Source organism: Coffea arabica, chromosome 3c (assembly GCF_036785885.1).
Source record: "Coffea arabica cultivar ET-39 chromosome 3c, Coffea Arabica ET-39 HiFi, whole genome shotgun sequence".
Taxonomy (NCBI): domain Eukaryota; kingdom Viridiplantae; phylum Streptophyta; class Magnoliopsida; order Gentianales; family Rubiaceae; genus Coffea; species Coffea arabica.
This window is the reverse complement of record NC_092314.1, coordinates 6,233,075-6,352,410: the sequence shown is the minus strand read 5'-3', so window position 1 is coordinate 6,352,410 and position 119,336 is coordinate 6,233,075. Positions and strand designations below refer to the sequence as shown.

Sequence of the window (119,336 nt, the reverse complement as noted above, 5' to 3'; positions counted from 1 at the left end):
TTGAATATAGGGGGGACTTGAGAAGTGGTGGTTTATATTTATTTGTTCTTTTCTTTTTAACATTTATCATGAAAAAATAATGTAATTATTCTTATAAAAAAGGTGAGTAAATTATAAGTGCATTTTTTTATGTTATTTACTATTAATCCTTTGTGTCAAAAAATCTCAGTCCAACTTGGATTTGTTAGATTACCAAAATTTTACATTGACCATTTCATCTGCGCCCTATTTTGTTTAGAGAGGTTAATGGTTTCAATTTAATTTTTGTTATATTTCAACCAATTCCCTTGCATTATATGATATCAAACACATCTCAAAACCTACTCTATAAGTAACCATAGAACAAGTACCAATTCATTTTTCTCCTTTTTTTTTTCCCTTCAAGTACAAATTCATTTCAACAATTACAAAATACATAAAATGTCAACTAATTTTGTAAAAAATAGTGAAAATAGAGAATATTTTGAACAAGCTAAGGGGAAGACTTTTCAGCTGAATAAGTGTGTTCCGATAAAAAAATTTTGGGGGCTAATTTTTGAAAAAAAATACTATAACGCATTTTTTTGATATAATGTACGTGAGATTAAAAAATTATTAAAAAATATATTTATAATGCTTTGTAATTTGCACAATTAATTCCTAAATTCAGTTTATTAGGAGATAGTAGTACTTTGCATTCAACCTTCAATTTTATTTCTCCTTAAGCACCTCCACTTGATTTTATATATGTTTTCACTTCACTTCAAATCAACCTCTAAACCTACCCATCATGATTTTTTTTGGTTTGGTATATAGGTAGGGCATAAAAAAACAACAAGGGACCGAACACCCAAAAAAAAAAATTGAAAAGAAAACTAGATGTGAAAAGGGTAGTGAAAGAACACCAAACTCTTGAATGACAACTTCACTTTTTTTGAGTACCAAAGAAGTACAACAAAAGAGTGAAAACCAATTTTTCCTAGTACACTTCCTAATGGTATAATCTAACATCTCTACCTAGAAGTATAATACTAAAGGGTATGACCGCAAATATGAGAAAATGTTGAGGCCATTATCGTCAATTTGATGGAGTCTCCAACGCGATAAAGAGGGCGCGGGCCGCTTACGCAACGGTCGGACGACCACACCGATGCGGATAGCTAAACCCCATCTCCCAATAAAACTCCCAATTCACACGTCATTCAACGAATGACTTCCCAACACGTGTCACACATTAAAATTTTTTTTGAAAATTCAAAATAAAATGTTTTGAATAATCTTTGACTATCTCGACACCGCACGTGGCGGCGGTGATTTTGCAAGGTTTGAAAATTAAAAAAAAAAAAAGATTTATGATTTAATTCGTTGCTTTGATGCTTTTGTTTGTCTGGTATTTATTATTCATCAACGCATGAATTGAATTTTCTCTTTGACGGGGCCCACGGGTTGCATGTTGCTCGGGTCCACCCACGTTTTCAGTATTGTCACAAGTTGGAGAGGTAGTTGAGGACTGCTGGCTGGCTTGGGGCAGATGCAATTGCAAGTTGTAACCACTCCAATTGGCATGTGACCGTCACATGCGACAGGAGTAAAGTGTATTGTGTAAAGTAGTATACTATATAATACACTGTTTGGAGTGCTTGTGAGGTGTATAAGATGGAGTTTATGTCTCTATATTTTTAAAAGGAAAATTCTATACTAAACGAAATGCGATTTAAGGGATAGAAAAAAGCAACACAAAACACATTAATGGATAATCTAAAGGATTCTCATGATTGTGTCTAAATGTCGTGATTTAGAATCATTTTTTTGTAGACGAACTCTTTTGAAAAAATAATTTTTAGGAATTTTCATGTTTATGTCTATCACTTAAAAGAGTCCATGGAGAACCCAAGAAATTCTCATATTTGTGTCTATCGCTTTGAAATATATCTATCTCCTCTTTAATTTTACAGATTCCTATGTTTGTATCTATCATTTAGGAATATCGTGATTTAGAGTTTCTTTTTGTAGGTGGACTCTTTTGGAAAACCAATGTTAATTACAGAAAGTATATAAAATGCAAAATAGGGTAATAATTGTTAGCATTTGAATTCATATGATATGTTAGGTGTTGCTTTTTTGTGGGCGAACTCTTTTAGAAAACTAATGTTAATTGCAGAAAGTATATAAATGCAAAATAGGGTAATAATTGTTAATATTTGAATTCATATGATATGTTAGGTGTGATCTAGGTATACTAACAAGTGTCCATTGAACACCCGTTAGAAAAATCTAGAAGAAAAAAGCAATTTAGAAAGAAAAAGTATATAAAGTCGATGGTTATTAAAAAAAAGTAATTTAGAAAGAAAAAGTATATAAAGTTGATGGTTATTAAATGTGACTAGATGAAAAGAAAGGAAAAGGATACAAAATAGGTCTCTTCCACCGGCTGTATCAATTGCCTTTATAGATTAATCACGTAGATCTTGTTTGCACATGTGCCCGGAGTGTAGCCTACATAATCACTCAAGCAACTTTTCTTTTTCCTTTGTTTACTTGTTCCTTTTTTTTAATAATCTTTTTTCTCAAATATAAAGTATAGGATAACGGTGATACCGAGTTAAGCTTGAGTATGATATCTAGTAACAATACTCAAACTCGAGCGGGTTGCTTGAATGAAACTCGAGTTCGATTTGACATAATATTAGGAGGACTCAAATTCTACTCAATAGAGTTCAAGAAGTCGGCGAGTTTGATAGTCGAACCCAACAAATGATTAGGGTAGTAAATATTATGTGCTCGAGTAATTTAACTATTTATAATATATTAATTAGATATTATAATAAGTATTTGACAAAGCTCCACGAGCTTTTCGAGTGTATGATATACATACTCGAGTTTGATTCAAAAACTCACTTGAGTAAGTCGAGCTCATAATTCAAATCAAATAGTTGATTAAGCTACTTGTGAGCTCGAGTCAAACTTCTCGATTGAGTTGCACCCCTAGTATAGATTCCTTCTAAAGCAGATCGGGAAAGAAAGAACTTGTCCACGGGTTGAGGCTCGATGGAATTAAGTTCTGAAAAAATTGAGCATATTTAAGTCGCAATTCTTTTCATGTTCATCCTTTTCTGTTTAAAAATAGAGAAAAAGAAAATCAATAATGGGACGGCACTGCCCTATTTCTATTGCCACTTTCTTAACTCATTTATTTGCTAAATTTGGCGACAAAGAGAAAACTTCGAGCACTTGAGAAGGTGCTGAAGCTTGAACATCATGTTTAATAGTTTCAAAAGCTATCTAAAGCCAGTATAATTGAAGGAAATGATCCTGTTCGTAATTGGAATTGGTTCCTTTTTGTAATGTGCCTAATCCCATTATGTATAAATCTAGTCATTGATTCACATAAGTAACACATAAAAGCTTAATGCTGGGATTCTTGAATGTGTGGTTTTCACGAGAGTACAAGACTTGGCATTCATGTTACCTAAATGTGATTGCGCAAAATCTTGCATTATCGATGCATGTGTACATTTCATTGCACTTGGTCCAATCTACGTAATCGGCTTGTTTGTTTGCTTTCGCCTTCTACAGGTCCAGAATCACATTTAAATGTAAGGTTAAAAAAAAGGCTTTTACGAGGTTGTTGATGTGTATCAACCCAACACACAATAAAAAAAAAAAAAAAAAAGGGTTTTACAAGGTTTTTTTTTTTAATAAGTAGAAATCTTGAATTCAGAACCTCTTTTTTACAATCTCTCACATCTTACCGTCCAAGTCAATCATCTACGCACAGTTTTACAAGGTTTTGTGAAGCAGAATATCCTTTTTTTTTTTTTTTTGAAAAACATACTAGGGTTTGTTGTTTACTTAGCTGGATATTGAAAGCAAAATATTATTGGCTTTGGTGTGAGAATTGGGACTGATTATATTCGTTGGCATGTGCCCTGTGCCGTGTTCATATGCAATCAGTTTTTCCTCCCTCCAATACAATTTGGACATGTTGAGTGATGATTTGTTAATGATTGAAGAAACAATGAGTGAATATCCTTAATTTCCACTAAATTAGGTGAACTACAGCCTCATTTGACTACGTAAACGGTTTGACATCAAAACGATCAAATTTCATATCGTGGAGATGCAGAATTGTTTCCCCGATTAGGCTTTGAGAAACAATTTTCTTGGATTCTCCTGAAATGGGGAGATCATGTCCCTTAACCTCTATCTCTTTAGCAATAAAATAGGGGGAAATAATCAGATTGACAAAGATGTTAACCCTTGTTTAAAATGCCATCGTCAGTTTTTTAACAAATCATGAAATTGTTAGGATTTGCTGACAGTACACACGAAGCCAAGTCAGACCAAAATAGTGGATTTGTAAGGCCAATTGTTACTTCCATAAGGTCGAATATTGAGATAGTGATGTTGTCTTAAAACATTAAATCGCTTCTGCTTGAGAAAAGAAACACTACCAAGAGCAAGAACTGCATCTTATTTTCGCCTGCAATAAGCCAAAAAGCAAGAATTTTAGATTTGATCATGTATTGGACGCTAATTTTGTGATCATATCAAAATGTTCCCCCTCTCCCCACCACACTCGGCATGCATTATCATTAATTTTTTTAACTCTCTTATCTTTGTTTACAAGTTTTCTATCTCCAACTGTTAGACATTGAATTTGATAGTAACGGAAGAATTTAACGACCCTCCTCTCGTCACTAGATCGAAAGACATTGCCATTAGTAAGTCAGTGAGTGAAAACTATTAAAAAAAGGATTAATCTTTCCTACACTTACAGTGTATACACTATCAGCATTGGATGAATGACAACTATGCAAAATTTGAATTTGAAGTTTAATATTTGCACACATGTCATGAATTAAATGGAGATAGTGTATACACTGTCAGTGTATATAAGTTTTACTCTTTAAAAAAAAAGGAAAAAAAGAGCCTTAATCATTTCTGGGGACTAATTTTCAGATACCTTCGCTAGAAATTAGGAATTTTTGGAGAAGATCAGTCTGGCTGCGTAGTCTGACCCATTACCCAATTGAACCCAAGCCCGCAAACCATACGTCCCACAATAGGAAGGAGACTGCCAGAGCTGAGAGTGACGTTAAAGTTGAGACCAGTTGGGAGCCTTTCTTTATACGTTCATACTGACAGTGACATCAGTGAGTTTCATTTCCTATTAAGCCCTCGGGCCTACCAATAAGCCCTTTCAGAGACTTGATCCACTGAACTGAGTTTCAATTGGGCTTCTTCAATTGGCCTTGTTTGCTTGACCAAATAATCTTTTTTTTTTTGCCAGCAACAATGATTGTTTGTATAACCTATTCTAGTATAACCTAAGGATTGGAGGAGGGGAAAGCCACAAATAGTGACTAGTGGAAGTAAGTATCGAACCCTTGATCTTCTATCTCCACCAAGACTTAAAGATGTCTTGGTCACCAATAGCCCTTTGGGCTGGCTATTGGCTGCTTGATCAAATATTCGATGTTTCCTTTACAGGTATTTTGAGAATGTGAGAATGTTTGGAGCGCATTACTATTTAGAGCTTTAGTTTTGCTATAATTACTCAAAAGTCTTTTGATTCAATTAAACATTGTGGGGTCATTTTGTGTAAGGAGAAGGAGTTAAACCAGCAATTATTATTTTGTTTCTTGGTTTATACTAAATTATTATTTTGTTTCTTGGTAGGAAAATTAGTGATTTAATTAATATAAGTTTTATGTCCCAACCACACTTTCTTGGTTTTTTCTGTTAGTTTCTTTTCGGCTTCCAGTATATGTGCAGTTTTATTATTGTTATTGCTTTACTCCCAGTCTCGCTATGTTTGGCCTAATCTATGCTTGGCTGTTCACATTGATGTGCATTTTCTTCCCCATTTTTATTTTTTTTTGGTTTCTGATATGATTTATTTTGTTAAAGCATAGTTTTTGTTCTAGATTGTATCCTTTCATTCTAAACCACATGTGATATTTTACTCTAATTTAAGTTCTAAATTACTGTTTCCGAACAAACTAAGTTAGTTTTTATAATTTAAATTGTATGGTTTTGCTTGAATAGGGATGAGGCATCTGTTAAAAAAAAAAAAAAAGAAGATTTACTGGGAGTATTTGGAATAACATGTGCAACACTTCACTATACATGTATTTAGTAGCATAATTGATTTTGGTGGTGGTTGCTTCTTTATCTCTCTATTATTTCACCTTCTAAGAAAGTTGATTGATCGATTGACATATTAGTTTGTATATTTGATTAGTTTTTTAGTGGAACTAATTGAGTAGGTTATGCATGATTGAATGGTTACAGCCAATTCTGAATTATTTTAGTAAACACTATGGAAATAATTTTATTCTCAGGTGATTGGTTAGGATCTCTGGTTATCGTAGTCTAAAATGACCACACTAAATAAAGCAAGCAAGTTGGAGGAGCAACATGGTGCAAAAGCATGGTAAAAGTGTGCTTTACTGATTGAGGAACAAAAAGAGTTTGAACTGCAAAAATGCCGAGAGACTCATCAAAGAAGAAAAGAAAATAGTATTGTAATCGATAGAGGTATATATGCACATATAAAATGTGTGTTTGGATTGCAATTTTTTTTTATAGAAAATGTACTGTAGCGATTTGATATATGTGAGATAAAAAGATGATTGGAAAATGTGTTCATAGAAAATATAGAATTTTTTTTGTGAAAAATCCCTTGGTAAACTTGTTTCGGAATAATTCACTATGAATCAAGTCAACGACATTTTTACACACGTGATTGGTGTGTGATTATAGTATGGATTTTTCATATTATTCTACATTTTTTTTTGCTTACACAATTAATTAACTTATAATTTACCAGGTGAAAAGCTTGTTGGAGACCATGGTGTAGTGATCAAAATGAGAAGCTTACATTGAAATCAAGTTCAGAACCTTCGTATGAAAGCTTATGGCTCTTTAGAATACCGGTTATTGTTGCAAGTTTTGTTATAAGTTATATCCTTATGCATAAGCTTATGGTTGGAAGTTTTGTTATATAGGTTCGTTTTGCAGAATGAGAATAGTCATTGGTTCCTTATGCCACATTTTAAGCATCTCATTATGGTTATTCAAATTTTTGCAGACTGAGAATAGTCATAATGGTGGAACCACTGAGCTTAATTTTTGCAGACTGAGAATAGTCATAATGGTGGAACCACTGGGCTTAGCTCAGTGGCCACCAGGAAGGGATTTAAGTCCCTCATTGGGTTGTAGGTGGAGATTCAAATTCCACTTACAGCAAAAAAAAAAAAAAAAAAAAAAATTCAAGAATGATGCCATAGCATCTCCTTGGTCTAGTCAGGTTTGCATATCTATTAGTTTCTAACACACAAGTCTCCTTACGCTCTCTTCTCCTATAAATTAGGATAGAATACGTTATACAATTGTTATCGTTGTTGGAAAAAAAAATAGTCATAATGGTAATTCAAATTTTTTGAGAGCAATTTGTGCTTTTATTACAATATAAATTACAGGATTCTAACAGCGTTATGGATATTGTAAATTTCAAAGTTGCAAATATACTAAAACTCTCTCAATTGATTTTATATCATTTGGAATTCTAAAGATTCGTGAATGTATTCATAAAATCGCGGGTGGCATGAAATATTTGAAATACAGGATAAAGCAAAAGAATAACAATAAACTACTTGCAATTTTAACCTTCAAAATCACGACGAGTGTAACATTCCTATTATTTTATGATAGAATAGCTATATAATCGAAAAAAATTAATGGCTGACCATAGTGCGTAACTTTCAAATTCGGTGTAACCTTCCTATTTTTCTCAACGACTCTCTTTTTTATTTTTAATTTCATCAAATCACTAGGTTTTGGTCTGTCGCCTAATCATTCAAATGTCTGCCTAAGAATTCAGTGTGTTTGGACAGGAGATTATTCGTCCAAATTTATTTGCTTACGTTATCATTACAATTTTCAATATATTTTTTTATTTCACATACATCACATCACAAAAAGTGTTACAGTAAAAATATTTCAAATAATTTACTATCCAAACACACTGGACTCAAAATAATTGCAATTTTAATTGTCTCGTGTGGTTTGCATTGAACCGAAGAACAAATGGACATAATCAGGAAATAAATGTACAGCCTGAACAATAGCAAAAGCTAGTTCAAACTCTCCTGTATTGCCTAACTTCCCAAACTAGTCAAAATCAAGAATGTCGATGTCTTGAAAAGTAAGTAGTACTTAAAACTGAGCAAATCAAGCGGATGGACAGCCACAACATGGTCTTGGCCATTCTCGGATAGCAATCAGCGTCGTAAACCTGGCACAAGAAACCCATTCGCAAACTTAATTCAGATTCAGGATATGAGCTTTGTCCTCGAACCATTTCTCTGAAAAAAAATAGAACTCATAGAAATAGATAGTTGCAGTTTGAACATAATACTGTATACAGAGCACTTGTGCAGTAGCTCTATGCTATTGTGTACTTTCATGCTATATTCAATAAAATGATTACTTTTACGTTATACATATGATCTTTTGAATTTGCCCACTTGCAATCGCAACGTTCATAGCTAATTAATTTGCTACACTAATCATGAGTAAGCATACACTAGAATGCTTTACTGGATGATTGCGGCACTAATCCATTTGGAGACAGATTCAAGTAACAAATTATTCTCAGACCTATAAATCGACCAAAATGGCCATAGAAGCGATGCACCTCTTACCTGTTATGCTTCTTTCAGTATAGAAGTCATGGCGGTAACAAGGCCTTTTGAGCTCCTCTCTGATCTCCCTTCATTAGCTTTTTAATGATCCACAAAGCGGGAGTTAAGCCGCCTACAGCTCCACTTCCAGGTACCAAAACCATTACAACTACGTTGACGGCAACAGTCAATATGTCAGCCCCAATCTCCACAACTTTTCCCCAGAATTTTCGTCGGTCTTTCTGCTTGGTTACAAGAAAAGTCACAGAAAATTATCAATCTAGTTAGATTTGGAACTAAGTCAGCATACATATGTGCTACATTCGCCCTTATTATGATGATTCATGAAGCTAACCATTGCTGAATATATGCATGTAGGAGCCAAGATGTATGCAATCTTAAAACAACATTAAAGAAATTTTACAGATTTATGATTAGGTTTAGTATTAAGTAGAAATTAAAGTTGTATGCATGCTCGAAAAAAAGTTGATCAACTCTTGGAAAACGAGAAATCAAGCACATCTGTAGAGAGTTGCATAAATTCTTTTTTTTTTTTTAAATTATTGTATGCAGGAGTTTTTTAAGTAAACTAGCACACAAGCACGTGCGTTTTGCATTAAGTACTTTTTTTTTTTTTTGGTAAGTTTGAGGTTTTGAACACGAAATCTCTTACTATGTAGTACATGTTACTTTTTCTAATGGTAGGTCAATATTAATTTTTTAGGGATTAATAAACACAAATTTGACTATTTACTGAGTTGTATGTAAGAAAAAAAGTTAGTTGAAAAACCTGATTAGTGCATTTCAAAATACACCAAATAAAACCGCTATAGAATCCAGATCATGAGCCCCAAAATTAAAAAATAAAGTTCATTTTTTTTTAGTTTTAGTTTTTTCCTAGTACTTACTTGTAACTTGAGCTTTCAAGAAGCTTCAAAGTATAGGAACGTATTCTACGAAAAGTTTTGGTTACCTGTTGCTGTTTAAGAATATCATTAATTTTTTGAAAACTTTCTATGATTTTATGCATTTCTGACTTTATTTCGGCAACTAGTTTTTTTTTGTAATCCAAGTTTGCTGGTCTGATGGCAGCATCTGCAAAAGACAAAATTATGATTGTAAAACTGGTGATACACTCTAGGCTAAAGTAATGAATTTTGTGGTGTGGTTTTCATCAGGGAAGCTAGGATTCCTGTATCAAGATTTGCTTTGCAGAGGAAGATAATTGCTGAATCAATGCCAATCTATTGAAGAGCTGGCGTGTTTTGACTCGAGATACTGTGTGTGTGTTTCGTGCACAAAAAGAAAAATCTCATGGCCATCTCTTTCATGAGTGTCAGATACCAGCTACAATTTGGAGGAGAATGGAGTTGTGTTTCGTCTATGAATACCCTTTGATCTGGAGTGAGGAGCAGGATTCAGGAATGGTTATGTCATTGTACTTGGATGCAGTATCAAGCAAAATTCAGGGAAATTGATTTGAAAGTAACAGTTCAGTACATATGGAGACCGAGGAATAATGTTGTTTTCAAGTCTGCAAGAGCTGTGCCTGGAAAGATAGCGTATGCCTATCAGATTGTGTCTTGAGGTGAGGAATATTGTGGCCTAAAGTCAGATTTGTATCTGTTCATAGTCTTAGTTGATATTTTGTGAGGTGTGCAATATTATGTATCTATACATCTATGGAGGTATACCTTCGAGGTGATTCTGGAATTTAGTGACGAATTTGTTGGCTTGCGGAGTAGACAGGTCATGCGTCTTTTTTATCTCTTCTAGAGCTGCTTCCTTGAACATTTGTAGAGTTGCCTGGTACATGTGGTTCACCAGAGACTGGTAGATTGGCTCAATTTCCTGACAGATTTCAAAGCACAAATTTATCTGATGAAAAACTCCTACTGATATTACTGATCATACTTGTGAATAAACTCCAACTAATAGACGTTCTAAAAATTATTATGGCAATTCTTTTCAATCGATGGGTGCACATCTATAGATATAAAACACTATATATATATATGTATATATATATATATATATATATAGAGAGAGAGAGAGAGAGAGAGAGAGATTTGAACGTATAAAATTGGAGTTTTCCCTTGGGCAATTGGAGTCCCTGGGTGCCAATCCAATCCAATTGTTGGGTAATTTTCTATAAAGAAACTTAATCACAATACATACCTTCAATAAATTGTCAGTCAGTTGCTGCTTATATTTATCCCTTTCAGTTTGATGATAATGTTGAGTATCATCATCATACCTTAAAAAAAAAAAAGAAAAAAAAGAAGGTATAATCAGCAATCATTCTTGTGATATATAAACAAGGTATAATCAGCAATCCTTCTTGTGATAGACATAGCTATCCATTATTCTAGTAAACACTTTGAGTATGGATTTTTCTAACGAGTGCCTATTGGACATTCGTTAACACACTTAAAATTCACATAATTTGCCATGTATACGTGTATATATACTAATAATTATTATCATTTTTTGCATTTATCTACTTTCTCTATCTAACCTTACTTACCCTCCCTTATACTTATTTATTTTTCCTAATTAATTTTACATGTTAAAAAATATGACATCTAAAATATAATCCTATTGGGCACCCGTTAAATAGACCATATTATATTTATCAATTGGATGAAAACAGTTTAGAGTCAGTCCCAACTAGCTAGTAGATTTCGCGTTAACTGGTTCGACTTAATTTACAGTTATCTAATAACTATTAACTAATGAGGCTCAGGACAAACCAGTTCTGGAATAATACTAAAAATTTTCATCACAGCCATCACTTATGAGACAAGGGTATCACTTACCAGTAACTAACTAAAACCTGAGACTTTATATAATTTTTGATACACTTACTTGGATAAATACTTCTTCCAAATCAAACTGACATTCTTTCCAAAGTGTAGTTCGAGTTCAGGAGACACTCCAACCTGCTCCTTTATCTTAGTCCTCTCTTCAACCTGCTTCTTTATCTCAATCCAGGACTGCGTTGATTTTGAAGTGAAATGAATATGAACAGGATTGTCATTTCTATCACTTCCAAATTGCAAGAATCATCCAGTCGGTTACCTCATTCTTACGAAAACTCTTATACTTCTCGTCAGCAATTTCTTCGCAGCGTACTCCAGAAACCATGATCTACAAATTTGTTGGGGTGGGGGGAGAAAAACGAAATAGTCATGTTTGCAAGAAAACAACAGAGTGAATATATGTTATATGGATAGAATGGAATGTCGGCGATATGTCAATAACAGGTAAAGGGGGAAAATGGAATATATAGATGATTAGATTTTTTTTTTTTTTTTTTACCCTGTGTTGTGGTAAGTCAAGGTCCTTGTCCTTCTTAATATCACCCCAGATCTCTCGGGCACGACCAACAAACTTTGAAGCTGCAATCTTCTCATCAGATGTAGCCCAGCGCATAATCCGGTCTTTAAGGCGAGCCACCTTTTGAATGGAAAATGCAAATCACTAACGTTGATAAGACCTTTGACCAATCAAGCAGCAAACTTTTAATCGTGCATTATTTACTTAGATCCTAATGTATAGGAAGTAATTAGATATGAGACAAACTATAGATACCTCAGCAACGAACTCCTTCTTCAAATAATGAGGCAATGTTACCACTTCAATCTGGGCAATCACCAACAAGATAGCAGTGTAGCACTTAACATAAGCCCAATATGAACTTGGTCTATAGTGACATTAATCATCTCAAAATCAAGTGGGGGCTGACAGGGATAGGTCCAAGTGGATTCTTGGATCGACGGAGACTGAACCACCATCGGACTAAACGGGTACTCAGTAAATCTGCTAATTTTTTAGTAAAAACCACATATTAGTAGTAATGGATGGGAGATAAAGTTCGAACCTTTAATCTCCCATCCTACAAAGGCACGTAAAAGCCATTGTGGTGGCCAACAACTCAATAGCCTGTTTGTTATTTTGAGGTTATCTTGCTTTCAAACTTTTTATAACAAGCAAGTGAACCTAATCGTGAGAGGATTACTTGTAAACTTGGTCCGACCCTAATCTATTCTGACAAATGTACCAAAAGAGCTCTCCCACCCCCAAAAAAAAAAAAAGAGGTTAACTATAAGAAGGGTGTAAAGTACATGATAAAGTTTTGATGTTTAGTTTCTTTCGAGTCAATAAGTCATTGATGTTTGATTTTAAAAAGATGGATGCATTGACTTTGTTTTAATTTTTAAGGGAGGAAGCATGAATTGGCATTCATTAACAATTAAATATTGGAGGGAAAAACTTTGAAGAAGTAAAATCAATTTTCTGTAGATAAAACCAAACTGCGAGAAATGTTTGGATTAAAAAGAAAGAAGACGATATTTAGCACCAAATAAGAGATGGTGCCCAGAAAGTATTTGCAATAATCTTGTAGCTCTCACTTTGAAGTATTCTTTTAGTGCAGCTTTCTGTAGAGCTTGGGGCTTGAACGTTTCTTCCCATATCTGCAAGAATATATAATTCGGGTCATCAAGATCCTCAAAAACTCAGGTCAGAATACACAACAATCAAACATGAGTTTTACCTTTTTAAGTCCGGCCACCAACTGCTTTTCCAACATGTGCAATGGGACCTAGTTCCATATTAATCAATCAAACTTGTGATTATGATTTACTTTGTCAAGGAAGAAGGATAGGATGATAGAGATGAAATTTTATACCTCGTTTTTATCACGAAGGACAAAGACTAGATTCACTTTTCTTGAAGTATTAAATTTTCGAATCATCATCACCTGAAAAGGTTAGCATGAATATTGTAAAACAAATACGTGCAAAAGAGATAATTTAGGGCAATGCAACGCCAGGAATTTGTGAAAATCTTTCAGGATTAATTACAAATAACACCCTGGAAACAATCCATGATTTCCACTTTACCCCTCTTAATTAGTGTTTGTTTGGAATCTTTGGATCAATTTTCTCTAGTATGTATGCTGTCTTCCCGGGTTGAATGTTTCGGCGTGCGTTGGAAGATTATTGAAAATTTAAGGGGGTTGATTCATCAAATTGGACAATACAAAACACAAACTGATGAGGAGAAAACTTTGGTAACTTACCAATATTCAATTAATTAGGAGGATCGATTATAAAGCTTTATATGCTAATTTTAGGACACGATATATAGCAGTGAATGACACAAATTTGAATAGATCGCTGGAATTAATTTCCCGGAAAGCAAATTATCATCGAGTCATGTATATAACGTACCTCGAATACAGCTCGTAAAAGTGGCCATCCCCCGCCGTTATGAAGATTAACATTGTCACATCTCCTGCTTGGTAAAGAGAAGTTCCTCAGCAAAGGTATCCAATATGGGGAATCAATTCATTAGTTTCTTTAACTTTAATAACTGCTACTCAAGACTCTATCTGGACCCTGAATTTTACAAGATGGTTAACTTATAAACTAAGACATTAGGTTTTAAAATGTTCTCATGCCTATTCTCCAGCGGTGCAGTTCTATTAACAAGTGGGAATCATATGAGCTCCATGTAAGTGATTTAATAGTAGGAAACCAAAGGACTACCATCCTTCTTTCCTCCATCACTTGCCTCTTCCTTTCCCCTCACATTTTAGGCCAAAAACCCAACATGCCTATGTTGGATTCGGCATTTTTAGTGGAAAACAAAAAAGATTGGATTATCCTCAAAATAAGTTTGTTTATCACCTTTTCATGCCTTCAACCAGCTCTATATCTTGTATACATCACATACGAATGCGATAGAGTATTATTTGTGTACAAATATTTCTTAAAAAATGCAATCCAAAGGTACTTCTATGGCGACAACACTTTGCTATGGTAACTCACAAATTTGTGGAGGCAAAGTGTGAATCTCATGAAGATACAAGTAAACATTTTCATTTTTAACCATTAGTCGTGGGGGCTAGTGGTCAGGGAATTTAACTCCCACCTAAGGTTAAAAAAAATAAACATTTTCATTTTCATTTTTGTGGGATGAATTTAATAATTCCAAAATTAGTGTACACATAACTTGTAAGAAAGTTGTGGAATGATAATACGTTAGTAAGGTAATGCATAAGGAAAGATTTTTTTTCTTCAAAATATGAAGAAAGGAAATTATTATTAGAACTTCTAGCTAAATAGCAGTACCCACTAAGGAAGTTATTAATTAGACATTTCAGCTAATTAAATAGTAGTTTTCTTTACTTTTTCCTAAGAAATTTTAGTTCATAGGTAAACTTTCATTTATATGCACAAAAGTGGATGCATTTGCTTTTATACAACAAGATTATACAACAAGATAATTCCAGATGAGCCCTTAACTCTAATAAATTTCGATGGGGCAGGCAGAATTCAACATGGAGAACCAAAAAGAGAGAGAGAGAGAGAAAACGCCCAATCACATTTGGTTTATTGTTTTCTTTTAAGCATATTATTATATTGTAAAAACCAAGCATTATATGTGCTTTTAAATTTTAAGTAAACTCACATGTTCATTATAACTGTGTTTGAGACAGCCAAGGAAAAAAGCGCTGTTTGTTTCTCAAATGCGACATCCTCCTGCAAAAGATCCAAAATAAATAAGGAAAGGAATGGACCCTCTTGTATCACATTCATAAGTTATAACCAAAATTAGACTTTCACAAATTAGACACTAAAATTCATTATCAAGACAATAGATTGGAAATCACCCCTCGATCACAGCCATCACTACCCTCTGTGTCAATAACAAGAACTGGAGGGCCACCACTTGGTGATGGGCGTTGTGTCATCCAAATTCCCTTTGTCGTTTTAGTCCTGAAAACATTTAAAACTTTTTTTTTTTTAGGGAATAAACCAATTATGGACTAAAACTTGTTTCTGTGCTCAAAACAGAAGAATGATGGAAAAAAAAAAAACTCTCTCAGCGTGTGTGTGTGTGGGGGACTAGGGGGTTTTCAATTTGCATACATTCCCTTCTTAGCATCCATCACTTCAAAGGCAGTTCCGAACAGCTCATTCAAAAGCGTACTCTTTCCTGCATGGACCAAGAACTTGTAACTAGTAGAAAAGGAAACATAGAATTGCGAAATGAATCTAAGATAAACTTAAGATGTTAGGTAAATTACCGGTACTTTGATTGCCGATGATGGCCACGACAGCAGCCGCAGGACTATCAGCGGTCAGCTTAATTTTTTTTTTGAAATCCCCGTTTCTACTGATGAGCAAAGCCGGTTTAGAGGGTTTTTCTGTAGAAAGCATTTTCATCTCCAATTATTGGTGAAAGTTTTGAGTGTCAAAAAATAGATTACAAGAGAATCTTTTGCTAGAAAAAGCAACCCTTTTCTTTAAACATCTACCTTCCTTGATTAAGCAAGTTAGAGCTACGTGAAAATTGGATATTCAAACAGAAAGAAAGCAAGTTCTTACCCATGTCCATGAGATGAGGATATCAGCTGAGAAGAGATGAGGAAAGAACCAGACAAGTTTTCTCTCTTGATTCTCAATGGTCAAGCAATTCTATTCGTGTATGTGCATAAGGCTTTATTAGTGCAATCTGCTGTACGTGTGGGTCCAGATTCTTTTTCTTCTCAGCAGATGATGGGATTTGATAAGAAGGTGCTGGGATTTGGTGGACGAGGGGCTCATCAACCTATATAGTAAAAGCGCGAATGGATCTGTTAAGAATGGTGGTTTTTGTGCTGATGTGGCTGGATTTTATTGGCTGGAGTTTGGTCGTCAATCACGTGGGACTCGCGTGCTTTCGTTGGGAGAAGAAGTGCAATTCTTGCTGTTGTCCGAAAGAAGAAAACTTGGACCTTCGGTTTTTGAGAAGAAACATTTCTCTGTAGCATGACCACCATTTCTCTGGTCAGCAGATTGCCAGCTGAGTAAGCTTATTATGATGGTTGGTGATGGTTTGATTGATGGCAAGTGCTGGGTGATGGGCTCAATGTGGGTTGCCATTATTTTACGGTATTGCCCTTCTTTAACAAATATGTACTAAGCGGTGGTGTGCCAAAACATTGGCCTTGTTGCTGACATGTCACTTTGGTATTGGACGAATGGTGGTCGTTCTGGTCATGAGCATTGCACGTGCTTTTGCTTAAAAAACTTGGCTGTTATCTTTTGGACAGAATACCGTGTTCAGTAGCCCCAAGGTCCTTCCTCAATCTATAGCCTTCTTTGTACGTGTGGGTCCAGATTCTTTTTCTTCTCAGCAGATGCTGGGATTTGATAAGAAGGTGCTGGGATTTGGTGGATGAGGGGCTCAAGGTGAAAGGGGCTGGTATTCTCCTTCTTTCTTGGTTTCTCCTTTCATTTTTCTCTTTTTCCTTCATCGCCCTTTTCCCTCTTTCGTCTCTTGAGTGATAATGGTTAATTTCTTCTGTTTTTTTTGCCTTTTTTTCCTGATTTTTTTCCTTGCTAAAAGCAACAAATCATTTTCTCCTCTCCTCTACGTCTCTATTTGTTATGCTATCAGATTTTTTGCTATTAAGAAAACTTCATTTTTTTTGGCCTCATAATCACTGAATCTCCATTATAGTTCATTTTCTAATATGATTCATTTTTTTTTCTTTAAGGATTTGCCTTGCATGTTTCATCAATAAATATTTTCATCATTTTAATCTGGACTCGGAGTGATGGCTAATTTTTTGTCAATTTTTTTCCTTTTGTTAGGTGGGAAAGGATGATGGAGATTGAAGACGAACTGATGATGATTTTGATGGAGGTTTCGACATTCTTCCATGGTTCCAGATGTTTTACTGGAAACATTAACCTTTACCGACCATGTATGTGTGTGTGTGTGTGTGTGTTTTTTTTTTTTTTTATGGTTTCCTTTTTCTTTTCTAAAACTCACTTTCTTCTTGTTGTGATTGCAGATGTAAAGAGTTGCATTTTTGCCAATTGACATATATTTCAAAGGTAAGGCTTTAATATTTTGCTAAGTAATTATGCAAGGAAATTTGTGTTAGGTTGACCAGAGTAGTTGTCGGACCCGTAGATTAAAAAATTTGTAGGGACTTTATGTTATGGTAGTTTGAATTCTATTTCTCTTTCATAGTTTTTTGTACTAGAATTTATTCTTGACTTTTTGGTGAAAAAGAATTGCTTTTGATGGTTTACTGATAGGGTATAATTTGTTAGTAATTTTATTATTAATTTTCCCTTTTATTCCTGACAAATATTGTGTTAATTGTTGATATTTACTTATATTTGGTACCATGACTTAATTTCAGGAATGAAACAAAAAACTACCAAAAAGGAGGGACTTTATGAAGAATATGGAGACTTCTAAGGACTTCAAACCTTGGGTCCTTGAATTGGTGGGGAACCACAAAGCTAGTGGAAGATATTTGGTCATTTGGGTCTTTCAAAGAAAGCAACGTAGAGAGACTTGGACCAAAAAGTAATTTGGAGGCTTTGTCCACATGTGTGGGGACCACAGGAAATTGCTTTTAGGCTTCTTTCTTTTGGTTTTTTCAGGGAAGACGTACAGAAGAAAAGGAACATCTCTTAGACGGCTTTAGTTTTAGCTTTTTAGTTTAGTTCTAGTTTTTCTCTTTTGACTGGTCTCTGACACACGCTAGGTGTTCGACAATATTCTCCAACGGGAAAAACATCTTTTATTCCTTACTTTCTAGTAAAAACCGCCATGCCTTTGCAATCAATTATTTCGTGTGGTGATTTAATTATGCGGCGTGGCTAAGTCTTCTTTCTAGTCAAGGGACAACGGATGCTTTGGGTCGTCTAAAAATTGTGAGATCGTTTTAATTTAATCTTTTTCTCTTATTTATTGGTATTCGCATATTCCTTGATTGCTATGCTTATGGTTATTTAATTAATTGATTGTCTTGGATCCAGATAATTAGTTGATTGGGTAATCTATTGTCAATTAGGGCATTAAATCCGTAATTGTTTAATTGCTCTAAAATAGTGACAACTGGCATGATTAGGTTTGTGTCAGGAGAATACGCGGGCTAATCTAAAATAACCCTGGTAGTGCGTTATTTGATTAGAATAGGGCTCCTCTAATACGTAAGGCAATTGGGGAATTAAATTTTATGGGCGTACTTAGGATTATTTCTCAATTAGAGTAGTGATTAACAGGCGTACCTTAATCATCGACACAGTAAGGAGGGGTTGACTGTCATCGCTTGTTTGGCAGTTATAACCTATTTATTAGTAAATAATTGGAATTGTCTTTGCATCAATGATCAATTAGGTGCACCATTGCTGAAGTTAGTCATTGGCTAGATCTTTACTTAATATTATCTTGATTTTAGTAATTTGTTATTTAATTTCTAGTTGGCTATTTTATTTTTATTATTTTACTTTGAGTTGAATTCGTTAAATTGTTACCCCTGATATAAAAACACCCCCCTTGTTACTGTGAATTTGAAAAGAAATAATTACTCTCAGTCCCTGTGGATTCGACCCTGCTCACCACTATCTACAGAAATTATTCTTAGTTTGAGCAGGTATTTATTATTGCACAGGCTGACAACCTGTCAATTTTTGGCGCCGTTTCCGGGGACTAGCGTTATTATTTGTTTTTTTCTTAAATTCATTTTTTGTCCTAATTTCCTGGTTTCCTTCTAGTGTATGCCTCGATCTTCTCGTACAGGTGATTTGATTTTTGACTTGAGGTAGAGAAGACCGCGCGTAGAACGAGGAAGGAAACCAGACAGCTCAGAGAGGAGCACTCCAGTGCTGCATCTCAGAGACCTGAGCCAGGAGTTGACCTAACAGATTCGTTTGGTGACACTTCAAGTGACTTTGGCCAGGAGGAAGTAACCATGGCTAATGCACGAACATTAAGGGAGTTGGCTGCCCCTAATTTAAATCAGCAGCCTCTATGCATTACCTTCCCCATCTTAAATGATAGCACTCCATTTGAACTAAAATCTGGTCTGATTCAGCTTTTACTCTCTTTTCATGGTTTACCAGGTGAAGAGCCGTATAAGCATTTGCAGGAATTTGATGTCGTGTGCAACAGTATGAAGCCCTCGGGGATCTCAGAAGAGCAAATAAAAATGCGGGCATTCCCTTTCTCATTGAAAGACTCTGCAAAGGACTGGTTATACTACCTGCCACCAGGTAGCATTACCACGTGGGATCAGTTGCAGAGAAAATTTCTAGAGAAATACTTTCCTGCATCCAGGGCTGCAAGTCTAAGGAAAGAAATTTGCGGGGCTAAGCAGCACCCAGGGGAGTCACTCTATGAGTATTGGGAGCGGTTCAATAAGTTGTGCCATAAGTGCCCCCAACACCAGATAAGCGAGCAGCTGCTCATACAGTATTTTTATGAGGGGCTCCTTTCCAGAGACAGGAGTATAATTGATGCTGCAAGTGGAGGGGCACTGGTGAACAAAACCCCTCAGGAAGCACGGGAGTTAATAGAGGGGATGGCAGAGAATTCACAACAATTCGGTACAAGAGAGGATGTCCCAATACGTAAGGTGAATGAGGTAGAGACACCCTTTATGCAGCAGCAGCTAACTGAGTTGACCGCGTTTGTAAGGCAACTGGCTGTGAAAAATGCATCACAAGCCAGGATATGCGGGATTTGCACTGGTCACTCTGCAGACATGTGCCCAATGATTCAGGAAAAAACTGCAGAACAGGTGCATATGGCCGACCACGCGCCCGCGCCAAGGAAGCAGTACGACCCTTACTCAAGCACCTACAACCCAGGGTGGAGAGATCATCCCAACTTCAGTTATGGAGGGAATATGCAATCCAACTTTACACCGAACAGGCAGTCTAACTTTGTGCCAAATAAGCCATCAGGGTACCAGCAGCAATACCAACCCCGACCACCTCCGCCCCCAAGCTCTGGTCCATCTTTAGAGGAAATGATGAAACAAATGATGACAACCATGGCGCAAAATCAACAAAGGGCGGACTCCGAAATGCAGGATATAAGGAATCAGATAAGTCAAATGGCCACAACAATCAACCATTTGGATTCCCAGAACCAAGGTAAATTGCCATCTCAACCCGAATTAAATCCAAAGAACGTGAGCGTAATGACTCTAGGGTGCGGGAAGGAAATTTAAGGGCCTGAACCTGTGATCCCTAAGGATAAGGATGAGGAAAAGATCGAAAATGAGCTTGAAAGGGAGGATAGCAATGGTGCAGATCTAAAGGTACTTCCTGACCCAGTAATTACAGCTAAAACTAACCCGCCTCCTTTTCCTAGCAGGTTGGAAAAATCGAAGAAACAGGATAAGGAGAAGGAGATCTTGGAGGTTTTTCGCAAGGTTGAGATAAATATCCCCCTCTTAGACGTAATTAAGCAAGTACCAAAGTATGCCAAGTTCCTAAGGGACTTGTGTGTCAACCGAAGGCGGTTGAGGGGAGATGAACGGGTTATTGTTGGGGAGAATGTGTCAGCGGTCCTGCAGAGAAAGCTCCCACCAAAGTGCGGGGACCCAGGTATGTTTACTATTCCCTGTAGGATAGGTAATACTGTGATCAGAAGGGCCATGTTGGATCTGGGAGTATCAATTAATGTCATGCCTAAATCTATCTATGCTTCTCTAAAATTAGGTTCATTAAAAGAAACTGGAATAATCATTCAATTAGCTGACCGAACTAATGCATATCCTGATGGGTTGGTTGAAGATGTGTTGGTAAAAGTTAATGATTTGGTATTTCCAGCTGATTTTTATGTACTTGATATGGATGATGATCACTCTCCTGATCCCGCACCATTGTTGTTGTTAGGTAGATCCTTTATGAGTACAGCACAAACAAAAATTGATGTTAAACAAGGGTACCTTGTCCATGGAATAAAAGGGGAAATAATAATAAAATTACTAACAAATTATACCCTATCAATTCCCCATACACCTGAATCATGCTTGCCCTCAAGCATGGGGAAAGTATACAGACCCCAAAATTTGATAATGGTCATTGCTCTATCTACCAAATTGCCAAGATATTCAAGAGAGAGCCATATATCGGGCATTAGTAATTAAAATCCAAGAAGCATCCCCTCAGTTAGCCCCTGAACCACAAATTCCTTCAATTTCCAAATTAACTACTCTAAGAAAAAGGAATGACACACAACATTTATCAGCTAATGGTCCAAATATTCACACAAGTCCCCATATTAAGTTCATAAACCGGCAAGCTCTCCTATTATTTATTCTCTCTTTTTTTCCTTTTTTTTTCTTTCTCTTTTTTTTTACGTTTTTTCAAGCAATCATAATATTTGACACAAGAAAACTTAGTCTCTAGCTGCCGGGGCCTTTTGACGCGAACTCCAACATTTGTAGATGAAGGAGCCCGGTTACTCAGCTCCTACTACTATACGACCACGTATTCATATAAAGTACCACCTTTTGACGCGAGAATCGACACTTTTAGGTGCAGATCCCCGGTTACTCAGTAGTAACTCATAACGGAGTACAGTCCAGATTATTCACAGCCAAACAAAGCCAAAAACACATAATAACCACACTAAGAACCAAGAATAGGAGCAGCTCGCCTAATTATTGCCAAACATAGAGAACTGGAGTCAATATTGGACCAGTTCACATTAAAATGCCAACAGTCATTCCCTATGCCTAGAAAGGTTAACAAAGAAATCAAAAGAATCAAGCAGTCCGATATTCACCAAGGGGACATCTCGAATCCAACCACATTAACCCGATACCGTTGTATTTTAAAAACTTGGCAAAAGTAGACTCGGAGTCAATAAGTCCACATCTCAATTTTGGCATTCACATGAAAGGTAAGCACCAAGAAGAAAGAACGAAAACGAGCAACTAGAAATAAAACTAAGAAAAACTACTAAAAGCTGAAAACTTTTTTTTTTTTTTGATATGTAAACTTCTGAAAGATCATTTCATAATGTTAATAAGACTGTAATAACTATGTCTTCTCAAGAAATCTGTATTATTAGTCTTCTTAAGTTAAAGCAGCAAGACAAATATATATGCGTCCAAATAATATGCTTGTTAATGTACTTCTCCCAAATTGATCAGAGATGTCTGCAATTTATGACAATTGGGAAAGGCTTGTTCGAGCCACCCTTCGCAGGGAGGATCTCCTGCTCAGTGCTCTAAGGACTCCCAGCGATATTTCTACAGTATCAAAATCATCCTCTTTTAATTTCTCTGACCCCTCTCACTCAGTTTCATCTTTCAACATCTCCAGCTTACTAGTTGGAGATTCTTTTACCTACCATCAAAATCTCCAAGCCACAGACTACATTAGTGGCACCAATCTCATCAAGCACCGCGGCTCAAATGTTGGCCTTAAGGGTGCACTAGTGAATGCAGTAGCTCAAGAAGGCGCGTTTTCAGTCGCGTTTTTATTCCTGCAAGATTTGTGCAGGAAACGTGACTTAGAAAACGCGAGTATAAGGCGCGTTTTCAATCGCGTTTTCTGTGTCCCAATAAAGGCGTCAAAAACGCGATTTCAGCTCATTTCTTCCTCTCTTCTTAGTTTTCCAAATTCAGGCTATGGAGACTCGCATGGTCCACGTCGATTCCAATGTCGCCGGCATGGCACAAATTTGGCGCAGTTTCTGCTTCATACAGGCTTGGCACCTCAGTTTCCACCTCGCCCTCTGCTATGACCCGATTTCAGGGAAGTTTGGTTGCTTTCCCTCTCACTTTTGCTTCACTTTTGTTTTTTTATTTGTCACATTGAGGACAATGTGCCCTATAGGTGTGGGGGGGATCTAATGAGGTGCTAGTGTTTTCCGTTTTTAATCCAAAAAAAAAAAAGTTTTTAGCTTTTAGTAGTTTTTCTTAGTTTTATTTCTAGTTGCTCGTTTTCGTTCTTTCTTCTTGGTGCTTACCTTTCATGTGAATGCCAAAATTGAGATGTGGATTTATTGACTCCGAGTCTACTTTTGCCAAGTTTTTAAAATACAACGGTATCAGATTAATGTGGTTGGATTCGAGATGTCCCCTTGGTGAATATCGGACTGCTTGATTCTTTTGATTTCTTTGTTAACCTTTCTAGGCATAGGGAATGACTGTTGGCATTTTAATGTGAACTGGTCCAATATTGACTCCAGTTCTCTATGTTTGGCAATAATGAGGCGAGCTGCTCCTATTCTTGGTTCTTAGTGTGGTTATTATGTGTTTTTGGCTTTGTTTGGCTGTGAATAATCTGGACTGTACTCCGCTATGAGTTACTACTGAGTAACCGGGGATCTGCACCTAAAAGTGTCGATTCTCACGTCAAAAGGTGGTACTTTATATGAGTACGTGGTCATATAGCAGTAGGAGCTGAGTAACCGGGCTCCTTCATCTACAAATGTTGGAGTTCGCGTCAAAAGGCCCCGACGGCTAGAGACTAAGTCTTCTTGTGTCAAATATTATGATTGCTTGAAAAAACGTAAAAAAAAAAGAGAAAGAAAAAAAAAGGAAAAAAAGAGAGAATAAATAATAGGAGAGCTTGCCGGTTTATGGACTTAATATGGGGACTTGTGTGAATATTTGGACCATTAGCTGATAAATGTTGTGTGTCATTCCTTTTTCTTAGAGTAGTTAATTTGGAAATTGAAGGAATTTGTGGTTCAGGGGCTAACTGAGGCAATGCTTCTTGGATTTTAATTACTAATGCCTGATATATGGTTCTCTCTTGAATATCTTGGCAATTTGGTAGATAGAGCAATGACCATTATCAAATTTTGGGGTCTGTATACTTTCCCCATGCTTGAGGGCAAGCATGATTCAGGTGTGGGGGAATTGATAGGGTATAATTTGTTAGTAATTTTATTATTAATTTCTCCTTTTATTCCTGACAAATATTGTGTTAATTATTGATATTTACTTATATTTGATACCATGACTTAATTTCAGGAATGAAGCAGAAAACTACCAAAAAGGAGGGACTTTATGGAGAATATGGAGACTTCTAAGGACTTCAAACCTTGGGTCCTTGAATTGGTGGGGGACCACAAAGCTAGTGGAAGATATTTGGTCATTTGGGCCTTTCAAAGAAAGCAACGTAGAGAGACTTGGACCAAGAAGTAATTTGGAGGCACAGGAAATAGCTTTTAGGCTTCTTTCTTTTGGCTTTTTAAGGGAAGACGTACAGAAGAAAAGGAACATCTCTTAGACGGCTTTAGTTTTAGCTTTTTAGTTTAGTTCTAGTTTTTCTCTTTTGACTGGCCTCTGACACACGCCAGGTGTTCGACAATATTCCCCAACGGGAAAAACATCTTTTATTCCTTACTTTCTAGTAAAAACCGCCATGCCTTTGCAATCCATTACTTCGTGTGGTGATTTAATTATGCGGCGTGGCTAAGTCTTCTTTCTAGTCAAAGGACAACGGATGCTTTGGGTCGCCTAAAAATTGTGAGATCGTTTTAATTTAATCTTTTTCTCTTATTTATTGGTATTCACATATTCCTTGATTGTTATGCTTATGGTTATTTAATTAATTGATTGTCTTGGATCCAGATAATTAGTTGATTGGGTAATCTATTGTCAATTAGGGCATTAAATCCGTAATTGTTTAATTGCTCTAAAATAGTGACAACTGGCATGATTAGGTTTGTGTCAGGAGAATACGCGGGCTAATCTAAAATAACCCTGGTAGTGCGTTATTTGATTAGAATAGAGCTCCTCTAATACGTAAGGCAATTGGGGAATTAAATTCTATGGGCGTACCTAAGATTATTTCTCAATTAGAGCAGTGATTAACGGGCGTACCTTAATCATCGACACAGTAAGGAGGGGTTGACTGTCATCGCTTGTTTGGCAGTTATAACCTATTTATTAGTAAATAATTGGAATTGCCTTTGCATAAATGATCAATTAGGTGCACCATTGCTGAAGTTAGTCCTTGGCTAGATCTTTACTTAACATTATCTTGATTTTAGTAATTTGTTATTTAATTTCTAGTTGGCTATTTTATTTTTATTATTTTACTTTGAGTTGAATTGGTTAAATTGTTACCCCTGATATAAAAACACCCCCTTGTTACTGTGAATTTGAAAAGAAATAATTACTCTCAGTCCCTGTGGATTCGACCCTGTTCACCACTATCTACAGAAATTATTCTTAGTTTGAACAGGTATTTATTATTGCACAGGCTGACAACCTGTCATTTACTCTGAAGAAGGTAGGGCTAATTGACTCTGAAGAAGGTAGGGCTAATTGAAATTGATATTGTAAATCTGAGGAGTGGATGAAGCCATAGAGCTGGCACTGCAACCAAAGAGACTTATAACATGCTATTGTGGCTTCCACTTGAAATCTAGAAGTGGAAGAACTAAAATTGGACTGCAAACACACAATGATCAATTTCAATTAGAAGTGGACCGAAGAAGTTTGGACTTATGCTATTTTGGCAGCCTGATATCTTTGATTTTTTATAGGTCTTTTTTTAGGAATTTCAGTATTTTTTTAGATCCTTTTTTCATACTAATATGCGGAGAATAGCTCTTTTCAATAAAAATTTGCTTTTTAAAGTATTTGTCATGTAATTAAGTATATGGTCTTGCTTTCTTTTTGTTTGTCATGTTTGAGTTTGTGGCCTAGAGAAATGGATAAAACAGAGAGTAAAATGGTGCTTGCATAGTAATTTATTGCATAGATTATAGTTGAAGTGGTAATTGAAAAAAGTAAATTTTTGGTGTTTTGGTTGAATAAACATTTATGATTGTTTCTTGTGGAGTCCTTATCTATGGGATAGTGCACAAATTCTTTCCATCTTAAGGCTTGTCATTGTGCTTAGTAATTTAGCCAATTTCTTTTCCGTTTAGATCTTCATGTCCCTATCTTCTTCATGTGATCAAGGGAAAATAGTCACCTACAAAAAATTGTGGAAAATCTGTAAATTTGATTTTTCATCTAATCTAAACAGTTTTTTGTCCGCTTTGAACACTCTTCAAAACTGATCTGATTTTTTCTCCTTCTGTCGGTATCTTCATGCAAGTGTATGTTCAACTCAACTTGTAAAAAGGCAATTTGTATTGTGAAACTTGAAATAGCCATTTATTAAGATTAATTCCTTGATCCTTTTATAATTGTTGGGTTGGGATTTATATAATAAGTGGCTCAAATCATTAATTTGATATAATCGGAGGTTGGATATCCACTTTTGGTGCAGCAATGGCTCAAGTGGAATTAATATCTTTGAAGTATCGCTAAGTTCCTTGCTATTATTTGCTTTTCTTCCCAAGCTAATGGTCAAATTCATTGCATCAATTTTTTTAAAGACCACCAGTGGCACCATTTCTGACACCTATTTTGCTTTTAGGTGACTATAGAAATTACTGCTAATTAGGAATGGTGGGTTTTATTTAGTATGCCGTTGTGTTGCAATGCAGACTATAACTTTGCTATATGTTTGAGCTTTTTGATGCTTTTGTTTTTTATATTTTATAACTCTTTTGTCACCTCTCAAATAGCCAGTATGGTTTGAAGCCTTTTGTTTTTTCAAACTTAGTAATGGGTCCTCAGAACTTTGACAAATTGACGTGCTTGCATGTATAATTTTATTGTTGCAGCATTTCAGGCTATGATCAATGGAAGATTTGTGAGACCTACGCACATTGTAACAGCTATGATCCTATGGATGAAAGACATTTAGGTTTTTCTTTTGTTGCTCATTACCCTGCTATGATTTGTGTAAGGATCCTTGCACTATAATTGATTTATGCAATAGGCCATCGTACTACAATAAGAAGGTTTATTCACTAAATAAGGTTGAATACTCGGTGGCAGATGAGTAAATTACATAGTTAATGACCATGATTTTTATTTACCTCTTTGGAAAAGAAGGAATGATATAGCTAATAGCATCTAGGGATAAAAATCCAGAGAAGACTTTAAATTCCTTTTTTTCTTATTCTTTGTAAATGCTTCTTTTTCCCCCTGTCTGCATTATAGTTCTACATTTGTTGATGGGATTATAAGAGTCCGTGTTGGAGTTATAAGATGGTTGGTTTCTATCCTATTTGGACTAACAAGCATGATTGCAATTTGGCAAATGGTTGTGCTTCTAGAAATTGACAAACATGGAATGCTATTCAAGGTATTAGCTCTGGCTTTGCAGTATGGTGTAAACTAGACACAGTTCTTCAACTGGATATACTAACAAAAAGCACTGTAGATTTTTATTCTCCTTTCCTTTTCTTCTTAGTGTCTTTTTGTTCTTGCATATACATGATTTAAGCATATTGCAAATTGTTAAATGGTGGTTAAGTTTTTGAATTCTTGTTGTATTTAAAATCTGATCTTTTGTCTAAGATACTCTACAATTTCCTTCAAAATTTAGCTTTGAAGAGAGTGTTTTTGGGAAAAAATTGTAGAGGGGATTCTAAGAAATTACTTTTCCTTTTTGGTTATATCTTTTCCTTTTACTTGACCTTTAATTTTTTTTATACTTCTTTTATATGTTTATCCCTACTTTTATTGATTTATTTGTTCTATTTTGATAATCTGGAAATATATTTTTGTCAGACTTTCTTAAGACAAGCTATCAAGAAAGAGGGTTACCTTCAAAAAGTTTGTTTAGAAAACTTTGTAAGTGGAGTTGGCTTTGTTTATATTTTTTATTTTTTTTCTTTGAGTATTAGATTACTGCTTTGTGTGGGTGTTTTATTGTTATTAATGTTGGTATTTTGATTGTGGATTATCTCAAAAAAAGAATTTGATATTGTCACTAGGCTTCTACACTGGAGGAAATGTTGGATACACCACTGTACCAGACTATTGCTCAATGAATAATGGTGTGCTGCCTATGATGTTAACAAGATTGTCATACTGACACTATGTTCTGGAAAAAGATATGTACAAGAGGCTATTAATTTCTTAACATAGTCTTAAGATTTGAGTGATCGAGAATGCAAATGTTGGAGCCTTGGAAGCTGATTAGTTTCGATCTGGACATTTAATTTTTGTCATCTTTTTTATGTGTTTAGCAAATTGGATTGTGTACTTATGAATGTAATTTATATTTTATAATATGTTTCTTAATTCATGACATTTGATAAGCATTCAGGAAGATCATCTTAATTGTTGTACTAACTACTATTACCCCTTACTTCCAAGTTCTCGAAATAGAAAATACACAAATCTTACTCGAACATTGTACAATTTATTTTCACGTACAACTGACATCACTGCTAAACAATGCTGGGCACAAAGAAATCCCGAGCATTAACTCCACACCGTGCGACAGCGCGGTGATCTCCTCCTAGTGTTCCTTTCACTTGCATTGGACATCTTGGGTCGGCGGAAGAGGTTCCCGTGGGAATTTGATTGATTGATTAAAAGGTGCACATGAACCTTTTTACAATATGAAAGCAAGAAAACACGTACCCCAGAGGAACACCAACCAACAAAATAAAGGAATGCAAAATCAGTAGTTTCAATCTCTACTTTACTGAACACAACGTGTTCCTTGGGCCACAAAGATTACTTGAGTTGAAGATGAAGTTTCGAAAAGTTTTTTGTTTTCACTTTAGATTGAGATCCTTTCTAGTTTGTTGCATCTACAACTACTAATTAAATCAATAAAATTACAATTAATCATAAAAAAAATTATTTTACAATTATATTATTATTCATTTACTTTTTTTTCCTTAGCTTCAGCAACTATCTTTTTATTTTATATACATTATATTACAAAAATTACTATTCTAATCATTTCAAAAAAATTTTCAAATAATTTGCTATCCGAACGCATCTTTGTTATTCGTTTTTAGAGAAATAACAATCATATTTGCTTGAAATCAAGATTGGGGAAATTCAAAACAAGCTAAACCCTTTTTTTTTTTTTTTTGTCTTCGTTTTTTTTTGTCATTTTAATTTGGGAAATAAGGACTATATATAAGAACTATATGCAACAATAACATATATTATTCCCAGCAATTCAATTACAATCTCACTCACTTTGAGCAAATTACAACGCGGAACTAAGTCAAAGTGAGTGAGACAAGTGATAGAGTGATATTGATATTGCAATTGACGCGTCGCTGCTCTCTCTCCAATTGCAAATTACAACACGGAACTAAGTCAAATTACAAGTTACAACGCGGAACCCCTCTCCAATTGCATCTTACTACTATGTTTGATTGGTTAGTTGGGTGGTAAACTGCAATCAGAAAATAGGCAGAAAAGGAGGAATTGAGAATTCAACCACTCGGGTTGCACTTAACTGAAGTGCATTTATAGGAATAGTGTATTATTAAATTGATTGGGATTTTTTCTTAGTCTTTATCCTTTCTAAGGAAGAAAAGAGAGAACTATTACTGTTTTCATTTGGATAGCATTTCTTGAAATTCTTTTTTTTTTTTTTTTTTTTTTTTTTTTTTTTTGTCCTTGGAGAAAGACTTCAAACAAAGTCTTCTTTAAATTGGTTTGTGGATTAGAAGTTATTGAGGGTGAAAACAAGAGGAAACAACAGCGAAAGTGCTCATTGTTTTTGTCACCATCTAAGCCAGCATGATGATTTCCAATGGAATTGGATATCGACAGGGGGGAATCCCGTCAACGAATGCTCGAAAAGAAAGGATAGGATTACTTTTTATCTTTTCGCCCCCTAAACTTGTACCTTATTCTCATTTCATTTCTTAATTTTTAATGAGGTTATCTTGCTTGCAAACTTTTTGTAACAATCGTGAGAGGATTTACTTGTAAACTTGGTCCGACCCTAATCTATTCTGACAAATGTACCAAAAGAGCCCCCCCCCCCCCCTTCCCAAAAAAAAAAGAGGTTAACTATAAGAAGGATATAAAGTATATGATAAGGTTTTGATGTTTAGTTTCTTTCGAGTCAATAAGTCGATGATGTTTGATTTTAAAAAGATGGATGCATTGACTTTGTTTTAATTTTTAAGGCAGTAAGCATGAATTGACATTCATTAACAATTACATATTGGAGAGAAAAACTTTGAAGAAGTAAAATCAATTTTCTGTAAATAAAACCAAACTGCGAGAAATGTTTGGATTAAAAAGAAAGAAGACGATATTTAGCTCCAAATAAGAGATGGTGCCCAGAAAGTATTTGCAATAATCTTGTAACTCTCACTTGGAAGTATTCTTCTAGTGCAGCTTCCAGTAGAGCTTGGGGCTTGGTCATTTCTCTCCATATCTGCAAGAATATATAATTCGGGTCATCAAGATCCTCAAAATCTCAGGTCAGAATACACAACAATCAAACAAGAGTTTTACCTTTTGAAGTCCAGCCACCAACTGCTCTTTCAACATGTGTAATGGGACCTAGTTCCATATTAATCAATCAAACTTGTGATTATGATTTACGTTGTCAAGGAAGAAGGATAGGATGATAGAGATGAAATCTATACCTGGTTTTTATCACGAAGGACAAAGACTAGATTCACTTTTCTTGGAGTATTAAATTTTCGAATCATCACCTGAAAAGGTTAACATGAATATTGTAAAACAAATACGTGCAAAAGAGATAATTTTAGGGCAATGCAACGCCAGGAATTTGTGAAAATCTTTACAATCCATGATTTCCACTTTACCCCTCTTAATTAGTGTTTGTTCAAGGTAGAGCCTCCGTTTTTACCTTTTGCTCAAAAGTAGAGACTCGTGCTGATAACGTGTTGTAAAACTAATAAAACTACTATAGTATGAATGAAGAAGTATTAGAGAAAGGAGTAGAGAAAGGGAGAATGATATCCTTATATTTTAACAAGATACAAAAGTCATTCCAAAGGGTGTCAATGTACCTCTATATATAGGTACTGCAAGATCAAAGGTACATAAATCCTATTAAACACCCACTACTACAATAATATGAAGAAACTTATGAAACGGTTTCTCCACTACATGAATAGATTTATGGATTATAACTTCTATACATAATGTAGTTATAAAATCAAGAATTAATCCTCTTGGGAATACAAAGGGACATCCATACTTTTAATTGTTTCATAACATTAATATTATTGTTTGGTTAGTAGAGTGGTCACGTGGGATTGAATCCCTTATTACTAGTGGTAGTAGTAATAGGAGTTAGCTATATAAGGCATTGTGACTTGAATAGTTGTCTCTCGGTTCATCTTTCTCTTTGTGAGCAGATTTGAAAGAAAGTCATAGCCTCCTCTGGTTAACAAAAAGAAGAATTTCCTTTGCGTCAATATCGATTCTTCTTAATTGTTCCTATGAGTTTATGTTTGATTATTGTTTGATTGAAAGATTTGAACTCAAAAGAGTTGAAAACAATATGTTAAAGGCGTAAAGGGCTGAGTTACATATATGGTCTACAAATAATGGACAAAAAACGTGAGAAAGGGGATGTATACGTACGTTGAATCACAACTCATTATCAAGGGTCGAAGACTCCGAGCCTTTTCTATCAATTAGATGTACTGAAGAAACATAACAGAAATTCCTATCGTAGTCTCTCTTTTTTTTTTTTAATAAAAATTTTGGCTATCGTAGTCTCGTTCATCAAGAAGTGCACGACAAGGCTAGCTAGGGCCTACCATCTTAAATTTCTTTTTACATTTCCCATAGACACATTATTAAGTCTTCTTTTCTAATTTATTTATTAGGATATTATTACAACCAATAACATCAATGTCGCAAATGAAGCCTTTAGAAGAAACAATCTTATCAAGAAAAGAAAGATAATAATTAAGTTACCCAAAGTCAAAGCAAAGCCCCTGGAAGAGCACAAAAAATCCTTCAGAGAAAACAAAACAAACAATGAAAACCGGTACGTAAATAAGGGACAATAATAGCAAACAACAGTATTCATGTCTTGTATTCTTGATATGGACCGCCAGCAAGAATGACCTGCAACAAATGAGAACCAGTACAATCTTGTCAATGTTGTGAATCTGTCGCAAAAACACGTATAATAATTAAACTAATTAGAAATTACGATTAGAAATTTCTAACAACTATTGTGTCATATAATTGAACCTTAATTACTGCCTACAGACATGCCATTGAACAGATAGTTAGAAAATATCTCTTAATTACCTCTAATAATTTCGTGGCCAGCAGTTTTCCCAGATTAAGTTTTTCGTTCTGCCATAATTACAGAAGGAACCACAATTGCGGCAGCATTTAGCACAGTCTTTACAACGTTCAACCTGAACTCTCGTTCATCTTTCTGGAAAGCCAGACAGAAGTAATTAATCAATCAAGTTAGGCTTATACCACAGCCAACTTAGAAACTAGATGATCATTGATGATTTTATTAGCCAACTTCCTAAATAGATACATTAATTTGTAGTTTCCTTACCTTTCGCTGTTCACGTGCTTCATTGGCGGCACGAATCCCATCTATGGCGCGGGCTATTTCTGACTCCAGTTGGGCCAAGTGTTCAGTATCTTGATTCCAGTTTGCTTGTTTGACAGCAGCATCTAAAAAGACAAAGTTATGCATGAATTCAAGCGTGTTTTGATTGTAAATTATTTGAGATAATTTTATGAAAAAGTACTGTAGCACTTTTTTGATGTAATGTATGTAAAATAAAAAGGTGATTGAAAAATGTATTGATAATACAAGCAAATCAGTGTATGCAAATAAGGTGTAAATAAAGTGAAATACAAGACAATCCAAACACACTAATATTATGCAGTTTACTGGTAATAATACCTCTGAGCTGGTTCTTGAATTCAATGATGTATTTGTGGGTCTTTAGTACTCCGTTTTTCTTTACCTCATCCTCGGCTGCTTCCTCGAATTTTTCTAGAATTTGATGCCTCATATGTTCCACCACAGAAAGGTAGGTTGGCTTAACAACCTAAAGCATTTTGAACTCTTTAAGCAATGAATATACAAATTTAGCGGAGAACAAATAACATATAGCTGAATTTTCAATCAATGAATAATAGTTGTAGATCAAATTTTCAGTCATTTGGGTTGTTGGCCACCATTGGTGAGGTAGGAAGTTAAGGGTTCAAATCTTGTTTCCCATCATTTGCCACAATATTTGATTTTCTCAAATCCATACGGGTGCATAGTACACCGTTTGGTCTGATAGTGATTTAGTTTCCGTCGATTCTTTTATAGGCTCAATTGGACTTACCCTCTAGATTACCCTAGAGTAAGAGTAGAGTAAATAAGTGACGAATGACAATATATATATATATATATATATATCATTGTAATGCTCTTCATTGATTCACAAACTTATATAGTTTATGATATATGGCATTGGATAGTTAACTTTTGTGCAACTTCATCATTTTATAGACCACGCATGTAGGAATAAGTTAATTAGTAATAGACATACTTTTTAGCATTTCCTTTTGAACTTTTATGTCGCTTTTGTTTACATGGGCTAGCTGACAATGTTACTACATAAATAAAAAAATAAGGGAGGTAAGTCTACCATTGAAAACTTAAAAAATACTCATCAGTGAAATTGGTAGAGTTCTCAAGGGAGGTTTGTAAAGTTATCCCATTTTACTAGCAACTGCATTTTTACCTTTTGAGAAAAGAGAACCAAATTGGCAGATTCTTGCATGAAGATATTTGATTAAATAGTTGTTATGGTGTGGTGTTCCAAAAGAGTTGGAAAATAAGTAAGAAAAGATTAACAATTCCTAGCGTACCTTCATGATGTCTTCAATTAGCTGTTTCCTAGTTGCGTCCCTTTTGGTCTCCTCATAGTGTTGAGCTTCCTGATCATACCTGGATAAAAGCTTTGAATAATCATCAATAACCTCATTATAGATTTAACTATCCAAATTATCGAAAAATATGAGCACACAATCAGCAATGCAAAGGATTTTTTTTTTCTTTGGCACGAGTTTATTTGTGGGATTTACAATCACACCATGTACATAAAATAATTGTTTGGATTACATTTTCTAGAGAGCTTTTTGGAAAAAGTTACTATAGTACCCTTTATGCCACGACGTATTTAAAATAAAACGGTAATTGAGAAATCCGTAACACGAATATAGCATTGGTGTAGGGAATTTTACAGTATTACCATAAAGAAAGCATCAATTCTAAAACTTGAGAATCCTAAGGATATTGCAAGGCACACTTACTCAGACAGATAAATGTCAATTTTTCGACTAACTTTAGCGCCAAAGCCTTGTACTGCACCTGAGATTGCATCCTCCTTAAGTGGAAGCCAGGACTGGGAACCATTTCAATGAAATTAAAGTAATTAATTACTATGGTCAAGCATATATATATGTGTCCTGTGAAATCCAAATCAACACCAAGAAATGTATGCTTGTTACCCTAACCTCATAAAAACTCTGATACTTCTCTTCAGCAATTGCGTTACAGCGTATTTCAGCAACCATGATCTACCAATTAATTGAAAGCAGAATATTAATTAACACTGCAAGAAAATTGAAAACAGTATACAAGACCACTACCACAGTAACTTTTAATTAATCAATTAATTAATTAATGGTTTTACTCGGTAATGAGGTAAGTCAAGGTCCTTGTCCTCCTTAATTTTGTCCCAGATTTTCTTTGCATAATCAGCAAAACCCGAGGCTGGCGTACTCCCTGCAGCACCTTCACCAGATGTAGAAATGGAGATAATCCATTCTCTCAGACCGGCAACCTTCTCAATGGAATATCAAATTTTAGTGAAAAAAAAAAAGACGAAAAGGTTAACCATGACCAAAAATCGCCAAATAATAATAATAACATAAAAAAAGCAGACCACACACATCGATAGACTAGTATGTGAGGTAGAGTAAACACCATATTCGTACTCTAAGAGAGAATGGAGTATTGGAAGTATAAGTACCTCATTTTCAAACTGTTCTGGCTTGTCTTCAAAACTCGATAGTGCTACCACTTTAATCTGAGCAATCACAAGCCAATAAATCACACAAGATATACCAACTAAGATTTTGATTTAAGTTCTCAAATTTTGATTTTGTTTTACTCAGTCATTTATTTTGGGATTTTGTTTTAATTATATCACTTTGGAGCTCATGTCATGTTGTAGATCGACTCAAGATTTGGAGGATAAAGTATACTTGGGAAAAACTATACAAGTTTCATGCTCTAGGTTTATTTAATTTCTGCTTTTGTTTCTTTCTTGTTTTCGTCCTCTAGTTTACACAAAATAAAGAACAGAATTCAGAGCCAAAAGAGGGAAAAAAGATGGGCAAAGATTATTAGAAGTTGCAGCTCTTACATTGAAGAAATCTTTTAGCGAAGCATTCAACTGTGCTTCGGGCTTCTGCATTTCTTTCCATATCTACAAAATATATAAAACATCAGTAGCACGATATCATGAGAATTGATAACAATTACAGATGATTTTTACCTTATACATTCCTTCTTTCAGCTGTTCTTCCAACTTATCCCGAGGGCACTAGATTCAAAACAATTCATCAGATGAATTGTTGTGATTAAGCACTAGTTAATTAATCAACGGAATATCAAGAAAATAGAAAAGGAATTAGTAATCTATACCTTGTTTTTGTCACGCAGAACAAACACTAGATTCACTTTCCGCGGAGTACAAAATTTTCTAATCATTACCTGAGGAGTACAGTGTTATCGAGATAATACTATACCACAAACACCAACAAATTATTGAGCCATGAAAGTTGCTTACCTCAAATACAGTTCGTAAGAGTGGCCGATTCCCTCCATTATTAAGATTAACATTACGACACATCCTGTTTGATTAATAAAAAGTTGGCTTAATATGTTGTATAAACTATGAAGTACATCCTTCGATGAGTAGATTTTAAGGGGAATATATATACATAAAAATTAACAACTTCAGCTACATTTAATGAAATTGAATTACCAGTTTGAAAGTATGAACATTTATGGTACCTTGAGTTAATTAATCGTATGAAAACAGTGGACAATTGCTAATGAAATTATTCAGTAACATATCAGAAATTTTGTGTAGTGAAAATGTAAAAAATGTGGAGTTAACTTCATTTTTTTTAAAAATGGAGACAACCGTCATTCTGGCTGGTAAGGAGGAGATATATATATATATATATATATATATAAAGGGTAAATTACATATAATTTTCCTGTGGTTTCATTTATTGCTACATGACCTCCTTAACGTTTCAAAATATCCATTTCACCCCCTATGATTTTATATAAAATCAAAACTTGATGGAAAATAGCCCATGTAATGTCGTTAATTGAAAAACCAATTGTACCCTCACTTAAATGTTAATTCAATTGATGCCTTAACTACCTTGTATAAAAGTATAAAGGGATTACGTGAATAAATGCAAAAATCACAGGGGAATAAAGTGGATATTTATACAAATCATAAGAGGTTCACATGGAGACTAAAATTTTGCCACACATACTTTTATTGTGCATTTGGTATAAACGCCTTCCTTGATTATGCATTCCATCTATTTTTTTAATTTACATAAAATCATAGGGGGCTATATGGCTATCTTGAAATTTTAGGAAAGTCATCAGGCATTATGTAGAATCACAGTGGATTATAAGTAATTTACTCTATATACAAGGGTAAAAATTGTCCTTCTATTCTGGATAACCAATGGAAGTATGTGACTCAATGCGCTTCCAATCCCCTACCTCATCTTAGTATATATATTTCTCTCAAAAATACATATGAACCGTTTAGCTTATGGTAAAGTGTATATCAAACCATACCAACCAAATACCAAATTGCTTTATTTATTGACCTTAACAAGCCCAAAAGAAAGGGAGAAGTGATAGATGAATTGTTTAAACTATACCCTTTAAATGCTTACCTCTTTGGAATTTCAATAATTCTCCTTGATTTTAACTTTTAAAGCTGTTTATCTTTCTCAAATTTAGGGACATCATGTGAAGGAAAAGACAAGACCGTTTGACATTGTGCTACTAAAATTTAAAGGTTATGGAGTTGTGGTGCCTCAAAACCAAGCTTACATGTTGACTATGACGGTGTTTGAAACAGCCAAGCAAAATAGCGCAGTTTGTTTCTCAAACTTCGTATCATCCTGGAAAAAGACACAGGAAAACTGAATCAGAAAGTGAATTCAATCAAATTTGGACAATTTAACTAGCAAAGTGGAGTACTCTTTACAGTAATTAAGGTACGGTTTCCTGAGACATGTTAACTCTGTCATTTGAAGACAATAAATTTGAAAACTACCTCTCGCTCTATTCCATCACTTCCTTCCGTATCAATAGCGAGGATTTCATGGCCACCATTTGGATTTGATAAAGGGTATTTTGCCACCCAAATACCTTTTGTCGTTTGATGCCTAATGAGGTAATTAAAAGTAAACCAGAACAAAAAGAACACACAAGAAGTTAAAAGGGTAGGTGAGTGAGAGAGAGATCTTGTACATGGATTATATAATTAAGCATGAAATTTGTCATTGTTACTAACTAAAAAGAAAGAAATCCAGTGTTATTAAAAATTGAATAAGGTCTTCATACATCCCCTGGCTAGCATCCATCACTTTGAATTTAGTAGAGAACAGAGAATTCATAAGTGTGCTCTTTCCTGCATAAATCAAAACTTGCCGGTAATTGGTCCCAAATCATAGATTTTGACTTGGATGGAAATTTGTAAATAACAACTTGAGATGCAACAACTAAAATATGTATTACCGGTACTTTGCACGCCGAAGACGGAGACTACAGCAACCGGACGGCTCACGGCAGCCAGTTTCAGATCCTCTACAAACTTTGAGTTGAAATTTCCATCTCCATCTATGAGCAGAGTTGGATGGTTGCCCTCAACTTGTTGTGCTGAAGAAAATATTCACCTTTTAGCTGATAAAGGGACCAAAAAAAAGGCATAAATAGATGAAAGAATCACTATCCTGTGAATCAAGAACTTACCCATGTAGCCAAGATGAGAGGATGGAATTTGTGGAAGGAAGTAGGAATGGTGCGAGCTGATACCAAGAGCAGTTTATGATGGAGAATTGGTTGGTACAATCCCTGGTTTTCAAGTGTGGAAAGTTGACTCAAAAAATGTAACACGTTAAGTAAGGCGAATACTTTGTCAAAATGTGCGTGCAAAAAAACCCTAAATTTGCACCTCATCTCTCACTCTCCCTCACTTGACCAACAAGGAGAAAAATCCAGCAATATGTCCTCCAATTTTTCAAGTTAATCATTCAATATTCAACCCTAGTTTCATGGCAATTTGCAATCAATCAAGTTAACACGTTATCGGGCCTATGTGGTACATATTCTGGGCATCAAAAGCTATCAAACTTTGACATATAAAAAGCTCCAAGTAAAGTACATCAAAATTGAAATTTTAAACGCTAAAGCTGGAAATTTCAACCAAAACTGGAAAATCGCATATCGAACCTATAAAATTCATATCAAAGCTGGAAAAATCATATACCAATTCTTAAAGTTCATATCAAAGCTAAAACATCTCATATCAAAACTAAAAATTAATCTCAAAGCTAGAAAACTTCATATCAAAGCTGGAAAGTTCATCTCAAGGCTGGAAATCGAACATTAAATATGGAAACTCCAATATAAGCTTGAAAACCATGAAATCTTCCATAAAAGTCATGCCTTTTTCACCCTAAAAAAACATACACCAAGTAAACTAAAAACCTAGTAGAGACATCTAGTAGTTCACCAAGTAAACTTAGGAAATCATCATATATCAAGAAAACCTAGTAGTTCATCAAGTAAAACTAGTAGATCATCATATAAACATCAAGAAATTTAGGTTTTCTAGCAAAGTTTACCTCTTAACCTCCAACCCCAAAGATGACAAGCAAATCAAGAGGAATGCAAGATTTTCTTCTTCCAAAACTTCACCAAAAGCTTCCCTTCAAGCTTGCTTCAAGATTGATGGGAGTAGATTAGGGTTTATCTTCGGATTACTCATGGATCAAGCAAGAAATCAAGGACAGAAAAATGGAAGTTTTCTCTCCTTTTTCCTCTATCAATTTTGGCCAAGCAAGGAGAAAAGAAGAAGAAAACATGATGAATGGAAGCTTGGTTGGATAATTGTCAAACTTAATCTTTGGTCAAAGTTGAGTGGATGAGTGACACTCGGCAAGAATCCACTCAACTTTGACCTTTGAATTAATTTTTTTCTTCAAACAAAATTCATTTATTTTTTATTTATATTGCATGCACCTTTACGCGGGCGCGCTTGGATCTCATGCTTGGGGCGGTCATGGAGCCGGAGGTGCCCTTCGATTCCCCTCATCTCTGATCTCTCCACTTCTTTGAGCGACTTCTGGAGTCGGAGATGGAACAGGATGGCTTCCGATATTCTCCGGTCAGCCTTGTTTGAGCTGGAAAATGGCCTTCGACGCCACAGCTGGTAACTGGGCCATTGATCTTTGGATTTGTTGTCCTCACATTCATGTGGCTGGTATTACCCGAGGTAGTACAGTATAGAGTGGACGCCAATTTCTCAAGTATCTCACCCTTTCTGGATTGGAAGTTGCCACGACTTGCTTTCAAAACATCCGAAGCACAATGATGCCTTGCGACGAGATTGTGAACGAAGGAAACCAAAAAAAATTACTCTAGTACGTTTGGATAAGAGATCACGTGAGATAATTTTTGAAAAAGAATATTGCAGCATTTTTTTTTTATGTTAAAAACTGATTGAAAAATATGTGCAGGTAAATAAAAAAAATTTCCAAACAAATACCAATCACTAATAAGTACCCAGCCAATGTGTTAATTCTTTTGATTCAATTTTGGAACTTAATCTAAAAAATATTATTATTTTAGTCGTCTCTTTGCAGCTAGCAATCCACTTAAAAGTATTTTGTCGCCTTTGAATTAATTAAAGAAATATCCATGCAGTATTTCTTTAAAAAAAAAAAATTAAACATCTTAGCATTGGACACAAGAAACTATTATAATTTCCATAGATGATGAATTTGAGAATTGGCAATCACCTCTCTTTCTGCTCCATCAAAGCCCTCCGTGTCAATGACAAGAAAGCAACCTTGTGGTAATGACACTTTTTCCACAAAAATACCATTGGTAGTCCTAGACCTGAAACAGAACCACAGGATAAAAATACTTCAGTGAAATGGCTAAACAACTAATAAATTATGCAAGAAGTAGTTGATTCATGCCTTCCCTTCTGAGCATCCATCTCCTTGAATTTTGTATCAAAGAGATGATTCAGAATTGTACTCTTTCCTGCATGCATACAATTATAGTAAGGCACAAAAATTCGAAGCTGTGAGTAAAGGTCAACTCAGTTGGCTCAAAATCTTTCTTTTTTAGTTAACACTTGAAAACAACTATACTCTTCCTCCCAATTCAATTGAAAGGGCAATACAATTAAAGGGCCCTAAATTAGAGTTTGTTTTCGACGCCTTACAATTTCTTGGTTTAAATCGATTCTTAAATAATTTGTTTAAAAAGGGTAGAAATTTTGTTTCCTTTTATAACCTTTTCAAAAAGCTGAAAACTATTCATAGAAACACTTTATAAGCTATCAAACAGAAAATAATACTTTCAACCTACTTCGCTCGAAATCAATTTTTTCTTCTTCGTTTTGCTTGATTGAAAGTTAACATAAAGTAAAAGCATAAATCATACAATGGATTGATTACACTTTGAACAACTGTTCAGTTAAGAAGAAATCATATAATCAATACGTTAAGCTCTCCAGAAGAAGCTACTGATTGATTGAGACACTGTTTGATAATTCAATTCAGCACTTACATTTAATGGATTCATATCTTAACATATTCAGATGCGTTTGATAACCAAAAATTGAACATCTAAATTAATTACGTAGCACTGAATTTTCTAGGCAAAACTTACTTAAAAAATTAAGTGATAAACTATTCACTTATCACTGAATGTGATATACAACCAAATGTATTAAATTTAATACTTAACAATTCAATAACTTAATAGATTCAAACTTCAGATTTCAGATTTCAAACTTCAGTTTTATCAAACACAGCCTAAATGACAATTAGATATTTTTAGGTGAACACATACGTACACATATATTATATAAATGCAAATAGTAAATTTAATCGAAATATGGAATTTCTTCTAACTAGATGAATCAAGACTCTTAGAGGTCATCTTCACGTGGTTTCTTCCTTCCCTTAAGAATTAGGGGTTTGCGAGGACCTAAGGTTTCAACACGAATGGCATGTGTCCAATTAGGCTGGATTCCTAAATTGGGAAACTTCTTTGTAGAAATATAAATCAAGCCTTTGGTTATTTATTTATGTTGCCATGTGGCATTGGTGGATTGGTTAGTATTATTGTTTGGTTAGTAGAGTGGTCACGTGGGATTGAATCCCTTATTACTAGCGGTAGTTGTAAATACTTGTAATAGGAGTTAGCTATGCAAGGCATTGTGATTAGAATAGTAGTCTCTCGGTTCTTTTTTTTTTTTTTTTTGTGAGAAGATTTGAAAGAAAGTCATACCCTCCTCTGGTTAACAAAAGAAGAATTTCCTTTGCCTCAATATCGTTTTTTCTTGATTGTTCCTGTGGGTTTATGTTTGATTATTGTTTTGGGTCCATCATTTTTTATTGAAAGATTTAAACTCAGAAGAATTGAAAACAATATTAAAGGGTAAAAGGGCTAAGTTGCATATATGGTCTACAAATAATGGACAAAAGAAGTGAGAAAGGGGATGTATATGTTGAATCACAACTCATAGCAATGCATAAATAGATGAGAAAACGTAAAGGGTCGAAGACTCCGAGCCTTTTCTATCAATTAGATGTACTCAAGAAACATAAATGAAAGGACAAATTACATTTTATCCCCCTATAATTTAGTATTTTTTTTTGTACATAATCCCCTTTGATTTCAAAAGTTATACATAGCCTTTTTATGGTTTGGATTAAAGTGTCAAAGCGATAGGAATGATCAATCGTAATAGAACTTTTGAAAATGTCGAAATTACTCTTGTTTAAAAATAAAATAGTTGAAGTAATCAAAATATATGAATATAATATATGAGACGCGCTAACCTCATATGATTTTATATTTTATCATATAACCCTCTTATGATTTAATATTTTATTATATAACCCCCTTATAATATTCAAAATATACACATAACCCTCCTGTGGTTAATAAATAATTTTTAACTTTACATAGAGGTATGTTTTGACATTTTAGGTGATTTCGTTACGAATTGCAAATTCTATTTTTTTGACACTTTAATCTAAATTATGAGGAGATTATGTATAGCTTTTGAAATCATATGAAGGTTATGTATAAAAAATACTAAACCATAAGGAGGTAAAGTGTAATTTGCCCTAAATGAAATTCCTATCGTAGTCTTGTTCATCAAGAAATGCACGACAAGGCTAGGGCCTGCCATCTTAAGTTTCTTCTTACAATTCCCATAGCCACATTATTAAGTCTTCTTTTCTAATTTACTTATTAGGATATTTATGAAATGACCCATGTCATTTATTAAAAAAATAAAAACAAATTAAGTTGCTGAAATAATTGAATAGTTCATATAAAACTCTAAAATTACCTAACCATCGGTATGGAAAGAGGAGTGATTATGTAAGATAAAACGTCAAAAGAAAAATAAAACGGAATTGAATAACCTATTGAATTGCACAGAAAAAGCAAGCTCCCATTGTGTACCTATATTAATATAACTAGTGACTGAGGCACACCCACAATTAATAGAAGTTACATATATGTCTTTATAAAGTCTTTATTTTCGGTCACAGTCCTTTATTAATATTTGAAATAGTGGTATCAAACCATATCTATGTCCATAAAGGAATTAGTGGACCATATCTATAATTACACATTGAACCATCTTCTGAAACTGCTAAGAAACTTGAATTCATCTATCCTCAGTTGATCAAGTCCAAACCCTCTCTATTGGCAGCCCCTATTATGATCAAGTCCGAGCTTCACACTGATCTGTTTCCAGGATTTATTATTTTGTCAAGCTGGTTGAACATAAACATTTATATACTCCATCTAAGATGAATAACGTGTTTGTCTTGATCAGGCTTTGATCAATAAGTTTCTTCTAATCACTCGACGATATCAAGGTCACGACTAAAAGCATGATTGGTGAACCTAAGCAATTTTCTTTCATCAGAAAAACAAACTAAGCATGTTTCCTTAGCCCAATGACAATCAATCTGCAAATTTATATTTTGTCCACAAACATTATTATAACCAACAACATCAATGTCGCAAATGAGGCCTTTAGAAGAAACAATCTTATCAAGAAAAGAAAGATAAAAATTGAGTTACCCAAACTCAAAGCAAAGCCCCTGGAAGAGCACAAAAAAAATCCTTCAAAGAAAACAAAACAAACAGTGAAAACCGGCACGCAAATAAGGGACAATAATAGCAAACAACAATCTTCAAGTCTTGTATTCTTGATATAGACCACCGGTAAGAATGGCCTGCAACAAATGACAACCAGTATAATATTGTCAGTGTTGTGAATCTGTCACAGAAACACATCTAATAATTAAACTGATTAGAAATTACAAGTAGAAGTTTCTAACAACTATTGTGTGATATAATTGAATCTTATTGCTTGCAGGCATGCCATTGCTGTCCAACTAGCGTTCATCGTAACAATTGATAATGTTAGGTGAGAAATTGGCAAGGGTATAATATTGGCTCCACTAAATTATATCGTGTAGAAACTAATTTAATGAAAGGTTAGAACGAGCAATATATGTTCTGAGACAAACTTGAGAAATCTTTGCAGATTTTTTTTTTTTTAAACGCCATGGAACTTAAGAGTTTTCTCATTGGAAACGCTTTTTTATCTATTTCTGATAAAAGGTATTTTACTTTAAAAAAATATTGAACAGATAGCTAGGAAATATCTCTTAATTACCTCTAATAATTTCGTGTCCAGCAGTTCTTTCAAGATTAAAGGAGTGCTACTGCCAAAATTAGACTACCCGCAGCTGAGGCAGCAGTCAGCACACCTGTCCCAATTGATCCAACTTTAAACCAGAACGCTCGTTTATCTTTCTGGAAAGTCAGACAATTAAACATCAAGTTAGACTTATACTCCAGCCAACTTAGAAACTAGATGATCATTGATGATTTCATCAGCCAACTTCCTAAATAGATACATTAATTTGTAGCTTCCTTACCTTTTTCTGTTCCAGCAGTTCATTCGTGTCACGAATCACTTTTATGGCGTGGTCTAATACTAACTGCAGTTGGTTCAATTGTCCTGCATCTTGATTCCAGTTTGCTTGTTTGACAGCAGCATCTAAAAATACAAAGTTATACATGAAATTTCAATGTAAATTCGGGCATATCTGAACCGTGGAGTAAATCATAAAGGACTCAAAGGTGATGTATGACTATGACGCAGTTTACTAGTAATAATACGTACCTTTGAGCTGGTTCTTGAATCGATTGATGTATTTGTCGGTGTTCATAGCCACGAGTACTCCGTTTTTCTTTAACTCATCCACGGCTGCTTGCTCGAATTTTTCTAGAATTTCATGCCTCATATGTTCCACCACAGAAAGGTAGGTTGGCTTAACAACCTTAAAGCATTTTGAACTCTTTAAGCAATGAATATACAAATTTAGCGGAGAACAAATAATATATAGCTGAATTTTCAATCAATGAAAAATAATTGTAGATCAAATTTAGCTTCACTAATATGTCATTGTAACGCTCTTCATTGATTCATGAACTTATAGTTTATGATATATGGCATTGGATAGTTAACTTTTGTGCAACTTCATCATTTTATAGACCATGCATGTAGGAATAAGTTAATTAGTAATAGACATACTTTTTAGCATTTCCCTTTTGAACTTTTATGTAGCTTTTGTTTACATGGGCTAGCTGACTTTGTTACTACATAAATTCAAAAATAAGGGAGGTAAGTCCAGCATTGAAAACTTAAAAAATACTCATCAGTGAAATTGGTAGAGTTCTCAAGGGAGGTTTGTATAGTTATCCCATTTTACTAGCAACTGCATTTTTACCTTTTGAGAAAAGAGAACCAAACTGGCAGATTCTTGCATGAAGATATTTGATTAAATAGTTGTTATGGTGTGGTGTTCCAAAAGAAATGCAAAATAAGTAAGAAAAGATTAACAATTCCTAGGGTACCTTCATGATGTCTTCAATTAGCTGTTTCCTGCTTGCGTCCCTTTTGGTCTCATCATAGTGTTGAGCTTCCTCATCATACCTGGATAAAAGCTTTGAACAATCATCAGTAACCTCATGATAGATTTAACTATCCAAATTATCGAAAAATATGAGTACACAATCAGCAATGCAAAGGATTTTTTTTTTTTTTTTTTTTTTTGCGATCCGAGTTTCTTTGTGGGATTTACAGTCACACCATGCACATAGAATAATGGTTTGGATTACACTTTCTAGAGAGTTTTTTTTTGGGAAAAAGTAACTATTTTAAGATAAAATAGTAATTGAGAAATTCCTCATCATTCCAAGGAATTTTACAGTATTACCATAAAGAAAGCATCAATTCTAAAACTTGAGAATCCTAAGGATATTGCAAGGCACACTTACTGAGACAGATAAATGCCAATTATTGCACTGACTCTAGCGCCAAAGCCTTGCACTGAGATTGCATTCTTCTCAATTTGAAGCCAGGACTGGGAGCCATTTTCAACGAAATTACAGTAATTCATTATTATGGTCAAGCACATATATATATGTCCTGTGAAATCCAAATCAACACCAAGAAATGTATGCTTGTTACCCTAACCTCATAAAAACTCTGACACTTCTGATTTTGATTTAAGTTCTCAAATTTTTATTTTTATTTTTAATTGTATCACTTTGGAGCTCATGTCATATTGTAGATCGACTCAAGATTTGGAGGATAGTGTATACTTGGGAAAAACTATAAAAGTTTCATACCCTAGGTTTATTTAATTTCTGCTTTTGTTTCTTTCTTGTTTTCGTCCTCTAGTTTACACAAATTGAAGAATAGAGTTCAGAACCAACAGAGGGAAAAAAAAGATGTGCAAAGATTATTAGAAGTCGCAGCTCTTACATTGAAGAAATCTTTTAGCGAAGCATTCAACTGTGCTTCGGGCTTCTTCATTTCTTTCCATATCTATAAAATATATAAAACATCAGTAGCACGATATCATGAGAATTGATAACAATTACAGATGCTTTTTACCTTGTACATTCCTTCTTTCAGCTGTTCTTCCAACTTATCCCGAGGGCACTAGATTCAAAACAATTCATCAGATGAATTGTTGTGATTAAGCACTAGTTAATTAATCAACGGAATATCAAGAAAATAGAAAAGGAATTAGTAATCTATACCTCGTTTTTGTCACGAAGAACAAATACTGATGAATTGTTGTGATTAAGCACTAGTTAATTAATCAACGGAATATCAAGAAAATAGAAAAGGAATTAGTAATCTATACCTCGTTTTTGTCACGAAGAACAAATACTAGATTCACTTTCCGTGGAGTACAAAATTTTGTAATCATTACCTGAGGTGTACAGTGTTATAGAGATAATACTATACCAGAAACACCAACAAATTATTGAGCCATGAAAATTGCTTACCTCAACTACAGTTCGTAAGAGTGGCCGATTCCCTCCATTATTATGGTTAACAGTATCACACTTCCTGTTTGATTAATAAAAAGTTGACTTACTATGTTGTGTGAAGTACCTCCTTCGATGAGTAGATTTTAAGGAGAATATATATACATAAAAATTAACAACTTCAGCTACATTTAATGAAATTGAATTACCAGTTTGAAAGTATGAACATTTATGGTACCTTGAGTTAATTAATCGTATGAAAACAGTGGACAATTGCTAATGAAATTATTCAGTAACATATCAGAAATTTTGTGTAGTGAAAATGTAAAAAATGTGGAGTTAACTTCATTTTTTTTAAAAATGGAGACAACCGTCATTCTGGTTGGTAGGGAGGAGATATATATATATATATATATATATAAGGGTAAATTACATATAATTTTCCTATGGTTTCGTTTATTGCTACATGACCTCATTAACGTTTCAAAATATCCATTTCACCCCCTATGATTTTCTATAAAATCAAAACTTGATGGAAAATAGCCCATGTAATGTCGTTAATTGAAAAACCAATTGTACCCTCACTTAAATGTTAATTCAATTGATGCCTTAACTATCTTGTATAAAAGTATAAAGGGATTACGTGAATAAATGCAAAAATCACAGGGAAATAAAGTGGATATTTATATAAATCATAAGAGGTTTACATGGAGACTAAAATTTTGTCACACATACTTTTATTGTGCATTTGGTATAAACGCCTTCCTTGATTATGCATTCCATCTATTTTTCATTTTACATAAAATTATAGGGGGCTATATGGCTCTCTTGAAATTTTAGGAAAGTCATCAGGCATTATGTAGAATCACAGTGGATTATAAGTAATTTACCCTATATACGAGGGTAAAAATTGTCCTTCTATTCTGGATAACCAATGGAAGTATGTGACTCAATGCGCTTCCAATCCCCTACCTCATCTTAGTATATATATTTCTCTCAAAAATACATATGAACCGTTTAGCTTATGGTAAAGTGTATATCAATCCATACCAACCAAATACCAAATTGCATTATTTCTTGACCTTAACAAGCCCAAAAGAAAGGGAGAAGTGATAGATGAATTGTTTAAACTATACCCTTTAAATGCTTACCTCTTTGGAATTTCAATAATTCTACTTGATTTTAACTTTTAAAGCTGTTTATCTTTCTCAAATTTAGGGACATCATGAGAAGGAAAAGACAAGACCGTTTGACATTGTGCTACTAAAATTTAAAGGTTATGGAGTTGTGATGCGCGCCTCACAACCAAGCTTACATGTTGACTATGACGGTGTTTGAAACAGCCAAGCAAAATAGTGCAGTTTGTTTCTCAAACTTCGTATCATCCTGGAAAAAGACACAGGAAAACTGAATCAGAAAGTGAATTCAATCTAATTTGGACAATTTAACTAGCAAAGTGGAGTACTCTTTACAGTAATTAAGGTACGGTTTCCTGAGACATGTTAACTCTGTCATTTGAAGACAATAAATTTGAAAACTACCTCTCGCTCTATTCCATCACTTCCTTCCGTATCAACAGCGAGGATTTCATGGCCACCATTTGGATTTGGTAAAGGGTATTTTGCCACCCAAATACCTTTTGTCGTTTGATGCCTAATGAGGTAATTAAAAGTAACCCGGAACAAAAAGAACACACAAGAAGTTAAAAGGGTAGGTGAGGGAGAGAGAGATCTTGTACATGGATCACATAATTAAGCATGAAATTTGTCATTGTTACTAACTAAAAAGAAAGAACTCTGGTGTTATTAAAAATTGAATAAGGTCTTCATACATCCCCTGGCTGGCATCCATCACTTCGAAGCCAGTAGAGAGCAGAGAATTCATAAGTGTGCTCTTTCCTGCATAAATCAAAACTTGCTGGTAATTGGTCCCAATTTTGACTTGGATGGAAATTTGTAAATAACAACTTAAGATGCACCCAACAAAAATACGGATTACCGGTGCTTTGCACGCCAAAGACGGAGACAACAGCAACGGGACGGCTCACGGCAGCCAATTTCAGATCATCTTCAAATTTTGAGTTGAAATTTCCATCTCCATCTATGAGCAGAGTTGGATGGTTGCCCTCCACTTCTTGTGCTGAAGAAAATATTCACCTTTTAGCTGATAAAGGGACCAAAAAAAAGGCATAAATAGATGAAAGAATCACTATCCTGTGAATCAAGAACTTACCCATCTAGCCAAGCTGAGAGGATGGAATTTGTGGAAGGAAGTAGAAATGGTGCGAGATGATACCAAGAGCAGTTTATTATGGAGAATTGGTTGGTACAGTCCCTGGTATAGGACTGTCAATGGGGCTGGACCCACTCGAGGTCGGCTCGTTTAGCCCAATAGAAAGCCCGATAAGCCCGGCTATTTAGTGAGCCGGTCTGAGTTTGAACCTAAAAATTAGGTCCGAATTAAATATGAGTCGAGTTTGGGCCTTATTAGGCTCAAATCCGATATAGGCCCAACTCTTTAATTACCTATATATATAATATTTATATTTTGATATTATGTATGATTATATATCCAAATATATTATTACTCAATACTAAATATATATATAAATTACAAAACACAAAAATACATCTAAAGACTCTTTCATGAGCTTTCTTGGGAGCCAATATTAGTAATGCATCACTAAATCTCTAACTTTTCTTATTGGTTGAGTAAATTTTTGTATTGACATAATATTGGTTGATTTTTTTTTTTTTGTCTACAAACACAAAAATCATCAAGCATATATGGATTTAAATCACAAGATTATAAAAAAAGTTTCAACTTTTAAAGATGTATTGGCTTATGATCGCATGTTTTATTACTATTTTTCATGCATTTTGAACGAATTAAATATAAATATTGTTGAAAAAAATTTTGGTTTATATACTTTTTAAGAACTATTATTTGTTCATGTTTAGTTTTAATATTATAGTCTTGTAAATGTTAAATTAGTTTTACAACTTAATAGTTATAGTAATTATATTAAGAAAATTAAGGAGTAATAAGTGAGTTTAGGCTAAGCCCGATTAAGACTCACAACCCGAATATTATGTGAGTTGAGTATGAATTTCACATTTATGAACCCAAAACTCATAGCTCGAAGCCCAAAAATATTTCAAATTAATTGAGTTGAACTTGAACTCCTCAAAGCCCGGCTCATTAGACCCGATTGACGGGCCTACCCTGGTATCTTTTTTTTTTTTGTTGAAACGTTAGCTTTATATATATATTCGTAACCTTTACAGTATTTGGACAAAGGTCCAATTCAAAAGGACAAGCTGTCCCACAATATCAATGATGCCTAGCATCTAAGATTGGGATTCACCCATTCTTCATCTATCCAGATGTTTAGAGCATAAATGCTTAGCTTAATACATTCTAATTTCCTAGAGTTGGCAAAAGATATGGAGCACTGATGAAACAAAGTACAGATTGATCTAATGTCCTCAATTAATGTAGCCATCTGCTGATTGTTGAGCCTTGCTCCCTTTATGGCATCTACCAGCTTGCGGTTGTCCAGTTCTATTCTGATGCTCCTTCATCCTTGACTTCCAGCTTTCAGTAGAGCTAGCCTAACTGCAACAGCCTGGTCTTGTAAAGTGTCACCTGATGACTATTCTCTTAGTGCCCAAAATGCTTGCAATCTTCCCATGTTGTCTGTTGCTGAGATTCCGATCCCTACTGCTGCTTGCCTTTTGTCCGTACTGGTGTGGATCTTTAATATCAATCCAGCATGGCTCTCATTTTGATCTTGGTCATTCCATTGCTGTAGTTCTGTTTCTTGAGTGCTCTTCCTTGAATCTTTCCCTTTGTTAGCTTCCTCAAATTCTATCCATTCCTTCAGCGCCTTCTCAATTACCTTGGAATGCTCTTTTTCCTTATGGTTAAACTCTCTATCGTTCCTAGCTTTCCATATCTGCCAGAGAATATTTATGGTGAGATTAACTTGGTCCTCAACACCTCTGCTGCCTTGAGCTTCTTGAATTGCTAGCCACCATTTGGTAAAGCAGTCTGATAGATGTGCTATTCCATCCCATTGTACTGGTGCCAGTTTCCAGATTACCAATACCTTGTTGCATTGGAACAACATGTGTTCAATGGTTTCTTCCTTTTCCCCACATCCTGTACATATGGGATTTCCTTGCCTTGTTCTAGTATAGATTGTCTCTCTGACTGGGATACCATTGTGCAGACATTTCCAAACAAAAACTTTCATTTTCTGACTTACATTTTGCTGCCACAATGTATTCCAAATCCTAGGATTGGTTCCTTCATAGCTTGTTCCAGCTTCTTCCCGCTTCCTTGATCTCTCTGCTTCTTTTTCCTTCATCCAAGTCTTATATCCAGATTGAACCGAGTACTGACCATTTTGAGAATGCTTCCACCAGTAGCTGTCCTCTATTCCAGTCATACTTAAAGGTATGCTTAATATTCTCTCAACATCTTGAGGATTGAAAGTTTTGAATACCAGCACTCTATTCCATCTGTTATTCCTGATCAGTTCAGAGACATACTCCAGTTGACACCCCTGTGGTTGGACTGATGTTGGTCTTCCTTCAGGTCTATCTGGAATCCAGTTGTCCCACCAAATTCTGGTTCCTTTCCCGTTGCCAATTTTCCTCCTAATTCCTGCTTGCATATCCTTTCTGATATCTGCTAAACTCTGCCAGATCCAAGATGCATTCTGAGGCACTTTGCATTTGAAAAGAGGTTGCTTGGGGTAGTACTTTCCTTTTAACACTTTACTGACTAACAAATTTGGTTACGTGATCAGCTTCCAAACTTGTTTAGCCAGAAGAGCTTCGTTAAACAGCTGCAAGTCTTTGAACCCCATCCCTCCCTTGCTTTTTTTCTGTGTCATCTTCTTCCAACTTATCCAGTGAAGCTTTTTCTTACCATCAGTATCACCCCACCAATAGTCTGCCATTTTCGAGCTTATTTCTCTGCACAGCTTTGAATTTAGTCTGAAACAGGACATTGTGTAGGTAGGCATGGCCATTGCCACAGCTTTGAGCATAATCTCTTTCCCTGCCTGGCTCAGAAGCTTATTTTTCCATCCTTGCAGTTTCTTATCTATAGAGTTCCTTATAAATCCAAAGACCTGGCTCTTTGATTTTGTAATAATCATAGGCAGTCCAAGGTATTTGCCTTGCTCTACCTGTTTAATTGATCCCAGCGCCTGACAGACCTCTTCCCTCACATCTGGCATTGTATTTTTACTAAAGAACACTGATGACTTTTCCAAGTTAATAAGCTGTCCAGTTGCCTCTTCATACTCTTTAAGTATCATGATCAGTTTCTCAGCTTCTTGTTTGCTAGCTTTGCAGAACACCAAGGAGTCATCAGCAAAGAATAGATGAGTGATGACTGGCGCCCCCCTGCTGATTTTAACTCCTGTTAACTCCTTCCCCAGCTTTGCTTTCTGTAATAAGCTTGATAGTCCTTCTGAGCATAACAAAAATAAGTAAGGAGATAGAGGATCTCCTTGCCTGATACCTCTTGAAGGTGTAATAAGCTCCTTATGTTCGCCATTAATGTTGAAGGAATAGGTGACTGAGCTGATACATGATATGATCCAATTTATCCAAGTAGAGCAGAACCCCATTTTCACCATTATTACCTTCAAAAATCTCCATTCTACCCTGTCATAGGCCTTAGACATATCTAATTTCACAGCCATATATCCCATTCTACCATGCCTTTTATTTTTGAGAAAATGCATCAATTCATGGGACAGAATGACATTGTCTAAAATTTGCCTACCTGGTACAAATGCAGACTGACTTTTACTAATGCATCTACTGAGATAAGGCTTGAGTCTGTTAACAAGGATTTTTGCTAGAGCTTTGTAGACCACTTGGCAAAGACTAATAGGCCTATACTGGTTAATCACTGTGGGGCATTCAACTTTTGGAATCAGAGATATAACAGTATGGTTTATGGCCTTAAGGATGACACCATTATGGAAGAACCCTTGGATTGCATTTACTAGATCCTTTTTGATAAGACTCCAGAATTTTTGGAAAAAGAGGGGGGACATGCCATCACTACCAGGAGCCTTATTAGGATCCATAGAGAAGAATGCATTCTTTATCTCATTTTCATCCACTTTTTTAGTCAGATCCTTGTTCATTTGTTCAGTTATAGTGATAGGAATCCCTTCTAAGATCTCATCAAGCTCCCCAGCTGCCGTGGACTTAAACAAATCACCATAGTAGTTAGCAACTTCTCTACCCAGCTCCTCCTCATTTGCTGTCCAATCACCACACGCCTTTCTTAACTTGTGCAATCTATTCCTTTTCCTCCTCCCCTTCACAGTTGCATGGAAGAACTGAGTATTTTTATCCCCTTCCTTCAACCAGCTTATTCTAGATTTCTGGTTCCAAAAAGCTTCTTCCTCATTATAAGCCACTTTTAGTTGTTTTTTCATTTCCTGTACTTGCTGTCTTTTATCATCAGATGTCGATGCCTTAATGTCTTCAATCTGTTTTTTGCACCATTTGATCTTTTCAAACGAGTTCCCTTTCTTACAGCTACTCCATTTCAACAACTCAACTCTGCAGTTTTTTATTTTCTCCTTAACCTTAAACCATCTTGTTCCATTACAGGGAATACTCCATGCCTTCTGAATCACTCCCTCTATATCTTCTTTCTGCAGCCATCTCTTATCAAACTGGAACCTTTTTTTCCTTTTCTTTCTTTCTCTCTGGGTTTCCAGTACCAGCATACTATGGTCTGAGGCATGAGATTCAATGTGTGTGCAATAGGCTTCATCATAACATTGTGACCATTCTACATTGCACAATCCCCTGTCTAATCTTTCTTTTTACTTCCCCAATCCCATACCAATTGTTACTCCAAGTCCATGGCTTCCCTTCATAGCCCACATCTATCAACTGGTTATCATTAATGAAATTCCTGAAATCTTGGAAACTTCTATTATCCCTCATCCTACCACCTCATTTTTCATCATTGGAGATAATATCATTGAAATCACCCATGATAATCCATTTTTCCCCCACCCTGCTTTTCTTCTGTTAATTACTTCCCACTGCCCCCTTCTTATGAGACTGTCACAGCTGGCATATATTCCAATGAACCACCAGCTTTCCTTCTTCTCCTCATCTTCCACTTTTGCCTCAATTGTGAAAGCAGTTCCTAGTACTTCTGAGATCTTCACTTCATTGTTCCAAAAAAGTGCCATACCTCCCATTTTGTTCATGGCTTCAACTATAAAGCTGTTCTCAAACTTCAAAATTTTTTTGACTTTTTCCATGTAATTTTTCCTATTTTTTGTTTCGCTCAGGAAAATTAAATTTGGGGAGAGGAGTCTATTTTCCTCCTTCAGATGGGGAACTGTCAAGGGGTTCCTAGCACCTTGGCAGTTCCACACCAGAGCTCTCATGATTGATTGAGAGACCATGTTGGGCTGGTCTCTTCCTCCCATCTGCTCCTGCTACTGTTTTCCTCCTCTCCTTCTATTCTATTCTTTTTATAAACCTGATCAGGTGCGTCCAGTTCCTCCATTTCCTCATCAACAATGTAAAACTTTCTCTTGATGTTCAGTCCAGTTCCAGTTCTCAAATTCTGGATCTCTTTCAGAGGAAGTCTTCCTCCAGCATTTGTCTTATTCAGCAGCTTCACTCTTCTCCCTCTCTTAGTACCACCTCCTTCCAATTGATCAGGTTCCTCCCCATCTACTTGCATATCTATTTCCTGGCTTAATCCTTCAACCAGCTGGTATCCTTTATTCCTGTTCCCCAACTCTCCCGTCTGTGCTAGTGTCTCCATTGGCACCATCTCTTCCCCCCTTCCACTCTCCACAAGACCAGAAAGACTTCCTTCCTCTTTTCTCACCTCCTCCAACTTCTTTACTTTTTCAGTTTCCAAAACATCCTGTGATTTCTCATCCTCCATCCCTGGTCTCTGATCTCTCTCCCTAGACCTTCCCCCCCCGGTCTTGCACCACTATATCTGTGCTTATAGTTTCTGTCACTTTTTTCTCCTTATCAGTCCTGGGAGTTGTTACATCATTTACTACAGCTTTTCCCCCTCTTTTCTTTATCCATTCTCCATTTTGAAATCCCCATACCTGTTTCTCTGGGATGTACGTATTGGAAGTACTATCCTTCTGAGGGGAACCTTTCCCAACTTGAGCTCTCAGCCAGGGACCAAATTGGTTTTCCTGTTGCCCTTTTCTTATAGCCACCACATTTTTGCATTTCCTCTCACTGTGGCCAATTATTCCGCAGTTGTAACAGAAATCTGGTGCTCTTTCATATCTGAAGCTTATCCATTTTGTTACTCCATTCATCTTAACTGCAACTCCTCTGAGCAAAGGCTGAGTCATATCAGCAGTCACCAGCATCTTAAGATGTTTTCCTTCCTTACCTCCAGAGTGAGGTATTAACACTTCCTTTACTTCCTTAAACACCTTGCCTATTTTCCTCCCAACTTCCTTAGAAATCCAGTGGATTGGCAAGTTCCAAGCTTGTACCCATAATGGAGCGAATTTAAAGGCCTCAGGGTTTTCCTCAATTCCTTCCTCCCATCTGTTCAACACTAATATTTGACTATCAATTAGCCAAGGCCCTCCATTAAGTATTCTTTTCCTGTTCTCCTTGTCAGGTATGAAAAACTGGAATAGATTAGGCCCCAATTCAGATATAGTGAGATCCTTAGGATATCCCCAAGCAACAGTGACAAAATTCTTAACTCCCGTAAAATTTGCCACTTTTTCTCCTCTAATCTTCCCAATGAGACGAGTCATACATTCGGAAACTCCTGAATCTACATCATCCAGCTCCAAACATGCTCCATCCTGTTCTAAGTTGGACAGAGCAAATTTTTTCAAAACCTCCTCCAGTTCATCCGCCATGGAGCTTAGGAGATCTAAGCGGGATTCCTCTACTATATCAATGCAAATGATAGAATCTGACAATCTAGTAGGAAAAGGAAACACAGACTACACTCTTCTAAATGTAAATACACTTTCAGATAGGCAAATGCAACTATAATCGTGCATGTGAATATGCATGAGCAGGCACAGTAGAACAGAATAAGACTGTTATACCTTGATTATGCGTGGCCTAGATTTGAACCAACCGTTTGCTGTCTTGGTGTGGCCGACCAGCTTTTTGCTTCCTCCTTTATGGTTGGCCTTTCTTTTAATCCTTCAAGACTATTGCTTCCTCAAAACTTAAAAGTATCTTTTTGGTTTTTCTAGATTTCTCAACTTCCGCACTTCAATGGTTGTTGTCTGGTTACAGATTTGGGCAACTATAATTGTGAATCAGAAATATGTTGAGCTAAACAGATAGCTGATCGAGTGAAAAGGTGCTGGTAATTTGAAATTTCACTCTCCCACCCAGAGGAGAGAAAGCTCTCAAGTTGAGAGAAGTCGCTTAATTCGCCTACCCTGGTATCCAAGTGTGGAAAGTTGACTCAAAAAATGTTAACACTTTAGGTAAGGTGAAAACTTGGTCAAAATGTGCGTGCGCATTTCCTCATAATAGCCACATCAAGAGATAATAAGCTATATATGTGTCAAACAAAGTTGATTCCCTCTAATTTTTTATAATTTTAATTTATATTATGAGTTTATATATATATATATATATATATATATATATATATATATGAATTAACCACTTTTGAATTAATTTTTTTCTTCAAACAAAATTCATTTATTTTTATTTATATTGCATGTACCTTTACGCGGGCGGGCTTGGATCTCATGCTTGGGGTGGTCATGGAGCCGGAGGTGCCCTTCGATTCCCCTCATCTCTGATCTCTCCACTTCTTTGAGCGACTTCTGGAGTCGGAGATGGAACAGGATGGCTTCCGATATTCTCCGGTCAGCCTTGTTTGAGCTGGAAAATGGCCTTCGACGCCACAGCTGGTAACTGGGCCATTGATCTTTGGATTTGTTGTCCTCACATTCATGTGGCTGGTATTACCCGAGGTAGTACAGTATAGAGTGGACGCCAATTTCTCAAGCATCTCACCCTTTCTGGGTTGGAAGCTGCCACGACTTGCTTTCAAAACATCCGAAGCACAATGATGCCTTGCGACGAGATTGTGAACGAAGGAAACCAAAAAAAATTACTCTAGTACGTTTGGATAAGAGATCACGTGAGATCATTTTTGAAAAAGAATATTGCAATATTTTTTTTTTATGTTAAAAACTGATTGAAAAATATGTGCAAGTAAATAAAAAAAATTCCAAACAAATACCTTGATCCTTTTGGTGCTATTCAGATCAAAGTTGGATGAAATTGGTAATGCATGAAACAGTGATGAACATTTTATAACGTGTTTGTCTTGATCGGGCTTTGATCAACATGTTTCTTCTAATTACTCGACGATGTCAAGCTCACGACCAAAAGCATGATTGGTGAACCTAAGAATGAGGCCTTTAGAAGAAACAATCTTATCAAGAAAAGAAGGATAAAAAATTGAGTTGCCCCAACTCAAAGCAAAGCCCCTGGAAGAGCACCAAAAATCCTTCAAAGCGGACAAAACAAACAGAGAAAACCGGTACGCAAATAATAGCAAACAACAAATCTTCAAGTCTTTGTATTCTTAATATAGAATGACCTGCAACATATGACAACCAGTGTAATCTTGTCAATGTTGTGAATCTGTCACAGAAACACATCTAATAATTATGCTAATTAGGGAAAAAAAACGGCATGGAACTTGAGATTTTTCTCATTGGAAATGTATTTTACCTTTAAAAATATATTTTTGCAGATAGTTAGAAAACCTCTCTTAATTACCTGTAATGACTTCGTGGCCAGCATTTTTTCCCAGATTAAGTGTGTCCTGCTACCACAATTACAGAAGCAACAGCTGCCGCAGTACTCACCACATTTGCCCCAACTGATGCAATGTCGAACCAAAACTCTCGTTTATCTTTCTGGAAAGTCAGACACAAGTAATTAAACAATCAAGTTAAGACTTAAACCGCGGCCAACTTAGAAACTAGATGATCATTGATGATTTCATCAACCAACTTCCTAAATAGATACATTAATTTGTAGTTTCCTTGCCTTTTGCCGTTCAAGCAGTTCATTGGTGGCACGAATCCCTTCTACGGTGCGGGCTATTTCTGACTCTAGTTGGGCCAAGTGTTCAGTATCTTGATTCCAGTTTGCTTGTTTGACAGCAGCATCTGAAAAGACAAAGTTATGCATGAAATTTCATTGTAAATTCGGGCATATTTGAACCGTGAAGTAAATCATAAAGGACTCAAAGGTGATGTATGATTATGACGTAGTTTACTAGAAATAATACGTACCTTTGAGCTGGTTCTTGAATTCATTGTTGTATTTGTGGGTCTTCGTAGCCACGACTACTCCGTTTTTCTTTAACTCATCCACGGCTGCTTGCTCGAATTTTTCTAGAATTTCATGCCTCATATGTTCCACCACAGAAAGGTAGGTTGGCTTAACAACCTAAAGCATTTTGAATTCTTTAAGTAATGAATATGCAAATTTAGCGGAGAACAAATAATACATAGTTGAATTTTCAATCGATGAATAATAGTTGTAGATCAAATTTAACTTCACCAATATATCATTGTAACAATTCCTAGGGTACCTTCATGATGTTTTCAATTAGCTGCTTCCTGCTTGCGTCCCTTTTGGTCTCATCATAGTGTTGAGCTTCCTCATCATACCTGGACAAAAGCTTTGAACAATCATCAATAACCTCATTATAGATTTAACTATCCAAATTATCAAAAAAATATGAGCACACAATCAGCAATGCAAAGGATTTTTACCCTATTCTCGTAAAAATTCTGGTACTTCTCTTCAGCAATTTTGTTACAGCGTATTTCAGCAACCATGATCTACCAATTAATTGAAAACAGAATATTAATTAAAATTGCAAGGAAACTGAAAACAGTATACAAGACCACTACCACAGTAACTTTTAATTAATCAATTAATTAATGCTTTTACTCGGTAATGAGGTAAGTCAATGTCCTTGTCCTCCTTAATTTTGTCCCAGATTTTCTTTGCATAATCAGCAAAACCCGAGGCTGGCGTACTCCCTGCAGCACCTTCACCAGATGTAGAAATGGAGATAATCCGCTCTCTCAGACCAGCAACCTTCGCAATGGAATATCAAATTTTATTGGAAAAAAAAAAGACGAAAAGGTTAACCATTACCAAAAATCGCCAAATAATAATAATAACATAAAAAAAGCAGACCACACACATCGATAGACAAGTGTGTGAGGTACAGTAAACACCATATTTGTACTCTAAGAGAGAATGGAATATTGGAAGTATAAATACCTCATTTTCAAACTGTTCTGGCTTGTCTTCAAAATTCAATAGTGCTACCACTTTAATCGGAGCAATCACAAGCCGATAAATCACACAAGATATACCACCTAAGATTTTGATTTAAGTTCTCAAATTTTGATTTTGTTTTATTCTGTCATTTATTTTCGGATTTTGTTTTAATTATATCACTTTGGATCGATTCAAGATTTGGAGGATAAAGTATACCAGGAAAAAACTATGCAAGTTTCATGCTCTAAGTTTATTTAATTTCTGCTTCTGTTTCTTTCTTGTTTTCGTCCTCTAGTCTACACAAATTAAAGAATAGAATTCAGATCCAAAAGAGGGGAAAAAGATGTGCAATGGTTCGCCATATCGCCCGATTCCGAGATGATTCCGAGATGATTTCTGCATCTAAAGCTTACTATTTTATCCTGGTGGCTCTATTATTCCTTTCCAGAAATCCTTGTTTTTTGCCCTTATTTATGCTATCACCTTTAAACTAAAGAAATCCTTGTTCTCTGCCCTCATTTATGCTATCACCTTTAAACTAGATTTTCTACTATGTGTAGCAATTCAACTATTATTCCTTTCCAGAAATTTTATGCAACAATTATTTGTTATGAAAGATAAATTTTGATTTTTATTGTATTGTCCTGTTATTGACTATCATAGTTATGACCAAAGACCAGTTAAAGAATATTTTCCCAGCTCCTACAGTCTTGGATCAAATTTTCCACATGTTTTGGGGCTCAATAAGTAGAATATGCAGTCAATCATGAATTGTTTGATATAATTTGGTTTCTGTTTCAATTTTGGTCTTAGAAAGTTGATACTGGTCATGTACTGATTAATTTCTAACACAAATAACCACTACTAAGTTCCATATCTTGGTTTTTTGAAAGGGAATTATTCAGTGGAAGGATCCTAATCGGGGGACAACGGCTTTAACATATCTTACTCTTCAATCATTTTGCAACTGTCTTTTTTATATTAGTTTCTTTGGTACTGCGCAAAGACGTGGACTTTGCTTTAATTATCCTACTGCTATAATGGTGTGCTTCAATGGGTGTCGCATGAACATCTTTGAGGCACTTTGGGCTTTGACACTACAACTTTTGGTCAACTTCAAATATCAGGTGTGCTTTGTTGGTTGTGTTGGAGGATTTTGATAGCATTTTAGTAAGTGCAACAAATGTCACTTTCGAAAAATTGCAGGATCTTCAAGATTCATGTTTGGATAATATCCACTGTGGTATATCAGAAGAGCAATGATGTCAACATGTAGTAAAAAATGAGCAAAATCTTTAGTTATGTTGATTTACATTTTTAAAGAAAACAGAGCCTAAATTGTTCTTTATTGCTGTCCTTTGCTATTTTGGTTTCATTTTAAGCACATATAGAAGACAACAATATAGGGTAATGATAGTCCTATTTGCATATCTTGAGTTTAGTAGTTTAGTTTAGAGAATTGAAGCTTCAAATTTTACAACATAACATGAAAGCCAGTCATTTGTTCTTTTATGCCTCAATAAGTTGTACTTAGTACTTGATAAAGGAACTATTCCTTTCATGGACTTTGTTGCTGATGTGTTTTCTTTACTTCAAAATGTTTACTAATGAAAATAAAATAATTTCTTATTTGAAGATGTTTACTAATGAGAATAAAATAATTTCTCACTTGCAAGGCTCCTATAAAAGACATTGTTGAGTGGCCTTCTCAAGTTTCCAACTTCTTTGTCGAGATAAGCAGCAGCATGACTGTCTTACATTGATCTCGCAACAACTGCTTGATTGCTCTTATTTTGGATCTCCTAGCAACAGCTTGATTGCTACCACAAATTAGTAATAGACATTTATTATATAAACAATATATAACTCCAAATATCAATAATCTTCTGAGGTTTACGGCCTCTGATAGTTAGTTCAAGTTACATTCCTTGTTCATGTCTTATTTTAAGTGTTCAAAATGCGTATTTGGTTTATTGTAGGCAAGTCCATTTAACTTAGACTTTGGTTAATCAACTCACAGATGTTGTTTATTTTTATTTTTCTTCATCAATATACCAAGTATCCTATGTTAGGTTAAGTATCGAGTTCTATGTATCTGTAGTCTATGACTCTCTATGGAGCATGCATCATGATATACTGATTTATGACTTTTAGTGTGTTTTCGCATCGCACTGCTGTAATTATTATTCGATAGAAAATGTTAGCCTAAGGATATAATTCAGTAGAAAATATTCACTACACAATCAACAGAGCAATTTGCCTTCTCAACAGGTCTAATGCTCCCACGCCTTGCATGGGAAATCATTCCCTAGTTAAAAAATGAAAAGATCCCTCTATAAATTAAATGCAAGGACCTGATCCCTCCATGCATTAAATGCAAGGACCCAAATTTTTTCTTTAATACAATTAAAAAGAAAAAAATGCAGGGATTCTTAAAGGTCCTAAATTAGAGCTTGTTTTCGACGCCTTGCAATTTCTTGGTTTAAATCGATTCTTAAATAATTTGTTAAAAAAAGAATAGAAATTTTTGTTTCCTTTTATAACCATTTCAAAAAGCTGAAAACTACTCATAGAAACACATTATAAACTATCAAACAGAAAATAATACTTTCAAACTACTTCTCTTGAAATCGTTTTTTTTTTTCTTTTTCGATTTGCTTGATTGAAAGTTAACATAAAGTAAAGGCATAAATCATACAATGGATTGATTACACTTTGAACAACTTTTCACTTAAGAAAAAATCATGTAACCAATGCCTCAAGCTCTCAAGAAGAAGCTACTCATTGACTAAATGACAATCAGATATTTTTAAATGAATACATACATGCATACATATATATATTATATAAATGCAAATAGTAAATTTATTCAAAATATGGAATTTCTTCTAACTAGATGAATCAAGATTCTTAGAGGTCATCTTCACATGGTTTCTTCCTTCCCTTAAGAATTAGGGGTTTGCGAGGACCTAAGGTTTCAACACGAATGGCATGTGTCCAATTAGGCTGGATTCCTAAATTGGGAAACTTCTTTGTAGAAATAGAAATCAAGCCTTTGGTTATTTATTTATGTTGCCATGTGGCATTGGTGGATTGGTTAGTATTATTGTTTGGTTATTAGAGTGGTCACGTGGGATTGAATCCCTTATTACTAGCGGTAGTTGTAATAGGAGTTACCTATGCAAGGCATTGTGATTAGAATAGTAGTCTCTCGGTTCTTTTTTTTTTTTTTTTTTGTGAGAAGATTTGAAAGAAAGTCATACCCTCCTCTGGTTAACAAAAGAAGAATTTCCTTTGTCTCAATATCGTTTTTTCTTGATTTTTCATGTGGGTTTATGTTTGATTATTGTTTTGGGTCCATCATTTTTTATTGAAAGATTTAAACTCAGAAGAGTTGAAAACAATTAGTGTGTTTGGATAGGAGATTATTTGAAATATTATTTGGAATAATTACTGTAGGACTTTTTGTGATGTGATACATGTAAGATAAAAAGATAATTGATAAGATAAAAAGATGTATTGAAAATTATAATGATGATGTAAGTAAATAAAATTGGACAAATAATCTCCTGTCCAAACACACTCAATATTAAAGGGTAAAAGGGCTAAGTTACATATATGGTCTACAAATAATGGACAAAAAAAGTGAGAAAGGGGATCTATACGTTGAATCACAACTCATAGCAATGCAGAAATAGATGAGAAAACGTAAAGGGTCGACGACTCCGAGCCTTTCCTATCAATTAGATGTACTCAAGAAACATAAATGAAAGGACAAATTACATTTTACCCCCTATAATTTAGTATTTTTGTACATAATCCTATTTGATTTCAAAAACTATACATAACCCTTTCATGATTTGGATTAAAGTGTTAAAATGATGGAAATGATCATTCGTAATAGAACTTTTGAAAATGTCGAAATTACTCTTATTTAAAAAATAAAATGGTTGAAGTAATCAAAATATATGAATATAATATACATGACGCACGAACCCATATGATTTTATATTTTATCATATAACCCTCTCATGGTTTAATGTTTTATTATATAACCTCCTTATAATTTTTAAAATATATACATAACCCTCCTGTGGTTAATAAATAATTTTGAACTTTACATAGAGGTATGTTTTGACATTTTAGGTGATTTCGTTACGAATTGCAAATTTCATTACTTTGATACTTTAATCTAAATTATGAGCAAGTTATGTATAGTTTTTGAAACCATATGAGGGTTATGTATAAAAAATACTAAACCATAGGGAGGTAAAGTGTAATTTGCTCTAAATGAAATTCCTATCTAGTCTTGTTCATCAAGAAGTGCACGACAAGGCTAGGGCCTACCATCTTAAATTTCTTCTTACAATTCCCACAGCCACATTATTAAGTCTTCTTTTGTAATTTACTTATTAGGATATTTGTGGTCTGAATCAATGAAATGACCCATGTCATTTATTAAAAAAAAATATAAAAACAAATTAAGTTGCTGAAATAATTGAATAGTTCATATAAAACTCTAAAATTACCTAACCATCGGTATGGAAAGAGGAGTGATTATGTAAGATAAAACATCAAAAGAAAAATAAAACGGAATTGAATAACCTATTGAATTGCACAGAAAAAGCAAGCTCCCATTGTGTACCTATATTAATATAACTAGTGACTGAGGCACACCCACAATTAATAGAAGTTACATATATGTCTTTATAAAGTCTTTATTTTCGGTCACAGTCCTTTATTAATATTTGAAATATTGGTATCAAACCATATCTATGTCCATAAAGGAATTAGTGGACCATATCTATAATTACACATTGAACCATCTTCTGAAACTGCTAAGAAACTTGAATTCATCTATCCTCAGTAGATCAAGTCCAAACCCTCTCTATCGGCAGCCCCTATTATGATCAAGTCCGAGCTTCACACTGATCTGTTTTCCAGGATTTATTATTTTGTCAAGCTGGTTGAACATAAACATTTATATACTCCATCTAAGATGAATAACGTGTTTGTCTTGATCAGGCTTTGATCAATAAGTTTCTTCTAATCACTCGACGATATCAAGGTCACGACTAAAAGCATGATTGGTGAACCTAAGCAATTTTCTTTCATCAGAAAAACAAACTAAGCATGTTTCCTTAGCCCAATGACAATCAATCTGCAAATTTATATTTTGTCCACAAACATTATTATAACCAACAACATCAATGTCGCAAATGAGGCCTTTAGAAGAAACAATCTTATCAAGAAACGAAGGATAAAAATTGAGTTGCCCAAACTCAAAGCAAAGCCCCTGGAAGAACACAAAAAATCCTTCAAAGAAAACAAAACAAACAGTGAAAACCGGTACGCAAATAAGGGACAACAATAGCAAACAACAATCTTCAGGTCTTGTATTCTTCATATAGACGGCCAGTAAGAATGACCTGCAACAAATGACAACCAGTATAATCTTGTCAATGTTATGAATCTGTCACAGAAACACACCTAATCATTAAACTAATTAGAAATTTCTAATAACTATTGTGTGCTATAATTGAATCTTCTTGCTTGCAGGCATGCCATTGCTGTCCAATCTAGTGTTCATCGTAACAATCCATAATGTTAAGTTAGAAATTGGCAAGGGTATAATATTGGCTCCACTAAATTATCTCATGTAGAAACCAATTTAATGAGAGATCAGAACGAGCAATATATGTTCTGGCACAGACCTGAAAAATCTTTTGCAGAATAAAAGAAAAACGCCATAGAACTCGAGAGTTTTCTCATTGGAAATGTATTTTACCTTAAAAATTATATTTTTATAGATAGATAGAAAATATCTCTTAATTACCTGTAATGATTTCGTGGCCAGCAGTTTTTCCCAGATTAAGCGTGTCCTGCTACCATAATTACAGAAGCCACATTTAAGGCAATATCCAACACATTTGCCCCAATTGATCCAACGTTCAACCAGAACGCTCGTTTATCTCTCTGGAAAGTCAGACACAAGTAATAAACAATCAAGTTAGACTTGTACTCCAGCCAACTTAGAAACTAGATGATCATTGATGATTTCATCGGCCAACTTCCTAAATAGATACATTAATTTGTAGCTTCCTTACCTTTTGCTGTTCCAGCAGTTCATTCGTGTCACGAATCACTTCTATGGCGTGGTCTATTTCTGACTTCAGTTGGGCCAATTGTTCTGTGTCTTGATTCCAGTTTGCTTGTTTGACAGCAGCATCTGAAAAGGCAAAGTTACACACGAAATTTCAATGTAAATTGGGGCATATCTACGGTGATGTATGATTATGACGTAGTTTACTAGTAATAATACCTTTGAGCTGGTTCTTGAATTCAATGGTGTATTTGTGGTTCTTCTTCACAGCCACGAGTACTCCCTTTTTTTTTAACTCATCCACAGCTGCTTCCTCAAATTTTTCTAGAATTTGATGCCTCATATGTTCCACCACAGAAAGGTAGGTTGGCTTAACAACCTAAAGCATTTTGAACTCTTTAAGCAATGAACATACAAATTTAGCTGAGAACAAATCATATATAGCTGAATTTTCGATGAAATGAATAACAATTGTAGATCAAATTTAACTTCACTAATATATCATTGTAACGCTCTTCATTGATTCATAAACTATAGTTTATGATATATGGCATTGGATGGTTAACTTTTGTGCAACTTCATCATTTTATAGGCCATGCATGTGGGAATAAGTTAACTAGTAATAGACCTACTTTTTAGCATTTCCTTTTGAACTTTTATGTCGCTTTTGTTTACATGGGCTAGCTGACTTTGTTACTACAAAAATTCAAAAATAAGGGAGGTAAGTCTAGCATTGAACACTTAAAAAATACTCATAAGTGAAATTGGTAGAGTTCTCAAGGGAGGTTTGTAAAGTTATCCCATTTTACTAGAAACTGTATTTTTACCTTTTGAGAAAAGAGAACCAAATTGGCAGATTCTTGCATGAAGATATTTAATTAAATAGTTGTTATGGTGTGGTGCTCCAAAAGAATTGCAAAATAAGTAAGAAAAGTTTAACAATTCCTAGGGCACCTTCATGATGTTTTCAATTAGCTGCTTCCTGCTTGCGTCCCTTTTGGTCTCATCATAGTGTTGAGCTTCCTCATCATACCTGGATAAAAGCTTTGAACAATCATCAATAACCTCTTGATAGATTTAACTATCCAAATTATCAACAAATATGAGTACACAATCAGCAATGCAAAGGATTTATTTCTGGGGTAAATTCCACTTTACCCCCTTGTGGTTTAGCATTTTTTCACATAACTCCCCAGTGATTTCAAAAGCTATACACAACCCCCTTATGATTTGGATTAAAATATCAAAGTGACGGAAATGATCATTCGTAACGGCGTCACCTAACATGTCAAAATTACCCTTATGTAAAGTTGAAAATTATTTATTAACCAAGGAGGGTTATGTGTATATTTTAAAAATTATAAGGGGGTTATATGGTAAAATACTAAACCATAAGGGGGTTATATGGTAAAATATAAAAAGTATACGAGATTAATGTGTCATGTATTTATAAGGGGAATTTTGACAGTTTTAGAAGTTTCATTACGAGTGACTATTTCCGTCACTTTGACACTTTAATCCAAATCATGAGAAGGTTATGTATAGCTTTTGATACCATAGGGGGGTTATGTAAAAAAAAAAGGGTAAACAACCGGGGGTAAAATGTAATTTGCCCTTTTTTTGGGGGTCCGAGTTTCTTTGTGGGATTTACAATCACACCATGCACATAGAATAATGGTTTGGATCACACTTTCTAGAGAGTTTTTTTTTTTTTTGGGGAAAAAGTTGCTATAGTACATTTTAGGTCATGATGCATATAAGATAAAACGGTAATTAAGAAATCCGTAACATGAATATAGCATCAGTCCAAGGAATTTTACAGTATTACCATAAAGAGCATCAATTCTAAAAACTTGAGAATCCTGTGAAGGCACACTTGCTGAGAGACAGATAAATGTCAATTATTGGACTGACTTTAGCGCCAAAGCCAAAAGAGGGAAAAATGGATGGGCAAAGCTTATTCGAAGTTGCTATAGTACCTTTTAGGTCATGATGTATATAGGATAAAACGGTAATTGAGAAATCCGTAACATGAATATAGCATCAGTCCAAGGAATTTTACAGTATTACCATAAAGAGCATCAATTCTAAAAACTTGAAAATCCTGTGAAGGCACACTTACTGAGACAGATAAATGTCAATTATTGGACTAACTTTAGCGCCAAAGCCTTGTACTGCACCTGAGATTGCATCCTTCTCAATTTGAAGCCAGGACTAGGAACCATTTTCAACGAAATTACAGTAATTAATTAATATGGTCAAGCACACACACACACACACACACACACACACACACACACATATATATATATATATATGCCCTGTGAAATCCAAATCAAAACCAAGAATGGTATGCTTGTTACCCTATCATCGTAAAAACTCTGATACTTCTCTTCAGCAATTTTGTTACAGCGTATTTCAGCAACCATGATCTACCAATTTATTGAAAACAGAATATTAATTAGGAAAATTACATTTTATCCCCTGTGATTTAGCATTTTTTACATTACCCCCTATGATTTCAAAAACTATACATAACCCCCTCGCAATTTGGATTAAAATGTCAAAGTGACGGAAATAGTCATTCATAACGGAATTTCTAAAAATGTTGAAATTTCCCTTATAAATACATGATACACTAACCCCGTACAATTTTTATATTTTACCATATAACTCCCTTATAGTTTAATACTTTACCATATAACTCCCTTATGATTTTCAAAATATACACATAACCCCTTTGGTTAATAAATAATTTTTAACTTCACATAAGAGTATTTTTGATATTTTAGGTGACTCCGTTATGAATGAACATTCTCATCACTTTGACACTTTAATCCAAATCATGAGGGAATTATGTATAGATTTTGAAACTATAGGGGGGTTACATAAAAAAATGCTAAACCATAGGGGATAAAGTGGAATTTGCCCTATTAATTAACATTGCAAGAAAACTGAAAACAATATACAAGACCACTACTACAGTGACTTTTAATTAATAAATTAATTAATGGTTTTACTCGGTAATGAGGTAAGTCAAGGTCCTTGTCCTCCTTAATTTTGTCCCAGATTTTCTTTGCATAATCAGCAAAACCCGAGGCTGGTGTACTCCCTGCAGCACCTTCACCAGATGTAGAAATCGAGATAATCCGCTCTCTCAGACCAGACACCTGCTCAATAGAATATCAAATTTTATTGGAAATAAAAGACGATCGAAAGGTTAACCATGACCAAAAATCGCCAAATAATAATAATAACATAAAAAAAGCAGACCACACACATCGATAGACAAGTGTCTGAGGTACAGTAAACACCATATTCGTACTCTAAGAGAGAATGGAATATTGGAAGTATAAGTACCTCATTTTCAAACTGTTCTGGCTTGTCTTCAAAATTCGATAGCGCTACCACTTTAATCTGAGCAATCACAAGCCGATAAATCACACAAGATATACCGACTAAGATTTTGATTTAAGTTCTCAAATTTTGATTTTTTTTATTCAGTCATTTATTTTCGGATTTTGTTTTAATTATATCACTTTGGAGCTCATGTCATGTTGTAGATCGACTCAAGATTTGGAGGATAAAGTATACCAGGAAAAAACTATGCAAGTTTCATGCTCTAGGTTTATTTAATTTCTGCTTCTGTTTCTTTCTTGTTTTCGTCCTCTAGTTTACACAAATTAAAGAATAGAATTCAGATCCAAAAGAGGGGGAAAAGATGTGCAATGGTTCGCCATATCGCCCGATTTTGAGATGATTCTGACAATATGTAACCGGAACGGTGCTTGCCGGTACGAGATCGATGGCCAGATCAATGAATGACCTGTCTCCGAGTTGACTCCAGCTGACTCGGCTGGTATTAGCCGAGTCAATTCAGCGAGACAAGAAATCAGCCAAAATTGGGCGATTCATGATGATCCGACAAGCGATATAGAAGTTCATGGAACGTTTTGATATTTAAGTATATTGAAGTTTGGGGCTTTCTCTGAAGCTTTTTTCATTTTCTAGTTAAGATATGAGTTTTTTTTTCATCAATTTTGACGATAAAATCGTCTTTTTCACCAAAAGAATCATACGGTTTTTGGCCAAAATTTTGCTTCAGTAGAACTGTAGAAGTCAGAGCAGAAGTCCGCTAAAGAAGACGATCTCTAGGTTTAAATTTCAGACAATTAAGGCAAAGATTTCACACTATTTACCAAAATACCACCTATATTCTCTATTATATGTTGGTTTAACCGTGGCTCCTATGCAACACTTCTTATCCTTTTCAAAATAAAATAATTTTATAAAAAGGCCAAAATCCTTTTAAGTCTTAGTATAATTAAAAAAAAAAACCATTTTCACTAAATAAATATTCTTCATTTTTCACTAAATAAATTAAAATTAAAATATTTTATGGTATACTTCATAAGTATTAGCTATCGCAATATACATATTAAAATTAAAATATTAAAATGAAATATTTTATGTAATCGCAATAAATTAAAATTAATGAATCATGTACAATTTTTTTATGAAATTCTCTATTTTTAGTAATTTTTTTTAAATTTTTTGAAAATTTTTATATGTTATAATATACATATCACCCGATATTCAACCGATATACTGTGACGGATGTGGAACAATTGCGCGGATCATGTGTGCAAAGATTATTAGAAGTCGCAGGTCTTACATTGAAGAAATCTTCTAGTGAAGCATTCAGCTGTGCTTCGGGCTTCTTCATTCCTTCCCATATCTACAATATTATATAAAACATCAGTAGCACGATATCATGAGAATTTGTAACAATTTCAGATGATTTTTACCTTATACATTCCTACTTTCAGCTGTTCTTCCAACTTATCCAGAGGGCACTAGATTCAAAACAATTCATCAGATGAATTGTTGTGATTAAGCACTAGTTAATTAATCAACGGAATATCAAGAAAATAGAAAAGAAAAGGAAATAATAATCTATACCTTGTTTTTGTCACGGAGAACAAACACTAGATTCACCTTTCGTCGAGTACAAAATTTTCTAATCATTACCTGAGGAGTACACTGTCATAGAGATAATACTATACCACAAACACCAACAAATTATTGAGCCATGAAAGTTGCTTACCTCAAATATAGTTCGTAAGAGTGGCCGATTCCCTCCATTATTAAGGTTAACAGTATAACACTTCCTGTTTGATTAATAAAAAGTTGGCTTACTATGTTGTATGAAGTACCTCCTTCGATGAGTAGATTTTAAGGAGAATATATATACATAAAAATTAACAACTTCAGCTACATTTAATGAAATTGAATTACCAATTTAAAAGTTTGAACATTTATGGTACCTTGAGTTAATTAGTCGTAAGAAAATAGTGGACAATTGCTAATGAAATTACTGAATAACATGTCTAAATTTGTGCGTACTGAAAATGTTAAAATGTAGAGTTGACTTCGTTAAAAAAGGAAAAAAAAAAAAAAAAAAAAAGTAGAGGCAACCGTGGTTGGTAAGGAGGCGAGACAACCGTGGTTGGTAAGGAGGCGATATTATATAAGGGTAAATTACATGCAACCTCCAATGGTTTCGTCTATTGCCACATGATCCACTTAATGTTTCAAATATCCACTTAATGCCCTTATGATTCTATTTAAAGTGGAAACTTAATGAAAAATAGCCTATGTAACATCTTTAATTGAAATACCATTAGTGCCCTTACTTAAACATTAAATTGGTTGATAGCTTAACTACCTTATATAAAAGTATAGGTAGATTACATGGATAAATGCAAAAATTACAGGGAGATAAAGTGGATATTTATACAAACCAGAAGAGATTTACACGGAGATTAAAATTTCATCACATGTACTTTTAGAGCGCGTTAGGTATAAATGCCGTAACTAATTTTGCATTCCATCTATTTTTTCACTTTACATAAAACCATAGGGGATTACCTAGCTATGTTGAAAACTTAGAAATGATATCTGACATTATGTAAAATTGCAGGGGGTTATAAGTAATTTACCCTATTTATAAGGGTAAAAATTGTCCTCCTATTCTGGATAACCAACGGACGCGCTTATGGGTAAAGTTAGGGATGTAATCGAGCCAAGTCAAGCTCGAGTATTGCTATACTCGAGCTCGACTCGACTCATATGTACCTAGGCTCGAGCTCGAGCCAAAAAATCAATACTCGAGGCTTGACTCGAGAAACTCCCTTTAAGCTCGAGACTCAATTCGATAAGGCTCGATCTTTAGGCAAGCTTTATCAAGTCGAGTCTAATCAAACTTCTTGACTGGACTCGAAAAATGTACACTTCTGCCCTTATGGAATTTTATTATAAAGAAGAGTATATTGTAAATTCAATATATATTATACCCATAACAGTCATTTTATAATTATAATATATATATATATTATTTAAATACACCCCGACTCGACGAGTAGCTCGACAAGCCACGAGACTCAAAATATTGGCTCGAAACTCGACTCGAATAACAATCGAGTAGCTCAAGACTCGGCTCGAACTCGGTCAAACCGAGTTCAAGCCAAGCCATTGACCGAGCTCGCGAGTAGCTCGACTCGCATATATCCCTAGGTAAAGTGTATATCAATCCATACCAACCAAATACCAAATTGCTTTATTTATTGACATTAACAAGAAAAAAAAAAGGAGAAGTGATAGATGAATTTTTTAAACTATTCCCTTTTGGATGCTTACCTCTTAAGAATTTCAATAATCCTACTTGATTAACTTTAACTTTTAAAGCTGTTTATCTTTTCTCAAATTTAGGGACATCATGAGAAGGAAAAGATGAGACCGTTTGACATTGTGCTGCTTAAATTTAAAACCAAGCTTACATGTTGACTATGACTGTGTTTGCAACAGCCAAGCAAAATAGCGCAGTTTGTTTCTCAAACTTCGTATCATCCTGGAAAAAGACACAGGAAAACTGAATCAGAAAGTGAAGACAATCAAATCTGGACAATTTAACTAGCAAAGTGGAGTACTCTTTACAGTAATTAAGGTACGGTTTCCTAAGACATGTTAACTCTGTCATTTGAAGACAAGAAATTTGAAAACTACCTCTCGCTCTGAGCCATCACTTCCTTCCGTATCAACAGCGAGGATTTCAGGGCCACCATTTGGATTTGGTAAAGGGCATTTTGCCACCCAAATACCTTTTGTCGTTTGATGCCTAATGAGGTAATTAAAAGTAACCCAGAACAAAAAGAACACACAAGAAGTTAAAAGGGAAGGGGAGGGAGAGAGAGATCTTGTACATGGATTATATAATTAAGCATGAAATTTGTCATTATTACTAACTAAAAAGAAAGAACTCTAGGGTTATTAAAAATTGAATAAGGTCTTCATACATTCCCTGGCTGGCATCCATCACTTTGAATTTAGTGGAGTGCAGAGAATTCATAAGTGTGCTCTTTCCTGCATAAATCAAAACTTGCTGGTAATTGGTCCCAAATCACAGATTTTGACTTGGATGGAAATTTGTAAATAGCAACTTGAGATGCACCCAACTAAAATACGTATTACCGGTACTTTGCACGCCAAAGACGGAGACAACAGCAACGGGACGGCTCACGGCAGCCAGTTTCAGATCATCTACAAATTTTGAGTTGAAATTTCCATCTCCATCTATGAGCAGAGTTGGATGGTTGCCCTCAACTTGTTGTGCTGAAGAAAATATTCACCTTTTAGCTAGTTATGCAAAATAAGCTGATAAAGGAAGCATAAATATATGAAAGAATCACCATCCTGTGAATCAAGAACTTACCCATGTAGACAAGATGAGAGGATGGAATTTGTGGAAGGAAATAGAAGTCGTGCGAGATGATATCAAGAAAGGTTTATGACGGAGAATGGGTTGATGCAATCCGTGGTTTTCCAAAAGTGTGGAAAGTTTTGGGTGATTTCTCAAGACCATTATATCAAAAAATGTAACACGTTAGGTTAGAACTTGCATGATCACCCACCGGCCACCACAGTAGACGAAAAATTCCTAGGCTGGACCATGCCACCACATATCGAATTACGTAACAAAGGTGACGTAAGGGGAGTGATTAATGAGTAATGATAATCATAATGATGTATAGTTATGGCCGTCAATGTCGTACTATAGAATCTTGGTCAAGTCTAAAGATAACAGGATATATAATCCAGAGATGCTTTACCGGAATGGACCTACTTGAGAGGAATAGAACATAACGTATGTGTGTACGTGTGTCAGTGTGTGGATGCAGGAATATTTGATCTCTCAAAAAAAAAAAAAGATGATTGCCTTTGTTCACATGGTCTTAATCTTATTACCATCAAAGTGGATGTGCAGGAATGAATTTGCATGATCAGGAATATCCATAAACAGGCTTATTTATTCAAGTGGATTTACTGTATTTGCATGCATGGCCCAGCTCATTGGTGATGCAAAAGTAAAGAGGTTAAAAGTGTGAAATGACGACAACATTTTGTGTTTTTTGATGCATAATTGATGTCGATGTCATATTATAAAATCTTGAAATGGACCTACTTCCAAAAATTATCGCATTGAAATGGACCTACTGTCACCAATTGGCTGGATAGGGTTTCTCTGTGGGTCTATCTTAAATTGTCCTTTGAGTTGATTTTATCGATGCCTTCTGCGTCGTTTAAGTGAGTGATGTGTGTGTGTGTGTTTTCTTTGACATTTGTAGAAGAAAAAAACTAGACTTCTAGCGAGGATTGCACGGGAGGGGGTTGGGTGCACCATCGCACATCGAAAGATCGTAAGGTAGTTATTCTGGGTTTAAGGTTCATGAGGAGCCCTTCATATCATCAATTGACTGGATAGGGTTTATCTGTGGATTGTCCTTTGGGCTGATTTTATCGATGCCTGCATCGTTTAAGTGAGTGGTGTGTGTGTGTTTTCTTTGACATTTGTGGAAGAAAAAAAGAAATGGACCCACTTTCGTCTATTGTGGTGGGTGATCATGCAAGTTAGTGGAAACTTTTAAAAAGCGTCTTTGTGTCTTTTCGTGTTCCCGTGTTGGTTTCCATCTGTCACGTGTTGTTAAATTATATAGAAATGATTGTATGACATAAACTAAGATTAATGCACTATATTCACTCATTGGCCATGCCTTCATCGTGTCTGTTTGATCAAATCTTATCATGTTTGATCAAATCTTATCATATTTTCACAGCGGAAAAAAACTTGGCCATCTTTTACACCCTAAAATTATTCACGCAATTTTTATTTTGACAACGTAAATTTTCTAATTTAATCATTGAGAAGATCTACCTATTATTTTTCCAATAAAATTAGTAGTATTTCTCCAATGAAAGGAAAAGGAAGAAGAAGCTCTTATGGCTGAGGACTCGATGTGTAATGACTAGGGGTGTAAACGAATCGAGTCGCTCGTGAGTGATTCGAGTTGGTCGAGTCAAAATCGAGTTCGAATTCGAATTCAAAATAATAAGCTCGTTAGCTTGCGAGCCGGCTCGCGAGGTCGAGAGTATATATATATATATATATATATATATATATATATATATATATATTATTTTTATTTTTATTTTAATAGTAAAATTGCATAAATATCCTTAATACTTTATTATTTTTTAAGAAAAAATATTATTTTGTTTATTTTTTAAAAAAATAAAATAATTATTTTTATTTTTTTCGAGCTCGAGGTTCAAAATTGCCAGCTTGTCGCTCGAGTTTGAGTTCCAGTTCGATGAAATTAAGTCAACGCTCGACCTGATAAGGTCAAAATTCGACTCGACTCGACTCGTTTGCAACCCTAGTAATAACCGACTCCAAGGCGACCTGTTATTCAATTGATTTCTCAAGGATCCAAATCCGAAACCCATTCGTAAAGGAACGTTTCATACTTTTCACTATGACTACACCAGAAAAAGTATTGAAAAAAGTACTCCAATAAACTCTCGTGATGTTGAAAGGGCTTCCAATGCAATTTAGTCAACATTCATTTTCTTTTGCTACCATTAACTAACGCAGTAATATTTGAACTATTTTTCTCTGTTTCAGTGCAAGACTTCCATTTACCTTCGTCCATGTTTCTTTCCCATTTCTCAAATGTTGAGAGATGGTATTAAGATGGCTTGACGATGGAGAAAAAATGCATATACTTAATGGTTTCCAAACTTTTGAAAGTTATGGATTATTTCACAAGACTTTGCATAAAAATAATTTACAGCATATTAGATGAATATACAAAGACATTTTTATAGATATCCAAGTATCAAGACTTTTCTTCAAATAACGTACAGCATAATAGGTGCATCTGCAAGAAATACAGTATATGGTGCGATTTTGACTGCTATGATTATAAAAGTCGATACGAGGTATTTCCACTATTTGCTTGCCTAACAAATTGCCCGGAACAAATATCGCTGATTTTGTGTCTTTTGCGCGTTTCCTCATAATATAAGCTTCGTGATGTTGAGAGGGTTTCCAATACTCAACATTTAATTTTATTGCTACCCCTATCTATATATATATTTATATTTCCGCTTTATATATATATATATTTATATATTTCTGCTTTATCCAATGACGAAGCCAAGGGAGGGCTAAGCGGTTTTGAAAATTTTAATTCATAATGTGTTAATATATGTGTTAAACAAAATTGATTCCCTTTATTTATTTCATAATTTTAGTTTATATTATGAGAGTTTATATATATGTATATATATATGAATTAGACACATTTTGAATTAATTTTTTCTTCAAAAAAAGTTATTTATTTTTCATTGTGCCAATTATTTCACTTTTAAAAAATTAAATATATAATTGGATGATCCATAGTAAATTAGCCCCAACAAAAAAATCCTGACTCTGTCACTCGCTTCCTCTAAGAAAAATGGAATAATGCACAGAAAAAGATGTATCAAAATGAAGAGAGTTCTGCTGATGGGGATGATTCTTTAACGTATTTGTAAACATTTTTTTACTTAATATCTTAATTGGTATATGTTCTTGTGAGATAAAAAAAGATGACCAGAAAATGTATTTCAATTTTTTTAAAAAAATTTTGAAAAATACATTGAAAAACAAACAAGCTGTTTGCATACAAGGATTCCAGCATCGATCCTTTCTCCATTTTGATTTGGCATTTCGCAGATGTACAATGCAGCGAAGCTTCAAGTCAATCACGCTTACGGTGGAGCTCCAGGACATTAGCCAGCTGAGCTCTTAAAGGTGTTTTCTTCTGCCTGGCCATTCCTACACGCATACAACATCATCCTTAAAAAAGAATCTGGCAAAAATACAATATATTACGGCTACTTTGTATTTGCTGCTTTATTTGAAGTATAATAGTTAACAGAACAAAGTAAAGTATAGTAAATTTTTTTGCAAAAAAATATAAAACATTTACCCATATCAAGATTTCTATTGAACCAAAAAATTCACTCGGAACTGTGATCTGTTTTGTTTTGTTCATTCTTGATAATGCCCACACGGAGTGTTATTGATATATTTCATCTGTTGAAGTCTTTGGAGTTTGTCAAAAAGAACCGCTCAATTACAGCTCAAGTGCTCTTGATATCCCCAAGGTGCACTTTATTTTATTAAACAGCGAGTACTCTTTTTGACCTATTAACCCGGTGGCCTATTGCTCAGTTTTTTACTGTGGGCTTGTTTGAAACTCGAGTTTTTGGCCAAGATTTTTAGTTACTAGTTTTTTAACAACTTTAATTACAGGAACCCCAAAAAACTTATCAAATTTTTTAACTTATACACTTTAAAATATGTAATACACAAAAAACTTCCTTTTTTTCTTCTTCTTTCTCCCCTACCCCGATCCACCACACCTTCATCGCCGGCCACCACCTCCACCGTTGGCCGCCACCACCGCCGCCGGCCTTCCTCTTTTTTTTTTTTCCTTCCTTTCTCCCTCTCCCTCTCCCCTTCCCTCTCTCCCCTCCCTGGCCACCCTCCCCCTTCCCCCAGCAATCTGGTCGCGCGACCAGATCGCGGCTAGTCGACGTACCAGACCGCATCTGCGATCTGGTCACACGACCGGATTGGGCAAAGGGGGAGGGGGAAGGGGAGGACAGGGGAGAGGGAGATGGAGAAGAGGGAGAAAAAGCAAAAAAAAAAAAAAATGCTGCTAGCCATGGCTACTGGTTCTACCCCAGTGAGAGAAAGAGGGGGAGGGTGAAGGGGAGTAGAGGGGGAGAGGGGAGCAGAGAGGGAGAAGAGGGGAAGAGAAAAAGAAAAAAAATTTTGAACAAGGCTGCTGGTTCTTCAACGAGGCAGAGGTGGTGGGGGAGGGAAGAGGGAGGGGGAAAGAAGAAGAAGAAGAAGAAGAAGAAGAAGAGAAGAAAGAAAAGAAAAAAAAATGGTAGGACCATGGCTGTTAGGACGGCAGAGATTACGGGGGAGGGAAGGGAAAGAAGAAGAAGAAGAAGAAGAAAGGAAAGAAAAGAAAAAGGAAAGAAAGAAAAAGAAAGAGAAAGAGAAAAAGAAAAGAACAAAAAAAAGTTTTTCATTTTAAAAGAATTTTTCAAAAACTTTTACAGTGCACTACAGTAAAATTTTAGACAAATTTTTAAAAAACTCAAGTTCCAAATGGAATCTGTATTAGCTGATAAATTTTACTCTTCTACATTTTGTTAATTCCCACACTACTGGTACAGTTTTGATACTAGACTATAGAGCCGTCCTAGGTTAGGTGCAAACTTTGTCCAAAGGTCCAAAATTTCATTGATAATGCAGAGACGCGGTTACTTTTGATTGATGTGATGTCCAAATTGCATGATACTAATCCGGAGTGGAAACTTTGAAAAAGCGTCTTTTGTGTCTTTTCGTGTTCCCGTGTTGGTTTCCATCTGTCACATGTTGTTAAATTATATAGAAATGATTGTATGACATAAACTAAGATTAATGCACTATATTCATTCATTGGCCATGCCTTCATCGTGTATTTTTTTTTTTTTTGTCGACACAAGGGTGTCCGAATCAATTTTTACGAGACCCGACTAATCTCCTACGGCCCGGATTTGGCACCCCAATCCGACCCGAACGCGATAAGTGCGCGGAGGAATCCAACGGAGCGGAAACTCAAACTTAGGACCTTAAGAGTCACTTGTGAGAGGCGCTACCGTTGGACCATTCACGCGGGGGTTTCATCGTGTCTGTTTGATCAAATCTTATCCTATTTTCACAGCGGAAAAAAAAAATCAAATCTTATCCTATTTTAACAGGGGAAAACAAAACTTGGCCATCTTTTACACCGTAAAATTATTCATGCAGTTTTTATTTTGACAACATAAATTTTCTAATTTAATCATTGAAAAGATCTACCTATTTTTTTTTCCAATAAAAGTAGTATTTCTCCAATGAAAGAAAAAGCTCTTATGGCTAAGGACTCAATGTGTATTGACTGACTCCACGATGACTATTTTTCTTTGTTTCAGTGCAAGACTTCCATTTACCTTCGTCCATGTTTCTTTCCCATTTCTCAAATGTTGAGAGATGGTATTAAGATGGCTTGACGATGGAGAAAAAATGCATATACTTAATGGTTTCCAAACTTTTGAAAGTTTACAAGACATAAGATTATTTCACAAGACTTTGCATAAAAATAATTTACAGCATATTAGATGAATATACAAAGACATTTTTATAGATATCCAAGTATCAAGACTTTTCTTCAAATAACGTACAGCATAATAGGTGCATCTGCAAGAAATACAGTATATGGTGTGATTTTGACTGCTATGATTATAAAAGTCGATACGAGGTATTTCCACTATTTGCTTACCTAACAAATTGCCCGGAACAAATATTGGAACAAATATTGCTGATTTTGTGTCTTTTGCGCGTTTCCTCATAATAGCCACATCAAGAGATAATAAGCTTCGTGATGTTGAGAGGGTTTCCAATACTAAACATTTAATTTTATTGCTACCACCATATACATATGTGTTAAACAAAGTTGGTCCCCGCTATATATAGGGATAATTTTACAAACCTCCACAGAAATTTCTTATAATGTCACTCAGTTTCCTTGAAATTTTTAAAAGCTCACTTACCTCTCTTGGATTGATATGTATTGTAACATTATAACTCCTTTGGAAGAAACACAAGAAAGATAAAACTTTGGTTATAACAATAATAAAAAAATAAAATAGGATTAAATTTTTATAACGTGTAAATATCTTGAAAAATTCACACATATGAAGAGATTATTTTAGTTTTCAATACAACTAAAACAATACCATGAATTAAAACATATTTTCCCAAAAAATATTTTGACTTCCTTAATTGTAACTTAACTGTGCACGAAATTTTTTAAGGTAATAATTACTCACCAAAATCCTCCTAAGCGGTTGACCTTGATTGGATTTAATTTATCCATGTCCTTTGCTATCTCACCACGATCCCAATGTAAAGAAATATGGACCATTATTAGATAATAATTTATTTTTTTAATTTAGATTTTTTGGTTTTAAAATTTTATTTTGTTTTGACTTTTTGGTCAAATAGTTATTAAGAGAAAGGGTAATATTGTCAATTTGTGGCATTTGATAAGAATGTTTAGTCTTGTCAAGTTGACAAGGGAGTTAAGCGAGATTTTAAAAATTTCAGGAGAGTTAAGTGATATTATGACAAATCTCAAGGGAGGTTTCTGAAACTATCCCATGTATATATATATATATATATATATATATATATATATATATATATGAATTAAACACCTTTGAATTAACTTTTTTTTTCTTCAAAAAATTTATTTATTTTTTATTGTGCTAATCATTTAATTTTTAAAAAATTAAACATATAATTTGAAGATCCATAGTCAATTGGCCGCCCTGGAAAACAATCCCGGTTCCGTCACTAACTTCCTCTAAGAACGATGGAATAATGCATAGAAAAGGAGGTATCAAAATGAGGAGACTTCTGCTGATGGGGATGATTCTTTAAAGTATTTGAAAAAATTTTTTTTACTTAATATCTTAATTGGTACATGTTCCTTTGAGATAAAAAAGATGACTAGAAAATGTATTTCAAATTTCTAAAAGAAAACATTTCTGGAAAAAAACGTCGAAACAAGCTAGCTGTTTGCATACAAGAATTCCAGCATCCTCTCTCCATTTTCGTTTGGGATTTCGCAGATGTGCATTGCAGCGAAGCTTCAAGTCAATTACCATTAAGGCGGACCTCCCGGACATTAGCCACCTCAGCTCTCAAAGGTCTTTTCTTCTCCGGCTGGCCACACCTACACACATACAACATCATCCTTACAAGAATTATTCAGCCCATTCAATTGTTGTACATCAACATATTTCTATAATAAACCATTGCTTTTTTTCACAAAAAAAAAAAAAAAGCATGTTAGGCAAGAGATGACTTTCAAGTATTTAGCATATTTTATCACGTTATTGGATGCCCATTGCCTGCATATACCCCGACAAAAGGGTTACGAATACGAATTGAGCAATCAATTGAGTCCTCAGCCATAAGTGCTTTTTCTCCATTTTCTTTCATTGGAGCAATGCTACTTTTATTGGGGAAAAAAGTAGATCTTTCAACGATTAAATTTGAAACTTTATGTTAAACAAATAGTGGAAGACTTGAAATGCCTCAAAAATCAGTCAAAATTAACTGTGTCTCCACATTGTCAATGAAATTTCGGACTTTTTTTTTCATACGTGCACCTAAACTTATAACGTTACATTTATATATATATATATATATATATATATATATATATATATATATATAGAAGCCGTGTGAAGTCACCCAAAAATTTCCACACTTTTGGAAACCACGGATTATATGAAACCCATTCTCCATCATAAACCCTTCTTCTTCGTATCATCTCTCACCATTTCTACTTCCTTCAACAAATTTGATCCTCTCATCTTGTCTACACTGGTAATACAGGAAAGTGATTCTCTAATTAGTTTTTTTTTTTTGGCCCCATCATTAGCTTATTTTGCGCGGCTAGCTAAGATGTGAACATTTTCAATAAAGTAAACTCCACATTTTTTAACATTTTCAGTACACAAAATTTCGTATTTCTTATTCAGTGATCTCACTATCAACTGTCCACTGTTTTCATGTGATTAATTAACTCAAGGCACCATAAATGTTCTTACTTTTAAACTGATAATTCAATTTCATTAAGTATAGATGAAGTTGTTATATATATATATATATATATATATATATATATATATATATAGAGAGAGAGAGAGAGAGAGAGAGACAGACACACACACACACACTCTAATCAAAGGAGGTACTTCATAGTTCGTACAACGTATTAAGTCAATTTTTTTTTTCTCGAAAACTCTCCAGAAAATATAATCTAAACAATTATTCTATGTGCACGGTGTGATTGTAAATCCCGCAAAGAAACTCGTCAAAAAAAATCCTTTGCATTGCTGATTGTGTACTCTTATTTTTTTTCATAATTTGGATAGTTAAATCTATCATTAGGTTACTGATGATTGTTCAAAGCTTTTATCCAGGTATGATGAGGAAGCTCAACACTATGATGAGACCAAAAGGGACGCAAGCAGGAAGCAGCTAATTGAAAACATCATGAAGGTACCCTAGGAATTGTTGCAATGATATATTGGTGAAGTTAAATTTGATCTACAACTATTATTCATCGATTGAAAATTCAACTATGTATTATTTATATATATACACTATAAAATAATATTTTTAGAGCTAAATGAGTAATTTTATTCAACAAATTGTATTACAAATATGAAAGACTATAGTTTGTTTATAAGATTCATTTGTAGATGTCATGATCTTATATTTTTTAGAAAAGAGTTTAATTAATATGGAATATATATTTGAAAAAGGTGCTACTTATTTTAAATATTTATTGATTTTAAATTCTTTTATTTTTTCCTTTTTCTTGTATTCTCTTCACATATTTGTTCTTTTGTGGGAGACTTTTTTTGAGAAAATTTTTTATTAAATCTTATATGAATATGTAAAATATAAAATTAAATTAGTATAAATTATTTTTAAAAAAAATTAAATGATAAGCGAGCCAGAACGGGTACCCGTTAATCTGATTCTATCTCAGCAAGGTACCCACTGATATTCGAGGCTGGTAAGGATCAAAAAGTGACTAACCTACAAGGTGCCGATCGGGTCAATTAAATGGTGCACAAGGTGGTACTCGAACCATGCTCACCCTTAGGGATAGTGTCTATCAATAATGCTAAAAAAAAGTTAATACAGACATTTAAAATCTTCCTTTGAATTTTGCTATGATCTATTTTGAAACAAGTACGTACTAGAATAAAGTAAAAAATACAACTACACAAGGCCGAATATATATTTTTTATGGGCTTAGGCACTCATTAGGATATATTTTAGGTATCATATTTTTAGAAATGTATGATTAATTAGGAAAAATAAATAAATAGAAAGGATGGTATGTAAAATTAAATAAGGAAAGTATATAAATATAAAAAAATAATAATAATTATTAATATGTGTATATATATGGTAGATTATGTGAATGTTGGGTATATTAACAAGTGCTCATTGGGCACCCGTTAGAGAAACCCAGTTTCTATTCTTTTCATGTACTATTTTAGATATTTCATAATTGAAATTCAGTGCTAATGATAAGGTTTTGTTTATAGTAAATAATTCAAATCGGTATTAAGTAGCTACTTTCATTAATATTTATATTTTTTCCTTATATTTCTCATTATTATTATATACAAGTACATAGTGCTGCTTTGTTATTTTTGTTGACATAGTGTTGCTTTGTTATTTTTGCGGACTCGAGTCTTTCTTAAGGTTCATTTGAGGTTACAGTGACTTGTCAAAAAGTACTTATATTAGCTGAGATTTTGAAAGGATGTGTTGTGTGGCTGATGAAGAAAAGGGTATTGATGTGAGGGTATTTTGATTATTTTGGTGTGTCTTTTTTCATGGATAGTGGTTAGATTTTTTTTTAAAATGTTTTACAGAGGACTACCATATGTATGTTTTGATCATTCAAAGGCGACTTTAAGTTAATTAACCATCATATTGAATGAAACTCTCATTTGTATAAAATATAAAATGTAAATTATAATAATGGAAGACGAATAGTACAAGTATGCAAAAATCAATCATTATTTGTTGCAATTCAAATCAATTTGATTTATTTTCAATATTCTAAATTTTATATTTTGGGTTTGGCTTAAATATCTTTTAATTTATATAAATAGCCATTCATTCCTATAAATTTTGATTAATTCTTATGCTCTCTCCTTTTGAAAATGGATGTAGTCCAAAGTAGTATGCATGTAATCATAGCGTTGTAAGTGCTCTCCAAAATTATTGATATTAGCATTTAATACTTTGAACAGAAATTCAGTTCATCGGGTATTAGTTTGCTTTTGAATTTCCTTTTAGTTGTGAAACAATCACATATGCAATTGCACCTATTGTGTACTACATATCCTTCACTCATATGTTGACTTACCACTATTAATTAGAGTAAATGTAATTCAACTACGGGATAATATTCCATTACAACTAAATATTAAGTTGTTATAAGTTAACCATTTTTAATGTGTTTAATTTGAATCCTTGTCTTACAAATACTATATTCACTTTTATACACTAGCATTTTAAGTTGTCCTATAAAATTTTTTTTGTTAAATAAAAAAATATGAAAAGTACAAAGCGCCGTTGTAAATAAATTAGGAACGAAACTAGTAATGTTATAAAATAAAAATGGTTAGAGAGCATGAGTGAACATTTGAATGATCACATTAGAATTTAGGAGCATGGGAAGCCTTTTCATAAAAAGTGCAGCAAATACCAAATTGGGAGAAGTGAAGACAAAAGTTAATTAAATTCGAATGAAGAATTGCACGTGCAGTTGCTGTAGCGTAGGATTTTTCTCTCAAGCCTGCCGGGTACTCCTTGCCAAGCGCGTGGTCTGTGCTTCCTAGTCCAAATGGTTTTGGACCACAAATAATTCAACCATGGCCAGTCCTTGATGTGTCGATTTCTCGTCTGGACACGCACAATAGACCTACGTAGGAACGGTCAATGCGTTCCTACCATAAAGGGGTCCTACTTTTTTCAATACTTTTTCTGGGTAAATTCTGTAGTGTATTCAGTTAATCCAAGACTGGTGTGAAAAGGTAAAGAATATAACAAAGAAACTGGCACGTGAAAAAGTAAAGAATATTGCAAAGAAGCTGACATGTACGGAGGATGAAGGGAATCCTTATACTATATAAGAACGAATTTAGGACAAAAACGGTTTTTAGATTCCAACCGCAAGGGTGGGACTATTTTGGAAATGTGAGAGTGTTTGAAGTGTAATTGGAGCATTGAGTACAAGTCATTGCAACTTTAATTTTGCTATAATTACTTATATAACCTTTCAAACATTTAAGGTTAGGGGCAAATTTGGTATGCTACAATATGTTTGGTACCAAATTGAGTATCAAATACAACTGAATTAAACTTGTGTTTTGATAGAATTACATAAAAGCCCTTTTAATCATTTATTAGACTAACATCCAAGCCTTCCAAATTCCTAAAACCTTTCTCATCCGTTAAGGAATTAATTAGATGTTTACATAATTGGATTTTAATTATAATTAATTAACTTAATTATTATATGAACAATTATTATCATATTTATGCCCCATGTTTAGCCGATACCCTTTCTTCTTTTTCAGTTACACCCGTTTGATTTTATTATGGCTATTAATATTTGGTGGAAGGCATAACTTTTCCTTTAAATTGAGGTGAGTTCTTTGGGTTCGAATGTAGTTTTTTTTCTTCTGATGATTGGTTTATTCAAGAACTCCATATAGTTTGCTTTTTGATACTTCTAATTCCAACAACTGACTAATTGTATTATTTTTCTTAGTAAATCCTAGAGATTCTGTCTCTGATTTGAGATAATGTTGTCACTTTCTAAAATAATCAAAAACGTAATTTTATCATCTTCTCCTCCTCGGCCAAGGTATTATTTCTTTACTTAAATCAAATAACCTTATTTCTCATGAACTTTCTCCTATTATTCTTGACTCCAGCGATCTGTTGATTACATTCCAGCAGTTATGTTTTTACCATAACTACCGCAAAGCAAACAAATGTGCAAACATGCTAGCGAACCGGGGAAGAAACAGCAATGAAGACTCCACCTTTTTTTTAATCCTATCTTGATTTTGTCCTTCTTTTACTTTTGCAAGACTTAAAAGGGTGTCATCAACACACGGATGACTGTACTTTAACTATTACTCTATCGACTTTGACTTTGTTTTAATGCATCTTTATTTTACAAAAAAAAAAGACTTTCTTGTATGTCGTGATTCACCACCTACACATACCGTCACATACTATATATCACTCAAACTAAACTATGTAGAAGCATGATATATTTTGACAGTTCTCGAAAGAAAGGAGTCTGAATTTCCAGAATTCCTGATGTCTTGTTGCTACCAAGTAGCTAGGAATCCAAATTCCTAAGTGGAAAAGAAAAAAGAAAAAAGAAAAGGGTATGGTCCGGCAGTTACCATGAAGAAGCCCCAACCTTTACATCTTCTTCTAAGGCCTCAGATTGCTTGAAAACGCTAATCAGTATTGTTAAAATTAAGATATGATAAATCGATGAAAGTGATTGAAACTTGAGGATTTGAGACAATGGGCTTATGAGTGTGGGTGTTGCAGTAAGCATAGCAAGAAGAGATGGAGTCGAGGCCTGGTGATTTTGCCAATAGTTTAATGCTTGAAAAATTTTTTGATGGTTGAACAGAACTATTATGGCATTGTATATTATGGATATAGTATGGTTCAAGTAGTTATTTTTTCATATAATATGATTTGGAATTCAGCTTGTGTTTATTTTAATTGAGAATTTTATGATTGTAAAATTTATTAACTTAGAATTTTGTACTTCATTGAAACTAAAAAAGAAAATTAATCATGCTACACAGCACTAAGATGTCATTTGTACTCTATTTGCTTTCTATGTTATGATCTCGTTCTTGTATTCTACTGTTTATATAGTTTCAAATACAAAAAATTTACTTTTTATGCTATCTAAAAGAATTTATAGTGGAACTTGATGAGTTTAAATGCTTTAACTATAGCACCATTTTGATTGCATTGTATTAATTCATTTACTCATAATTGTATGTTTGTACAATGATAAATAATATTTCTTGGTTTGATTGAAGCAACTATTATTCATAGTTCAAACGAGTCAATTAAGTAGAGTTGTTATATTGGATACTCATACAAGTAAACATTGAAAATATCATTAAACAGTTTCTACTTATAGTTTGCAATTCAAATTCATATGAGGAATTTTTTCTGATTTTAGTTACCTTTTTCTACAGTTTCAAATTTAGAAAATATTATTTGCACCAATTTTTTATAATCAAGATAGTTTCAATTCAAATCTTTAACAATTATGCAAATTTGAACTTATTTATGAGATTATAAAGAAATACCCCTAGCAAAAAATACCAAATCTGAATAGTTTCTACAAAACTTTGAAAAAGGCCACTTAAGTTTCTTATCTATCTATCATTTGTTGGCATTATTATCTCTGTAAGAAACATGTGATTAAGTCGTATTATGCCCACCAAATTATATAAATAGTTAGTCTAAAATAAAATTATTTTAGATTAGATTGAACACAGTGATTGATGGATAAACTTGACTTGATAATTCAGGTTGAGCTTAAGTCGAGGGAGAAATCAAAAACATTGCTTAAGGGATCTTTCACGAACATATATAGATTCGAGAGATGAGGGGTCCAATTAATACTTTAAAATGTTTTATCATCTTGGATAAGTTTTAGAAGAGATTTTTGGATAATTTTCAATTGCACTTTAAACATTCTTACATTTTCAAACTACCCTTATCTTTGCGGTTGAAATTCAAACATAACTTTTGATCACAACGAATTCTTACATAGTACAACGATAAGGATGTTTCATTGCACATTATTTTATAGACTCACTCTGTAACTTATAATTTTTCTATTAAAATCACATGATAAAATCATCATAGTTCAGTTCCTATACTACAAAATATTAAACAATAATTATTAATTATCTTGAATCACAAGCACCAAATTCCCGCGCGTCACGCGGCCGTCCCTCCCTAGTATTTCTACAAAAGCAAGTGGTGACCTATAAACCTGTTGGGGGATGGGGAAATGTTGCGTATTGCAGAAGCTGGAAATGTATTGGGGTGTGACGGAATTAACATAAATATAATGGGTCTATGAATAAAACACTGAAAAGGAAGCGTAAGCAGTACTAAATACAACCATACTTGGCTTTGAAGCAACATATGGTCATTATTGAATAACAAGTTGAGAACCTTTAAGAAGTGAAACTTAAGAAAATAAATATTTGAAATATTAAGTTTTTTAATTATCTAATTTATTTTGATTATAGACGTTCTAATATATAGTTATATGGAGGACTTCTGAAGCTGAAGTACTGAATCCTTTTTGGACTTTTAATAAATTTGAGTTATTTTCCTTTTCATTTCTCACTTTTCTAACAACTTTTATCTAACCTACTAAATTTGAATTATTAAAATTGATTTTAATTGTTATATTAGTAAAATATTAACGTTTGTGAAAACTGGGTTTGTGGGAAAACAGATTGTTGCCTGTTTCATATTTAATTGGCTCTATTTTACATAAAGCGTCCAAGGTTGAGGAACAGTGAATTCCAATTGATTCTCCCGATTATGGACATTACATCAACAAAATACTATCTATTTATAGACATTTTACTCTGAATCATTACATTTATGTAAAATACATAAATATTTATAACTAAAATTGAAAAACTGTTACACTAATATTTTTACGAAAGGAAAATTTGTTGTCCTGTATTTAACATAAACTGATTTTTGTGAAAGTAAAAAACATATTGCCCATACCATACTTCCTCTTTATGATTTTTTTGCATTACATCAACAAAATACTAGTTATTTATGGGCATTTTACTCTGAATCATTACATTTATGTAAAATACATAAATGTTTGTAACTAAAATTGAAAACGTGTTACACTAATATTTTTATGAAAAGGAAACTAGTAAATTTTGTATTTAACAAATTTTAAATATGTGAAAGTAAAAAAGTTTTGCCCATAACATACCAGCTCTTTATAAGTTTTTTTGCATTACATCAACAAAATACTAACTATTTATGGGTATTTTATTCTGAATCATTACATTTATGTAAAATACATAAATGTTTGTAACTAAAATTGAAAAAGTATTATACATATATTTTTACGAGAGGAAAACTAGTAGATTTTGCATTTAACAAATTTTAAATATGTGAAAGTAAAAAAGATTGCGCCGATAACATACCAATTCTTTATGAATTTTTTTGTATTACATCAACAAAATACTAACTATTTATGGGCATTTTACTTTGAATCACTACATTTATGTAAAATACATAGATATTTGTAACTAAAATTGAAAAAGTTATACACTTATATTTTTATAAAAGTGAAACTGGTAAAATTTGTATTTAACATAAATTAAATATGTTAAAGCAATATTAAAGGTGATTTTATTAGTTACTTAATTTATTGGTAAGAAACAAGGTTTCTTTTGCAAAATTTGTTCATTAGATTTTTCCAAATAATTAGGATATAAAGGTAAATTTTCACAATCTTTTATTAGCAATAGACCCCAATTTCCTCCTAGGCAGTGACGAAGCCAAGATTTTTTCTTTGGAGGGAGAGCCCAATGATTGACAAATAAAATTATTTTAATATGTTATGTTCAAAATAATTTTCATCTATTTAAATATATGGCATCCTAAAATATCAAATATTAACTTTAATTATAAAGGTATGTCTATTTAAAAAATATGTAGTATAGTCATAACTAAAATTAAGACAAGAAATAACATTTGATTAAATATCTTATAGGAAAAAATGCACTTTTCATCCTCAAAGTTTGGGTGGTTGACCAATTTTATCCTCAAAGTTTCACCCTAAACATATTGCATCCTCAAAGTTTCGTAATTTTGGCCAATTAAGGACAATTGACGAGAAATGAAGAATTGATCGTTAGAACCAATGATTTTACCCAACAAAAAATGGGTGAAACCGAATGGAGCCATTTTTAACTGAATAATTGCAACGGACAAAAAGCTCAATTCTTCTCCTTCTTCCCTCTGCCTTTCTGTAACCCCAAAATTTTTTTGCCAATCTCTGGAGTTTTAACGACCATTATACAACTTTCAAAACAAATAAATTCATTCTAAATTTTTATTTAGGATTATTTCATAAATCAAATCGTGGTCACTTTTCGTAAAGTATCACTTTCCCATAAAAGACTAGTTCTTTATGGCTTTTCTCCATTATAAGAACAAAGTACCAATTTTTTCATAATTAAATTTATTTATCGAATAAAATAAAAATAAATTTATTTTCTAATAAAAGACCAACTCTTTATGGCTTTCCTCTATTATAAGAACAGAGTACCCATTTTCTCATAAATAAATTTATTTATCAGATAAAATAAAAATAAATCTCTTTTTCAATAGAAGACCAACTCTTTATGACTTTTCTCTATTGTAAGAATAGAGTACATATTTTCCCACAAATAAATTTATTTATCGGATAAAATAAAAATAAATCTGTTTTTTAATAAAAAAAACCAGCTCTTTATGACTTTCTCCATTTTAAGAACAGAGTACCCATTTTTTCATAAACAAATTTATTTATTAGATAAAATAAAAATAAACCCGTTTTTTTCAATAAAACACCAGTTCTTTATGATTTTCTTCCATTATAAGAACAGAGTACTCATTTTGAAGGCAAAAAGGAATTTGTTTATCAGATAAAATAAAAATAAACTCATTTCTCAATAAAACACCAACTCTTTATAGCTTTTCTTCATTATAAGAAAAAAGTGCCCATTTTGTCATAAACAAATTTATTTATCGAATAAAATAAAAATATACCCGTTTTTCAATAAAACAACAGCTCTTTATGGCTTTCCTTCATTTTAAGAAAAAAAACACGGTTCTATGGGCATGCAAGAGAGAAGGTTCTTGTGTAAAGTTCTTATAGAAGAGGCTACGGTGTATGGACATACAACCAATGGAGGAGCCGACGGTGCAAGGATTCAGTGATTTGAATCAGCTGCTGCTGGATTAATTTAGATTATGGTTAACAAACTCAATGATTTAGTCCGTCTAACTTAGAGAGAAAATGGGTGACAGTTGGATGGTGTTCCGATAATGATAAGACTGGTGCCAGTGATTCTTGTTGGAGATGATGCATCACTTGTACCTGTCTGTTCAGTCGGACGCTACTTCCACAAGTATTGAACGGTGTTGCTTCGATGGTGGCCCACCTCTCAATGTGATTTTCAATGGGATAAGATTTGTACGGTACATGAAGCAAATTGTCATGGCCCCTGTTCCTTCACATGTGTGTAGGGGCGGTAATTGTCATGGACTACTTACAACATATTCCCTCCAAACCTTTTCTTATAATGGAGTTTCTGATTTTATCCAAGTAATAAATTACTTCAGTGAAAAAAGGAAAAATAGAAAATTTATGGAGAAAAGCTACAAAGAGCTGGTGTTTTATTGGAAACCATCGACCTCTTACCAAAGACGATCAAATGCCGCTAAATGATTTTCTTGTAAGAAAGTTGCCGAAAGTAGCTTTGCGACTGTAGTTGCTACTTTTTTTTTAACTATTTTTTTAGCAAGAGGTATCATTAATGTCAATATTGAGATATAGCAAAATTTGTATACGAAATAACAAATCAATTTGTCATTACAAATACAAAACGAGCAACAATATATTACAATCAATACTATCAACAGTACAAAGCACAAAGATACTCAAATCAAATCCTAATTAGGCTTTAATATGTACAACCAAAATTGTTAGGGATAACAAATGCTAAGATAGACCCTGTGCCGATATACAATGAGTATCATGTTTGCATTAATTGGTGAAGTCCATAATCGAAGTAGCTTGTAAGAGCTTCATTGCCAGGTTTACTACAATCCACCATCAACCTACAGAGTCCAATGGAAAAAAAATTATTAAACAGAAATTTACATTGGTAGTTAGATAAATTAAACCTGCATTAGCCTACATATATCAACTAAGACATTGATCCTCATATTGTTGCATGAAAAGAAATGAAAATGAGAGACTTTAAAAGAAATGCAAAGGAACACTTTTATTAACCACAAGTACAAAATGTGAACTGAATTTCAAACTACAAGTTGGTAGCATGTCTTAAGATGAATAAAGCATTATGACCCCAATTGACATGAAACCAATTGTAAAGTAATGCCAAGGTTGTTTCCTTTAACACAAAAATAGTAAATGCATTCACCCATTGCAGCTCATTCAAAATTGAGAAGTAGCTAAGCAAGCGTAACATTCGAACTTGGAAAGCATGAAATGAACTTGGAAAAAGGAATTAGATTTTACTGCCAACAAGGCTTCCAAGGTGCAAATAGCCAATGAGATCCTTTTTTTCTAATCCTTATTATTTTTGTCCAGTATGTTCACTTAAAAGAAAACTATATTCTATTTACTAGATCTTTAGTTAAGAAATAAACAAAAAATTAAATCATCAAAAAGCAAAAAGATCAAAGGCATTAAAACTTGCACAAACATTCAGGAGGAGGAGAAGTTATCACCTAAGAGAATCACATGCAACGCAATGAAAGTATTAGAATTAGCCCAAAGGAAGGGAAAAAATATGCTTCACGAATGGTCCTACAACACCAACACACAAAACAATAAATTATGATGAACCACCACAAACCAGTCCAAAGACAAGTAAAATCACCTATACCATCAATCCTAATCACCAACCGGAGTAGAAAATCATCCAAAATTTAAGTTAAGTCACCGAATAAATAAGGCTTAAATCTTAGAACATGTCATAATCAGTGTTTAGCATTCAAAAATTGTGTAAGATACAGGGGGTTTGGAACAACAAAAGGGGACAACTAGGGCTGGGCAACGAGAGGTACAGAGGAATCGGAGCGAGAGTGGTAAAGAGAGGAGATTGAACAATACGACAAAGCAGGGGAAAAATCAAATCGTGGAAGGAAGAATTGGGGAAAAATCAAATCGTGAAAGGAAGAATTCTAGCATGAAAATATGTTGGAGACTACCTGAAATCTTAGATCTTAAATTTTGACGGGCCGTTTTCATTTTGCCTTCCAGTAAGACCCTTTTCTCTACTCCAACTGAGATGCCTATTCACTCTAATCCACTAAAGTAGAAGCCTACAATTTCAAAAAGTTTATCTTGCGATTGTTAAATTGACCAAAAATGCAAGAAAAAGCAATTGACAAAACAGAGATGAAAATAACATATTAAAAAACCTACACCATCGCTTTTCCTTGAAGTCTGTCATTGCATCGGAAGGGTTTTTAAAGTGTGTCCATGATTGTATAAATTCAGATCTGGATGCTAGAGAGGAAGAGGGGAACCATATGTCTACGGGAAACTGAAAATTGATAGAGAGGGAAAAAGAGATAGAAGGAGAAAGGTGCAGGGGAGGTTGCGATTGAACTTTCGAGGACTCTGATCTGAGAATAATATTTGGGAAAGTAGCCTTGCAAGTATGGAAGGCCTGGAATTCATGTGGTGCTAAGCTTGACAAGTGCTGTGTCGGGAATGGTTAAAAAATTTTCAATACGCGGCTCTGCTAAAAATTGGAAGGGAGCAAAATTTTGAAATTTTCACAAATAAGCACCCATGATTTCTCACCAATAACATAGAAACTTTGGCCCACTAAAATCAGTATTTGGAGGGAAGCTTTCCCGCGCTCCTTTTGGCGAGAATTTTAAGCGAGAAAAGTCCTTGCCCTCGCAGAGTATATGATGGCTCCAATTTTTGGTGAGCTATTGTTCTTTTCCTTGTTATAAGCCTCTTAAGAACGTCAAACTTTCTACTTCTTGCTAAAGTTGTTGTCGCTAATACCCTTTTTTGTTGTAGTGAACGGAGGAAAATCATAAAGAACTGGTATTTTATTGAAAAATATATTTATTTTTTCATCCGATAAATAAATTTATTTATGAAAAAATGGGTACTCTGTTCTTATAATAGAAGAAAACTATAAAGAACTTGTGTTTTATTGAAAAACGGGTTCATTTTTATTTTATTCAATAAATAATATTTTTTTTTTAGAAAAATGGGTACTATATTCTTATAATGGAGGAAAGTCATAAAGAACTGATTTTTTATTGAAAAAAGAGTTTATTTTTATTTTATTCGATAAACAAATTTATTTATCGAAAAATGGATACTCTTTTCTTATAAGGGGGGAAAGCCATAAAGAGCTGATGTTTTATTGAGAAATGGGTTTATTTTTATTTTTTCAATAAATAATTTTTTTATCCGATAAATAAATTTGTTTATGGCAAAATGAGTACACGGTTCTTATAATAGAGGAAAGGCATAAAGAGTTAGGATTTTGTCGAAAAATAGGTTTATTTTTATTTTATCTGATAAATAATTTTTTTTAGGAAAATGGGTACTCTGTTCTTATAATGGAGAAAAGTCATAAAGAGTTCATTTTTTTTTATTGAAAAACGGGTTTATTATAATTTTATTCCAGCCAACTGTGACCCATTTTCCCACTAACCTAAGTTAGACGGACTAAATCATTGAGTTTGTTAACCACAGTCAAAATTAACACAGAAGCAGCTGACTCAAATCACTCAATCCTTTATGGCTTATAGCAAATGAATACTAGGAAGCTTATTTGAAATAACAATAAAATATTTTATAAATGATTAAAATTTAGTACATTAGTTAGTAAGTACTCGTAACATACTTGTATAATGCATGATTATATGTATAATTTAATATTCTTTTGTACTTATATATTTTAAAATATTTTGTGAAAAATATTTTAACCTTTGACATAACTTTAGAAAATAATAAAATTTTATCTTATTATAAAATAATAATTTTATCTTATTATATTCATAGATGTTAAGTTATAAAAATTGTGATATAGAAACAAGTGATATTCTACATGTAACTAGGAAGATTTGTTATTATTGTTATCCAGACTTTCAAACTTTTCAAAAATTGAAAATGATTACAAACTTACTTTTCTACAATTAGTATAATTTGTTAAGTAGCCAAAATTCTAGCAAAAGGCAAGCAAATGCAACTTGTAATCAATCCATTCTGATGCATGTAAAAATAAGGTAGCATTATGCAAATAAATAAAAAAAAATCCACTTTATATAGTTCGTTGTGATAACCAGGCTTATCCCCACTTTTGTTTGAGTTTTGATTACAATGGATATAACCTATTCCCTCCAAACCCCAAATTTTGAATTATAACATTCAACCAAAACATGCTCAAACTCTCAGGCTCGGTCATACAAGGACAACTAGTGTGAATATCCGTGCTACATACGGTGCTTACATTATTAAAATAAATTAAAAAATTATACCATTTTAATTTGAAAAAAGTTAAAAAAATTATACCAACATAATTAAAATTTAAGATTTGTCTAACAATAGTTCAAAGTATGACAAAAACTGTAAATCATTCAAGAATTGTGTTTTTGCGGAAGATAGATCTTAAAATAATAATAATAATTTATATTAGAAAATGAATAATATATGGATAGAAATAAATGTAATTGCATGTTTTATTTGATTTTAAAATGAAATACTTACCAACGTTATACATTCGATTTGATAATCTTGTACAAAGGTGCGAACATTTTTCACACCAATCAACTTTTAATATGAAAATTAATATTGGTGGTTTAATTAATTCTATTGAATTTTGAAGAATTCATACTACAAAAAAAGTTCAGCAAGACTTGTATTTTTTTTGAAGTAAACTTGCTGAATCTTTTTAAAATATTTCACTGGGATCACTATGGTGTGAGATTCGTTTTGTGATTAGTTTTTTTTTCTTTGTAATCTTGTAGGTTTGAAATTAAGATGCCATTAAAATCAATAATGGAACCAATGGAGGCTAATGGAGGTCATAGCCCTCCTCCCCAAGTTTTAAAAATTTTAATTCATATTATATAAATATTTGTGTAAAATAAAACAGGTCCTCCAAATTTATTATAATTTTAGTTTATATTATGAGAATATATATATAAGTATATATGTGTGCGTGTGTGCGTGAAATAACTACATTTGGGTGGGATCACCATAGTGTAAAATTCATTTTGTGATCAGTCATTTTCTCATTTGCAATCTTGCAGGTTTGGAACTAAGACGCTATGGAAATTTGTTTGGATAGAGTGTTATTTAAAATATTATTTGAAATAATTATGATAGTACTTTTTGTGATATGATGTATGTGAGATAAAAAGGTGGGTTGAAAAATGTGTTTATGATAAAAGCAAAATATTATTTTGAAAAAATCTGCTATCCAAACACTCCCAAACTAATAGGGGCTAATCGGGGCCATAGGTCCCTCTTCCCAAAGTTTTAAAAATTTTAATTCATATTGTGTAAATATTTGTGTAAAAAAAAGTTAGCCCTCCTAATTTTTTTATAATTTTAGTTTATATTATGAGAATATATATATGCATATATGTATATATGTATGCCTGTGTGTGAATTAACTACCTTTGAATTAATTTTTTATTAAAAAATTATTTATTTTTTAATCCCTTTATAATTTGTAAATGATTGTGAGAGTAAAATATATTATAACAATAAGATGCGTTGAATTGTGAAAATTGTAATTTAAACAGGCTACTAAATTTTGGATATTTGACTTTTATAGTTGCAAATTTCTTAAATTAACGATTAGTTATTACTATCAGTGATATGATAAGTGTCAGTAATAAATGTGAGATGTGAATTAAAATTTGCATATATCATTTTACATGAGTGGTTATTATCTGTTAATTAAGATTTAGGAGTTTGAGTTTTATGGGGTAGTGGAAAAAACGTGAGGAAAATATGGAAAAAATATGAGCATGATTATAGGATTTGTATGAGCGGTTACATGATTAGTTAAGAGATAAACTTTTTTTAATTATAAAAATATAAATTTCTATTAAAATAGCATTCAAACTTTTGACAATTTTGGAAGCTCCTTATCATTGACAGGTGTAGAGTCTGTGCAATAATAATTACCTATTCAAGAAAAATACAAATTTTGTATACAGTGGTGAGTAGGGTCGAATCCACAGGGATTGGGGATAACTTATTTCTTTTAGAGTCCAGAGATAGGGGATTTTTGGAATACATAAACTAATTAACCAACTAATAAAACAACAAAATAGAAATAAATAGGAATTAATCAAGAACCAATACGACTCTAGCTAAATGTGCAACTTTTCAGACACGGTCCATTCAACTGATCGTCGATGCAAAGATAATTCAATTACTCATTACTAGATTGGTTATAGCCATCAACAAGCTCTGATAACCAACTTTTTCTTACTTTATCGATAGTCAAGGTACGACCGTTGACTATTTCTCTAACGAAGAAACAACCCTAGGTACGACCATAGGATTTAATTTCTCAATTGCATTAAGAATTAGAAAAGCCCAACCCTAACCAACAAACACGCTACGAGGGTTTGTTTAAATTAGATCATACGTTTCCCTAACATGAAACAAATCACGCTAGTCGTCACTAGTATTAATCAATTGAACAATTACGGATTCAATCAATTAATTTGGTATTGGATCATTAGGTTAATTTGAATGTCAGGCCCTTGACATTCGAAGAACATAACAAGCTTAAATAATTAAATCAAGAAACATACAAATACCAATGAATAAAAGAAATAAGTAAAATTAATTCGATCTCACAGATATTCGAAACCGAAGACCTTTGACTAGGAAAGCTTAGTTCATCCCCATGAAAAAATTCATGAGCGAAGTATTGGAGTTTATTGCCGCGGCCATTCTCCCCGTTGGGGTTCGCACCGAAGTAAAAAGTGAAAGAAAAGCACTCGCCAAATCATACAGAGTCTAAAAAGCAAGAGAAAAGTCTTCAATCTCTGACAGAGAGGAAAAAGAAAACGAAAAGCTAATCTAATTCTTCATACGTGAATCTGGCTTTCTTTTGCCTTTTATAGCCGCCGCCAGTAGAAGTCTACAAAGAGTTAAGAGCAAAGCTTTTCTCTTTTAGGGTTTTAATCCCATGCATCTGGTTCACGTGGACGTGGTTCCTTAATTGGTTCTCCTGCTATTACCAATCCCAAGGGTTCGGCTTTTGGATAATCCTGTACAATTTCTGGCGTGGGCACGTCCTGAAATAAAGGGTCTTCTGGAAATTAATCTCGAAAGATTATTTTTATCGCCAACCACCTATAATTCACACAAATATCAAATATGAGCAAAATCTCACTTCTTAGCACCATGAGTTGCCAAAATTAGGACAAAATAATAGTGTAAAATGTGCTCAAAAATCGCTCTATCAAATCCCCCCACACCTGAACAATGCTTGTCTTCAAGCATTTCGGAGCTCAGAAATACAATCAAGGAAACAGAGGTCATAGTTATCTACACTAACACAAGCATCTTGCAACCCCGACAATATCGTCAAAATGAGAATATACTGGATAGGCAATTAACCAAAGAATATGCTCAATAATACTCGTCACCTTCAAGAGAATGTATGAATACTGGAAACGTTCAAATCAACATCACGGAATAACATTACCATAGGCTTGCACATTTATCAAATCTCCACCACTCAAAAGTGAATTAGATACACTGATCAAAGGGATTTTAATAGGGTTGTAATGGGATTTAGGTAAGATGTGGGATAAAAAGGGTACAGATAGGGTGTAATGTGTCAAGAAGATGCTTGATATTCACTTCATAACCACAATGCTTTACCAGGGAATTTCACAAGCAAGGCATTTCCAATTGCTACGCCCATTGTGCAATTGTCGAAATCTTACTTCTCTTCTCTTCTCTTTTATTTTTTCTCTTTTATACAAAAAGTGAACATTTTTTCAGGCATGGGCACGCCTTGTGGGCTGGAGTCTGCTGTTCACCATTCTATTGACAATTTCTCCCATTTTTCCTTCTTTTCTTTTTCTTTTCTTTTTTTTCGATCTCAGATGCACAGAAACAACACCATACAGCATCAATTCTACCAACACTTGCTACCATCGATTCCTTTGCCTTGTACAAGCAATAAATTTCAAACATCTCTTACGACACAAGGTTGAACTAGAAAATCTAATAAGGTCTCGGGTTATCAAACATGGTTAACAAACAAAAAGAGGAATAAAAGCTCAAATTGGTTCGCTATTAGGAGATAAGATGAGGGCTTGATTTTTAGATAGCTAAACAGGGTTAAATCCTAAATGCCCTTATCATTTCAAATACATCCAATTCAACAAAATGTGATCTCGACATGTATAAACTAGCAAGTTTTAGAATGCCAATACCATGTGTGATACCCACTCAATCAAACAAAAATAGAGCAAACAAGAATAATGTGCTCATGTAAGGCTCAAAAGCTCCCAAAAGTTTCAAGAATGGGTCAAGTCCAGCATATTCAACATCTAACATTACTGTCAAGAAAAAAAATAAAAATGCATAACTAGTATATTTAACCACATACCCGTGCACCTTGATTGTACAATTCATCATAGCAACATGCTCTAGCAGTTAACCAATGTAGGACTAGAGAAGTTAACTAACTACACTTTTTTTTCTTTTCTTTTTTCTTTCTTTTTTTTCTTCATTTTCCCCCTCTTTTTTTCATTTTTTTGTGTTTCTCTTCTTTTTTTTTTAAAACAAAATAAAAGGAGATAATTGTCGCGCCCCATTTTTCGCGATGGAAAAGAAAAATAAAGTGTGAGGTTTATAAAAGATATGATTTTATTTTTAAACAAGTTAAAAGGGACCTAGAATGGGACTTAAAAAGAATGCGACAATTTGGGTCCAAAATTTAGTCTAAAAGGGTTTTTAAGAAAAAACAGGAGTCGCCACTTGGTATGGAGTTTTGGTGTACCAAGTCACCCAAAAAATAAAGTAAAACAAAATAAAACCCTTTTTGACAACTCCAGGTCTTTGAAAACAAGAGAAAATGGATTCGGGAGTCACGGTTGAAGAAAGGGAAGGCAAAGATTCGATTAACTCAAATCTAAGGCACCCTTTCAACCTAGTCTAAGCTAGTTGCGAGGTTTAGTCAAAATTTTCCTAATCTAACCCTTAATTTATCACATTTGGATGTTTTCTATATGAATGCAAATCTAAAAAATATCGCAAGGGACAACATGTTCATTCAAGGGTTTAATTGAACCAATCGCATTAATTGCGAAGGTCAAAATAAATCCTCGAAGGTGTCACAAGGATGCAAATGATGAAAAAGAAAATAAAATAAAAGAAAAGAAATTAAATTATATACATATATATAAGTGATCAAAGAAAAAGGGAATGCAACATAAAGGGTATGGGAGGCAAAAAAATTCGTGCCATAATTTTCTTATACATGGATTAATAGGGTATTTAAACTAGAAAGTTATAATCACCCATTTCCCATGTTTGAAAAATAATTATCCTAACATGAACAAGCAAATGAACTAGCTTAAATGGGATGCAATTCTAAATGACATGATTAGCACCTATAGCGGGTAGGGGATAATAAAATAGGGAATATCATACAAATGAGAAAAGATCCTAAAAATGAAAATATGCATGAAAATGTGGTGAATAGCATACAATGATGAATCTAGCGCAAGATGACCTAAAGGGTCTAGCGTTGGACTAGCCCATTTCTAAAAATCCTTGCTAGCGTTGGACTAGCAAGTAAGCGGAGGGAGAAACCACAACTAGCGACATAAATTAAAACAAATAAACACATAAGAGCACGTAGCACATAACACGTAAACATAATATTTAGATGCCAAAATCCTAAGAAAAGCGGACAAAACACATAACACATAAGCCACATAAACACGCAACCTATCTATTACATCGGGGGCGCCTAACTACAATCTAGAAGGGAAAAATATAATAAAACAAATCTAATTATCCTATCTATTACATTTTTGAGGTATTTAAATGCCTCTTGAATCATTATAAAAATTAACTAAAACATATATAAGAAAATTTGAATGAATATTTAAATCAAGTAAATAAAGTATATAAAAATATATAAACACATAGGAACAAATAGGAGCACATAAGAGCACGTAATTGACATTGAAATAATAAAATAGGGGTACCTCCCGTTTGAAGTGGTGACTAAATGGAGTCAAATTGTCCTATTTATACTCACAATGAACAAAAGAATCATGGCACCACTTTAATTGAAAATAATAATAATGTTAAAATACTAAATTCACATTAACATGTCAAACGCAAAGAAATTTAAGAACATCTAAAAATTGCAAGTTGAATATGTTCAAAAATAACATAATTAGTTATTAAAGAAAAGAAACAATCATAATAAAGAGAGTCAAAATTCATTAGGGACTGAATTGCAAAGATTGAAAACTTTTAGGGACAGAAGTTATATTTTTCCAAAGTTTAAGGGTCAAAATTAAATGAAAGATAAAATTCAAGGACCAAAGTGCAATTAAATTAAGTACCTAAGTGAAAGGAATTTAAAATATTCTGGGCCGAAGTGAACTACTCCAGAGATCAGGGGCTAAAGTGCAAAATTTGATTTCTGATTGGGGAGAAAAAGGCCATTGGGCCATTATTTATTACTTTGGGCCGAAAACTACCTAAGCCCAACCGAAAATCCATAGAAACGAGCAGGCCAGCCCGTCATTTTATCACTCAAACCCGACCCAGAAATGCATGGGCTCCAGCCTCCTAGCCCATCCGAAACCCAAAAGAAAAAATAAACCAAAGCCCATTTCCAAAACCCAACCAAAACTAACTCCTGGCCCAACCGAAGAAAAAACATTAGCCCAAACCGTTTTCTTTCTTTTCTTCTCTTTCTTTTTTTTTTTTCTTCTTCTTCTTTCTTTTCTTTCTTCCCCGTTCGTTCCGTCTCTTCTTCTTCCCAGGCGAGCTGAAGCTTCAGCTGGCGGCCATGGTGGTCGCCGGTGGCGCCGCCGCCGCCGACCGCTACCGCCGGTGACCTCTCCGGTTACCAAAAATCCTCAAAATACACCCCCTCACTCGATTTTTCGCGTAGGTTCCATTTCCGGAGTTAGTTTTTACAAAAGATGATCTGAAAGTGGCCAAAAAGTCAAAATACAGTCCAGTTTTTATTTTTTAAAACACCCAAATCTTTCACCAAAAATCATAAAAAATATATTACAATACTCCTTATAACCTCTATAATACAACTATGATTTTAACTAACCAGAAAACAATAACAAAAGACTACATTAAGGCAAAACAGTCCCTAAAAATCTTTTTTGGCATTTTTTCAAACAATTAATATGCATTCACAGACATCATTTCCTTTTCCTTCATCTAGTTCATGCCATTTCCCAATTTTCAGCAATGCAACAACAACAATACGAGGCAGCCAGCAGAAATGAGAGAAAACTAAACAATGAAGCATTGATTTAATGTGCTAGACAAAAACTAAAAAAAATACCTCAATGTAGGTGTGTGTGAGGTTGAGATGGAACCGAGAGGAGTTGGGGAAGATTTTTTTTTCTGTTCTGTTTGTTTCCTCCGCCCAAGTCCGAGAGAGGGAGAGTGAGGGGTCAGGCTGCAAAATTCCGAGAGCTTCCCTTCCTCCTCTCTCGTGCGTTTCTTTTTTTCTGCCTCTGCCAAGTGAGTCCAGAGGGATTGGAGTGCTTTTTTTTCTTTTTGTGGCTTGTCTTTTTGGTCTCCTGAAACTAGAGAGAGCCGAGGGATGTCTTTTTGGGGGAGGAAGAGTGGAGTCTTTTTGTGTGAGTTGGCCTGTCCGATTTTTTAGAGAGAGCCGAGTGAGGAAATTTTTGTAGCCAAAGTAGCTTTTTTTTTTTTGTCTGTTTTCTCCTCTGCAAAATGTTGAGTGTTGGCAGAGCCGAAAGAGTACATATTTTGAGCCCCAAAGCGCCGTTCCCCCTTTTTTTGTCAGTCCCACGAGAATCAGGAGAGAACCAAGGGATTTTGTCAAATGGGTTTAGTTGTGTTTGTTTTTTTTTTCTTTTTTTCAAATCATGGCTTCTCTCTCTCTCTCTCTCTTTTTTTTTTTTAATCTGCAAAAATGAGACAAAAACATACTTAAAAATGCAAGAAAATAAATTGCTCATCAAATAGAAAATATTCGAAAAAACACAAAATTTGACAAAAATTTGGTGTCTACAGCTTGCCCCTCTTTGTCTAGAGTTTCAAAGAAACTCAAGACAAATACGTAGACACCAAATTGCTTACCTGTCTATTCTAACCGCACCTGAGCTAAAATAAAGAAAAGCAACACTTGGCTGAAATTAGTGAACAAAAGATGTAATGAAATTGCAAAACATGTGACCGAACTCATGTAGAGTTGCCTACGTATCCCACCATGGGAATCAGGTCAAACGTAGTTCGAATGCAAGTGAACCACAATGAAACAAGTGCATTGACCAACTGCGATCTTTGCAAAGTTGAAAAAGTTTGAGCTTCTTAGAACTTCTAAACATGAAACACAAAATGAATGAGAAAGCACAATTATTAACTAAAACAGTCAAGAAAGGTAACTTATCATAACTAGAAAAAGATACGCGGAGGGACGCGGTTACGCTCCAAGAAGGGGGATAGAAGGTGCGCGGTGGACGCTGAGACTCACCAACAGGAAAATTAAATTTGTATTTTTGAAAAAGATGCGCGGAGGGACGCGATTACGCTCCAACAGAAAATTAAATTGTCAAGAAGGGGGATAGAAGGGTGCGCGGTGGACGCTGAGACTTACCAACAGAAATTTAAGTTGTCAAGAAGGGGAGGTAGAAGGGTGCGCGGTGGACGCTGAGACTCACCAACAGAAAATTAAATTTGTCAAGAAGGGGAGGTAGAAGGGTGCGCGGTGGACGCTAAGACTCACCAACAGCAAATTAAATTTGTCAAGAAGGGGAGGTAGAAGGGTGCGCGGCAGGAAATTAAATTGTCAAGAAGGGGAGATAGAAGGGTGCGTGGTGGACGCTGAGACTCACCAACAGAAATTTAAATATGATCTTCTGATTTGAATTTTTTTTTTTTTTTTAAACAGGTTGGTGGGATTGACCCGAGCCCAATTAAACACTGAAAGAAATGAAAATGCAAGTTCAATACCATCAAACTGAAAGATTAAAATGCATGTTGCTCAAGTAGTAATAAACCAAGAAAACTTACTTGGCGGACTTGCAACTCTTTTGATTTTTCAAACTTTAAAAGGAAGGGAATAATGATGATTTTTTTTTTTTTCGGAAATGTATAGCAACACTTGGAGCTCAGTCCTTTTACCGTTTGCCTCAGTGTGAATCATGTTTAATTAAGCCAGTATTGTGTCACATAATTTCCTGCAAAAAAGGAAGAAACGAAACAGTGGTAATGAAAATACTGCCGCCACCATGTGATCCCTTCGCCTTGAGAACCATGTAAACATGAGTTTCAGTATCGCCAAATCGCTCCCTTAGGTTCGGTCGGTAATCCCCTTCAAAATCCTTGCAACTGTTGAATGTCAACTGACAGTACTTTATTATCACAGGACTTTCGATTTCATGACTTCCGTGGGATAAATTATAAGGGATTGTCTTTTGAATAAGACCCAAAGAATGAGAAACATTAAACAATTAATTAAAAATAAAAAAAAGTATTATGCAATAATGCTAATGTAAAATAAGTAATGATACAGAATAAATAAATTGCAAATAGAATAGTAAAACAAAATTGTTGAATTTTTGAATACAGACCCAAGGATCAAAATTTGGATTCGTATTTAGAGGATGGTCTTTGATGAGGAAAAATGTTCCATCTGACCCTTTCGTAGTCATCCATTTTGGAATTCATTGTCGGCAAAAGAACAACAGTATAAACGAGACCCAAATCAACATAGTCACCAGCTTTCAGACCTCAACATCTTCTTCTCTGCCGCTGATTCTCTTGTACTCCAAAACCCTACCTCAGCGCCCTTTCGGGTTTTCACTAAGGTTACCCCCACCCTTTTCATTTTTCAATTTTTTTTCCTTTTTTTTTTATTTTTTTTTTGTTTCTTTTTTTTTTCTCTTTTTTTTTTTTTTTTTTTTTTTTTTTTAGAAAGTGCCCTTTCAGGTTTTCACCCAGAGACATAGACAAGACAAGTTTAATCCCAACTGTATCATTGCAGTCATACTCTGATAATGAGTAGCATCAGTGAGACAATCTTCTCTGACATGTTTCAGAAAAGTTTGTATTTACATCATTTGCTAGTTGAAATTTTTTTTTTCTTCTTCAAAGTACTGCAAAAGACGAAATTCGGCAATTTTGGTTCTTGTGATTAGGATCGGATAGAGTAGCAAAGGAAAGGTTAAGGCTTGAAAGGCTTGACAGCGGATCATATGATGGGTTTGCAATCATTTGAGATAGCATTCTTTCAAAACTTACCCCGATCTAGGGTGAGAAAGAGATAAAATTTGCCCCAGTTTAATTCTGACAGAATCTCTATTTTCTCTCTCTTTTTTTTTATTTTCTTCTTTTTATTTTCTTTTTTTATTTTCTTTTTTTTCTTTTTTTAAGAAACGAATTGCCCCAGTATGGGGTTAGTGATCTTAAGGGACAACCAAGCGAAAAGGAAAATGGTTATGAAAAGTCAAAAGGAAAGAAGAAAAATTAGGGGTAGAATATCGAAATGGAAAAATGAGAGGAAGTATGCCTGAAATCCGTCTCTTGCAGTGTTTTTTTTTTTTTTTTTTCAAATGAAAAACTTTTTGCACATGTCTGCATTGATTGGTTGGGGAAAAACTTGACCGTCCATTTCCATAAGAATAAGCGCTCCTCCGGATAGCACTTTTTTAATAATGAATGGTCCTTGCCAATTGGGAGCAAACTTCCCTTTAGCCTCATCTTGCATTGGAAGAATCCGTTTCAAAACCTTATCTCCAACTTCAAATAAGCGGGGCTTGACTTTTTTGTTGTAAGCCCGAGCCATTCGTTGCTGATAACATTGTCCATGACACACGGCATTCAACCTCTTTTCATCAATCAGAGACAACTGCTCCTGACGTTCTCTGACCCATTCAGCTTCTTCTATCTGAGCTTCCATCAGAATGCGCAAGGAAGGAATTTCAACTTCTGCAGGCAGGACTGCTTCCATTCCATACATAAGAGAGTAAGGAGTTGCACCAGTAGAAGTTCTGATGGTAGTTCTGTAGGCCATCAATGCGTAAGGCAGCTTCTCATGCCAATCCCGGTGTGCTTCAGTCATCTTACGAATGATCTTTTTCAAGTTCTTATTTGCGGCTTCGACGGCTCCATTCATTTGAGGCCTATAAATGGCAGAATTTCGATGTCTGATCTTGAACTGTTCACATAATCCATCCACCATATCGTTGTTGAGGTTTTTAGCATTATCAGTGATCAACGTCTCTGGTACCCCAAAACGACAGATGATATTATTTCTTAAGAAATCCGACACCACCTTCTTAGTCACATGCTTATAGGACGCGGCCTCAACCCACTTGGTGAAATATTCAATCGCCACTAAAATGAATCGATGCCCATTTGAAGCAGGAGGATCAATAATTCCGATCACATCCATTCCCCAGATCGAACATGGCCATGGAGCAGTCATACTATGCAATTCTGTAGGAGGAGCACGTATAACATCACCATGCATTTGACACTTAACACACTTTCTAACAAAATCTACACAGTCATGCTCCATGGTAAGCCAAAAATATCCTGTTCTCATGATCTTCTTAGCCAGTAGATGCCCATTCATGTGTGGCCCACAAACCCCACTATGCACTTCTTTCATCATATAATCGGCTTCCTCTTCATTGATGCATCTCAAAAGGCCCAAATCAGATGTTTTCTTATACAGCACTTCTCCATTCAAGAAAAATCTTGCTGACATCCTGCGTAAGAAACTTTTTGCAACAGAATCAGTATCAGGAGGGTAAGATCCCGTTTTCATGAATTCCTTAATATCCTTGTACCAGGAGCGACTATCAGTGACCCTTTCTGTAACCAGACAATGCGCTGGCCTATTCTGAAGTTGGATATGTATAGGTTCAATCACCAGCTCATCTGGATGTTGGATCATCGAAGACAGAGTAGCTAAAGCATCAGCAAAGGCATTACGAGTGCGGGGAATATGTCTGAGTTCCAAATTCCTGAATTTGCTAGCCAAACTAAGCAAGTTACAATGATACAACATAATTTTTGAATCCCGAGTTACCCACTGTTTAAGCGTCTGGTGCACAAGTAAATCAGAATCACTGAATGCTATCAGTTCTTTGATCTCCATGTCCAATGCCATTTTCAATCCAAAAATACAAGCTTCATACTCAGCCATGTTGTTAGTACACGGAAACTGTAATTTGGCAGTAGCAGGATAATGTTTCCCTTCAGGCGACACTAAAACTGCTCCAATTCCAGCTCCAAAAGAGTTTGATGCACCATCGAAAAATAACCTCCATCCAGGATGCTGCTCACTCATGTTCTCAACTGCTCCAACGAATAGAATTTCTTCATCAGGAAAGTAGGTATGCAATGGTTGGTAATCATCATCTCTTGGATTTTCTGCCAAATGATCTGCTATAACTTGACCCTTGACTGCCTTTTGTGTTGTGAAGACAATATCGAATTCGGAAAGGATCATTTGCCACTTAGCCATACGTCCCGTGGGCATCGACTTTTCCAACAGGTATTTCAGAGGATCGGAACGGGAAATCAGGTAAGTGGTATAACCGAGCAAATAATGTCTCAACTTCTGAGCTGCCCATGCTAAAGCACAACAACTTCTCTCAAGAAAAGAATAGTTGGCCTCATATGCTGTAAATTTCTTACTCAGATAGTAGATGGCTTGTTCCTTTCTCCCAGACTCGTCGTGCTGTCCCAGAACGCATCCAACAGCCTCATCAAGAACAGACAAATACATAATCAGAGGTCTCCCTGGCTGAGGTGGCACTAAGACCGGAGGATTTAACAAATAATTCTTGATCTTATCAAAAGCCTGCTGACAATCTTCATTCCAATCCATTGGCGCATTCTTTTTCAACAATTTGAATAAAGGCTCACAGGTAGAGGTTAACTGTGCAATGAATCGGCCAATGAAATTGATCTTTCCAAGAAAACTTTTCACATCTTTTTGACTTTTCGGAATGGGCATATCTCGAATTGCTTTTATTTTCGCAGGATCTATCTCTATACCCTTTTTGCTGACAATAAAACCCAATAACTTACCAGCCAGAGCTCCAAAAGCACATTTTGCAGGGTTCAACTTCAAATTATACTTCCTCAACCTTTCAAACAGTTTCTTTAAATCAACCAGATGGTCCTCAACCTTCTTGGATTTAATTATGATATCATCCACATAGACTTCCATCTCTTTGTGAATCATGTCATGGAACAAGGTAGTCATGGTCCTTTGATAAGTGGCTCCAGCATTCTTCAACCCGAAAGGCATCACTCTATAACAAAAAGTTCCCCATGGGGTGATAAAAGAGGTTTTCTCTCTGTCTTCTTCTGCCATTAAAATTTGATGATACCCAGCAAAACAATCACCAAAAGATTCAATTTCGTGTCCAGCAGTATTGTCCAAAAGAATATGAATGTTTGGCAAAGGAAAATCGTCTTTCGGACTGGCCTTATTCAGATCTCTGTAATCAACACATACTCGCACCTCCCCAGATTTCTTAGGCACTGGCACAGGATTCGACAACCAGATGGGATAATGAGACACCATGATTATCTTAGCATTGAGCTGCTTCACAATTTGTTCCTTTATTTGGAGACTCATTTCTGGTTTGAATTTACGTGGCTTCTGCTTTACAGGTAAAAAATTTGGATCGGTTGGCAACCTGTGAACCACTATGTCTGTAGAGATCCCTGGCATATCATCGTATGACCATGCGAACACATCTTGAAAAAACATTAAGAATTCAATCATTTCCTCCTTTTGTTTCCTATTCAAATGAATGCTGACTTTAACTTCTTTAACCTCCGTCTTAGTGCCAATATTGATGATTTCTGTTTCTTCTAAGTTGGGTTTGGGTTTCTCTTCATACTGTTTTAAATCCCTTGAAATAGACTCAAATTCTTCCTCGGTATCGCTCTCGCTTTGAATTTCAGATTGCATGATTTCAAGCTCATGAGAGATATCGAGATTGCAGCCATCGAATTCCAAAATGGTGACATCCAAAGGGTCAAAGGATTTTATTTGTGGCCATCTGAAAATAGAATAGAACATAAGTAATAAACAAATAGCAAATACTGGAGAAGCCTTTCATTTCATTAAGTTCAAAATGTATCGAGACTTCACAAAAAGATAGATATACAGACATGATTGCTATTTGAAGACATATTTAACTCAAACCTTTATTTTCATTTCAGCAATTTTCTTGAACAAAGCAAGTTATATTAACTGAAACAAGAATAAAGGTTTAAAAGATGAAAGCAATTTCTTTTAACAAAAGATCCAGACTACTGTCCTATCTGGATGTGATCTAGACAAAAGACAATCCCCTTAAATTTACCGAAATTCCCTTCGAGAGGGAAGATAATCAGCAGTCCAGTTCTGAATAGCTCCTTCGGTAATTGGCAAAAATTCTGCATTCTCTGATGGCTCCTCCTCACAAGTAGCCCCGACAAATAGCTGAGACAGGTCCACTTCAATCTCCTCCACAGGATTCTTCGTTTCAGGCATAATCACCTCCGATGGACGAGGAAAAATGTGATATAGCGGAGGGATATATAAGGCAGTTTGCTTGCCCTTCTTTTCGGCTTGTTTCCGAGCTTGCATTTCCTTTCTATCCTTAGCAGTTGGATGAAATCCCAGTCCAAATGTATCCTTCTGCGTCGGGATCTCTATTGGCTCCAAAATTCCTTGCAATTCCCTCCCAAGACCTTTTCCTATTTCGTATCCGCCTCGGATCATCTCCCTAGCCATCATAATACTGGCCTCTGGCAAATTTGATTGAGTGAACGACTTATCCCTAGATGCCCATCCTACAGAGACTATGTCAGCAACATGATGAGATGAAATTGGAGTCCCTTTTCTGTCTTCACCTTTGAATTTTGCATCAATGATCATGGTACAGTCATCCTCAGCAAATACAGTAATGAGCTGATCATTCACAATAAATCTCAACATTTGATGCAGAGAAGATGGCACTGAATTGGAAGCATGTATCCAAGGTCTTCCAAGTAAAATGTTGTAAACACTGGAGAAATCCATGACTTGGCAAGTAACTTGGAATTGAGCAGGGCCTATCTCCAATACGAGATCTGCTTCACCCATAGATTCCCTCCTTGAACCATCAAATCCTCGAACCACAGTTGCAGATGGACGGAGTTTAATATCAAAAAATCCAAGCTTGGTGAGAGTGTTCCATGGACAGATATTCAACGCTGACCCATTATCCACTAAAACCCTCGGCAACAGCTTTCCATTGCAACGGACCGATATATACAAAGCTCTGTTATGCCCGATCCCTTCTGCAGTCAGATCATCATCGGAGAAGGTAATATAATTAGCAGCAAGTACATTCCCCACAATGTTAGAAAATTTATCCACCGGAATATCTTTAGGGACTTGAGCTTCGTTCAGAATTTTGAGCAATGCTTCTCTGTGCAGCTCGGAAGTCAAGAGAAGATTCAGAAAAGAAATCTGAGCAGGCATCCTATCCAACTGCTCCACTATTTTGTACTCGCTTCTTTTCAGCATTTTCAGAAAATCTACAGCTTCATTTTCAGACACACGAGGCTTGGGTGTCGGAGATTTAACTTTGGCCCTGGATTGAACATCAATATCGGAGTTTCCCACAATTTTCCCAGATCTAGTAATAGTAGATATATCTTCCTTCAAACAATCTTTACCCCCAATTAACAGACTGGGCTCCTCGTAGTTCCATGGTACCTCTTGCAAGTTATTGACAGGCATTTGCTCTGGAAATTCGAGAATGGCAGGCTCTGATATATCCCATTCAAAAGAAGGAAGATCCAAAATAAAAGGAACCTCAGAATTGTCAACCTCGGAGGGCCCTCCTTCTACCATAAACGGCTCCTCTTTCTCAAACACAAAAGATTTTAATTTTTCCTCAGTACTATCCTTAGTTATGGACTCTTTAACAGACAGTAGTTTCCTCATCTCCGCATGGTCAGTCTCCATCACGCCAAATACTTCAGTTTCATCTACAATGTACTGACTGGGGTCGACAAAATCTTCATCAGCGATGATAACCCCCACAGTGCTCCCATGCTCAGGAAGAGGATTCTTACTAACATTCGGTCCCTGCTCTCCCTTTCTTCTGAGAAGGATGTCTCCAGAGTCAATCATGTCCTGAATTTTATGTTTTAAAGCCCAACAATTGCCAGTGGTATGACCTGGACTTCCAGAATGATAAGCACAGATTACATGCGGATCATAACCGGCAGGAGGACCTCTAGGATAGATTTTGGGAGGAACAGTGCCAATTTTTCCAGCTGCTTTTAATTGCTCATACAACTGATCAATAGGTCGGCCCAAGTTGGTGAAGGTTCGAAATTGCCTCTGAGTTTGAATTCCACTGGTTTGCAAAGGATTTTGAGAAGGGTTATTGTTTTGCAGGGTTGGTCTGGAATGGTAAATGGGACGAGAGTGATTTTGAAAAACAGGTTGTGGAGTTGGAGGTAAGGGCGAGGTATTCAAATGATTTGGTCGAGAATGATGGAATTGGGTAGTGGTGTGGTAGACTGGTTGAGGATTGGTGTAATACGGGTAAGGAAAAGAATAGGTGGGATGGTTTCTGGGTCTGAAAGACGGGCCCTGATCCCATATAAAAGCAGTTTCTCCTTCTTTCTTCTTGAATGGGGGTTTTTTCCCATTGTTGCTTTGATTTTGTAGAGCATCTAATTGCAACTTTAATGCAGACACATTAACAATCTTTCCTGCTTTGACAAATTCATCATACTCCTCCAATTTGTTAATGATAGCAGCAAATGGACTTCCAGTCATGCGAAAGATCTCTTCAAAATAGGGTGGATCGTGAGCCTTGATGAAAGTACGAACAATCTCCTCCTCAGTCATAGGAGGCTCCACTTTGGCAGCTAACTTTCTCCACCGTTTTGCGTAGGTCTTGTGATCTTCCGACGGCTTTCTTTTCGTACCCTCCAGTGTGGTTCGTGTTGGTGCCAACTCACAGTTAAATTCATACTGCTTCACAAAAGCAGTTGATAGATCCAACCAGGTTTTGACCTCTTCAGACTTCAAATTTGAATACCAATCTAGAGCATCTCCCTCCAAACTTTCCGGAAATAGACGCATAGGCAAACTCTCATCATCCACAGGTTTACCTAACTTGTTGGCAAACATTTTGAGGTGCGTCTTAGGATTTCCAGTTCCATCATACTTGCTAAATTTAGGGGTTTTGAATCCCAACGGTAGCTGAATATCTGGGAAAAGACATAATTCATCGTAGTCCAAACCACCATGCCTGCTCAACCCTTGATTCTTTCTCATAAAATCATCGAATCGGTCCAACCTTCTTAACAAATCTTTATCAATGGGTGTAGGTTGTTCTTCCATCGCCGCCTTCCCTTGAGATCCAGTATCCAGTACAAAAGGCTCTGCAGTATGGTGGTGGGGTCCCTGAGGGTTGGGGGGAATGTTCAGATTGGTTTGTGGATGGGTTTGAGGGATTTGACTACTGGTTGGGTTCACCAATACATAATTCGGATGCATATAGGAAAAGTCTGAATTTAGTCGGGTGAAGGTATTTTCAAGTGGGTTAGCGCAAGGAGGAAAGAAAGGTGTTTGGGTATTGGATGTATGGGGTGGTTGATAGTCTTGTGCAGGTGGGTGATTATCGATAGGTTCTTGGTCGTTTGGGACCCCACCACCATTGTTGCTAGCGACCAGCTGATCAATTACACGCCTTTGTGCGGCCATTTCAGCACTTAACTCATTGAACTTGCCAAGTACCTCATTTAACTGAGCTCCCAATGCTGTGAAGTCCGGTGATGTAACCATAGCAGATCTTTCCGAAGCTTCAGGCGCTGAACTCATGTTTACAGACTGTCTCAAGGCTCTACTTCGGGATCTGGTGATGATGGGGCTTCTTTGGATAGCAATTGTGAAAAATACCTGATAGGGGGGAAAAGAAACTCATTTAGGGTTGGACTTTCTGTCAAATTGCTGTGATTTATTCAAGAAAAAGAAAAAAGAAAGAAAAGAAAAGAAACATGAGTTAGTAGATATCTAAATAATTCGGATGCATGTCCTATGGGGGAGCCCTTTTCTGCCAAGGGTAGGCCTAACATGATGCAACACCTTCGAAGTGAGACCTGTTTATCAAACCTGTGTTTCGAAAAATAACTTTGCAACAGATAAGGATCATTTCATTGATGGATTTCAAAATATCATACATCATCTACATCATTTCTCGAAGTTGATTTCGTACAAGATCATTAAACTTTTTCAATCTATCTATCACAGCATCTTTTGGCTCTCTGGAATAAGGATTCTGCATGCGTTCAGTTTGATCATACAACCTGCCACACTTTCTCTTCAATTCCTGGTGTCTTTCTTGCATTTCTTCACACAGTCTTTTATTCTTCTCTGCTAGACCCTTATTCACTTTCACAGATTGTCTTAATTGTGCATTTTCTGTGTCTTTCGCCTCAATGATTGCCATTAGTTTCTTGACTTCCTCGGACTGTTCCATCAATGGTCGCCCAGCACCAGATTCTCTGAGCCACTCCTCGTATTGAGGGGTAACCAAAGCCATTTGTTTAAGTTGCGGAACATAAGCGATATCCTCATCATCGGACAGTGTTTCCCAAGCTTCGACAATTGATACTTTCATCGGAATTTTGTCTGGACAGATCCCCTTGCCAAAACTGATGGTGAAATCGGTCAAGTCAGGTGTGAGTGGTACTCCTTGAATGCGTCCTAACTGTCTGAGAAACCTTTTCGGAGTGTATGCCATGATGCCTTGAGTTCCCAATAACGGTATCAAATCTGATGACTTGGCGCGCAGAACAGGGTTAAAACAGTCGGTCCAGTCTAGTACCCATCTAATCTTTTGATCTGACAATACCCTCAAAAAGTCCAGCCATTCCGATGCACTTCTTGGCAAATTACTTTGGTCAACTCTCTTATGATGGGTAGAGATCCAATTATACCCAATCAATGGTAGACCATCAAGAGCAGGCAACTGTCTTCGAAAATGTTCCATGGCCCATATATGCAAAATTCGATTTGATCCATAAAAGAACTTTGACCCCCTTTGGCAGTTGGTGCACGCAACAAAAATGTCAGCTAACACAATCGGTACTATAGAGGCTTGTCGATCCTTAATTCCAAAAAACAAGTCAGACAGGAGTTTAGTGATTTTGAAACCAATTTTCTTATCTTTTCTAGGAAACAAATAAATCCCCGCCATCACAAGTCCATACACCAGCGGCCTCTTACATTCCCATGTTACCTTAGATGTAAATGAAAAATCCTTCGAATACTTATCAAACCCGTCTTTCATTGCGAATCTGTCAAACAAAAATTTTACATCTATGCTCTGATCTGATCCTCGCACTACAGACTCTTTTAGTCCAGTAAAATGACAGAATTCAACCTTGCCAGAAGCAATCGGAAATATCACTGCTGTACCCTTTACTGACAAATTCAGAAGACCGGCTACCTCTTCAATGGTCGGAGTCAACTCCTTGCTTCCTATCCGAAATGTTGAACCATCGGGATCCCACAATTGAATTAAAGCTTCTACCAAATATCCATCTGACTCAATGTCTTTGAAATCCCCAATTGGTCCAAGGTAGGAGGCGACCTGATTGATCTCACTAAATGAAAGAAGCCCTGGCCATCTTCGAACCTCCATTGGAACTGTTAACAGCTGACTGATTTGTTGAGGCCTGTCCATCTAAAGCATGTAATGTAGATTAAATACCTTACCTACAGGCCTCACTTCTCCAGTTTTACAAGGATTTAAACATGAATATCCCACAGAGGGTTAGTTACCCAGGGACAACAAGGTTATTATATTCCTAAAATGGGATTCCCTAAACGGCATTCCCTCTAGGGTTAATGCATGATGCCAATTTATCAAAGCGACTAAATATGCATTATACAAATGAAACATGACCTAAAAGAATCCCCTTTTGTATGCCGGGGTGAGCCTAAAATGAAATGTATTCATGCTGTAAATGCGAAACATTGAATTTAAACGTGTCATATCACATAGGGTAGGCTCTTAGAGAGTACCATGCCAGGACTCTTATTTTCTAGGGCTTATGAATGCAATGGAGACAAAAACCAAGAAAAGTTAGTTCAATCAGACAAATACACAACACATTGTAGCAAAACAATACAAAGAGAGAAAGCAATAAAAGGAAAAGAGGGGTTGGATCCCTCCCCTCGTGAATAGTGTCACTAATAGGGTAAGACAGATTCTACCTTAGGTAAACTATCATGGATGCATGAGGTATCGGCTCACTAATGCATCTAGACTCGATAGGTTTTAGGTCCCCGAGCCTTCAGACTTGGAAACCAAAGGTCATCAACCCCGAGGTTCTTTGTCGGTGGCTCGAGCGATTCCCCAGACATTGCTACGCGCACGTCGTGCCACGGCCACATGTCCAAGTGAATCTATCAAAAATCCTCAATCTTCGACTAAAAGCTAAAGGTCATCAACCCAAAGCTTAAAATGGAAGATTGAGTGACCCCTCGGATCATGCTACGCACACGTCGTGTCGCGATCACACGTCCAAGTGGGTCGCCTAATCCTAACAGGGAAGAGTGGCGTGACAAGCCACTAAAAGAAAAATAAATGAGGGACAAAAGATAAAACGTATGCACGTATGCTAGTGCTTGGTTTGGAGGGGAAGGATCGAGAACCAATGCGAGGCTCTAGGGTAATATTCCCCACCCCCCAAATGCAAAGCGCGAAACAAAAGTAAATAAATAAATCATTCATCACATACACGTAAGACGAGGAACAATTACGAGTGTGAAATGCAAAACATCCTAAAAAAGAAAAATGCAACCTAAAACATCCAAATATGATAAATATAAGGGTTAAAGAGAGAAAAGACGACTAAACCAAGTGCTTGGACTCTCTAACGTCCCCAGTGGAGTCGCCAAGTTGTCGCGCCCCATTTTTCGCGATGGAAAAGAAAAATAAAGTGTGAGGTTTATAAAAGATATGATTTTATTTTTAAACAAGTTAAAAGGGACCTAGAATGGGACTTAAAAAGAATGCGACAATTTGGGTCCAAAATTTAGTCTAAAAGGGTTTTTAAGAAAAAACAGGAGTCGCCACTTGGTATGGAGTTTTGGTGTACCAAGTCACCCAAAAAATAAAGTAAAACAAAATAAAACCCTTTTTGACAACTCCAGGTCTTTGAAAACAAGAGAAAATGGATTCGGGAGTCACGGTTGAAGAAAGGGAAGGCAAAGATTCGATTAACTCAAATCTAAGGCACCCTTTCAACCTAGTCTAAGCTAGTTGCGAGGTTTAGTCAAAATTTTCCTAATCTAACCCTTAATTTATCACATTTGGATGTTTTCTATATGAATGCAAATCTAAAAAATATCGCAAGGGACAACATGTTCATTCAAGGGTTTAATTGAACCAATCGCATTAATTGCGAAGGTCAAAATAAATCCTCGAAGGTGTCACAAGGATGCAAATGATGAAAAAGAAAAGAAAATAAAAGAAAAGAAATTAAATTATATACATATATATAAGTGATCAAAGAAAAAGGGAATGCAACATAAAGGGTACGGGAGGCAAAAAAATTCGTGACATAATTTTCTTATACATGGATTAATAGGGTATTTAAACTAGAAAGTTATAATCACCCATTTCCCATGTTTGAAAAATAATTATCCTAACATGAACAAGCAAATGAACTAGCTTAAATGGGATGCAATTCTAAATGACATGATTAGCACCTATAGCGGGTAGGGGATAATAAAATAGGGAATATCATGCAAATGAGAAAAGATCCTAAAAATGAAAATATGCATGAAAATGTGGTGAATAGCATACAATGATGAATCTAGCGCAAGATGACCTAAAGGGTCTAGCGTTGGACTAGCCCATTTCTAAAAATCCTTGCTAGCGTTGGACTAGCAAGTAAGCGGAGGGAGAAACCACAACTAGCGTTGGACTAGTGTGGTGACGTCATGCATTAACAATTCATAGCGAAACAAATAAAACATAAATTAAAACAAATAAACACATAAGAGCACGTAGCACATAACACGTAAACATAATATCTAGATGCCAAAATCCTAAGAAAAGCGGACAAAACACATAACACATAAGCCACATAAACACGCAACCTATCTATTACATCGGGGGCGCCTAACTACAATCTAGAAGGGAAAAATATAATAAAACAAATCTAATTATCCTATCTATTACATTTTTGAGGTATTTAAATGCCTCTTGAATCATTATAAAAATTAACTAAAACATATATAAGAAAATTTGAATGAATATTTAAATCAAGTAAATAAAGCATATAAAAATATATAAACACATAGGAACAAATAGGAGCACATAAGAGCACGTAATTGACATTGAAATAATAAAATAGGGGTACCTCCCGTTTGAAGTGGTGACTAAATGGAGTCAAATTGTCCTATTTATACTCACAATGAACAAAAGAATCATGGCACCACTTTAATTGAAAATAATAATAATGTTAAAATACTAAATTCACATTAACATGTCAAACGCAAAGAAATTTAAGAACATCTAAAAATTGCAAGTTGAATATGTTCAAAAATAACATAATTAGTTATTAAAGAAAAGAAACAATCATAATAAAGAGAGTCAAAATTCATCAGGGACTGAATTGCAAAGATTGAAAACTTTTAGGGACAGAAGTTATATTTTTCCAAAGTTTAAGGGTCAAAATTAAATGAAAGATAAAATTCAAGGACCAAAGTGCAATTAAATTAAGTACCTAAGTGAAAGGAATTTAAAATATTCTGGGCGAAGTGAACTACTCCAGAGATCAGGGGCTAAAGTGCAAAATTTGATTTCTGATTGGGGAGAAAAAGGCCATTGGGCCATTATTTATTTCTTTGGGCCGAAAACTACCTAAGCCCAACCGAAAATCCATAGAAACGAGCAGGCCAGCCCGTCATTTTATCACTCAAACCCGACCCAGAAATGCATGGGCTCCAACCTCCTAGCCCATCCGAAACCCAAAAGAAAAAATAAACCAAAGCCCATTTCCAAAACCCAACCAAAACTAACTCCTGGCCCAACCGAAGAAAAAACATTAGCCCAAACCGTTTTCTTTCTTTTCTTCTCTTTTTTTTTTTTTTTTCTTCTTCTTCTTTCTTTTCTTTCTTCCCCGTTCGTTCCGTCTCTTCTTCTTCCCAGGCGAGCTGAAGCTTCAGCTGGCGGCCATGGTGGTCGCTGGTGGCGCCGCCGCCGCCGACCGCTACCGCCGGTGACCTCTCCGGTTACCAAAAATCCTCAAAATACACCCCCTCACTCGATTTTTCGCGTAGGTTCCATTTCCGGAGTTAGTTTTTACAAAAGATGATCTGAAAGTGGCCAAAAAGTCAAAATACAGTCCAGTTTTTATTTTTTAAAACACCCAAATCTTTCACCAAAAATCATAAAAAATATATTACAATACTCCTTATAACCTCTATAATACAACTATGATTTTAACTAACCAGAAAACAATAACAAAAGACTACATTAAGGCAAAACAATCCCTAAAAATCTTTTTTGGCATTTTTTCAAACAATTAATATGCATTCACAGACATCATTTCCTTTTCCTTCATCTAGTTCATGCCATTTCCCAATTTTCAGCAATGCAACAACAACAATACGAGGCAGCCAGCAGAAATGAGAGAAAACTAAACAATGAAGCATTGATTTAATGTGCTAGACAAAAACTAAAAAAAATACCTCAATGTAGGTGTGTGTGAGGTTGAGATGGAACCGAGAGGAGTTGGGGAAGATTTTTTTTTCTGTTCTGTTTGTTTCCTCCGCCCAAGTCCGAGAGAGGGAGAGTGAGGGGTCAGGCTGCAAAATTCCGAGAGCTTCCCTTCCTCCTCTCTCGTGCGTTTCTTTTTTTCTGCCTCTGCCAAGTGAGTCCAGAGGGATTGGAGTGCTTTTTTTTCTTTTTGTGGCTTGTCTTTTTGGTCTCCTGAAACTAGAGAGAGCCGAGGGATGTCTTTTTGGGGGAGGAAGAGTGGAGTCTTTTTGTGTGAGTTGGCCTGTCCGATTTTTTAGAGAGAGCCGAGTGAGGAAATTTTTGTAGCCAAAGTAGCTTTTTTTTTTTTTGTCTGTTTTCTCCTCTGCAAAATGTTGAGTGTTGGCAGAGCCGAAAGAGTACATATTTTGAGCCCCAAAGCGCCGTTCCCCCTTTTTTTGTCAGTCCCACGAGAATCAGGAGAGAACCAAGGGATTTTGTCAAATGGGTTTAGTTGTGTTTGTTTTTTTTTTTTTCTTTTTTTTTCTTTTTTTTTCTTTTTTTTTTCTTTTTTCAAATCATGGCTTCTCTCTCTCTCTCTTTTTTTTTTTTATCTGCAAAAATGAGACAAAAACATACTTAAAAATGCAAGAAAATAAATTGCTCATCAAATAGAAAATATTCGAAAAAACACAAAATTTGACAAAAATTTGGTGTCTACAATAATAATGGAAGCCATCACCCCCACACCAAATACCTACATTGTCCTCAATGTAGAAAAAATGAATGAAGTGTAAGGGAAAAAGAAGAGAAACTTCCCTGACCACCAAGTGGGTGCAGTGAGACACTAAGGCGGAGGAGGGTGGGGTGGCATGAATCCAATGTGAGCAAAGAAAACTGTCTGATGAG

At 34.8% G+C, this 119,336-nt stretch overlaps 5 protein-coding genes and 3 long non-coding RNA genes across 16 annotated transcripts; 1 reads left to right on the top strand and 7 right to left on the bottom strand.

Annotated features, from left to right (window-relative positions):
* Nucleotides 1-8,026: 8,026 nt before the first annotated feature.
* LOC113734405 (protein ROOT HAIR DEFECTIVE 3) lies at nt 8,027-16,428 on the bottom strand. Of its 4 annotated transcripts, none has more exons than XM_027260937.2 (18): nt 16,070-16,425; nt 15,769-15,888; nt 15,611-15,677; nt 15,352-15,457; nt 15,150-15,220; nt 13,907-13,970; nt 13,363-13,434; nt 13,228-13,275; nt 13,085-13,147; nt 12,264-12,314; nt 11,991-12,128; nt 11,751-11,819; nt 11,538-11,665; nt 10,848-10,926; nt 10,364-10,520; nt 9,643-9,764; nt 8,691-8,911; nt 8,027-8,351 (listed from the first exon to the last, which is right to left on the bottom strand). In XM_027260937.2, exons 1-17 carry the CDS (start codon nt 16,077-16,079, stop codon nt 8,717-8,719), a joined length of 1,560 nt encoding a protein of 519 aa, XP_027116738.1. In that variant the 5' UTR covers nt 16,080-16,425; the 3' UTR covers nt 8,027-8,351; nt 8,691-8,716. The 4 variants fall into 4 exon arrangements, with proteins under 4 accessions (XP_027116738.1, XP_071938200.1, XP_071938202.1 ...); XM_072082099.1 differs by having other exon boundaries at nt 8,027-8,281; nt 16,070-16,424; XM_072082101.1 differs by lacking the exons at nt 8,027-8,351; nt 9,643-9,764 and having other exon boundaries at nt 8,808-8,911; nt 16,070-16,427.
* Nucleotides 16,429-16,761: 333 nt separating this feature from the next.
* On the top strand, nt 16,762-18,312 carry LOC140038029 (uncharacterized). Its single transcript, XR_011841841.1, has 4 exons — nt 16,762-16,928; nt 17,321-17,433; nt 17,524-17,566; nt 17,881-18,312. It is a non-coding gene; the product is annotated as an uncharacterized lncRNA (long non-coding RNA).
* Nucleotides 18,313-32,208: 13,896 nt separating this feature from the next.
* On the bottom strand, nt 32,209-49,386 carry LOC113734402 (protein ROOT HAIR DEFECTIVE 3-like). 4 transcript variants are annotated; one of them, XM_027260935.2, is made up of 20 exons: nt 39,656-39,929; nt 39,259-39,353; nt 38,384-38,485; nt 38,150-38,290; nt 37,976-38,042; nt 37,686-37,797; nt 37,460-37,530; nt 36,156-36,219; nt 36,011-36,079; nt 35,862-35,909; nt 35,730-35,792; nt 35,334-35,390; nt 34,995-35,144; nt 34,816-34,878; nt 34,612-34,703; nt 34,168-34,246; nt 33,206-33,353; nt 32,849-32,970; nt 32,584-32,716; nt 32,209-32,394 (listed from the first exon to the last, which is right to left on the bottom strand). In XM_027260935.2, exons 3-19 carry the CDS (start codon nt 38,385-38,387, stop codon nt 32,618-32,620), a joined length of 1,449 nt encoding a protein of 482 aa, XP_027116736.2. In that variant the 5' UTR covers nt 38,388-38,485; nt 39,259-39,353; nt 39,656-39,929; the 3' UTR covers nt 32,209-32,394; nt 32,584-32,617. The 4 variants fall into 4 exon arrangements, with proteins under 4 accessions (XP_027116736.2, XP_071938197.1, XP_071938198.1 ...); XM_072082096.1 differs by lacking the exons at nt 36,011-36,079; nt 36,156-36,219; nt 37,460-37,530; ... (4 more) ...; nt 39,259-39,353; nt 39,656-39,929 and adding exons at nt 46,909-46,977; nt 47,054-47,117; nt 48,351-48,421; ... (2 more) ...; nt 49,034-49,174; nt 49,268-49,386; XM_072082097.1 differs by lacking the exons at nt 32,209-32,394; nt 32,584-32,716; nt 32,849-32,970; ... (15 more) ...; nt 39,259-39,353; nt 39,656-39,929 and adding exons at nt 43,646-43,914; nt 44,361-44,500; nt 44,626-44,747; ... (10 more) ...; nt 49,034-49,174; nt 49,268-49,386.
* A 1,304-nt stretch (nt 49,387-50,690) lies between these two features.
* On the bottom strand, nt 50,691-54,290 carry LOC140037778 (uncharacterized). The gene is made up of 3 exons (XM_072082894.1): nt 54,123-54,290; nt 51,861-53,783; nt 50,691-51,740 (listed from the first exon to the last, which is right to left on the bottom strand). The coding sequence occupies exons 1-3, from the start codon at nt 54,288-54,290 to the stop codon at nt 50,691-50,693; spliced, it is 3,141 nt and encodes a 1,046-aa protein (XP_071938995.1).
* A 3,257-nt stretch (nt 54,291-57,547) lies between these two features.
* Nucleotides 57,548-73,534, bottom strand: LOC113734401 (protein ROOT HAIR DEFECTIVE 3-like). 2 transcript variants are annotated; one of them, XM_027260933.2, is made up of 18 exons: nt 73,260-73,534; nt 73,019-73,159; nt 72,844-72,910; nt 72,554-72,665; nt 72,328-72,398; nt 70,596-70,659; nt 70,451-70,519; nt 70,297-70,344; nt 70,164-70,226; nt 68,849-68,905; nt 68,509-68,658; nt 67,852-67,920; nt 67,611-67,702; nt 66,443-66,521; nt 65,708-65,867; nt 65,493-65,614; nt 65,222-65,361; nt 57,548-57,676 (listed from the first exon to the last, which is right to left on the bottom strand). In XM_027260933.2, exons 1-17 carry the CDS (start codon nt 73,261-73,263, stop codon nt 65,257-65,259), a joined length of 1,473 nt encoding a protein of 490 aa, XP_027116734.1. In that variant the 5' UTR covers nt 73,264-73,534; the 3' UTR covers nt 57,548-57,676; nt 65,222-65,256. The 2 variants fall into 2 exon arrangements, with proteins under 2 accessions (XP_027116734.1, XP_027116733.1); XM_027260932.2 differs by lacking the exon at nt 57,548-57,676 and adding an exon at nt 64,548-64,814 and having other exon boundaries at nt 73,260-73,533.
* A 17,671-nt stretch (nt 73,535-91,205) lies between these two features.
* Nucleotides 91,206-93,076, bottom strand: LOC140038028 (uncharacterized). Of its 2 annotated transcripts, XR_011841840.1 has the most exons (3): nt 92,854-93,076; nt 92,637-92,750; nt 91,206-91,517 (listed from the first exon to the last, which is right to left on the bottom strand). It is a non-coding gene; the product is annotated as an uncharacterized lncRNA (long non-coding RNA). The 2 variants fall into 2 exon arrangements; XR_011841839.1 differs by lacking the exon at nt 92,637-92,750.
* A 7,297-nt stretch (nt 93,077-100,373) lies between these two features.
* Nucleotides 100,374-102,466, bottom strand: LOC140037602 (uncharacterized). The gene is made up of 2 exons (XR_011841526.1): nt 101,999-102,466; nt 100,374-101,623 (listed from the first exon to the last, which is right to left on the bottom strand). It is a non-coding gene; the product is annotated as an uncharacterized lncRNA (long non-coding RNA).
* A 2,761-nt stretch (nt 102,467-105,227) lies between these two features.
* LOC113693243 (uncharacterized) lies at nt 105,228-112,624 on the bottom strand. The gene is made up of 5 exons (XM_072082892.1): nt 109,023-112,624; nt 106,945-108,716; nt 106,203-106,890; nt 105,761-106,115; nt 105,228-105,652 (listed from the first exon to the last, which is right to left on the bottom strand). Exons 1-5 carry the CDS (start codon nt 112,529-112,531, stop codon nt 105,236-105,238), a joined length of 6,741 nt encoding a protein of 2,246 aa, XP_071938993.1. The 5' UTR covers nt 112,532-112,624; the 3' UTR covers nt 105,228-105,235.
* Nucleotides 112,625-119,336: the final 6,712 nt, after the last annotated feature.

Coding starts and splice junctions, on each gene's coding strand:
- LOC113734405 (XM_027260937.2), bottom strand. Junction 11,666..11,750: donor AGAGTTTTCGTAAGAATGAG/GTAACCGACTGG, acceptor AAATCAACGCAG/TCCTGGATTGAGATAAAGAA. Junction 8,912..9,642: donor ATATTCTTAAACAGCAACAG/GTAACCAAAACT, acceptor GTAACCAAGCAG/AAAGACCGACGAAAATTCTG.
- LOC113734402 (XM_072082096.1), bottom strand. Junction 35,145..35,333: donor CAGAACAGTTTGAAAATGAG/GTACTTATACTT, acceptor TCCATTGAGAAG/GTTGCCGGTCTGAGAGAATG. Junction 33,354..34,167: donor TAATTGAAGACATCATGAAG/GTACGCTAGGAA, acceptor AAAATGCTTTAG/GTTGTTAAGCCAACCTACCT.
- LOC140037778 (XM_072082894.1), bottom strand. CDS start 54,290: ATGGGAGGTATGGCACTTTTTTGGAACAATGAAGTGAAGATCTCAGAA. Junction 53,784..54,122: donor TAAGAAGGGGGCAGTGGGAA/GTAATTAACAGA, acceptor CTGGAAACCCAG/AGAGAAAGAAAGAAAAGGAA. Junction 51,741..51,860: donor AAGCTCTTCTGGCTAAACAA/GTTTGGAAGCTG, acceptor TGGATCTGGCAG/AGTTTAGCAGATATCAGAAA.
- LOC113734401 (XM_027260933.2), bottom strand. Junction 70,660..72,327: donor AACACAGTCATAGTCAACAT/GTAAGCTTGGTT, acceptor TTAATCAAACAG/GAAGTGTTATACTGTTAACC. Junction 65,362..65,492: donor AACTGCTGGAACAGCAAAAG/GTAAGGAAGCTA, acceptor CTGACTTTCCAG/AGAGATAAACGAGCGTTCTG.
- LOC113693243 (XM_072082892.1), bottom strand. CDS start 112,531: ATGAGTTCAGCGCCTGAAGCTTCGGAAAGATCTGCTATGGTTACATCA. Junction 106,116..106,202: donor TATTTTTGGCTTACCATGGA/GCATGACTGTGT, acceptor AGAATTGCATAG/TATGACTGCTCCATGGCCAT. Junction 105,653..105,760: donor CAAATAAGAACTTGAAAAAG/ATCATTCGTAAG, acceptor GCAACTCCTTAC/TCTCTTATGTATGGAATGGA.